We start from the raw sequence: 144,179 nt of genomic DNA, 5'->3' as shown, positions 1-144,179 counted from the left end.
ACTCAGGTCCAACCTCACGAGCTCCAGGAAGCTTCCCTTGATCTATGAAGTCTGTTTCTGGAATACTCGCGGCACTTCTCTGTGGGACCCATCCTCCCTGCACGTACATACTTTGGGGGCTGACTAGTGCCTGCCTCCCCCACTAGACCGTGTGCTCCGTGAGGACAAGGTCAAGCTGCTTTGCCCATCACTGTGGCCCCAGCACTTAGGACAAAGCAAGTGCTCAGCCCATCAGCATAGTGAGGTAATGAATGAACAAGTTTCAACCGAGGAGACTGTGGGCTGCAGACACACAAGATACCAACGTCGGGGAGGCAGGGTCTCCTGGTCTCCTGGCTCAGTAGGGAAGGGGGAGGGAATAACTGAAATAGAAGGTGGCATACGCCAGCACCCAGGGATGACCCAGGTCAGCGGGCCTGGAAGGAGGAAGAGACTTAGTGCTAGGAGTCAGTCGGGGCTGGGAGGAATGAATGAGAGCAGGGTGCCCCAGGCAGAGGGACCAGCCCCCGCAAGCCTCAGAGGCGAGAAAGGTTCTGCACATGATGAGAACCTCGAGATCCAGTCGTTGCCCAAAGGGACCAGCCAGGGCCAACTTAGGGACAACTGTCTACGAAGGAAATCCCACACAGATACAGACAATTCCCTACAACCCGTCACCTCCACGCAACTAAAAGGAACCCAGGAGTCCAGCTGCCTTCACTAAAGCAAATGGAGGGACCTGGCTACTTTTGCACCTGACTCGAGCCCCTCGGATGTAACCGCAAAGCCGTGGCCCCCACCAAGGTGTGGTCCATGGTGGTCAGCGTCCCACGCCGCCCCAAAGCCAGGGACTTTGTAAACAGGTCTCTGGAAAAGGACGGCCCAGTTTCCCCTTGGCAAACTGGGGAGAAGAGGTTGGCAGCTTGCAAGTCCCCTCCCCCTGCTGGCCCGGCTCCGGGCTCCTCCGGCGGCCTGTTGGGCACTACAAGGCCTGGCCCCTGCAGCTCGCACAGGAGCACGCAGACCGGCTCTGCTCCCCTTCCCAAGGCCCCCAGGAGTCCCAGCCTTGCCTTCCACGAACGCGCCCCAGCGATGCTCTGGTGGGATTCAGTTTTGGTTACTCCCTGAGCGTGACTAATCCAATTTGTCCCTTCCCGGCCACGCACACGGAGTCCTTCCCACTCTCCTCTAGACCGCAAGAGTGGCCTATTGTGCAGCATGAAATCCATGCTGATCAATTCGGGCCAGGCTGCATAAGGAAGGCAAATTACACGAATATGAGTTGGGATAACTATGATTAATCCCGTGGCCAGCAGAGCCCTGCTTCCCGGCATGCCCTTGGGCGGCTCCGAGGTGACAGGGCTAGGGACAGCACTTCTGATGGCCGCGGCACCCAGCCATTCATTACTGTGATGTCCCCATCACTGAGCCTACTGATGAGATTATTGATCCCAGGAAATAATTATATGAAATGCATTGTGGTAAGCGCGGGCCATTGTCTTTGTAAGTATTTATTGGCAAGGGATGTACGCTCTTCGTCATTTTACTAGAGCCTCGCCTTTATGAATTAATTGATGGCACCTTTTCAGACCAACAATTGGTGCTTTCACAGGGAGAGGAGCGGAGGAGAGGGGAGGAAAAAAACAGAAAGAAGGAGCAAAACCCAATGTGCCGGAAAGGCCCTAGAAATATGGGAAGTCTAGCACCCAGTAGATGGTGCTGTAATCAAATTCTAAAACCTGTTACACCCGATGTTTAGAAAAGTGTTAGAGCAAGTGGGGGGAGTGGAAATCTTGCTGGAATTAAAGGCGTGCAGTTCAGTGGATCTGGCCATTTCCCCCACTTTACATAAAGATGTGGTGGAGGGGGGGGGATGTTGGGGATGATGATGATGGTGATGGTGGTGATAGAAGCAAGACTTCCTTCTAGAAATCAGACTGGGATTTCTAACCAGTCAAAGCAAGGAGGAGATGGCAGGTGATAAGGGTCCTATATTTGCCCCGCCCACACACCGGGCCCATGGAAATCCTAGGACCATCAGCCAAGGGTGCAGAGGCCCTCTCCACACTGAATTTTGAAGTGACGCCTACAGATATCTTTAATTTTACCCCAGTGAGAACAGATGTCATTGGTAGACATTTTTTCCACTTTAGGAAATTTGTCTATGAAAAGTTGTCCTTGGACTCTAGGAACGGATGAGTGGAGTGAGGTAAGGAGCCGAGCGTGCAGATGAACAGCCTCCTGTAATAAGTAACCGCTGCCCTGCTGGCTTGCTCCAGAGCCTCTCCTACTCTTGAATCCGGCTCCTCAAAGTCCCCCAGGTAGAGGTGAGATGTGATCATGAAAACACCTGATTAGAGCCCTCTGTTTTGTGGCAGCGGGTGACGGGACAGGGGGCCCATACCCAGTGGCTGGGAGGCATACTTGCTGGGGGTCTGCCTGGGGCTGTGCACACCCCCTGGTCAGCTGCCCCAGGGCATGTGTGCAGGGCTCCTTGAACCTCCGAGCTGCTGCCTCCCTAGGGCTTTGCCAGGCCTTCAATGACCCTGGGAGTCACCCCCCACCACACACCCTGCTCCAGAGCTCCAGGCTTATGGCTGGCTAGTCGACAAATCCCCTACACTTCCAAGAAAGGATCTGCATTTTTCAGGGCATCCCAAAGATATCTGACGGAATTGCTGGAGTAAAGGTCAAGGCCAGGCACCTATACCGTTGAATGGTGGCCTGATGACTAAGGACAGTGATAGGCTGGACACAGATGGGAGTTCAAGGCCTCCCTGTGAGGGGAGGTTGGGGTGGGGAGAATGCTGGAACCCCGTGTGTGTTTCCATGGAAGGCAGCTATGCAGTTGACCCTGGTCCCATCTCATGGAGAGAACTGGGGCAAGGGGGGGCGGGAGCTGAGGGAAATTTTGAGCTTGCCCTTAAAGGACCTAGTAGAATATGACTGGGTAAGGGGAGAGGGAGAGGCCAGGAGGGGATTCAGGGATGAATGGGGAAAGAGCAGTCAGGAGGTGGGAGGCACAGGGAGTGCTGAGTGTGGGGGTCCTGCTCAAAGACATAGGGAAGAAGAGCTCAGAGCAGAGAGCCCACTGGATAGGGGCCTAGGCAGTGGGCCTGCCTCCCCATCCCTAAATTCCTCACCAGGAACACAGGGGCAGGTTCTATGGGCTTGGCACCATGTGTTTCCCATGGGCCACCACGCTGCTGGTGATACAGGCTTGTTGGAATGCCACGGGGTAAACATCGGGACTCCAGACGGTGTGCTCGCCATCCCTTGCTACTGTCAGCTGGCCTCCTCTCCAGGGAGCTGTGCAAGTTCACTAGGAACACTTTTGTTCTTACCTTCTCAGGTGGGCACCTCATGTGTGACTCTGCCAGCCAGTGCTCCCTCCTACCCAGCATGACACGGTGGCAGTCAGCAGTCAGCCAGCAGGCTCGTGGCCTCCCAACTTTACCACCGTCTCCTAGAGCTATTGGCAGTAGTGAAACCACCCAAGAGTTCATCATCGATGGGACCAAAATAAATGAACTTTTTCTTCTTACTGAAAAAAGAAATGAGTCAGAGGTTCAAAACCAGAGGAAGAACTCTATGAGCCAGTGTCGGGATCACAGTGGCATGGAAACATCCAAATCTCAAAGTCAGCCAAAATGGAATCCATTGATAACTAAAGTCAAGTGGCCAGCAGCCTTAGACGCAGCCTCCTCGTCTTCATTTTGGCCCCAGCCCCAGGACACAAGGACTCCAAGAACCTTTGGTCAAGGTGGCCCTGTTGTGAGGGCCGTGATGTGCCCCTACCAGTTGGCATCTCCTTGCCAGCCGTGGTCAAGGGGGAGCTGGGGGAGGGTTGGGCCCTTCGGACGCCTCTGGGCTAGAGTGAGCAACCACACGTGTGATGGCTAATTTTATGTATCTACTTGATGGGCCACAGGGTGTCCAGATTCAACGTTATCTCTGGTGCATCCGTGAGGCTACTTCCCAAGGAGATTAACATTTGAATCAGCGAACTCAGAAAAGTAGCTGGCTCTTCTCAATGTGAGGGGGCGTCAGGCAGGCAGTCTGTGGAGGGCCCTGAACAGAACAAAAGGTGGAAGAACAGAGGATGTGCCTCCCCCCGCCCCCATCTGCTGAGCGGGGACACAGTTCTCCTGCCCTTGGAATGAGATGTACCCTATCAGCCCCCCTGGTGCTCAGGCCTTAGAACCAAGCTGAATTCCACCAGTGGCTTTGCTAGGTCTCCAGCTCACAGATGGCAGGTCATGGGACTTCTCGGCCTGTCTAATCACATGAGCCAATTCCTCACATTAATCTCCTATGATATAGGTACGTGGCTGTTTCCCTGGACAACCCTGGCTACGAGGCCACAGAACAAACACCTCCATGATACCACCACCAGTTTATGCTGCGGAATCAAAGACAGACGCTGCGGACAGTTTTATCTGAATCACATAACCATCGTTTAAACGCTTCTCAACAAAGCCCCTGAAAAATCCCTCAGGGATCACTCCTGCAACTAGGGGCTCTGGTGCTGTTGGAAGCCTGGAACTGAAAAGGTGCCGAGCCCGCTGCAGGAGTCAGGGATCTGTTGGGCTCCCCTCTTTTGAGATGTATCATTAGGTGTATCTACTCCGCTTTGTCCCCTGAGGCAGGTGGGCCCCACGGACCTGCAGATGACAAGGTGGGAGGGCGAGGGGCAGGGACGGTGGGCCCGAGGGAGAGGCTCAGCCTCCTCTCCTTTTTGCTTTCTGACACCCAATAGCGGGTGACAGGGGTCATTTCCATCAAGTCTATATGTAGACTATCGCCTAAACGTTTGGGCATTTATGGATTCAGAGAAAACTGCTGCGAAGTCAGAAAACTTTTTCATAAATCACATTCCCCTGTGTACCACTTCTCATGTTCCCGGACTATTGACCCACACATCTCTTTCCTTGGGCTACAGAATTTCATTTAATCCACAGTGGGTTCCTGCTAATGAAGGATCTCGGCAGGCGGATACTTTCAATAGCATAAAAGTCAGTTCTAAATGCACATTCGCACTGCAAGGGGGAAGTTGCCAGAAATCATCATTATGCCTGATGACTACATTTTTAATACGCATTTGTTATGAGTCTACCGCTTAGATGGTGTGCCCCGGACAACTCACTAATGATGACAATCCGGTGTTTTGTTTTCATGTACATTTCCTGGAGGCTCCCAAAGCCCACACCGTGTGGGCTCTGGCAACGTGGTGCAGAGATTATAAGCTGATTCTCAGCTGCTGAGAAATTCCCTAGTCCCTCCACTATTCTGAGCCTCCGTCCTAGGTTTCTAACGCTGTAGGTGAGCTGCAGACCTAGCCTGTGTTGTGCACACGGTAGGCAGCCCAGGAATCCTTCCTGGATGAATGCATGAATGAATGAACAAAGAGGAAGTACTATAAACCATAAAGTACTTTCCAGTTGAGGAGGAATGATGAATCATGGTTATTAAATTTCATAATCTCCTGTGCAGCAAAGCTTTCTGAGCAATGATCTAGCATCGAAAACAATGGAAAACATGGCTTTACCCCTCCACTCAAGCAACAACCATGTTTTGAGGGCCACACTGTGGGGAATTCTGGAAACAGATCAGTGAACAAGAGAGACATAGTTCTTGACCTGGAGGAATGTAGCCTGGCAGAGAAGCAGAGGGTAAACACGTACTTACACAGATGAGCATTTACTTACACGTCTGATACACGTGTGCCAGGGAAGAAAAGGTGAGGGTCCTGTGTTTAGGACGCCCACCCAGGGGTTGAGTGTCCCTAAAGGAGTGATATGGAAGCTGAGACGTAGGAGGATAGGAGTTGGAGAGATGAGGGCAAAAAGGGAGCAAAAAAGGTGTTCCGGGTCCCAAGGAGGGAGAGGAAATCAGATCCAGACAATTGGGGGAGACAGGAGTGGATGAGCATGGACATGGTCAACAAAGTTCCCCTAACTATGTGCCAGAGTCGGGCTTCTGTGGGTGGCAGAGTAGGGCAAGAGAGGAAGACCATGGTCCCTGGACAGAGGCAAGGGAACCCCCTGGAATCTTGCATAGGCCCCCTTGCATCAGAGATGCAAAGCCAGACTGAATCAAGACTCCCTCTCCCAAATGGCTATGGGTCGGGGTTGGCCAATGAGCTTGTCCTGCAAGATCTGGAAGGCAGAAAGGAAGAAGCGGCCTCCACTACTCTCCAGTGGCAGCCACAGGCAGACATACAGACAGAGACCAAATCTACAGACTGAAGTCCTGTCACCTACTCTGGAGGTGAAGGCAGGAGAGGTTGGCAGAGGCAGCCCTCGCTGACTTATGAAGACCCAGGATGGGCAGTTTCTGGGAGACACGTTGGCCATCCCCTGCTAAGCAGCTGTTTCTCAGCCCTTCCAAAGTCTGGGCAAATGTCCAATCCCCTGTATTAAGTCTTTTATCCACCTGGGGTACCTACCTCCTAAACCTGGAGTCCCTCCTGTCCCGGGAGGAAATGGCCCCTGGAAAGTAGCTCACACCAAGACGGTAGCATCTGATAACAGATGGCTACTCCCCTTCCCAGGATGTTTGTGTTTTAAGTTTGCTTGAGGAGGTCAGCTGGTAACCAAGGCAGATCTGCAGGAGGGTAGGGGGCATCTTCAGGCAAGTATCACAGAAGTCACTCCCCGTAGGCAAAGTCAACTGTGGGAACACGAAGCATAAAGGCGTTGGGGAACCCTGCAGGCACATGGTCAGCCAGTTCCGGCCAAAATTGCATTGGCATTTTATCTGGTACCGAGACCCTTCTCAATCCCAAGGGAAGGAAGAGAGTTCAGGCTAATTGATTCCTTTCATATCACTTCAAAGCCAAGGTGAATTTTGAATTTTCACTCAAAAATGGGTAGAGAACAGCAGCAATGTCCACAATAGCCAAATTGTGGAAGGAGCCACGATGTCCTTCAACAGATGAATGGATAAGGAAGATGTGGTCTATATACACAATGGAATACTACTCAGCCATCAGAAAAGACTGAATGCCCACCATTTGTTGCGAAGTGAATGGAACCGGAGGGTATGATGCTGAGTGAAATAAGTCAATCAGAGAAGGACAATCATCACATGGTTTTACTCATACGGGTAATATAAGAAATAGTGAAAGGGACCATAAGGGAAAGGAGGGAAACTGAGTGGGGAAAAATTAGAGAGGGAGACAAACCATGAGAGACTCCTGACTCTGGGACACAAACAAAGGGTTGCAGAAGGGGAGGAGAGTGGGGGGATGGGGTGACTGGGTGATGGGCACTAAGGAGGGCACTTGATGGGATGAGCACTAGGTGTTATACTATATGTTGGCAAGTTGAATTTAAATTAAAAAAAAAAAAAAAGAATTGGGATGCCTGGGTGGCTCAGCCATTGAGCATCTGCCTTGGGCTCAGGGCGTGATCCTGGAGTCCCAGGATCAGTCCCACATCGGGCTCCCCACAGGGAGCCTGCTTCTCCTTCTGCCTGTGTCTCTGCCTCTCTCTGTGTGTCTCTCATGAATAAATAAATAAAATCTTAAAAATAAAAATAATTTTAAAAAAGAATTTAAAAAGGGTAGAGACGAGCTTCAGATTCTTTTGCAATTGTGACAGACGCGAGGTGGCGGCTAGTTCTCTTCCATGTGTATCTTTTCAGCTGGAAGCCAGACTTCACTCGGAGCAGATCCAGTCCCGCTAAGAGGGCACTGGCCCCACGGAGTGGGGGGCTCATCATCGCCGCTAAAGCAGACTGATCCTAGGCTCTTCCAAACAAAAGTAAAAACAAAAACCATAGCCCCAGAGCCAGGGTTCCATTCTAAGACCTTCCTTAACATACTACAATTCTGCATTTTTATTTCCAAATCTTGAAAACAAGCAAATTTTGAGAAGGAAAATGTGCCAAACAAACAAACAAAACATAAAAGTTTATCATTCAAAGTCTTAGAAGCTAAGTGGCGCCTGGCTGGCTCAGTTGGAAGAACATGTGACTTTTGATCTCGAGGTCATGAGTTCGAGCCCCACATTACACGTAGAAATTACTAAAAAATAAAACCTTGAAAAAAAATTCCTATAGGCTAGATTCCAGATAATTCCCTCTTTTGAAGAATTGCCACCTCTTTTCTTTCCATAGGGTAATAAAAATTCTGTAAACTACCCTGCCCTTACCCCTCAGCCCTCGTGGTAAATAAATCTGCTCCTTCTACTTTCTTTCTGTGAATATGACTTTCTAGTGGGGTCTAGAATCCTTAATGCTTGTGTAACTTGTGTACAAATTTATATCATGACATTTTAAAGTAGAGACTGATTTAAAAACCATAAACGAGATAAAAAATACTGGGAAGAAAAAGACACAGAGGGAGAGAGGACCACAGCGTAGATGAAAAGAATCATACAGATCGAACCCCAGCTCAGGGGAAGGAGAAGGACCGTGGTGGAAACGTTCAGACCCCCTTAACTAGCGAGCTGAGGCCAATGGTAATTCTGGGCTCTCCTTTCAAATAGGCACCATTTGAGAAATGTTCTGTTCTGAAACATGGGAAAATGAGAAATTATAGAGCCTATCTAACAAATCAAAAATAAATGAAGTAACAACATAAAGGTAGATTTACCGTTATTTATAATTTACCATTTTTACCTTGTTTTCAATTGTCTCTCGTCCTCTTCATTTGAGGAGCCCATTACATTTTATTATGCTAAACCCTATCTTCTGTCACATAAATTACAGTTAAAGATCTTAATATTAAAGCCTCTTAGCTCTGAGATCATATTTCAAGCTTTGTTCAAACCAGACGTTAATGCTAGAATTGAACACAGAACACTTTGTCATCATTACCTATGATCTCAAAAGTATAATACAATTTTTGCTATATATGGCACAAAAATGCCTCTTGGTATAACACTGAATTATGGAGATATATTGATTTCTGCAGTATTTTGACAAAACAATAAAACTAAACCTGTTAGCTCCTAAACAGATACCCAGACATCCACCCAGCCATGATAGCCAATGCCATGAAGATAAAGGTTTCATTTAGCCCAGTTAAAATAGGAAAACACTCAAACCCATGTCTGTCCTGGCAGTTCCAGTTGCTCATACGTTTGTTGTTCTTTTCTGTCCTCTGGGGTAGAAGAGGAGAGTTCAGGGAGAGCCGGTTTTGCCATTGGGTTGGTTCAGATGTGAATCCCAAACCAGCCTTCACTCACCAGTTGCGGGGGGATCTCGGGCCCCTCCCCTAATTCCCCGTGGTTAAGTCAAGATGGTATCAACCTCCAGGGATTATCCAGGGAACGAAATGAGTTAAGACACACACAACCCACCTACCTCCCCATAGGCCCAGTATGCAGTAGGTGCTTGATAAATGGCCACTGTCAAGATTATTCCTGAGAGAACGTTGATCAGCCGGTGTGTGTGCCTCTTGGCCACATGCTGCTGTGAACGAGTTAGAAGACCGGGCCAGGTTCTCATTCTACCTTTCTCTCCACCTTTCTCTGTGATCCTTGGCAATCGGGTTCCTTTTCCAAGTTTCCACTTCATCATCCAGAACGCAGGGATCATCACGCTTGGCCGGCCGACCTCAGAGGTTCTTTGGGTATAAACTGCAGTGAGTGGTTTGCAAGGGGAAAAAATGCTACACTCGCGGAAAGGATTATTACTGCACATCAGTCTTCCGGTTTGAGACTCTAAGCACCCTCCAAATGCTGTGTCGCTCCAAACCAGGCATTTGGCCGGCAAAGAAAGAGAACTGCCCAAGGAATAAATCAACATGTGCTCTCCCCCTTAGTAATGCTGATGATAATCGCCTGCAACCACACAACTAACTCTCTCCCCGGTAATGACAAGAGTAATGCTGCTACTGCAGCAGCTCACATTTATTAGGCTCCTACTACGAGCCAAGCGCCAATAACATTCTCACATAAAATAGCTATTCGTTTTATTCTCACAACTGCTAGGATCTGTATTTTACAGATAAGGAAACTGAGGCCCAGAGACGTGGAGCCTTGCCCAGGGTGTCAGGGCAGCTGGGTGGAAAAGGCAGGGACAGGGCCTCGGGTCTGGCTGACTCTAAGTCTGGGGCTCTCTCCACCACACTGTTCCAGACCCATCCAGGATGCTCCTGGTCACATCTGCCCAGATGGTGGCAACAGCAAACCCGATGAGATCATTGGGTGGGTGCTCTGTCACCAGAAAAGACTCTCTGAGCCCTACTCACCTCACCCAACCTCCTCAACAGCTTTCCTGAACGAGAGAGGCTTCACACCCCCGATCTCCAGATCCACTGCCAACCTGGAAATGGCCCCACAGCGCGATGCCATGGAAAATTTAGAGCCTGGGAAACAATCTTACTTGGACTTGATTCCTGGTTATGAGTTATGTTGAGGCAGGAGGGGGGACTTCGGAGCAGGAAGGCCAGGGTTTACTCTTGCCCGGCCAAGCAATCAAGAGCAAGGCCCCCACCTTCTCTGACGCTCAGATTCCTCCTCTGTAAAGTAGGAAATTATGAGAGATATAAATAGCAAAGCTCCTCCCTGATCACTGTGCAGTGAAATGAGGTCATAGATATGAAACCGCGCTGCCAAGCTGGGCCCCAGCATCTCGTCACCTTGTTCTACTTGGGGTCCAGAGGCCCGCCTTGACGCGGTCACTGCAATCACATCTGAGGCCCATCCCCAGGCCAGGGTTACCCACAGGGAAGTGCAAGGTGTCCCAACAACTGCACCACCACTGTCACCCTGAGCTTAGTGTAGGGCCTTGCGGAGCCAAGTGCTCTGCATCTCAATCCCCTGTGCAGCAGGAGAAATGTGTGCGAAGTGCAAGCAGATGCACATGATGCACACACACCCCTTCCAATACTTCTGTGTCCTCCCACTGTTCTCAGGATGAAAACAAACCCCTAGTATCAGCTCCCAGGTCCTGGTGTGTAGCCCCGCAATCAGACATGATGCACCCCGCTTCTTCAGGCACCACCCCTTTTGCCCAAATTGCCTTCTCTTGTTCCTGCAAATCTCCACTCTGTCACAATGTCTTTGTGTCTTTATGATAAGCCTTCCCCAAATATATGTGACACTAGGGACTTCTGTTTCCCAGTCCCTGATACAGTCATCATTTTAAGTGATTCTTTCCTATCTACCTATTTTCTAGATAACAAATTCCATACAGGCAGGAGACATGTCTATGTAGCTACCATTATGTAACTAGAGCCTAAGACTGTGACAGGCACCTGGTAAATTCTTGAAATAAATGTCAAATTAGTTAACTTGTGGTTGGAAACCAACACCCTTTCCCTTGCCCTGTTCACTTGGATGCCTGGGTCTTTTCATTTAGTTGAAAAAATATTGATGGGGATGCCTCTGTGGCTCAGCAGTTGAGCATCTGCCTTTGACTCAGGACATGGTCCTGGCTCCAGGGTTGAGCCCCGCATTGGGCTTCTTCAGGGAGCCTGCTTCTCCCTCTGCCTATGTTTCTGCCTTTCTCTCTGTATCTCTCATGAAAAAAAATCTTTAAAAAAAAAAAAAAAAGAAAAAATATTGATGGACCTAGACCCACCCCACCTACCATATGCAAAATTAATCTGAAGAAAATCACAGACCTAAACATAAAAGCCAAAACTAAAATAATTCTACAAGGAAACATAGGAGAAAAATCTTCATGATCTCAAGGCAGGTAACTATCTATTAGGACACAAAAAGGATTAACCTTAAAGAATAAAATCATAAATTGAACTTCATCAAAACTAAAAACTTCTGCTCTTCAAAGAAACCACTTTTTCTATCAAATAGATTCTATTTTAAGATTGTAAGTAATCACAACACCTGACATGGGGCTCAAACTTACAATCCCAAGATCCGGATTTGCATGCTCCACCAACTGAGCCAGCCAGCCAGACATCCCCCCCACCACCAAAAAAAAAAAAAAAAAAAAAAAAAAAAAACACTTTAAAAATGAAAATTAAAAAATAAAAATAAAAATGAAAAAGATAAGCCACAAGTTGAGAGAAAATATTTTACTGCATATATCTGACAAAGGTCTTATATCCAGAAGACATAAAGAACTCTTATAACTCAGTAAAAAGACAAACCAACCAATAAAGAAAATGGGCAAAAAACTTGAACAGGTACTTTGCAAAAGAAGATCCATGAATGGCCAATAAGCACATGAAAACAAGTGCAACATCACTAGTTGTCAGCAACATGCAAATTAAAACCACGTATGATGCCACAGTTAACCACTAGATTAACTGAAATTAAAAACCGATTCTATCAAGGGTTGACAAGGATGTAAAAAGCAACATACACTCATACCCTCATACACTATTGGTGTGGTGTAAAAATTCCAAAGTGACAAAAAATCACTTTAGAAAACCAGTAGGCTTTACAGTTCAGCATACACTCATGTCCAGGCATTTGCTCAAGAGAAAGTTAAGCTTATGCCCACATAAAGATTTGTGCAAGGGATGCCTGGGTGGCTCAGTGGTTGAGCACCTGCCTCTGGCTCAGGGTGTGATCCCCGGGTCAGGAACTGAATCCCGCATCACTCCTTTAGGGAGCCTACTTTTCCCTCTGCCTATGTCTCTGCCTCTCTCTGTGTGTCTCTCATGAATAAATAAAAAATAAAGACTGGGACAGCCCCGGTGGCTCGGCGGTTTAGCGCCACCTTCAGTCCAGGGAGTGATCCTGGAGACCCGGGATCTAGTCCCACGTCTGGCTCCCTGCATGAAGCCTGCTTCTCCCTCTGCCTGTGTCTCTGCCTCTCTCTCTCTGTGTGTCTCTCATGAATAAGTAAATAAATAAAATCTTTAAAAAAATACATAAAGACTGGTTCAAGAATGTTTGTGGCTGCTTTGCTCATAGTAACAAAAACTGGAATTCACCAAAATCAACAAAAGAACCAATAAACTGTAGTATAGCCATGTGCTGGGATACTACTCCACGATAAAGCTGTCCAAAATGCTGAGCAAAACCACAAATAAGTCTCAAAAAGATTATGCTGAATGAAAGAAGCTAGACACGAAACAGTACAAAGTCTACGATTTCACTTATATGACATTCGCTGAAGAAGGGACAAAACTAATCTCTGCTAATAGACATCAGATCAGTGGCGGAGTGGGACAGGAAGTGGGTGATGGGAATGTTCACTAAGGGGCTGGTGACACGACCGCATGCGTTCATCAAAATCCATCAGAGCGTATGGAGACCTGCGCTCTTACTCTACACTTCCCTAAAGCCTTCACTCTGCACTGAGTACTGGAGAAAGGAGGGGAGAGGGCTGGCCCCTTTTTCTCCTTCCACCCACCAAACTTTGGTCTGACGAGAAAATGCAAATTTTTTTGAGGGATCGATGCGTGTGCGAGTTGTGTTTTTTAAAACAGTATGCGACTAATCTGTCTCCTGCCTCCTCTCTCCCCTCCTATCCATTTTCCACACGAAAACCAGATGATTTGGGGAATCACCACTCTAAACATGTCCCTACCTGTTGAGAAAACTCTCCTCGAGCCTCACCCCCATAAGAGCTGAGTTTATGTGGCTGTATTCGTTCCCTGGGGCTGCGCTAGCAAATTACCACAAATTGGATGGCTTATAACAGAAATTCCTTCTCTCACAGTTCTGGAAGGTGGAAGTCCAAAATTGAGGGGTCAGCAGAGCGGGGCTCCCTCCGGAGACCCTAGGGGAGGATGCTTCCTGGCCTCTGCAGGCTCCTGCAAGCTCCAGGTGTTCCTTGGCTTGTGGCAGCATCGCTCCACCCTTGGCTGTCTTCATGCATCCTCTCCCCTTCGCCCTGTGTGTGTCTTGTAGGGACACCTGCCACGGCACGTGAGGCCCCCACAGATAATCCAGAATGATAGTATCTTGAGATCCTTAATTACATCTGCAAAGACCCTTCTTTCCAATGCAGGTCACATTCATAGGTTCCGAGGATTAGGACACGGCCACGTCTTTGGGGAGCCACCATTCAACACCACACTGGCACACAGCCACTGCCTTGTGGTCCAGCTTTCTTTTAGTTTATACCGAAATACAAGCTATGGTCTAAAGGAGCACATCACAGGTGTTCAACATTTTCACTGACAGAGCACACTCAGCAACCAGCATCCAGATCGAGACATGGAAACTTACCAGGCCCCAGAAGCCCCCTCGCACCCCCTTGCCATCACTATCTCCTCCCCAAGGGGATGTCCCCTGTCCTGGCTTCCAACAGCACCGACTAGTTTTGATCGCTCTTGTTCTTTACATAAATAGAATTGTACCCTCTGCTCTCTTTTGAGTCGCCGTCTCTGTGCACTGTGTTTGCAATCCATCCACAGTGCTGTGTGCAGTGGTAGGTGATGCAATCCCATCATGTACAATATTCCACCGTGTGTGGAAAAACACAACATATTCACCCATTCTACTCTCAGTGGGCATCTGGGTGCAGTCTGGTCTGGGGGTATTTCGAAGAAGCCTGCTGTGACCACCCGCCCGCCCTCCTGTGCGTTCCTTGGTGCAGGTGTGCACACAGCGCCATTCGGAGCGTAACCGGGAGCTGGCGTGCCAGGCACGGGGTGTGTTCGACTTCAGAACATGTAGCCAAACTGTGTTCCCAAGTGGTGACATCAGTGACGCACGTACCAGCGGCCTCGGAGAATTTCTCCCACCACCCCAGCACTTGGGATTTTCCATCTTGCAAACTTCAGTCCTGTTGGAGGGTGTTGTAAATCTTGCTGCCTGTGGCTCGCTTTGTCACTCTTTATAGGGAGTCTTTGATGAACACTAGTTTGGCTGTGGACTGAATGTGTATGACACTGCACCCCTAATTCATATGCTGAAGCCCTAGAGCAGGAGTGAGGCACCTGGAGGCTGGGCCTTTGGGAGGTCATCAGGTCACGAGGATGGGTTTAGGGTCCTTGTCAAAAGAGACACAGGGGAGAGAGCCACGTGAGGACACCGTAAGAAGGCTGCAGTCTGGGAACCAGGAAGCAGACTCTCCCCAGACGCCAGACCCGCCAGCACCTGGCTCTTAGGCTCCCAGCCTCTAGACCCACGAGGAGCACATGTCTGCTGTGCAAGTGGCCCAGCCCACAGTGGTTCATAGCGGCCAAGCAGACTGAGACACTGTCTTTGCCTTCACATATCCCAGGTGTCCATTTCCCCCTTTTGATTAGTGATTTTTTTTGGTCCTATTAAGGGGTCTTCACCTACCCCCCAACCCCTGCCTCCTGCTCAGTCCCCAATGCTCTGGGACCTCAGGACCTCTCTGCATATGCCTCAAGCTTTTCATGGTTCCGTGCCTCAGGCTTAAAGCTCACCCATCCCTCCCCTGACAGAGAAATCCCCCTTTCATCCCTTTGGGACTGCTCAGGTGAACCTGGGCAGTGCTGCCTTAGCCCAGCCGGCCACCGTCCCAGAGCCGGTCCCTCCTCTCTGGGCACTGACCCTCCATGCTTCCCACCTGTATGCGGTCTCATCTGTCCCTTACACACCTGCCCCTTCTGCTCCAGCCATCGCTCCTCAGATGCAATGACCAAACCTGACTTTTCCCATATGTCCACGTCCTGCATGAGTCTGGAACGTCAGAGTGCTCAGTAGAGGTGCTGACGTGAAGCACGCAAACATCAGGTATTACTTGGGGTGTTATTTCATCAGAACCATCCGGGGGTCTAGACTACTGGTTAAGATTCTGTGGGGCTTTGGAATCAGAAAGACCTCAGTTTGGATCCCAGCTTGGCCATTTGCTAGCTGTGTGATCCTGGCAGGTTACCCAATGTTTCTGAGCGTCAGTTTCCCCAGCTGTAAAACAGAGGCAACAATAGTACCTGCCCTCACAGGGTTGTTGAAAGGACACCGTAAGATGCTCAGCCCTGTGCCAAACACACAGAAAGCAGCCAGCAAAAACTCCTATGATCCCCGCCCCCCTTACACACACAGAGCGGATCACAGAATCGTGATCTGCCCCTGGATGCTACGGGGGCCAAGACAAAGTTAAGCAGGAAGAAACATTTGCACATCTTCGGATAAAGCCTTGAAGGTGAGCAGAGTGATCCCGCCCGCCCCCCCCCCCCCCCCCCGCCCCCAGCTTCCTGCTGGTTCCGGACAAACAAAGGGGCCAGAGTAACCAGGAAAGCTACAATTTTCACACCTGTATCAGGCACGTCACCTATGGAGGTCCCAGGAAAGCAAATTGGGTTTATGTTGCAAATAGGGAATGATGACACTAATTATGTTACATTGTGGTGGCCCGAGATGGTTCCCTGAGCACTTCGCCTTCCATTATCTTGTTTGATCACACTATGAAAGAGAAGAGACTTCCATCTCAGGTGCGCGCCGCCGTATTCTAGATTGGAGGCTACCTCCGCTCCCCATCGTGGTCTTTTCGTTCGTTTTCGGGAGAGGAAGAGACTCACCCACGAGGCATGACTCATTTCGAGTGAAGCCTCGCCAAGCCGTGGTGCAAAGGAGCTTGGCGTCTGGGTCTGGGGCCTGGGGTCCGGGGGACCCCATACTTTGAGAGCAGGGTGGCTAGGAAGTGGCTGCGTCCCTGTGATCCCCAGCGTTGCCGATGTTGGAAGGCATTCCTTCCTCCCCCAAGGCAGGGGGGCCCCTCTCACCGCAGGCTCCTGAGATTCAGATTAGTTTGCAAGGGGGTCCCCCCGAGATTATGAGTACAGCCCCTGAATTATACCCAGACGGGCGACTGGGGTATAACTGCACCTGAACGTCACATAAATCATCCCAACCTGACACAAACCATTTGCCTGCCAAGCACATAGAATATCCTGTAAGGTCCCTTTGGCAGCAGAGGAATCGCCCCCTTCAAAATGCCCAGACAGGCCATCCCCACATCCCGGGTTTCATTCAGGTGTTTAGAGAGAGTCCTCTCCTCTTCGTTAAGAGACAGGTTTGCCTAAAAACTTTGTTTTTTCTTAAATATATACCCTTTTCTTTTTTTTTTCCCCATTAGACCTGGAGAGAAGGGTCATGAGCTTTCCCCTGATGAAGGTATAAATATTGCATTCCAGAGGTGGAATGGTTTGCCTCCCACTTTGCAGAATCCCCTTGGGTAAAATCTCACCCAAGAGCTGCAGTGGCCCTGCTCTTTCATGTGCTTATTTGCAAAAAAAAAAAAAAAATATTCTCCCAAGGAGGAGCGCAGACCTTTTCATTTCAAATGCTGCTACTATTCTTAGGGCGAACTTGACCAACCACATCCAAGGCCTGTTCAGTGGGGGCTCTGCATCTACCTCTCTCTCAATTTCCCCTTGTTGTGAGCCATCCTGGAAATTGAGACCTTTTCCTATTTGAGGGAACAAAATATTTACCAATATACGAAGCACTCTTCTAGGGGAACATCACCCCCTCACCCCCCACCCATGTCTCAAGAGGTGCACCATATTTTTCATCCAAGAGATTTTTAAATGATAGGCTTTCCCAATCTCTCTCTCTCTCTCTCTCTCTCTCTCTCTCTCTCTCAATTTTGAACTGTCCACATGGCCTCTGAGAACAGCTCTTCCGGAAACATCTCCAGCCCTGCTGGAGACTGCTTGCTCCTATTACCTTTAGCATGCTAAATGGTGCTTTTTCATTTTGTTCATTTATAGGGCTACTCTTTTATCTGAGGCATGTTTATTAACTGGTAGCTGTTAATTATATAAGAAGATAATTTCATGTAAATGTTGGATTTAAAAGCAGCCTATCTAGCATGCTTACTGTTTAACAAGAAAGCTTTGGGATTTGTTTTTTGTTGTTCCTATGTGAGTAAAGCAATTAATTGATTCAGTTGATTGAATGAAAAATGCATCGTAATTGCTTTACCCCATCAAGCAGCTACTAGAATTATTTAATGCTGGCAGAGGGACAGCGGCCTCTATGATACACCATCTCTGCTTATTGCCCTAATAAGCCACAGGATCTGGGGCCCTTGGTTAACAAAGGGATACTCAGATGGGGTCCTGGTGGTCCTTTCTGTGAGAGCAGAGAGAACAGCCCCAGTGACTTGGACTATTCAGGACCCAAAGAAAAGAAAGAAGGGGGGAAAAATCCACTTTTGTCTCAATTATCCAGACAATCACTTCCCTCTCTTTTGGTTCTGTTTAGCTGGCTTGATGGAGTCTAGAGCACTGGGACTGGAGTGTGTTCCAGCCTCTGGCTTTGTACTGCATGGAATTGGGTTCATTTCAGGGAGACATAATGTTCTCCACACAGGAGAAGGACATGGGTGGCTTCCACATGTGTCTTCTAAGAGCTTTTCCAGCAGGGGCTTAAGAAAGATGGATATAAGAATCTTGCCAGACCCACCTACTCCATCTAAGGGCCTCATATATGATTCGTCTCCAAGCCCCCTGTGCCTGGCACATCACATAGGCTCTAGTTGAAACAGAGTGGACAAAAGCCATCAACGCAGACCCTCTGGTGGCACAGCTACAGCTTAAGCCCAGGACCAACCATGATCCCAGCCTGATCCAAGCCCTGAGTCCAGGAGCATGGAAAGTGAACCCCAGGCCTCCATGCAGAACTTCATCTGACATTGCAAAGCAGCCCTAACAGGTTCTCCCGGTAGAGAGAGGACTGCGTACTGGGCACCTACGGTATGCCGGCTGTGTCACCACGGGCTTGATCTAAGTCGTCTCCTGTGTGTAGATTCACATTTATTAATGAACTTACAAGTAAGATTTTAACGTCTCCATTCATGGAAGGAGAAACCGAGGCTCAGCGAAATTGGCCGACTTGCCAAACAAACACTGGTGGCAGGGCCTCTAAGGTTGAGTCCAGCTCTCCCCGCTCCGAAGGCCAAGTCCTTTCTGTAGGAAGGGCCAGCAGAGCATCAGGCCCATGAGGAGCGCGCCTTCCTTACCGGTTCTCAATGTCTGAGTTGCTGTCCTTGTACTTCCCTCCCTTTGACCAAAGGAGCCTACGCTGTCATCTAGGACGTGCGTATCCAGCCATAAGTTGCTCCCATTCCACGTGTGGCTTTGGATTTCCGGGTGGACCCCAGTGTTTCCCTTTGTCTTCTTTCCTTCTTTGTAATAGCCGTTCAAGTCAACTGATTCAAACCCACTCCTAAAAGCAGTTTGAGAATGACATTGGGGCTCCCAAACTGGGGCCCCCTCCACTATAATGGCCTTTTGGTCTCTATAGCTAGAAATTCTAAAGACTCAAATAACAGTTGTGGATGGTACCCGTGGACTACGCACGTGCACACACACACACACACACACACACTCACACTCACACTAAAGTATTAATTTGAGGACTATTGATCCAAAAATTGAAACAAAAGAGAAAAAAAAAAAAACATTGTGCTGTGCTCTGTGGAATCCCCACGTGGAGCAGCAATGAGTCATCATAAGGTGACATCCGCCGATGGCCCACGAGTGGGAGGACAAAGTCCCAGAGCCATCCCCTCGGTCTGCCATAACTGGCTCCACACCAAACAAGGGCCAGAGCAACAATAACACGCCAAAATTCACTTTGGGTAAATTAACACAGACTGGCCTTGAATTTTTTTTCTCAGCTGCCAATATGAATTATTTAGTGTTTCTAAAATTAGGGGGCATTTCTAACGCCTGTGGTAATGACCTTCCACATGAACATCCATCACCGTTGAAGACATTTGGCCAACCGGGTGCCATAATAGTGACCATACGTCACCGAGGCCCAGCTCTCCTGGGGCCCCCCCCATGCAGCTTGTAAGAACGACATGGGAAGACCTGGCCGTTCCCGTGTTCCAGCCAGTGCCCCACATCACTGCCGGAGACACCACCGCCTTGGCTCTGAGGCCGGGGCCTCGCCAGCAGGGCCCTCCTTGTCCAGTCTGGTTATCCTCTCTGCAGCACATTTGCAGGAGAGAAGGTGGAAGGTGATGGAAGAGCTCCGAACAGGATCCCAGTTTCCGGGACAGACGGTAGCCGTGTCACTTCAACATCTGACGCTCAGCCACTAGTGTAGTGACCCGAACCGCGTTACGAGAATGCAATGTTAATACATTTTAAAAGGCTTTCACAATTAAATGTTTGGGGAATACTACATTCTCCTGAAGACTCACACTGCTCCTTAGCATTGTAAAGGCTCTGAGAAATCCTGCAGTAAAGAAACTTGTTCAACCACTTACTCAATCCACCTTTTCCCGATTCCGTCGCCACCAAATGTTTCTCAGGGACTCTTATAAGTCTCTTATAAGAGCTACGGCATGCCAACATCCACACCCAGGGAAATGCTGAACAGGAGGGTAGCTTCGGTCCTCTAGAACCTCGGGAGCACTGTCACGTGTCTCTTCTGACAGTTTCTTAGGACGTTTGCTCAACTAAAATGACTGTTTTGTAGAGATTTCCCTCTGAGTTCTACTCAGAACTCCTTTGTTCCCGAGTGATGACAACCTTCCTCTAACCAGCATGCAAATAAAAGGAATCTATTAAGAGACAGGAATACCGAGTTGGGGTAGCCCAGAATTAATGGTGAGCTCAAGAATCAGTATCTTGAGGAACGATTCTGCAACCCAGTTGTGTGGGGGTGAGTGGATGGCAAAAGGAGAGCCCTCTCAACCCCTGTTTGTCCTTCTTTGCACCTTTCTCTCCTTCTCCCTCCATCCTCCTCTCCCTGTCCAGCCAGCCAGCCAGCCAGCCACCTGACACACATTCCCTTTGTCTCTCCTCTTCACTCTCTCCTGCTACCAACGGGCCTTGCCAACTGGGGGTAGAGGGAGCTTGGCAGCCGGCAGCCCCGGGCGAGCCAGCCCAACAGAGACAGAGAGAGATTTGTCTTTGTACCATCTCTATAGCAGCCTTGGGACAGCACCCTGGAGCACTCGGCTTGAGTCACATGTCCACTGCAGGATTCATCATACGTGTCAGGTGAGTGCATTGCTGCCACTAACAGATGACCTCCTGGGTCACCCACTGGCCTCCCACTGACCTCCTGGTCACACACTGGACAGTGCCGGAATAGTCCACCACGGCTCGCAAACCACCAGGACTGCACGGAGTGGAATATTCCCACCAAAGAGCAGGGAGGACGCTGGACACACACAACCAATCGCCTCTCCTGTCGGGTAGGAAACAGCCAGCAATGAAGCCCTGGTGGTGTCTTACTACTACTACCAGCTACCTTGGCCTTCTTTCATTCAAACTAGATGGCAAGGGTCTTGAATTTGCACACGTGAGGCTACGTAAGCGATCCTGCCCTTAAAATGCTAGAGACGTCCGTCCGCTTGCTTCCATAGACGGCACATTCTTGTGCAAACGGAGAAGTGGGGCTGCGGTGCTGATTACCAGGGGCACCCGGACCAGCAGCTACGAGTCTAATCTAACGGGTCCTTCTTCGGACGCTTCCATCGGCGAGTGTTTCTGTCATGGAACAAGGAGGATTTATGATCAAATTAGCCATTCGATGACACGGCACGGGACCCTGGAAATCACCAAGGTTCTTTGTGTCAGTGCAGAAGATGGTTCAATACTCAATTATTGCTTTTCCTGGGGTTCTGTCCACACCATGCCAAAACAGCTAGTTTAAAAGTGAAAAATCAGGTTCATCAAGCAAAAGCCCTGTCTCCTGAGCGCCGGTCTGCTATGATCAAGGGTTTCCGGCAGCCCCTGCTCGCTTAGGCCTTGTGGTACGAGGAGCCACCAAGCTTGTAAAGAAAAGATGAGGCTATTCAGGTGGAAAAGTCTGGACCCCCATTAACGTGGTGAATGAGGGGAAAAGAGACTACTCCTGCTTAATTTCCCATTATTCCTAGGAAACGGGCTCAGTGCACATCAGCCTCGTAGGTCATTTGCTTCCCAAAGGTACTGGAAACCTGGCCAAGAGTGGAGTGATTACCCGGAGCCAGGTGTTGCTGGGGGCCTGGGCCGCAAATCCACCGCACCCCTGCACAGTGTGCGCCCCCGGGGAAGGGGTGCCTCTGAGTAATCGCAGACGGGTGTTCAGAACAACTAGACACCCGCAGGGCTGGGGCACAGGTGGACGGGGGAAAGGGGCATCGGGCTGAGACTTGACGGGTTCTGAGGATGATCCAGGAGCTGGAGTCAGAGGCCAGAGGAACAGCATGGGTGAGCCTGCAGGAAGCTGAGCATCAGTTAAGAATCACAACCTCGGGAACCTAGACTGCTCCTGACGCAGGGCCCGGGCCAGTGAGGGTCTCGTCCTGGCCACCACCAAGGGAGCCGACAGCGGGGGTCCAGGTGCAATAGTGACGCCTGTGGCAAAGATCGAGGCCCCCACAGCCCTAAACTGGCCCCTTCCCCAATCCCCGCTTCTCCAATTCTTTCTCTGCCCCCTTGGAAGCAGGTCAAGCCTCTTGAGATCTTGTCCAAGTCAAGGGGGACCAGAGACAGCAGTCTGGCAGTGAATGTGGCCAATCCACATTCGTGCCCATTTTAATGCAAAAAAATAATGATCCGTACTCCAAGTTGGTGAGGTCGGACACAACAGGGGTCACACTTTCGAAAACTGGGTGCATGACAAGGTCTCCTGTACTTTTGATGGGGGTGGGATAACCCATCAGACTAGACTGAACCGATACAGATTCCAGCCCCCAACTTTTTTGCACATTAACGTTTCCATTAGCGTGTGATCTCTTGTCACCAGGAAATGTGGGCTGGCCATCAGGGATTTAGAAATTATTGTGGATGTTTACAATTGCTTCCATCCCCTCTTCCTCTCCACACCTGGTTCTCTATGTATCTGAGGACTCCAGGAGCCTCCTGGTTCTCTATGTATCTGAGGACTCCAGGAGCCACTCTCTTCTTCAGCCCTGGGGGATGCTCAGGACAGAAAGGGTGACCACACCTGTCCCGTGCCAGCACTCACACTTAAAGCTCATTGCTCGCACCCTTGCCTACCTCCGCTGCCACCTGGGAGCCTCTCGGGGGCAGGAACTCTCAGAGAGGACCTGGTGTCCAGTAGGTGCTCAAAAAAAATACCTTTGAGGAGGAATGAACTCCTAAGTGCTCCTCAAAAGTGGAAGCTGATGGGGCAGCTGGGTGGCTCAGTGGTGGAGCGTCTGCCTTTGGCTCAGGTCATGATCCCGGGGTCCTGGGATCCAGTCCCACATCAGGCTCCCCACAGGAGCCTGCTTCTCCCTCTGCCAGTGTCTCTGCTTCTCTCTGTGTCTCTCACAGATAATTCAATAAAATCTTAAAAAAAAAAAGTGGAAGCTGAGTTGGAAGGTTGTTTGGGCTTCACTGTCTACACACCCGACACACCCACAGGGGTGCCTCACTGCACCATTGGGCGGAACCCGTGTGGCCGGATGAAGGCCTCTAATGCCTGGCTTTCAGGTAAGACCCGGGCAGGATGACTTTATTTCCCCTCTTGCTGGAAAGATGCCACGTGACTTAGAAATGGTCTCTGGCTTTATAGTCTGGTGTCTGGGGCAACAGCTCCACCCCACTAGGCAGCCAGTGAGAGTCAGTTAGAAATCACCACCAAGGTCAATATCTGCTCATGGGGAAAACCACCTTGTCCCTCCACCAAAATGGTGCCATTGCTCATGACAGTCACAGAGAGAATCTAATTTTAGAAAATAGATCTTCCAAAGCCATTCATTAGAGCGGTATGCATCGTAATTACCCAGATCAGGATTTTCACAAGTCAGGCCTAACTAACTATATTATTAAATAATTAGCATACAGTTGGGATGTTATAGTTTACATATTTAAAAGAGGGATGCTGCATTAGAGGCTCTAGCCTGTTAGTCCCATGTCCTACCTCTCAGGCGGTAAAAGGGGTTTCCCTGTGTCAACTGTTGGCACTTGTTTGTTTTCACGCCTCCAGCCCAATTACCCTGTAATTGAAAACTTCCCCCAAGAAATGGAGCTGGGATGTCACTGGGGAGGTTTCCAGAGGTGCTGGGGGTGGGACTGCGAGAGTGTAGAGATGGGGTTCAGAGAGGGGCTACCTTCCGGGGCTCCCAACGTGGCTTCTTCTGGGCAGAGCAGGTCTAAGAAGGCACAGGTGCCAAGTACATTCTGGAAGGCACAAAATAACATGTTCGGGAAGCCATGGAAGAGGCAAGTTCATTTTGAATATTGACCCAGAAGAAACGAAGCAAATGCTTTCCACAAGCATCCAGCAGAAAGTAGGAAGAAACAGCGGTCCTTTGTTTAATTCCTCAATCCCATCCATCATCATCCTTCCTGTCTCAGGGCGTCCCCACGTTCTGTTCCCCATCCCTGGGATGTGCCCCGACCCTCACCAGCTCACCCCTTGTTGGCTGCTTCTCCTTCAGATCTCACCTCAATGTCACCTCCTCATCCTGCCCAGATGCACCCACCCCCCTGCCACGTCAGGCTCCTGACCCACTCCTGCCTCACCTTTCCTCCTTGTCCTCATGATTAGGTGCAAAACATATTTAGTTCTGTGACTTTTTTTTAATCAATGGCTGCCTCCCCTGTGGAATGCAAGCTCACTTCCACAAGTAGGGGTGGAACCATCTCATTTCTGCTCCTGGATGTGCCCCAGGGCCCAGCACAAGCCTCACACACAGAAGACGCTCAACATTTGCTGAATGAATACAACAGACAAACAGACATAGGCTCGGCCCGGCTGTGTTGGGTGGGCTGGTTTCATTTCGACCAATTATCTCTCTTGCTTTGGTGTGAACTTCATGATTTCCTGCCGTTTCATAAAGTAGCTGCTCACTCTAAGTGGCGGAGGGTGTGATGAGCCAAGGACAAACTAGAGAGAGGCGTGCGGGGAGGGAAGGGGAAGAGGCCAGGCCCCACCGCCCCATCCGGGCAAGCACAGTCCCGACCAGAGGCAGCTTCTGTCCAAGAACAGGTTGGGACTGCGACCCAGCGGCCACCTGGGGCCTCTTATGTGCCTTCCTGAGTTCAGTGACCAGATCTTACCGAGCACATAATGCCAGACATGGACACAGCAGCAAGCCGAACCAAGGGCCTGGCCCTCAGGGACCGTGCATTCCAGTGAGGAGACAAGGCCGAGGAACATATACGTACGTAGAACACAGAGGACGCCCGGTGGCGAGAGCATCCAGGAGCAGAAGGAAGAGAGCTGGAGGGCACGGAGGGCTGCCCCTGCGAGCAAGTGGCCTGAAAGTCCTCCCGATACACTGACCCCTGGCGAAGTGGCCCAGGCGGTGGCAGCAGAAAGCCCAAGGGTCGTGGCTTCTTCCTGACGCTGTGGCATTTAAAGAACAGAGAGTAGTGACTACCTGCTAGCCAAGATCCTTCTGGAATATTTGTGGCTCATGTTTCCAGCTGGTTCAGGAGGTGAGGCCAAGGGAATGGGCTGCTGGGTGGGCCTAGAGTTCGGAAGACAGGCACGCCCGGAGCTGATCTGCTGTGGCAGTTTTGGGGGATCGCCGGCTGGATGCCCAATGGGGCCCTCACAAGGTGAGTCAGGGAGGAAATGGGAGGCCAGTGCCTGCTTCCAGAACCTTCCCCAAATGTATCACTCAAGATCTGAGAGGATGCTTCCAAACCCATTGCTAAAAGATCTCTTAGCAGAGGGGAAAGATGAACAGCAAATATTTTTGAAACATCCAGAATGACAAATGGATGACGTCACCCAAACTAAGCCAGCGCTAGGCCGTACCAGCTGGCTCACTCCCTAAGCCTCCCCCCGCTCCCCCCTACCGTCAGCCTTCCGGCTTCGTGAGCTTTCTAACTGGGAGCCAAGGAAGGAGCCGTTTCTCAGTGGAATAGAACAACCTGAGCCTTCCGGACGGTTCCTGCTCTAATGTCTCACACACAGTCTCACACCCGCAGGGCTACGGATCCCAAACGGCCTCTCCTACTGTGCTTTTGAAATCTGTGAACATTAAATTCACCAAGTTCATGTTTGAAGACGGCCCCTCCACCAGCCCTGACTTTACCTTTATGCGAAGCAGCTGCTCTAGTCTAGAGCCTGGGGTCTCCCCTGCCCATCCCCTCCCAGGCTCTGAGATGAAAGGCCTAGTGACCTGCTCTCCAACCAGGTGGTAAAGCAGCACGTTCTCCTGCTTCCCGGAATCAGGGCCTCCCACGGCCCCTGGGCTCGCCTTTCCTGGTATCAGGGCCTTGCCCCGCACCTGCAAGCTGGGTGTAGACACACCGCAGGAAGGCCCAGGAGGCCAGACGTTTCACTCACTAGTGCTCTAGCCCCTGCACTGGGGGACTCACTGCCCGTCAGCCTTGCCCTTGCCTGGCTTCCTGCCCCATACCCACTGCTCACTTCGTCCTTGAAGGTCTCTTGACCCTCTTCTACGGTAGACTTCCCAGGTTGTGTGTCTGGCCTGAGCGCCCAAGCTTTGCCCAGAACTTGGACAGCCCCGCCGAGCTGTCACCAAGATCCACCTGAAGCTGCGTGTGCAAAAGCACTGTCCCTGGTGTTCTCATCCACATCCTCTCCCGACACCCACGAACCTTCCATGACAGCCTCACCGGCCGTCCTGTTCTTCCATCCTCCACACTAAACACAGTTGTTACCAAGGAGTGAAGAAGGAAGGAAAGAAAAAAGAAAGAAGAAAAGAAAGAAAGAAAGAAAGAAAGAAAGAAAGAAAGAAAGAAAGAAAGAAAGAAAGAAGAAAGAAAAAGAAAGAAAGAAGAAAGAAAAGAAAGAAAGAAAGAAAGAAGAAAGAAAGAAAGAAAGAAAGAAAGAAAGAAAGAAAGAAAGAAAATACTAAAAGCAAACAGCAAAACCCCAAACTCTAAAGCAACATGTTATTCATGCTTCGTTTTAATATTTTTACTTTTTAAAGATTTTTAAGGTTCTTATATTCACTTCATTTTTCATGGACTTCCTGGGACATCATAACATGAAGGCTTCCACCCTATGTACAAAGCACAGGTTTATATTAAATTATATCGAGGAGGGGCGCCTGGGTGGCTCAGTGGTTGGGCATCTGCCTTTGGCTCAGGGCATGATCCTGGGATCCTGGGATCGAGTCCTGCATCGGGCTCCCTGCAGGGAGCCCGCTTCTCCCTCTGCCTATGTCTCTGCCTCTCTCTCTCTCTGTGTCTCTCATGAATAAATAAATAAAATCTTTAAAATAAATAAATAAATAAATAAATAAATAAATATTAAAAATTGAGAAAAAGATCATTTACAAGAGGTCCTAAGTCCATCCACATTGCTCATTGGTTTTAACGTAATTTTGCAAAACTATAATCTTTTAGCAAAAAGATATTTGATGCCTGCAGAGGCCAGATTGCCACAACCATCAGCAACATTCAGAGTTGTCCAGAGCCCCCCAGCCTCAGTGGTATTACAAGCCTATGCCTCTGGATCACCATCCTTGTCTTGCGACGCCTAGAGCCTGGGTTATAAGCAAGAGTGACGGCGGTGGGAAGTGCGGGTAAACCTCAAATTATCTCAAAGCGTCTCTGACTCACGCTCTTCCCAGCATTAAGCATTTATTTTGCACCCTAGAGACGGATAGAAACAAATCTCTCCAAACCAGGAGCCAGCTGATAAAGGGATGCCCTGATTTCCTTAACCTGCTATTGAGGCCTAGCGGGGATCACATGTGGAGGTCTCGGCACACAGTAAACGCTCCCCCAGTGGTGGCTGAGATGACTATGACCGAGATGAGGACAATTCTGATGATGTAATATAGGTGCTAATCCTCAGAGAGGGGAGGGGGCCGCTGACCCTCCCTCTGGGTAAAGGGGCGAAGGTGAACCTCTAGGCTCGGTTCACCTGGCATCCTCGGCTCCCCAGGCAACAGGCTGGCTACACTGGGTGCTGGAAGCATCACGGCGACTGTGCCAGCAGGCAGCTTGTAGTTCAACCTGCTGGCCCAGTTCCCCGGACCAGCTCACAGCAAACAGGAACGTGACGGGCGGCAGAAATGCTCCTCTTTCCCACCACTGCGGATGACTGGAAAGAGGACTCACCCACGTACATGGACACATGGCCTGACACTCTGCCCTTCCCAAAGAGCCTCACTAGCAGCCTCCCCTGTCATCAACAAGGCACATTATTGTCACCAATCCCCAAGAGGTGAAGGGATTTGGCCCAAGTTACACAACTCGTGGGAGGGCTGGGATTCAAATTCAAAATCCCAGGTTCCTTTTGCCGTGCACCATAGAAAAAGGTTACCTTTAAAATTGGGTTATTCTTGCTATTTGATGAATTTTTTTGTTTTGTTTTGTTTTTTGTTTTTTGTTTTTTACAGAATGAGGATCAGATTGAGTCGGTTCAAGCGGTGGGAATAATGACAGAGTCATCTGAGGGCCATTCGCAAAGCAGCTGCAGGCCCACCTGCTCCTGACCGCCAGTTAGGGATGAGCAGTCAGGAAAATCAGAGAATAGGAGCCAGAATTCCAAAAAACCAAGTGGAGCAGTGAAGTCCAGTGAAAGGACAGGCCTGCTGTAGCCCACACCTTCAGCAATGACCCACGTATGTGTTTGCTCAGGGGAAATGAGTGAAAAATCTGGGAATCGGTAGTATCCTGAGCACCACCCCCGCCCCGGCTCCAGGCTCAGAAGTGCAGTGAGCACTGGGGTTACCTGAGGGCCCCTCATCTAGAAGCATGAACAATGGATGTGATAAGGACAAAGGTGTCGAAGCATGGGGTGCAGTCGTGGCCCAAAGGGTGTGTGGGGTGGGAGAGATGACAGCCATAGGACCACAACTACTAACAATACTTAAATTAAAAACAAAAAGACTAATATTTAAATCTACAAAGTGTGCACTATGGTTGTGCCCATTTTACAGATGAGGAAAAGCCTGCCTGAGCACCTGAAGCTGAGACCTAGAGGAGCCAGAATTGAAATCCATACAGTTTGGCCCCAAGGAGGCAGCCTTGCCTCCACTGCCCAGTGCCAACTATGGCCCAGAAATGGCTGTGAACATAGAGAGCATGGACCCAGAGAGCAGCCTCTCTGCTCCGGATAACCCCATATCCCCAACCCGGAGGGTCCTTGAAGCTCCAGAGCCCAAGGGGCCTTGAGCTTTGAGTCCACCCCTCCCTGGGATGGGCTAGCACCATTTCTGTTAGCAGCACGGGGCCTCCAGTGAGGTCTCCATCAGCCGTCCCCACCCAGACAGCCAGAGGAGGGTCCTCCCCGGAGAGCTGTGAGCCTCAGACCTCCCTGAGAGGCAGACCGAGCACCCCTTCTTCCTGTGTCTCCCTTTCAGGCTCCCCTGCCAGCAAGCCGAGGTCACGTCATCCATCTCAAGGTGCAGACTCCTCAGCTGTGTGTTTCCAACGGAGCAGGGCACAGCTTGCCTGTAGCCACTGATCCCACATGTTATTCTTTGCCTTTATCTTGTTAGCATAATGTGCAGCTTCATTAACCAGCCAGATGAATCATTTAGTAATTGGAGCTAATGAATTTAATTTTCCCCTTTCTATTTTTTATAATAAAACAAAGTCATAATTTGCCAATAGGTCAAGGAAGGCTCCCAGTTGCTGTTGTGAGTCAGTGTTAGGCCAAGAGCACAAAATGGCAGAGAGCCTCGGAGTAAAGCCTGTCACTGGCCCCGCCGCCGGTCCTCCGGTCTCGCAGGCCCTGGACCCCACGGGTTCGGTTCCCCGCTCTGCAGAGAATGAAACCAGAGGCCCGCACGAGAATCCGTTTTGCTTTTTGGGGCGTAAGACCTTCCCGTGGTGGTGGCACCCCGGATGGGTGGGCGCGAAGAGCGGGCATCGCTCAAGCGTGGAAAACAAAGCACTGGGTAAAGTTGGCCAGGAAACTTCTGGAACTATAAAGGGAGCATCCACCTGTCTTGGAAAGATCTGCTCCCGAGGGCTCATCCCAGGTCCCCGCAGTCGAGCGACCTGGAGGGATCCGACCGACCTCCCCTGTCACCATCCTGTGACTACGAGACACGAAACGGGGCGATGACCCCGGTACTGGAAAGGGCAGGCAGGAGGCTCATTAGAGGAGCGGCCGCCGCCTTCCCGCATAGCTGAGCCGCGCCCGTCGAGGGCTCCTCGCAACTTGACTACCTGGGCCTCGCGCCTGATTAGCGGAGCCTGGCTGCCAACTAAACCGCGGTTAATTTATTGTAAGTTTTATTAGGCATATAAAAGGGAAGCAGGAATGAGGAGCCTTGCGTTGCTCGAGATACATTTCATGCGTGACTCCGAGCAGATTCCGCGCAGATTAAGCTTGTTAATGTCCCGGCCGCCAGCATTCTTCTCGGCCTCGCGGCCGCACAAGCCACACGCTCCCCCGCCTCAAATGGCCCGGACGGGGAGGCCTGGGCCCCCTCCCGGACAACAGTTACATTAACCACTTTGTCCTTTTAATTCATCTAATTACATGCAAGGAGAAAGCGGCTGCCTTAGAGGCCTTAGAGGCTCCGCGCCTCCCCGCCCGCCCGAGCCCGCTGCCGCCGGGCCATTGCTTTGGGCTTTTTGTTGTCTTATTAGGGCTGCTTTTGTTCGGAGAGATGGTTAAAGCCATTTTCAGCAGCCGGCGAGATGAAGCAGTTTCAATAAGGATACAATGTACTTGTTTAAATTACCTTTCAAAATGCTCGAAACCATTAAGGGGGAGGTGCTGCAAATAAAGTTGGATTTTTTTTGTTATAATGTTTTACCCTAATAACAGCTTTTATTTTATTATAATCCATTAGTTGACAATATTATTCTATAGATTATTAGGCGGCAATTTTGTTATTTTATCACACTTTCGGCACTCACTCACCGGGCCAGGATCCACAAATCTCGGTGTAATATGCTTTCAATTTTGTTAAAATCTCTATTTAACTGGTTTGGCTGCGGAACATCTTGGCAAATGTGTTTTTAATTTCGTTCTAATTAACTTGACAGTTGACAGAACTCGGCGGTGGCGTGATAGTGTCCCCTTTTCCCAGGGTCCCTGCAGCTCCGTTCCTGGGGTCCGTTTTTTTTCTCTCTCCGATCCTAACAAGCAAGATGTCAGAGGTAAGACCAAGGAAAGGGGTCTTTCATCTCTGTCAAAAGTACATGTAATTTTTTAAAAACCAATTTAAAAATCTGGCTTTCCTCTTTATCTGTAAAAAGAAGATCATTGGTTCTGCGGGGTTTCAAAACCGGCTTGTTCCTACAGATGTGTCCTAAAAGATAAAATGAAGGCAGACCAAGTGGGGAGGGAGGGTTTGGGGTTTTTTGTTTTGTTTTTTGTTGTTGGTGGTGGTGGTGGTTTTTTTTTTTTTTTTGTGGTTGTCGCCCATGTCGCGCAGCCAGCTCTTCCCTGAATAGATGCCCTTTTCTTCTCCCTGTACGTCATGGAGAAGCAGCCATAAATGCTCTGCTTTTGGTCAAAAAGCCCAGGGTCAGTCCTAGGAAGAGCAGCTTTACGAGAACTTGCGCTTGCTCTTGAAACAATCCTAAATTTTGTCTCTCATCTGAGGAAGTTGGCTCCGACAGGCCCCCTTCAGGTGCCACCTGCTTCCTTGCTTCTAGAATCCTGCAACATCTCAGAGCACACTCCTCCCTGACCCTGAGCGGTGTCAGCAGGGATGCTAGCAGTCCTGGACCACAAGGCAACAGCTTTTTTTTTTTTTTTTTTTTTTTTTACCATCTCGACATAAAGGTAAAGCAAATCTCTGTAAAAGGAATCCAATCTTCCGCACGACTTTCCTTAGACAAAGACATGGGCATCCAGAAGTCCGCGTGGAAAGCTTTCGATGATTTGAAGCCGGGTTATTGAGGGAACATTGACAATTTATCATGAATTTTGGGTGCCTGCTTCTCCCATCAGTATCTTACTTAGCCTCTCTCTCTCTCTCTCTCTTTCTCTCTCTCTCCCTACCTTGCTCAGATGACATGAATTTTGCCCATAACTGGAAATGCCCTGATTTCACATCTGTACTACTCGTTATGCTTCTGTTCAATTATTAAGAACGTCAGTTCTATCAGGACCCTCGGAGATGAATCACTACAACATCCTCCTCACGTTAATGACAAAATCTCATGGCTCCGGGGACTTGGGACTTGCCAACCCACCAGCCAGCAAGGAGCAGCCTGAGACCACAGGGAGGTTTGGCCCATGCTCTTTCTTGAAAATTTCTTTGGAGAAGGTTCTAGGGTCTTCCAAAAAAAAAAAAAATCAATACCGTCTTTTCTAGTCTTTAAATTTGAGTTTTATTTGTATTCAAAATAAGAATGTTACACAATCGTAAACAATGGCATAAGCCATTAGACTAAAACAAAGCATTTGGTGTGCATATTTTAAACTGGTTCTGTGTTTCAAGCAAACAAAACATAAATGCCCAGACAAGTGATTTTCAAGCAGGAGCACTCTTCTCCCCTAGAGGACATTTGCAATGTCTGGGGACGTGCTTGGTTGTCACGAATGGGGATGTACTACTGGCATCCAGTGGGTTCAGGCCACAGGTGCTGCTAAACATCCTACCATGCATCATAGCACAGCCCCTACCCCTGCTGCCACCACGACAGAGAACGACCCGGCCCAAAATGTCAGCCATGCTGAAAGGGACCTGCCCTCCGCCTGACCCTCGGGGAGTTTTCATCCTACTCAGGGAGAGGACAGATGTGCTACCTTACAAAGGACAATGGGCTGGGCCAGGCCACCAGTGCCCCAGAGTTCATGATGAAGGCAAACCTTGCACCAACATTACACTGGCTCATCCTTGTTCATCCTGCCTGGAGAGAAATCTGCTTTTTACCCACATTCCCTGCCTCAGCTACCTAACTTTAGGATCTGATCCCCCTTGGCCTGTTTCCTCTTCTAGCCAATGAAGTACAATAGGGTAGGTGGTGGATGAAATGACCTAATCATTGACCATGACAATCCTGCCCCTAGTGTTTGGGCCGGGGTAGAGAGGGTGTAAGTCTTGTGATCCCTCGTTGTTTTGGTTTTTGTTGTTGTTTTTTTTTAAGGGGGAGTTGAAGGGAGGGAGAGAGAAAGGGGGGGGTGAGAGAGGGAGGGAGAGAGAGAGAGAGAGAGAGAGAGAGAATGAATCTCAACCAGACTCCCTGCTGAGCGCCAGGCGGGATGAAGGGCTCCATCTCATGACCCCAGAGATCATGATCTGAGCCGAAATCAAGACTCTGAAGCTTAACCAACTGAACCACCGAGGTGCTCCTCTCCAGCAGGTGTTTATCACAACACAAGAACGTGTCCACTCAGACTCCAGTCGCCCCAGTATGGGAAGAAGTTCACAGACCCACAAGAATTCGGTGGGGAGAGGTGGAGAAGGAGCATGAGAAGAACAAGGAAAAGAAGACGCAGTTTGTCAGGATGAGTGTCCTGCCTCCCTGTCCCTCCTACTCCTCAGCCCAGAACGGCAGCCCCTAGGCTCTGATAAGGACCAGCTAGGGTGCCGCAGGGAGCCTGAGCAACCGCTCTGCTCAGACCGCTTAGGGTTCTGTAGGAACCACGAGTTCATGCTTCCTTCCAGGCCCTGCACGGGGGACCCCTGAGGCTCGATACAGAAAACCACCCACGATACCCAAAACCCAACTTTCAGATCAGGATATTAACTTGCTCCGTTAAATATCTGTGGAACTATCGAAATGCCCAGGTGCCAATACTGCTCCCTCTCATTTCATGGGCATTACAGCCCTGTATTCTCGGCAGGGTGGGCGTGGGCGCACAAGAATAGTTTCAGAGAGAGGCTTCATTAAAAAACAAACAAAAAAAACTTTATTCTCAAATTTATGCCAAAGAGAAGTAAAATGTTCTTCCGATACTTCGTCTCCAAAGCGGCTCTCTGGTTTGTGAACATCTGTCAAGAGCGCATATTTGCAGAGCTCCAAATTGCCCAGATTTTAACATCCAGCTTAGGTAAGCCGCTAGAGTTTAACGACCACACTGCTCCTTATGGAACCAGCACTAGAATAAAAAGGACGCCTGGATTCATCCCAAAGGCATTTCGTTTCTTCTGGATGGTCACAGAATTGGGGTGGGGGTTGCGCTCACACCGTGGCCTCGTGACCTGAGAGCCTCACCACGCCACCCACGCCACTTCTGGGAGCTTCTCCACTGGCCTTCCATTCTCCCGGGCCAAAATTAAGTTCTGCTGGGGACACTGTAGCAAGGCATGTGTTTGACCACTGAGCACCATGTGTGGCCATTAGAAAGAAAAGAAGAATCAATAGGGTTTCATTAAAACAGCAGGCAATCGGGGCGGCCCTGGCTTAATTACAGTTTCAGTAGCATTTGCCTTAATTGGAAAGAATAAAAGAAGTGAAGTGGAGTGAATGAAGAAATTAGCATATCTATCACTGTTGTCACATTGTACTGTGGCCTTAAAACACTGTTCGCTCTTTCGTATCTCTGAAGCTGCGCTCAACCCTGAAAAAAAAAAAAAAACAGGAATGGCAATTAGCAAATCCTCAGACTCTACCTTTGTGAAATTCTAATTAAAGTCTTTTATAATCTTTGGGAGGCATTTTTTTAAACCTGCTAGATATGCTAGATACACTTTGCAACATGTCTGTTAATTATGCCGGCGCGACCACGCGGACAGACAGACTGCCAGGGGGGCCATCCTCTCGGGCTGTGTGTTGAAGGCACTTCTGAGCCGGTTTCCACAGCCTGGAGAGGTTGCACGGAGCCTGGTTCCTGCTCAGCCCGGGGCTCCCAAGGGCAGCTTCTGGAATTCTTGCTGCTTCCTGGACTTGCGAACAGTTGCAGACACGGCAAATGTCAGAGCTGGGAGAAGATCCTCAGGCACGGAAGAGCTCAAACCCCACCCAGCCCCATTTTACAGTTGGGGAAACTGAGGCCCAAGATCCCCAGACTTTTTATCAGGCTTGTTTTTTGCTTTTGTTTTGCAGATTCCAGTCTTCTATCCACTCTCTCAATATTTCATCAGATGAAGTTTCCCACTGAAAGAAAATATTGTTGTAAAAGACTAAATTTCATTCACTGGAACTCAAATGTCTTGTTTTCTTTTTTTTTAAGATTTTATTTATTTGAGAGAGAGAGAACATGCACGTGCGCAGGATCCTGGGGAGTGGTCGGGGGAGGGGAGAGGGGGAATCAGACTCCCCTCTGAGCACAGAGACCCAGGCAGGGCTCGATCCTGGACCCTGGGATCATCACCAGAGCTGAAGTCGGACGCTCAACTGACTGAGCCACCCAGGAGCCCCCTCAAATATTTTCCTTCAGATCATATAATCCAGATAATATTTTCACATGAGCCCAACTAGTGTATTATGTTTAATACAAAGAGCCTCCTCCTTTGGAATAGGTTAATGGGTTAAAATCAGTCTGTGACTGTGAGTTTGGTTTGGATGTGGCCAGGGAAGGGTTTCCCAGATTACAGCCACTGGAGGAGGCACAGCTGACCTTCCCACTGGCTTGGATTCTGGAAAGAAATGTCAAATGCCTAATAAGCCCACAAATCTCACAGAGGTCACAGAGATGGCTAATAAAAGCTTCCGTTTTGTGAGAGTCCATTCTGTGCTGAGTGGTCCCACGGAGGTTCTATTATCCCCACTTTAAAGATAAGACTGAGGCTCACAGAGGAGAAGTTTATTTGTTATTGGTCAAATAAGCCACGAGCCAGGCTTTAAACTCCTATTCGGTTCCAAAGTGCTTCCTCCACCGGCTATACGGCCCTCCCGAGGCACAGGCTCCTGCGGGGCCCGCGCTGTGGGTTCGTGCCCTCCCTGGCAACCGCCTGGCCCCACCGGAGGCCCGTGCAGCCTTGCTGGTGAGGCTCCAACATTTTCCAGGAATATTCCTTCCGAACATTTACCCAGCCCAGGTGCTTCCTTCCAGACCACTGAGGACGGGCACCACTCTTTCGTGATGAGCCCCAGAACAGCGGCCCATTGTGCAGGCCAGGGAGGGGGCGTGTGGCCGTGCTGCGGGGCTGCCTCCGAGGTCAGAGGGTGGTGGTGGGGGGACAGTGGAGAGAGCTCCATGCAGAAAATTACAGGGAGGAAACGACTCTTTGTCCCTCCACAAAGTGGTCATTGGGAAGCGCGTGATTGGCTTCTCAGCAGAGCGTGGCCAGGTCCCGTCCGGGGTCAGTCCTCAGCTCTGTGTCTGCAGAGCACAGGGCGTGAGCTGGGCCCGGGAGCACGTACCCTGCAGCTGCTGCCAGTCACCTCCACTCCGGGCCTCCATTTCCTCATCTATCCCCAGCTACTCCCGTGACATCTGTGATCCGAGGCACCTAGGAGCCCTGTCCCCTCGAGGCCCAGGCTCAGACCAAGGGAGGTCTCAAATAGGAAATAAACAAAGTCATTGCAAGTCTCAGCAGAGCAGCAGAGAACCCCTGTGGGCAGGGGTGGGGAGCGGGGACACCCAGAAATGAAGGCCTGCTAGCAGAGGCAAGTGTCCCACCTCCACGAGGGGCCATCCAGAGCCAAGAGGGCACCTGGTGGGTCAGCTCAGCGGCAGCAATGGCCGCAGCGAATGGGGCCAGCCCCCTCCAAGCCCCTGCTCAATGCCAGGCACGGTCCTGACTCCCTACCGTGTCCCCTTCCAGACCCGCAGCTCCACCCTGTGCTTCGGTTAGGAGCTGGGTGCCGCGGTCGGCCTCCGTCCTCTGCAGACGAGGCTGCTGGAGGTAAAGGTGAAGGAGAGAGAGTCCGCGGGGGGCCACGGTCTATACTCAGCTGAGCTGGATGCAGGCAGACCAGGGGGTGCAGAGCCCCCTCTCATTCCAGCCCCTTAGCAGCCCCACCACCGCTCCTCCCACCAGCCCGGTGCTCAGGCTTCCAGCTGGCTGGTGGAGGGGTCCCCTGACACCCGCAGTAAGGGGGAAAGGTCAAATGTCAAGGAACTTAAGGCTGGAGCTCCATGAGGTTGGACATGCCCACGACACCGCCTGCCCTCTGCTGCCCGCGCCCCTGGGTGTTGGTTCCTGTGTTCTTCCTGAGGGACCACAGGCACCAAGGCCCCGCTGCGGAAAGCCAGGAAAGCCCAGTGCGATCAAGCCCACAGGCTTGTGGTTCACAGGTGCGATCACAGGCAAGTGGCTTCACCCCGGCGTCCCAGGAGTTCCTCACCTCTCACGCGGGGACAGCCACGCTCATTTTCCCAGGCTGTCTGCGGAATTAACTGGGGGGATGCATGTGTGGGACCAGACTGCTGTCTTTCTCAGCATTTAGGGCGCCGGGGGACCCACAGAGCCTGGCATGGCACAGGGTTCCCACTTGGAGCAAAAGAAACTTAACATTGCGCTGCCAATCGAGGCCTGCGTAAGGGTCGTGGCCCCACCACTCCCTGACCTGGGCCGGTCCCCTCCTCCTTGGGCCTTCTGGACATTCAGCTTATTTTTATTTTTTCATTTATTGGTGGGGGTGCAAAGGGAGGGGAAGAGGGACAAGTAGACTCCGCACGATGCTCAGAACCCAAGGTGGGACTTGATCCCACGACCCGGAGATCAAGACCTGAGCCGACATCAAGAGTTAGCCGCTCAACCCACTGAGCCCCCCAGGCGCCCCAGCTTCCCCAGCTTCAAAACAGGCAGGTGGAGCTTAGCGATGACGCGGTATCTCCGGCATCTGAACCCTCACGCTCCCCGGGGACTGGAGACTCGCAGGCCACACCCGCGAGCGTGAGGAAGGGCCCCTCCGTGTTCAGCTGCCTCCCCCCCAGTTCACACACTGCTTCTGAAGCACCGACGCCCCCAGCTCCTCGGGCTGCACTGTGGCCTTTCCGACTAGAGGTGGAGGGTCTTCGAGAGGAGACCCCTCTTGGCGCAAGTGAAATGCAGCCGCCACCATTAACTAGGACAAACACCCCCCGTGCGTGGCTTGGCCAGGGGCGCGCATTGGCAGGGCTGGTAATTAGAGGGGGGAAATATCCTTCAGGCAGCTTGGCTGCAGAAAACCATTTTCATTGAAAATATACATTTTGTAATTGTAAATGGAAAGATTACCTGTAATAGCGGTAACAGACCCATTTCCTAATAAGATGAACACCATAGCTGATGAGTGAGGCATCTGTATATAGCTACGTACACCATTTCTGTACCGCAGGCTGCCAATTTGTTTCAGCCGCGAAAAGCGTGATTTAGTGTTTGTAGCATTACCATCTGTTGTCGTTATTACAGAAATTATATATAAACCAGTTAGTAAACACTTTGCCGAGTTGTCTGTTGTTTTGATAATCACCCATAATAACATCTAGCATCAATATGGTCTTTAAACCCGATTTGGGAGTTAATGGAATAAGAGGAGGCAGTCTGTATATGCACCGGGGTAATGTCATTAGGAATGTTTGTGAAGAACAAATTAAATCAGTTGTAAATTGTGCTCTCAAGTCAGCCAGAAAACCAGTCTTGTTCAGGAGAAGGGATTTCTATTTTAACCTCGTGCAGAAAATGCACTTACGCAGATTAAAATAAAATAGGGACTTTGCCGATGGATGGAAGTGGTAATTGCTAGCGCCTTAATGGCTTCCTGTTGGCTGTGTCACGCAGTGGGCACAGCTATTTTAAAAGTTAACCGGCACTCGGGGTCATACTTTCACTGATTCAGTCATTAAACTAGGCTAGACATGTCACTAAATGGCTGATTATTCAAATGATGAGCCTGCTCCATGGTTCCCCGGTGTCGTCTTTTGAGCATGGGGATTTTCAGGGGAAGTTCTCGTAAAATCAACAGGAGATGGATTCAAGTACAAGTCAATGGTAGCACTGGGCTGGGGCCTGGCCCGGGTAGGGGATACCCGCTGGCTTTCTCAGACAGGTTGAGGCGGGCCAGCAGCCACAGTGGCTCAACTTGGTCGCTTGGACATCTCCCGGGTTCCTGGAGAAGACTCGTATTTGTGGATATATCCAAAGGTGGGCCATACTTAGACAAAGCAATGCTGTGCGGGGAAGGAAGCACACAGAGGTGGTGCCGGGGAACCTGTATTCCGCTGGCAGGCCATCTTCGACATTCTAGCTTGCCCAGTTACATCGCCAGGAGGCAGTGGTAGTGATGGGGAGTGGGGTTGGATCGCAGGTCAGCCTCCAGAGCCTCTGCTCTTTATGGAGACACAGTCCTTCTTCTTACTTACCAGGCTCAAGACCTTTCCCTTGTACCTCCTGAAAAACATTGTCCTACTACCCGCATCTTACAGGCAGGCGGATCGAAGCTTACAGGGAGTCAGGCTTTCTGAGTGAGACCACATAGCTGGCAAGAGGCCCATTCGGGATCAGAATGCAGATCTCAGGGAGCCTGGGATTCTTTCCATGGCGCTGAGCTGTTAAGTAGATGGGACCAAAAATGGACATTTTCCTAGGCACTCGGAAGTCGAGAGCATCAGAAGAAGAAGAAGCAGGAGAAGAAGATGTCAAGAACATCCCTGTGGGGTGGGGAGCAGTGGTGACAGGAAGGATGGCTCTAGAAGATGAGCTCTAGAGTCCAGTCTGGTGACCAGGGAGCTAGTCTACTTGGCAGCTGCAGAAGGTGGCTTTGTGGGAAGCTGGGGAGGAGATAGAGGAAGTCCTCTAACAAGTGCTAGTCCCAACATGGAGCCCAGTGGGAGTTGGAGATGGTTGCCAAGGCCATAGGAAGGGCTGGGCCATCCAAAGGACTGGCTGGATGCCAAGGCTCTGACCACATTTAGCTGCGAACACAGAGCCTAATGCAATGTTTTCTGAAGAGCAGACACCCTTAAGATAACCAACCATCCTTAAGATGATTTTCAATGGTCCACATTATAAACTCATTTACTTTTTAAAAAAATGTTTATTAGCTAAGATATAAATAGCACATCATGTCTGCGCTACAAAATAAATTTGGTTCTAAAGGAAATTTTTCTAAAAGGAGCCTAAGTGCAAATAGTGAGACTATTTTTAAAATATTAAGTAGACGGTAGTACAGATGATATATAGACATGGCAGCAATCATAAGGAGAATGACTCAAGTTTGGCCTCTGGAGTCAGGATGACCTTGGCTCAAATTCCTGAGTGATCTGAGGTCAGTCTTAGCCTCTCCCAGTTGATTTCATGGGGTAAAACACAGGGCTGACGAGGACAGCGAAAGCCATCAGAATACCTAGAAATGCTCAACATCAGGGCCAGTCACAAAAACAAAAGGGCCCAATCCTTTCTTCCAAGGAGTGCCCAAGATGTGTCAGCTCACCACTCAATGTTCTGTGTTAGGGCATATTCTCTCAACGGTTGCAAAACCTGAACGTGCCAAGAAGCAAAGCCCACCAGGGGCCACCACCCTGATGCCAATAAATGCAGCACTCACCCCAGGGGCCAGACGTGGCCCCTGGATGGCCCAAGCCCAGGTGTTTTAAGTTTTTGTTTGTTGTGATAAATGAGGGATCTGAGGTCTAGAAAAGTCTGGTCATTTGTTCAAGATCGCAGAGCAAATTAAGGCCAGAGCCAGTATGAGATGTCCCTCGGTGAGCCCTGTGGTTGCTATCATCACTTTGAGTCGTCACAACCAGACTCCAAGGAGAATACCATCACCACCATCTTCATGCTCTACACAACAAGGCAGAGGCACAGAGAGGGCTAACCACTGGGCCACAGTCACGCAGCTTGGACCTTGCAACAGCCACAACAGCCAAGCAGTCTGTACCCGGGTGGAGAGCCACCGTGAATAGGCAAACTATGCCCCGAGGGCCAAATCCCTGCCTGCTGTTTGTTTTGTAATGGCTGGTTAGGTACCAATAGTTTCGATATGAGTAAATTAATAGTTGGGAAAAAATTAAAAGCAGAATGTTTCATGACATGTAAAAATTACACGAAAATTCAAATTTTCATGTCCCTAAATAAAGTTTTATTGGGAGACAGCCACGCTTGTTCATTTATGTATGGTCCCTGTCTGCTTTTGTGCTAACACGGCAGAGCTGAGGAGCAAAGCTTGAAATATTTCCCATCTGGCCTTTTGCAGAGAAAGTTCGTTGCCATCACCCCCCTCATCCTTCACTATACACTATACTGCCCTTAGCAGTTCCGTAAACAAAGTGAAGAAGGGAGAAGGAAGGGCTTTTGTCTCAGGAGAATAAACAGTGGGGAGTAAAAGGAAAGGAAGAACAAAGCAAGAGAGAAATAAAGAAACATCCATGTTGCCAAGCCAAGAAGGCTCAGTTGTGGGCATGCGGCTCCTCACACCACGATCACAAAGGTAAAAGGGAGAAGTCCTGGGCTTCGGGAATAAATCCTTCCCCCCAGCTGGCCCAGCCCGGCCCAGGGTGATAACAGGGTGGAAATCCACACCCAAGTGACACCAGGAAGGTGCCCCTGAGACCGGGGCACCGTAGAAATACTTTAGGTGCTTGAGTATTTTTCATAAATTCATGTAATTATTTTAATTAAAAATCTTTAAAATATTAATGGGGGAGGGGGGATCCAAAGCAGAGTTAATTATAGCCGCTCCACTCGCCACATGTACTTAAGACTCCGTCAGCTTTCCCATTAGGAACCGCTGCTTTTCAGGGGGGTTATAATTCAACCAAAGAAATTGGCCACAGGCTGAGGCTTGACATGCAGGTTCGCAGGGTGGGAATTAATTGTCTAATTGATTTGAATATTCAAGGCCTCTACGTGGAAGGGGGTGAAAATCGTGTGTTGTCATTCGAGGGAGGGTTGGCCTCCAGACACCTGCCTTTCTGTGGCTCGGCAGTTATCACCGCCCCTATTAAAACCCCACCAGCCATCATTACAGTTCAAATATATATACCTATGTGTGCTTTGCCCCGACAGGTTCTAAGTACCTTACTTAGCTCTTAAATTCATGTCTAAGTTTGCCCTCAAATGAGCTTCATTAATCTGGAAAGGAGAGGTTTTTGCCTGTTCATGTGAATGTGTTTTAAAATAAGCCTTTTCGGTTTTGGTAGCTTCGGTATACAACCAGCAGCAATCGCAGGCTTACCTTCCCTGGGCTGAAATCTGATCATTAAACCAACTTCACTATTAGGGGGAATATCTGGCTGGAAAATGCATTTTATCCCTGAAGAATATGCCATATTAGTGAGAAAATTACTCTAAATGGGAACAAAGCTGACAACCGCTGCTTGCAGACTAATGGCCTAGTGTATATATCGCACCCAAAAAGCATGTCATCACCCAGCTGTTGAGCAAATCACTGGCGTGAGATTCTGGTTGGCAGAAATGGGACATTACAGATGTCGAAAAGGTTTTAGGGATTTTGGTGGGTTTCTCCCTCCTCCTTTCATTAAAGCCAACGGACCTGGTATCCGCATAACCCGAAATCCAGGTGAGCACGATGCTGTGACTCTGTGGAGGTGGCCGCCAGCAGGTAGAAATGCATCCTATTCTTGCTTCCACGGGGGATTATGCGGGAGCCATTTAATGCAAAACCGCATCCTGTGAATAGCAGAGTATTTTCTCACCCACTGCAGAGTTGTTCAACTCAGCCTATTTAGGGACATGGAGGATGCCCTGGAGCCCCGCAGACAACAGGAGATGACAGGGCAACCACCCTTATTGCAAGGGAGAAAAACCCTATTGCCGCATTGCACGGTAAATGCAGTGGCGAAGAGGGAAGGAGGAACAGGACCCTCAGAAATCTTCAAGATCAAAATGGAAACGCTGCAATAAGGGGAAAAAATATGTTTGTTTCATTTTCAATCCTGATACTAGCTTCCTCGTGAGAACGGATTCAAATTTAGGGCCATTTTCCATGCCTGTTAAAGGGGAAAGTGGCACCCATTTTAATAAAGTCCAAGAACACTCATTAGTAGAATGCAATTTCCATCCGCCTACAAACATAGTGGAAGTCATGTTGGTGACTCAGAACATTCAAAGAGAGGGCACCCCGGTGCTCTGTGTCTCTTGAAGGAGGGTCTGCAAAGTATGTGGATCTCACTCATCTGTGGCATTTATGGAACAAAACAAACGAACAAAGAAAAAAAGAGACCAACCAGGAAACAAGCTCTTCACCTTAGAGAACAGACTGAGGATTCGAGGGGGCGTGAGGGGTGAAACAAGTGATGAGGATTAAGAGTACGCTTAGTGTGATGAGCGCGGGTGATGTATGGGAGTGTTGGATCTTGATACTGCACACCCAAAACTAATATAACACTGTATGTTAACTATACTGGAACTACAATTAGAAAAGAAAAGAAAAAAAGAGGAAGGAAAGGAAAGGAAAGAAAAGGAAAGAAAGCAAGGACAGGAAAGGAAAGGAAGAAAGGAAAGTGACAGGAACGGCAATGCCCTTAACTTAACGACAGTCCGTAGCCCGGAGCTTCTTATCTCTTCTCTTCTCTTCCTTCTGCTTCGCTTCTCTTCCTTCTTCGCTGTCCCGTTTCCTTCCCTTCCCTCCCTTCCCTTCCCTTCCTTCCCGTCCCTTCCCTTCCCTTCCCCTTCCCCCCTTCCCTTCCCCCCTTCCTTCCCTTCCCTTCCCCCCAAAGGAAAGGACGTGGCCAAGAACACAGAAGTTTAGATTGGCAAAGCCCATGAACCATAGGATAGTTTTTTATAGCCTGAAATACTCACACATTGAACTAAAAAGGCAGATAAATGAACTGAGACAATAGTCAAGGAGCCAGGAATTGCCACCCTGCACAGTAGAGAGAGATGGGGTGCCAGCTACTCCCCACAGTATGCCTTGTGGCCCCTCACCCAGAACCAACTGGCATCTCCAAGAAAGTACCATTTCTGATCTTCTTTCCATCAACATGCAGTTCTGGGCACCAGAAACAAGCATTTTGCCTGCATCTGCCCTGAGAATATAGTTAGATATCCATGGACTCTTCAAGGTCAAAGCCACATACCCTTTTCAGTCATGTATAGAACACGGACAGTCATTCTGTTGGAAGAGCTCACGTCTCATGTATGTCTTAAGAAACCCTCAAATAAGAACCCTGCTTGTGATCCCGTGGTATTCAAGCAAACAGCAAGTTGGTGATAATTACTCAGCTCTTACTCACTGAGCTACAACTATGAGCAAGGCACTCTTCCAGGCACAGCAAAGGCTCAAAGTACATCTAGAAGAGGAAGATTCTACAGGAGAAGACAATTAATAATGCAAAGCAATACCTCATTGGATGCTCAAGCTGGAAGGAAGCTTGGCGGCCATTTGGTCCAATGCGCCCATCTTACAGCTGAGGAATCAGATCCAAAGAATGGAAATGGCTTGCCTGGCTTGTGGCTGAATCAGAGACACAACTGTTCCATTGATCATATTCGTATTATATTATTTAAAACCAATATAATTATTACAGTGGGCCACGCATGCGCTTGGTTTCCACACAGTCTTTGAAACAACCCTACAAGGTAGGGGGTATTATTCCTCCAATTTACAGGTGAGGAAAGTCTCAGAGAGTTGTCAGCTGTCCGAGGTCACACAATTTGTCACAGAGCCTGCCCAGATTTCAACCCAACCCCATCTGTTTCCAGAGCCATTTTTGTCATCCATTAGGCTCTGAAAAATAAGAGGATGAAGGGTGTTCCATGCCCCGCATCTGCTTGGGAACTGCCAGTTCATCCTCAAAGACTCACTGAGCTGATCTTGGCTTCTCTGCAGCCCCTCCTGACCCCTGGCACTGACACTCTCCACTCTGTGGGCTTCCTCTGGCAGCTTCCATCTCACTGTGCTGGATTTGTGTCTCTGTGCCCCACACCAGGTCCTGCTTCCTACACCCCCAGCCTACAACACAGGGCTTGGCATACAGCAGGCGCCCAGAAAATATCAACTGAATGAATTCAGGGAATCCTCCACACCCAAACCCCACTTACCACTCCTTTCTGGTGCTGCAGAGCTGCCCTTGCCTATACTTCCAGCCAGATCTTCCACCCACACCGTACCCCAGGCAGGTGCAGAGTTGACACAAGCTCCCCGGTTTCCTTCCACTAGTGACCTTTTCAGGGGACACAGCTATTCTGTCACAGCGCCCCTTCCAACACACACACATAGTCACTAGAAACTAAACCCCTTCCTCTAGGAGACTCTTCTTGTCCCCACCTCTCCTCTCCCTGGACCCCACCCCCTTCTTTCCAGCCTCCCCTATATACTCGTGTTGGCCCTCACCCATCACTATCTGTTTTTATTCTGGATGGGAAAGAAGGAGACCCCACAGAGGGAGGAAGGGGCTCTCTTGGAGGCCATGGTTGGCACACCTATCATACAACCAGATCTTAACACTGTTGGGATGGCCTTCTCCTACCTCTTCTCTTGAGTATTCTGATGCATCTTGCCTTGACCTTCAGTGGCATTACCAAATGCTCCTTTTGTTATCCTGATTTCAGTGAGTTCCCAGGAAGTTGGGAGGGGGGGGTGAAGAAGCACTTAGCAAGCAGCAAACACCATCCTTTCACTTAATGAAACCCAACCAGTAATAAAAGCAACCTAATGCTACAACTTTGATCTGCTGAGTGATTAAAAAGACAAAATTTTAGAAAAATAAATTATTCTGGATTTTCAAGAAAACCCAAAAAATGCTGTTATTCTCAGTAGGGATAAATCAATCATCTCCTGAAAATTCCAGCAGATTTTAAGCAAATGCTGAAATGCATGCTTTCATCAATGATGGGAAGATTGAAAGCTCCTGAGAATATAAAATCCTACTATCATCTCACCAACTTGTTCAAGTATTGAAATACAATAAAGATATTTACCTCAAACTACCAAAAGTACTTTTTTTTCTTTTTTTCTGAAAATTCAGAATACAGTATCCTCAATCTGGAATGTTTTTTAAAGCTCTTGTTCACTGAAGGCCTGCATGTGCCAACCTTGACTTTTTTATCCATTAAATGAACAGTATTTGATGTAATCACCCAAAGTCCTGAGAGGAAAGGATCATTAGCCTATTTTGCAGATGCAGAGCATGAGTTCAAATAACCTGTCCAGGTGTGCACAGCTTGATGGGGGGTAGTGTCAGGATCCTCATCCAGGTCTGTCTATGCACTTTCCAATCCAGCTCTGTCACCTTAGAATATTCTGGGGTTTAGGGTGAATCCTTACCAACCCTAATGTGTCCTGGGATATTAATTTTTTTTTATTACAGCAAGGGGGAGGATTGTTTGTTTTAATAAATCTTCATGAGTCTACTTACCCGTCTCTTTTGTTCACTCACCTCTTGTTCTCACTTCTCCTGTGTGTCTTAGGGTACAAAAGAAGAATGGTCTGAACTGTCTGGTTTTGGAGACTCTGGGTGAACAGACTAAGGTCAGGGCCACCTGCTGGAGACGTAAAATGTGGTGACGCCAAAGGCAGCTCCATGCAACTTAAGGGACTTTCCTAAAATTTCACTTTTCTACCAAATCCTGAGATGAACCCTAGCCTCCTGACCTGATAAGCCCATCCAGGACCCATAGCATCTGCATAAATGAGAAAAAAAAAAAAAAAGGAACTGTACAAACATAAGGGACAAGGGTACTCACAGCAGGAATTTAAGAATGCAAATTGAAAAACCAAAAATATGACTCTTTGCCTATCAGATTAGTTTTTAAAAATCTCATAAACAACAGCTCTGTGTGCTGAAGAGGGTGTGATAAACTTTTATACTTTGCTTGTGGGAAGATAATTAAAACACTTCTTTAAGAAAACAACTGAGGGATGCATATAAGAACCTTAAAAATGCTCATCCCCTGAATTAATGACTCTTTTGAGGTCTCTAACTCAACCAAACAATCTAAAATTCTAAAAATTCTTTGCCACATTGTTTAGTGAAACATATATACACCACATATATACACAAACATCAAAAAAAAAAAAAAAAAAAAAAACAAGCCACAAGAATAAAATGGTTTGGTAACATGTGCTACAGATACAAAAAAGGCAGGATAGAGTAAAATACCAGGCAACTATGAAAACTGTTCCTGTAAAATTGCATGATTCAATTTTTTTAATTACATGCACTTATTACAAATACTTATAAGAACAAAAAGTAAAAAGAAATATGTTAAAATCTTAACAGTGACATTCCCTAAGAAATTGCATTGCTTTTATTTCTTGTATTCTTGTTTTACCTTTTTACACTTTATTTTATAATAAAAAAAGAAACCTCTAATATTCTATTTACACAGCACTTACAACAACATAGCAATAGGTAGGTTATTATATTCATGGGAAAGAACAGAGAAAGATAAAAAGAACATGATTCAATTTTGATATTAAAAAAAAGAAAGGCATGAAAATATTACAGTGGAGGGATAAAACGTAATTATACCTTGTCTAGTTTTCTATATTTTCCCAAATTTATACACAATAAAAGTTTTCATAATTATAAAAAAAATTCTTTATTGTTTTTGAAAAGTGGCTTTATTAATTGTTGTTAGCTAGAAAATGGAAACTAAAACTGCGAGCCAGAGGGGCATCCCTGAGGAGGGCTCTGATGTGGAGCCCGCTCCCTTTGTTTAAAAACAAAACCAACAAGGGCACCTGGGTAGTTCAGGGGTTGAGTGGCTGCCTTTGGCTCAGGGTATGATCCTGGAGACCCGGGATCGAGTCCCACGTCAGGCTCCCTGCATGGAGCCTGCTTCAACCTCTGCCTGTGTCTCTGCCTCTCTCTGTGTCTCTCATGAGTAAATAAATAAAATCTTGAAAAAAAAAAAAAAACCCAACCAAACAACCAAATGGTGTTAAGGACTGTTAACCAGGTGTTAGACACAAGTCATCACAAACTGATCCTTGATCCTTGCCTGATCAGGAAATCAGAGACATGAGTGAAGAGAGGGCAGCTTTCACATCAGGCACCCAGAGCCCTGGACCCTCTAAGATCCACACTCATGCTGACACCCACTGGAGGAGACCCCGGCAGGGCCACTGGGCTGGGGTCGCTGCTGTGGGTGCCTATCTGACCACCATGCCAACAGGCCCTGCACAAAGGAACTAGGCCAATAGGGCATCAAATCCCCTTTCCTCTCTTCACAGACACAGGGTTTCCATCCCAAGGGAAAACTTATCCTCCTGAGACGAGGGGGCAGAGGCAATGAAAATGCCGTTGGGGTGTTGTGACCGAGGTCTCCTGCCTGGGGCGCTGTGGGCATTTCAGTGCACGGCCCACTCGTGATGGATGGGGATTCAGACGGGGCAGGAAGACAAGTGGTAGCCTTAGTAGGAAAAGGCAAACATACATGGGGACAAAATAAACAAAGTAAAGCAAAAATATTTTTTTAAATTTTTAAGAAAGGGCAGCCCAGGTGGCTCAGTGGTTTAGCGCTGCCTTCAGACCAGGGTGTGATCCTGGAGACCTGGGATCGAGTCCCATGTCAGGCTCTCTGCATGGAGCCTGCTTCTCCCTCCGCCTGTGTCTCTGCCTCTCTCTCTCTCTCTCCTCTGTGTATTCTCATGAATAAATGAATAAAATCTTTTTAAAAAAATTAAAGAAAGAGGGGCGCTGCAGTGGCTCAGTCCGTGGAGCGTTTGACTTCTGATTTCAGCTCCGGTCATGATCTCAGTCAGGGTCCTGGGATCGAGCCCCTGATAGGGGTCCCTGCTCCTCACAGAGTCTGCTTGGGGTTCTCTCTCTCCCTCTCCCTCTGCCTCTTCTACTCCTGCTCTCTCTCTCTCTCTCTTAGACAGATAGATGATAGATGATAGATAAAATCTTTTTTAAAAATCTCCATTTCTCACTGTAGCAGGAGAATGAATCATGTCTCTCGTGGCCCCAAACCCATCCTCCTCCCCTGCCTGGGCCCCTCAACCAGCAAACAGAATTGCTGAACTCCTGACCCGAAGGCCGTATTGATTGGAGCTGATGCTGAGGAGTTATGCCCAGAGGTCATGATGACATCACCAGTGCCTAACGCTGGCTTGGCTTATTTTGCTTAAAAAAAAAAAAAAAAAAATCTTACGATTGCCCCAGATCAAGTGCATCTCTGTGTGAATAAAGGCAGTGTTATGTACTGAGGGGTGCCTCCCTCCGGGGACTAGTTTGAGTTCTGAAGGCTACCAGGCCACACCGAGCACTCAGCACGAGGGTGCCCAGCACGTGGGCAGCATCTGTGAAGTACTGGCTGGCAGGAGGGAACCCCAGGCCCCAATACCTGCAGCAGGGCATCCAGGAGAAGGTGGTGGCAGCCCCCGGGCTCATGAGCACACTCCTAAAGGCTGGATCTCCCACAGCACCTTAAGTGAGAGGCCGGGATAGGCCGGCAGCCAAATAACTTAGCATCTAAACCAGCAATCGTCAGAAGTGTGAACCAGCACTGTGACTATGAAGGCAGAGACAGCTACAGTAAACTGGGACTGCCCCAGGCAGGCTGAGCAGCGGGCTCACCCTGACAAGAACAGCAGTGTCCGCGTGCCGGAGAATGTTCCAGAAATGCTGCACATTGAGGTCCTTTAAGTCTCATACTGAGGGACTGAGGGTTAACCACTTAGTACTCCCTCTTAGAATGAGAGCCCGGATGACATGGGATACAGGAGACACAGGGGGTTTTGTCTGTTGATTGAGGGATAATTCACAAAGCATGAAACAACCCATATTAAGTAAACCGTTGAAAGAATTCGATACGTGTACACACCTGAATAACCACCATGAAAATCAGAATGTGGAACATTTTCATGACCCCAAAGAGTTTCCTCCTATCCCTTTGCAGTTGGTCCCCACTCCAAGCCCCAGCCCCAGCCCCAGCCCCAGCCCCAGGCAGCAACTTGCTCTGCTGTCATTCACTATAGATTGGTTCTTCCTATTCCACAAGCTCATGTAAATGGAATCATATATTGGGTTCTCCTTCGTGTCTGGCATCTTTTGATCAGCATCATCCGTGTCGCATGTATCTGTAGGTCATTTCTTTTTACTGCTGCATGTAGTCTTCCGGGTGAAACAGCACAGTTGGTACGTCCATTCACTGTTGACGGATATTCGAGGCTATTACGAATAAAGCTTCTATGAATATTCTTGTACATGTCTTCTTGAACACAAGAAATGTTTTCATTCCTTTTGCATAAACACCTGGGTGTGGAATTTGGGGTCATATGATAAGGTACGTTAACCTTTGTGAAGAAACTTCCAAGATGTTTTATAAAGTGATCGTTCCGTTTCTTTCACTCCCACCAAGGAATGTGTGAGAGTTCCAGTTGCTTCCAGAATCTCACCAATACTTAATATTGTCGGCTTTTTTAATTTTAGCCACCCTCGTGGATGAGTAGGCTACCTCACGATTTTAATTTGCATTTATCTGGCGACCACTGATTCTGAAATTCTCTCATGCACTTATTGACTGTTCCTACATCTTCTTTTGTCAAATATCTTTTCAAATGTTTTAAGGGGTGCCTGGGTGGCCTAGTAGGTTAAGCATCTAACTTCAGCTCAGGTCATGATCTCAGTGTCCTGGGATGGATTCCCACGTCAGGCTCCCAGCTTAGCAGTGAGTCTGCTTGTCCTTCTCCCTCTGCCATTCCCCCAAATCATGCTCATTCTTTCTCCCTCTCTCAAAGAAATAAGTAAATAAATAAAATCTTTAAAGAAATGAAGCTGTTTGTCTTCTCATTATTGAGCTATAGGAGTTCTTTGTCTATTTTAAATACAAGACCTTTTCTAAGTATATATATATATATATATATATATATATATATATATTGCAAATATTTTCTGTCTAGGACTTGTCTACTCATTTTCTTAATGGCATCTTTCAAAGAACAGAGGTTTTAAATGTTAATGAGGTTCATTTTACCAATTTTTTTGTTAAAGGTTTGTCTTTTTTGTGGCCTAAGAAACTTTGCCTACTCTCAAATCACAAAGATCTTCTCATATTTTTTTTCTAAAAGTTTTGGAGTTTTAACCCTTACATTTAGGTCCATGATCCATCTTCATATTTGTTGTATGAGTCAGGAGCAAAGTTCATTTTTTTTTCCCACAAGGATATCAAGTTTTGCAACACCATTTGTTGAAAAAGACTATCCTTACCCTACTAAAGTTTTCTGGCATCTTTGTCAAATGTCACTTGCCCATAGATATTTGGGTATATTTCTGGATTCTCTCTTCTGTTCCACTGATCTATATTTCTATATTTATGCTGATAGGATAGCTACTTTTTTACTATAGGCTTACAGTAAGTCTTAAAATGAAATAAGTTCAAAGTTTAATAAATAAACTTTCTTTTTAAATTATTTTTGGCTTGTCAATTTCTACCAAAAAAAAAAAAAAGGCTGTGAGATTTTTGACTGCTATTCCATTGAATCAACAGATTTATTTGGGAGATAACTGAAATCAAAACAATATTGGCTTTTCTTATCCATGAGCATGGTATAGCTCTTCATTTATTTAGTTTCCTTATTTCATCAGTAACATTCTAAGGTTTTCAGTAAAGATATGTATTTCATATTTGCCCCTAAGTATTTAGTGTTTTTATGTCATGGAAAGGGTATTTTAATTTAATTTTTCAATTGTTCATTAGTGTATAAAAATACTATTGATTTTTTCACAGTGACCTGTGCCTACATTTTACCATGAATTTTAGTAGATTTTTTTTTTGTCAATTTCTTAGGATTCTCTGCATAACAATCATGTTAATAATGATAGTTTTACTTCCTCCTTTATACACTGATGCTTCTTATTTCTTTTTCTTGTCTTATTGTACAGGCCAAGACTTCCATTACAATGCTGAATAGAAGAGGTGAGAGCAAACATCCTCGTTTTTTCCTAATCTTACAGGAAAAGTAGCTAGTCTTTTACCATTATGTATGATATACAGTATAGGTTTTTCATAGATATCTTTTAACAAATTGAAGACATTTCCTTCTGTCTCTAGTTAGTTTTGGGGTTGTTGTTGTTGTTTTTAATCATAAATGTGTGTTGACTACAAACATTTTTTCCACATAAACTGAAATTATCATATGGCTTTTCTACTTTATGCTGCCAAATGGTGACTTACTGTGGTTGATTTTTATTTTTTATTTTTTTCCAAGTTTTTATTTAAATTCAGGTTAAAGGATGCCTAGGTGGCTCAGGAGATGAGCATCTGCCTTAAGCTCAGGATGTAATCCTGGGTCCAAGGATCTAGTCCCATAACAGGCTCCCTATAGGGAGCCTGCTTCTCCCTCTGCCTATGTCTCTGTCTCTCTGTGTGTCTCTCTTGAGTAAATAAAAAAAAAATCTTTAAAACAAATAAATAAATTCCAGTTGAATATTCATTTCAGGTGTAGAATTTAGTGATTCATCACTTACATACAATACCAGTGCTCACCACAAATGCCCTCCTTAATACCCATCACCTATTTAAGCCATCTCCCCACCCACCTCCCTCCAGTAATCATTAGTTTGCTCTCTACAGTTAGGAATCTGCTTTTTGGTTTGTCTCTCTTTTCCCCACTATGTTGATTTGTTTGTTTCTTAAATTCCAGATATGCATGAAACTATATGGTATTTGTCTTTCTCTGACTGACATTCTCTCTAGCTCCATCCACATCGTTGTAAATGGTAAGATTTCATTTGGTGAGACCTTCCTCCAGAAGACCAACGCAGGACCCTGCCTATACCACATATGTTGGTTGATTCTTAATTTTAAACTTAGCCTTATATTCCTGGTATGAACCCCATTTGATCATGATGTATTAGCCTTTTTTTGTATGGCTAAATTCAGTTTGCTAATCTTTTGTAAGCATTTTTGCATTTATATTCATGAAATGTATTGAACATAGTTTTGGTTTGTTTTCTGTACTGTTTTTGTCTGGTTTTGAATGAGGGTAATGCCTATCTCATAAGGGATCAATTTGGACAATAATTGAGAGTGGTAAGGGCAGAAACAGGATTGGGGGAAAAAAGATGAAATGAGCACATTTGTGAAACGAGACAACCAACAGAAGGGCCATGTAAGAATAAAAACTTTACTGGCTTTAGTCACAAGTTCAATTTGAGTTTAAAAATCAGAAAAATAAGACTTTTTTTACTTAAAAACAAGCAAACAAAACAACATTCCAACAAAAGGGGGAGGCAATAATTCTCCTCTCCTCTAAGACAGCTGAGTCTCTCCAAGGTCCGGAGTTCAGTTCTGTACAATACATTTTAAGACAAATCGAACTGAATGCCAGGGTACCACCATCAGGATGATTAATTGCCTTGAAATTATGGTAGGATTAGAAATGTTTCCCATGGTGAAGGGCAAAAGAGTGGGGAGGAAAGACACACTGGCTGTCTTCAGGGAAGGAAGGACAGACTGGCTGTCTTTAGGTCTGTGAAGGGCTGTCACAGGGAAAGGAATGAAATGTGTTTCCTATGGCCCAGGGTAGAACAAGGGACAATGGGTGGGTGTTGGGTTTCAGCTCACCATTATTCTACAGCAACCTCAAAATTCAGTCTTGGACACAGTAAATTTCCCTCCACTGCCTGTGGTGAGGGAAAGGTACACAGCCACCAAGAAAAGGGTGGGTAAAGATGCTGCACAAGGGATTTGAATCTGCTTTGGTTAAATCCTTCACATGGTGCCCCTGCCCTGTTCCACTGTGCCTGCCAGTTGCTCCTTGAACAAAAACTCTCCTGTGTAGCTTCTATACTGTTTTCCAAAGAAAGAAATGGCCAAAATCCGTACAGCTATGGTAGCCAAACACCAGGACTATTGCTTGATAAATTTGGAGTGAATTTTTTAAAATAGAAAATTTTAATCTTTTCCTAATAAAGAAAGATTTATTCAATTAAAGGATCCTCCTTGATGCCAAGATTGTATCTTTACTACTTTATTTTTTATTTTTTTTCTTTTATGGAATAGTGGTGAGTTGATGATCTTGTTTTTATGTCTTTACCCAGCAAAATTAAAAACTGGCAACTCTATCTCAAAACTTCTCTCTCTCTCTTTTTTTACAGTTATTGCTTTGTGAAATACAAAGTCTATAGCAGTTCACCCAGCCCAGTCACCAGAAGATCAACCACATTTATCCAGGCTAGATTTTCTTAAATTGAGTGATAGAGGAGCTAAGGTACTTTTTAACGTGTCTGTGAAATACCGAAAACTGGGAATAGTTTTCATAGTTTTTATCAGGTCCTCAAAGGTGGCCAATCTCTGAGTGAGTCTGAGGATACTGAAATTAGGTTTTTAAAATGGATGGTTGAGTGGCTGGACCGTAATGACCTCTATCCCAACCCTACAATTTCATGCCTCTGTTTTCAAGACCCCATGCACGAAAGGTTCTCTGGTCATGGCTAATCATCTAAGCTCATTACAGGGCCCTTCACAGCCAGAAAACATTCATGAAGGCAGTGAGAACCCAAAGTCACAGAGAAAATTCATGCCAGAACCCTCTAACTTCACCATTTTACTCACTATGACCTCTGAACACTACAAACTCCAATGAAATCTCTTAAATTTCTAAAGCAAATGAGCTCATTTCAAAATAGACATTCTTGGGGTGCCTTCATGGCTCAATGGGTTAAGCATCAGACTCGTGACCCCAGCTTGGATCTTAATCTCAGAGCAGTGAGTTCAAGCCCCACATTTGGGTTCCGCATTGAGTATAGAGCCTATGTTAGAAAAGAAAAGAAAGAAGAAGAAAAGAAAGAAAGAAGAAAGAAAGAAAGAAAGAAAAAGAAAGAAAGAAAGAAAGACACGAAACGAATGAAGGAAGGAATGACATTCATATGACAGTAATTAATTAATTCCTTACACAGACGTACTCAATCACTAACTACATACCCTCCACTCCCAAATAAGAAAGAAAGAAAGAAATTCTTGAAGACTTCACTTATTAAGTTACAATTATTCCTACTCTACCAAAATATTAAAAGGTGGTGTCATCAGCATGGAAATATTTGAATTTCCAACTCAGGGTCTCTGCTTAAATTTTTCTTCTATGGAACATACTCAGACTCAGTTTGAAAATCGGCTTTCAGCCACCACAATATAGATAAATACAGTCAGTCCTGGGGAAGAAGCTTTCACGATGAGACTGCTTTAGACATTCTGGCCGGTTCTACTCTGAGACTACAGAGCAGTCCAGAAGCTATACAATGTGGCTTTTGTTCAAGTGGCAATTAGCAGAAATTATAGAACAGGGCAGTGTCATTGTGCAAAGGATTCAGTCAAAGTAGACACAGACCAGTTTTCATTAGACCAGCCAAAAGCTGGAGAACCCTCTTTTAAAAAATTAAACAAGCCCTCAGCCTATTTGCTCCAGTTATAACGATGCTGAGAAGTGTGCCTCCTCTCGCTTACAGATAGTACCTGGAGGACACTCTGGGGGGGAGCTCTCTAAGTGTTGGGTCTTTGATTGACAAATGTATTCAAGGGGAAATTGCTGGTGTGATTTTATTCATTATTAGGGAAATGAAGGAGCTGAATTGTGCTGTCTTGTAGCTCCTGTGCCAGTTATAATGGTATCTCTGGCTATTTTTTTTTTTAATCAGACATTAGAGTATGGGGATCCATTTTGGTCCCTATGTGGCAGGAGGGAGAGAGTCTGCAGACAATGATCAGAGTAATTAAAGAATAGGAAGGGGGATTTGTACATGGCAAGTCATAGGACTTCTGACTTGAGAGGTAGCTCAAGGCTCATCTGGTCTACTCATTAGTTTTAGTTCAGCCTTTTTTAATGGTTATTAGGAAATTAACCAGTTCCTCCCTGGGAGCAGCATCCCTTTGTGTACTTGCAGAGAATGACTGTGCCCAACCCCCCCCCCCCCCCCCAGTCTGTTTTGACTTGTTATCTGGCCTTCCAGACCCTCCACCATCCCCTTCATTTCTTCCTGGATGCTCCTGTCTCTCCCATCATCCCACCTAAAATAAAGAAACTTAACCTTGAAAAAGGAAAGCCTAGAAGCCTCTGATAACCATTGTCAAGGTTTTCAGGATTCGACAGTAGGAAGATGTGCTTGATTCTTCCAACTTCACAAGAGTGATTCAGTAAGACAAGGCCATAAATAATTCTCGCTGTGCCTTATAATGAGCTCTCAATTCTGTAGGACCTCAGGAATGGCAGCTTCCTCTTCTCATGTGCCAGTTAGTGTTTGTGAATTGTTGCAAAAACCCCACAAACCTAGGGTCAAGAGCCTGGGCATAAGAGCCAGTTCGGCCCACACTTTCCTGAGTGACTTTAGGGTTGGCCTCCTGGGTCCTTGAGCCAGTCCCACCTCTGGGGTCCCAGAGGGGCTAGACTCTTGGGGTTCTCAGTGGGTTAGGGGCAACTATAGATTCATCGCTAGCAAGGCTCAAGAACACCCTACACTTATGGAGTTTTGTCTAGAGGCAAAATGAAAGGATAGCTATCCTCCCAGGAAAAATTTGCTGTTCAAGGGCTGGAAATAGATCCACAGGACAAGAGGACTCTCAAAGTCCTGGAGTTCTATACCCCTTAAATACTCCATAGAAAGGGGAGTCCTAGTGGGATGAAATGATTTCCCCAGGTCTATTCCACCTCTAGATGATAATTTGGAGAATTCACTACATGGATGAAACCTTCCCACTTTGGCATGATGCACTATTTTTTTTTAAATAAAATTTAAAAATTAGAAGTCAAATGTAAAATCTTCACCCTTAGTTATCATGGTAATTCTTACAAAGTCTGCCTAGGCGGAGTCCTACATATTTTGTCAAATCAAGCTCCTTTTGTCTCTCCTTTTTCAGATGGTTTATTACAATGGTAAAGGCCTTGAGTTTTGAGACCAAACAAAACTGACTACTTACTTAGCTGTGTGACCTCAGGCAAGTTACTTGAGCCTCTGAGTCTTAATTTCCTCACTTGGAAAATGAGTGTAAGTCTGGGCCTCACAAAAGTGTGGTAAAAGTGAAATGAGATGCTCCCTGTGAAGTCCTTAGCAGTCTCCTATTCCCCACTATATCAGGCATAATTGCTTTGGAATAAATTTGATCATTTATATAAACCCATTTGACACTTCGGGTTTGCAGGTTTACACAACAATCGAGTCTTTTGACTGAATCAAGTCTTTATACCTGATTAGAGGAATCCAGCCTAATTCTCACAGTTCAGAGTGAGGAATTATACTCTCACAATTGCACAATTATATTTGGGGGGGGGGGGGCGGGCGGGAATTTCAAACTCAGTACTCTCTTGCCAAACTTTGATCCCCCCTTTTTATTCCCTAGGGAGACACCTGCCTCTTATCCCTCCTCAGCTGGGAGCTCATTCTGGGCAAGTCCTACCTCCTTCATCATCCATTCTCTGGATCCTGGCTTTCCACAGCTGCAGAAATAAATCAGTCTTATGTTCCCTGATTATCCAGGTCCACTCCCTCTTAAGGAAAAAAAGGGGAAATTGAGATAATGTGTCTCAAGTTGGAGATCACACCCACTTCAGGCCAGGTTCTTCGCTTCCTCAAGCCCTAAATGTCTTCATGAACCTGGGAGCAAATCTGGTGAAAACAGCCCAAGCAAGGGGATCAAGTGGTGCAAAGGCCCTGCCTACAAGTAGAAGGTGGTGCTTCCCACCAGGAGAGGCTAAGGATCTAAGGTGCCATCTGAACTTAAGATTCTGGTCCCAGGATCTCTATTCTTGGGTTTTATTGCCTCCTCCAAATGGAAAACTTGGCTTCATTTGTACCACTAAAGTCCTCAGGACCAAAACAATCCATCCCTGAAGCGATGCACCATTTCAAAACATCAAGCATGCATGCAAATACATGCAAATGTCTCACACATTATAGTTAAAGATCCGAGATAGGCACAGCAGGAAAGACTCACTAGCATGTGGTATTTCTGTTGTGATTCTCAAGGATGGTTATATTTAATTATAGCCTCCTACCTTAAATCAGGGAGTCCACTGCATGGAAGTGTTTGCCGGGCCTGCTTCCAGAAATTCAATCTATGTGTGAAATACAGATTGGCTTTCACCTCCTGGAGCTCGTAATCAAAGCAAAGGCTCTTGACTTCACAGCTCTTCATCTCTATGCTCCTGGGAACCAAAGTGTCAACATCAGAAAGATCTTTGGAATTCTTCCCTTCTTGCGTCTAGGCTAGAGACACATTTGGAACCCAGTTCAGAAGCCAGAGTCTTGGGTCTCACCAGCTATGCTGCAAGCATGCAGGAGACCTAGAAAGCCTCGGAACCTCTCCCAGCCTCACCCTTGTCATCCCTAGAATAAGGATAATAGGCATTTTATCTCTCTTCTCCAGCCTCAGTAGATGAAGCATTCTTCCCCCAACCTGGTCCCCCAATCCAACTCTCTTCCGGACAAGAAGAGAGAAATAAATGAGGCCACTGCCATGTGGATTACCGTGTGCTGGCCACCAGAGTCAGAATCAGAGACAAAGTGTGTCAAGTGCCTGGAGACAAAGGAAGCACTGGGCACCAGAAAGTTTTTGCTGTCACCATCCATGCATATTACTCCTGTGTGTGGCCCCTGGCCTCAGCCTTGCTGGCCTCTACAGGTTTGTGAGCCAGGACCAATTTGCATAGCTCCCCAGAAGCAGCAGCATCTGTTTCTGGCACTCTCCAGCAGGAGAAAATTCTTGATTTTGGTGCAGAGTCGCAGTAATGATTCAGACACTACTCTACCCCAAACAGATTGCAAATGTTTCCTCAATGGAAAAGAGGATACACCATAAAATGTAATGTTTCCTTAAGGGTTTCGGGATTTTTCTTTCTTACAGTCAATCATGTTTTTAAGCATTTAGGAAACAAATAAAATGCATCTTTTTTTTTTTTTTTTTTTTTTTTGATCATGATCAAGTCAGTTCCCTTCCAGATGGGAAAATTCTAGTTTTTAAATTAAGACCATCCTATCTGCCTATTTTTCAAGGCTTCATTGGGCTTTGGGGCTGCAATGGGCCTTAGGAACCACCCCCACTTAATGTCTTGACTTCCAGAGACTAGGACTCAGAAGAATGAAGTGACCTACCCAAGGTCACACAGCAGGCCAGGAGCAAAGGCTAGATGATCTGCAGGTTTCCAGAACCATAATCAAGTATGCCTCATTCCTTTGTGTGCTACCAGGAATAAATGCCATGGAAATGACAATGAAATCAGGTTTCTTTCTGAATGTCAGTTTATCATCTATGCTTGGCAAGCTGGATTTTTAATATATTTGCAATAGTCTAACTTAAAAGGTGGACTATGTGTCAGGTTGGAATTTATTGAGGGAGAGGGGCAGGTGAAATCCCAAATCCCTCTACTCCCCTGAAATAGGAGTTCCACAGACACCAGAGTGACACCAATCCAAACAAAGAGACCAAATTTATGAAGGCATCATACAGAGTTGCCAGATGCTGCAAGTCACACATGGACCATACTTACACTAAGGAAATATTTGTTGTTTATCTGAAATTTGAATTTAACTGGGCATCTGATGTTTTATCTGGCAACTCTAACCGAACAGGTTTTAAAAACACGATATTCAAATAAAAGTCTCAAATGGAGAGCCACAAAGTTCTAGCTCCAGATATCATCTCATAATAAGGCAACTCCATGTAATGCACTTCAGGGTAATTCTTGATAGAAACTAAATGATTTAATTAAGTTTAAAGATTCTCCAAAGTGACAGGAAGAGTCCAGCTAATGTAAAACAAAAGGATCCATTAAGGAACTTAAATTTCAGGTTTCTCTCTCAATTCAATGGACAATCATTTCCAGATCATGTACCATGTGTAAAACAATCTCTCTTCTCTTGCCCTTCTCACTTTAATTTTGCAAAGGACATGTCTACATTTGCTCTCTACATTTCTACTCCTCCCATACAATCCCCAAAACACCATCATCTGGTTCCTACTCTTATTATACAACTGGAATCATTCTTGCTAAGGTATACAATGACCTAATCCAGTAGATACTCATTATCTGTAGTATTCATAGTCGATAAAGTCACCACAAACACTGAATTAGCAAATATTAAACCCCTGCTCCTATGGGAAATACAGAGTTAGGTCCCTAGGAGCCTCTGGGCATATTTTCAAAAATCAGTAAATACATATTTTGTTTTATGTGTATTTCTGTTTAAAGACATATTATTTAATATGTGTTGTTTATTCATTAACTTTAAACTCACGGCCAAGCCAACAGCCCTGTAACTTGTGCCTGAATGAAACTTACCTAGCACAAGGCACATTACAACCTTGTTATGCTTAGGGACACCACACAGCACTTCACTGCATCTGGGGCTGTTTTAAGATCACCAGCACCAAAATGTGACAAACATGGTGGCAACAAATAGACTGCAAAGGACACATGTTACAAGTGATCACCAACTCTGCCAAGCTGAGCGATGGTCATGGGAGTGGTCCCCAGCGTTCCACACTCCCGCACCAACCTCTCCAGCCATAGAGCTTCCAGAGCTCTGTGACTTCCCCTGTGTCACCTTCTATACATCAAAGGAAAGACATGGGTGAAGCTCAAGAGACACAGGCCATCATGGTAAGAATATTAGTGGCTACTTATTGAGCTATGTGCCAGGCTCTGTGCTAACAGCTTTTCCTCTGTACTTCATCTCATCCTTGTTCTAACCTCGTGGTTCATGTGGAAAAAAGGACATATTACATACTTTGTCACAGGTCACACGTGATAGCTGAGTGTCAGACCGGATTCTGAATGGTGTCCATTTGATTCCAAGCCTTGCTGGAGGCCAGAGCTTGGCAAACTGACATGTGGACTGAACCTATGCCCATTCATCTCCGTATTGTCTGTGGCTGCTTTTGAGCTGAGTAGATGCAACAGAGAACGTATAAACAACAGAGAACGTATAAAGCATAAAGAAATGACACTGGACGGAGGGAACTCAACATGCCATAACTAATCCCAAGGCAGGTATCAGTCTCCCCATTGATAAAGGAGGAAACAGAAGTACTTGCCAAGGTCCCATTCCTGAGTGACAGAGCTGGAGTTTGAGATCACATGGGATTGCCTCCGAAGCTCACCCTCAGGCCACCAAGACCTAGAGATGAGGCCAGGATGTGTGTGTTTGGGGCCTCAAGACTGCCACTTCTGCTCTATCTTAATGCATTCAAGACAGATCTACAACACAGGGCAGAGAGACAAATCTCTGCCTTGTACACTAATTGTTCCTAAAAGAATGCCACAATTCACAAATGCTGATTTTGATTAAAATAATCAAGATGATTTCCTACTTCCAAAATACTGACAAAATAGCTTTTTTATCTGTGTAGACAAAAAACTAACCGAGGATTATTTAAATCAAGATTATGTACAACACGCATCCTAATTACTACACGATTACCTAGCTAAAAAGTGGATATTAGTGAATGCTGTTTTCTGCTGGCAGTCAACTCCAAATTAATAGCATTCTAGGCTGATCTGGATCACAGATAAAATTAAATTAATGTGACTCCGAGCCAGCTCTATTTATAAGCAAAGCCCAACTACAAAGGGAAAAAGGAACATTTTAAGATGCAAAAATATGCCTCTGAACACATGCCAAACATGGATTTTTAATTAAAGCACCAAGAAATTTTTTCCCTACCAATTGTTCCTTTTGGATATTAGTTGGCTGTGTCATGGCCAGGCTGGAAACTGGGTCTGGGATTCTGAGGACAGCTGAAGGTCAAAAAGCGATGGGAATGGATTTTCCTAAAAGCTCAACAGAAGGAGCCCTAGGAGATGGGAGTCTGAGCTCCCACCTTCCAAAGACATCCCTCTGAGCCAAGATGAAAGAATTCCAAGGGGAAGAGAGGGAAAAAATGTGAGACTTTTGTTGTGGGACAAATGGCCTGACTTCCAGCTTCATCTTAGTTCTCCAGGACCAAGTACATCCTGAAATGAGCAGGAGACAGAAATGATCACCTGGCCCACTGTCCTCTGATGCAGAAAGACTCACAGCTCACAGGCCCCTAGGAGTGCTCTGCACTCCACCTCTCGTAAACATGCTAACATGGACTTCTTGGCACCAGGCTAATGGTTAACAAGAAGCTGGGAGCTAGTTAGCACTGGGACCATGGCTCTGTGGTCGCCCCTGAGGTTCCTGTTGTAACCTGGCACGGCGACATCCCTTGGTTGTGGGGTTATGACCATGGAGTACCACCAAAAATGATAGAGCAGGACACAGCACTGCATTTGTGGACTGCCAGGCTTGCACCCTGGTCTTGGTTTCCATATCTGTAAAATGGGCAGTTATCTCACAACGTGGTGGCCTGGGTGACAGGGCCTGGCAGGGAGCAGGCTGGGTCAATGGTAGTTGAACACCAAACGCACATATCAGAGTTGGAAGAGCCTTTTCTAGTCAAGGAAACTGACTCAGGAACTCACCCAAAGTCACCCTGGAACCTCTGGCATAATGAGAACAGAGCCCAGAATGGCCTCTCCCCCTCCCACCCCCCTCCCACTACTTCTGTTCAGCCCACCTTCTCCTCCTCTGACTGACCCCCATCCACTCTGGCTGTCACTTCACATCTAGACGAGCCTGCAGGGCTCCTCGATCCCTATAACCAGCCTGTCCTGCAGGCCACAAGAGCCCCTGCTCCCCTCTTCAAGAGCTTAACAAATATTTACTGCGCACCCCCAGGCCCTCATTTGGAAATTCACACTGGAAGAGACTAAAACCAAGACCAGAACTAATTCAACTAAGAAAACAACTCCCACCCTGCCTGCGACCACTGTGTGTGAAGGGACATGTTATGAGCCCCATTTTTAGATGAAGGGAGTGAGACTGAAAGAGATTAAACCTCTTGCTGGCTTCTCAACAGCTGTGTCACTCAACGTCGGCTCCTGCCTTGGCTCCTGGTCCCCAGCTCCCCAGCGTGGTCCCACCAGCACCTCCACCCCACGTCCTGCCTCACCCCAGCCCAGAGCCAGGCTGCCCATCCCAGTCTAAAGAGGCCTCCTTCCTCCATCCAACCCCCACTCTGTGCCCCATTTGGTCCTCAGACCCTCACCTGGGTGATTCCTGGGCTGGTGCCTCACGGGCTCCTCTGATGAGTGCATTATGTGACCTCTCACCGGAGGTGAAATGCTCACACACTCTCCCACACACATCCTCTCCCCAAGGGCAGGAAATGTGCTCATCTCCATTTTTTTAATATATACCAGGATGCCCAGCACCATAGTAGGACACACAAAGGGAAGCCCATCTTGGCTCCTCATACCCAAAGCCCTGCGGCCCCGAGCAGTGAGGACACTTCATCCCCCACCCGTTTGCAGGCCCTCCCACGACAGGTCTGCAAACCTCTCTTGAGGGCCACACTGAGCTATCAGTGCTTTCAGAATGCTTAGCAAGTTTCCCGACCCAGGTCTTGGGGAAGAATAATTCAAGGGCATTGTCAGGATCCTAGGGAAGAGATCCCACATAAGTAGCCCTCAGCTCCGCCCTCAGCATCTCCCCAGTCTGAGTCAAACCTGCTTCCTTCTTCCTTGACTTTCTAGAATTTCTAGACTGAGCCCTGAAGATGGCAAAGAGACTTCTGTCTTCCCAGCTCTGCAGCCTGTGCCCACCCCCTTGGATGGGTCCTTCTCCCTGACCCAGAGAAATTAAGGGCAGCTAGCTCATCTGGAACAGATCTGGTAGTTGGTATATCCTTCTCTGCAAGGCACTGCTCTGCAGCAGAGAGAGCCTGCCAGCTTGGTGTCCTCACCCCAAAACATTCTCAGCTCTTGTTCTTGACATCTCTTTGCCAGGGGCAGCTAGCTTCGTTGTGTGCAAGAGATCGCACTTTCTGTGTCATCCTGACCAAGCTATAACCTCTAAATCTCAGTTTCTGCACCTGTAAAATGGAGGCAATCATCCCACACCACAGATCCCTCAGGATTGTTCCGGGGATACGTGCAGTTGTGTACATTAAACAGTTCTCAAGATGTGACGGTGATGATAATAATGATGATGATGATGACCACAACGACAGCAATGGTGATGCTTTAGATACCATGTGCAATTCTGGTCATGTCCAGATAACTGATATAAAATATAGGAAGGAGACAATCACAGGACTGATCCCTTGGCCTACACATGGACCCTGCATTCCTGGGAGGAAGGTCCCTGGAAAGCAAAGAAGGGCATTCTTAAAACTGGAGCCATGAGGATTGGAGTTAATTTCATTTAAATTGGAAAAGTAACAAAATACTGTTTGGGAGCCTCCACTGGTGAAACAAGGTCTTCAACATGACTACGTCCCTCCCATGCCACAAGGTTAGGCAAGGACCCAATGTGGGCTGAGTAAATGGAAGCTGTTTGTACGGAGGGCAGAATGAACCTCTCGGTCTGTGCTAGGAGACGTCTGAGAATTAAAGTTGGCCTCTAGGGTTGAAGGAGACCCTCCTGGGATTATGAGGTTACAAAGAACTGCCCCTCAAGGTTTGCCATGATCCCTGGACACTGTCTGGGCCAATGTCAGGTCTACCTTATCTGCTCTGAGTGGGGATTCATGCAAGGTTCTGCCTCGGAGGTGTGTTCTCATGGGTCTTCGGAATGATCTCCAACTAGCAGCTTTGGGTCTTGTGTGCTGGGCTATGGGAGGTGGGGAAAAGGGTCCGGCACCTTCTCTGGTTGGAACTCAGCAATCTATACTTTTCAAGAGCTCTTGCCTACACCCTACCCCACACCTCCACACATACACACTCACTAAAGATTGGGAGACACCATTCTGAACTATGATCTGATGCTCAATCGAAGCATACTCTATACCCTGGCCATCCTGAATTTCTTCTGCTCCCTTATTATTCCATAATGGTGTTGACCTCCAAACATTTCCATGTGGTGGTTCCACTCTTGCCAGAAATATATATATAAATATATATTCATATAAATATATATTTATATATATATATCTTTATATATATTCATATATATTTTTATTCATATATATTTATATATATATCTTTATATATATTCATATATTTATATATATGAATATATATATATTCATATAAATATATATTCATATATATATTTATATATATATATCTTTATGTGCCAGACAAGAAATCCATAAAACAAATAGAAATCCCTGAATGACAGATGAGCATGCAATCTTTTTCCAGTCTAGTGTTTGAGGACTAGGTTGGTCTTTGTGAATATACACTGGGGAATTTGTGGTTGCTTTTGATTTGAGGGTTTTGCTTTTGGTCGCTTGCTTATTTGAGGGTTTAACTTGTTTGCTTATCTTGGCTTTTGGTTTTCATTTCTGGGGTCATCTGTGTGAAAAAAAAAAAGTCTTATTTTGTCATCTCTTCTGTGCAGGATCAGGGCAGCTCCTACGTTGATCTTGGAAAACACAACCAAAAATGTAGCAGTGAGTGATACAGACAAAGAAGGACCATTCCCACTTTTGAAGACTCCGTGGCTAGCCTAAACTTTTCGAGAAGACATTACTGATTGAAGACTGAAGTCTAGATGACCAGACGTGTAAGCCATTGGCCAAGCACAAGAAAATGGAAGACATTTCACAGGTTTTCATGAGCCCTGCCTCTCACAACTGCCATCCACCAACAACTTTAAGAACAAACTTAACTTTTCTAAACAAAAATAATTTCATCATTTTGTGTGGCATTAACACCCCGCTACTTCGATATGTTGTCTATATTTTTCTTGTTGACACCCAACCAATTCAGAGCTAAAAATCCATCCTCCAGTTTTTCTGTGGGTCGTAAATCATAAAAAGGTTATATTTTATGAAAGCTGAAGCTGAGAAGTAAACAGCATATTTATATCCAAAGAGTTTCATCCATTAAGCAGCAGTGACAGGGCCCTGTGGGCCAGAATCTAGTTTTCTTACTTAAAAAGCTTAGTTCTTTTGTAGACTCCTGCAGGGACCTATAACAGTTGGAATTGGGTTTTTTATGCCTTTGAGGCCTCCGAATGAATGTTACACTTTTCCATTATTTTCTTTTTTCTTTTGAGAAAACTAGGCTACCTGCTTATTGCCTAAAACCCACACCCCATGATTGTACTGTCGTAAAATCTGTCTTCTGCCCTTTCCTCCCACATCGTGCCAACATCTCCAAACTTTGTTTAGACTCCGTGTCCAGCGAGGTTGCACCGCATTTACTGAGATGGGGGAGGGCTTCCTGTGACCCTCTGGGTTGATAGATGGCACACCCGAATAAAACTTCGGCCTGAGGGCTACCCGACAGCTTTGACCTCCCCTACCTTACGAAAAATAAAACTAAAAAAGCTTAAATCTTAATATCTCCCTTGTTCTAGTTTGAGAATGCCTGAAAGTCTCCTGACTATTTCACAAGGTGGTACAGAACTGCAATAAAAAGGCCTGAGTCCGGATCCCACATTTCCCATTACTGCCCACTATTAAAATGTGAGTATGCCTGCCCCTCGGGCTATTAAAAGATGCTGCACCTGCCCTGTCTGCAAATGGTGTCATCCGTGGTCATGAATCCAGATCCAGATCTATGCAGACACGGATATAGATTTCACAGCACTATTACATCAGGCAAATAAGTCTAGGCTCAGCGTTAGCAAAATGATCACCCTGAAACTAGCCCAATAATCACTAACAATTAAGAAAATGAAGTATCTGAGCCTCAGTCCTCTTTTTACCCACTTCGAACATATATTTGTTCTTTTGATGTCTTGTGTGAATAGGGGTGCTTTATCTGACTGCTGATGGGCTAAACAATGCGTCCGAGTTGTAATATAGAACTCAATTTGCTGGGACTATCATCTGAAAGGCCCGGACAATTTATCGAACACTGCAGATGAAAGAAAGAGAGGGGAAAAAAATGTTAAAACTGACCACTTCTAAAATGAAGAAAATAGGGCAGTAAAGGGTATTGTAATATACTTTAATCTTCCTTAATGTAGAAAAATATGAAATGCCATTAAATCTTCCTTTGAAATGGATGTGGTCGCATGGCTTGAGCACCCAAATCTAGTTAATGAATCTATTGTTAAGGCAAATAAACAGGAAGGAAGCGGTGAAGGAGTGATCTGTGCATTATGCGACTAATTCAGAAGATGAAAGGCAGAAAAATTAAAGTTAAATTCACATAAATATTAGAGCGAAGGAGAACAGTTGCAGCTGTAAAATAGGGAAGCCCACGTTTCCCTTTGGTTGGTGTTGAGAACAAGCAGACACGTCCCGCCGAGGAGCAAAGTCGGGGAAGATAAAAGTGTTTCAAGGGGCCCTATAATTAACATTTTAAAAGGTTTTTCTTAATAAAAAATGATCTGACAATAATAGAATTTAATCATTTTATTTGAAAAATTAAATTGATTGCAAGCGTTCATTTGTGTGGAAGTGGCGTTTACGGAATTTGGATGACCTTATCCAATCAGATCTCCACTTTAATCACTTTAAATGGAGCCGATACACAAAAAGAAAGAAACAGAGATTCAAAGCCTAGTGATCTGGGGGGGGATTAGCGGTCCTCCACCAAGGCCCACAGCGACCTGTGCAACCTGTCTCCTTTGTTGCCACCAGAACGTCACTAATGGAACTCAAGCCATGTGACTGAGGTTCCTGGGGAGACGGGCTCTGTCGGGGAGTCTCCCTGGGATCCCTATGCACCCCCATGTAGAAAAATGGCCTCGTGGGCATAGCATCTTCTCCATGAAATAAAGAATACTCCCGCCAAATTAACACAGTGCAGAGACTCCACCTTAACTAACCTTAATCCATGAAGGATGCTAAGGTTTACTACCTATTGACTTTTAAAGCATCCTAAATCATCATTCATTCCAAGATCAGAGTATCAGAAGTCCTGTCCACAGACACTGTTTAATGTTAAAAAGAACCCCTTTCTTTGGAGAAATTGGATACCCATTCCCTCCTTTCTCTGCTTTGGACATTGGGAAAACAGAGACATCCCCTACCACCTGGTCCACGCGTCTAAGTAAACAGTGGAGATCAACTTCTATCCCAGAGTCCCAACTCCATATTCTTAGAGAGAACATAAGGCCCAGCTTGGGCCTGTTGTCCCCTGTGGTTGAATCCGTGGCCAGGGGACAGATCACAGCATAAACATGGCTGCAGAACATATGGAGATGGGGCAGGGGTGGCAATTCTCAGAGCAGCAGAGAATGGGCCTGGAAGACACCCCAAGACACTTTTGGCACAGAAGCAGAAGAACATGAAAATTAAGAGCATGAATGGGGATGCCAGATTGCCCATTGTGTGACCTCGTAAGGGTCTTAACCCCTGTGTGCCTCTGTTTCCTCATCTATAAACCAGGGTGATAAAATTACCTATCCCATAGGGAGGGGAGATGTGAAGATTACACGAATTAATGCAGGAAACACTTTCAGCACTGTGTCCAGCATGTAGTACAAGAAGGTATTCCCTCTAACTGGTGACTATGATCACCACTGTTGCTGTTTGTCCCTTTTTTTTTTTTTTTTTTTGGTGAGGACACTGAACTTCAGAAGGGTTAAGGGCCAGGACGCCTGGGTGGTTGAGTGGTTGAGTTTCTGTCTTTGGCTCAGGTCATGATCAAGTCCTGCCTCTCCCTCTGCCTGGGTCTCTGCCTTTCTCTCTGTGTCTCTCATGAATAAATAAATATTTAAAATATTTAATAAAAAATAATTTAAAAAAAGAAAGGTTAAGAGCCTGGCTCACAGTTATAAGAGGTGGCCTCTGACATCAGCCTTCTTCAAGCTACTGCTCTCCTCACGCTCCAATAGGGTTGGACTGATAGGGCCACATACCCCAACAGGCTAACAATGTTTTAGACTATGCGTTTGCTCCTTGATGAATATTCTCTGGTGCCATCACAGCCATATCTTGCCTTGCTTAGTAGGGAGGATGCAGAAGGGAGGCCATGGGACAGTGTCCCACTCTGCAGAGGAGTAGCCCACTCGTGAAAACCAAGCCTATGTGGTTTACCAGACCCACCCTCCCAGAAAGCCCTTCAGCTCTGGTCACCCACCCTAATAGGCTTTCCAGAGTGTCCCTTCCAGTCACACTCACTCCTCTGCCTGGGAGTAATGTAAGCACACTTTATTTCTCCATCACAGTACATTTCCAATGATGTAAAGTCACCACACAAGGCCTGGCACTTAGCAGTTGCTCAGTAAGTGGTACTCATGTCTATTCCAGAGGGAAAAGCAGACCATGATCGGGCATGGACAGGCTCCTATGACACAGGCCTTCACTCGGAGCCAGCGCTGATGCTACTACAGCAAGCCTTGGGCACATGCTTCAAGAAGAGCCTCTTGATGCCAAGCTAACCGACAATTTTGTATTGGGCACTGGCCAGCCCCTCACAACATAGTCTCATCGTCCAGAGCCATGGATGAGGGCAGCCTACGCCAAGTCTGACTCTAGGATGGGTCCCTTCTGAGGACTCAGAGGGTCTTTATAATTGATTCAAATTCATCTTTGTTCCTATTTTTTATCATAACCACATGCCTGCCAAAATTGAATGCAGTGGAGATACTCGAATGCATTAACTGTGTTGCAACTTGGTTTTGAGCACATTTCAGGATAAATAGTCTCCTTTAGTACTGTTTAATTGATGAGTATCCTTCAATTTCAAGGTAAGCTATTTTTTTAATTACCATCTGCAAGAGAATTTATTCACTGCCATGAAAAAGAATAATCTAACTTGAATTGGAGCTGAGGCTGCTATAAGCTGCAAAGGTAACTCATAGACCCAAATTCAAAACATTTTTATGGTTCTTATTGATCAATTTTAAAATACTGTTCATTTGAACTTTTAAAATAAATTTATACTGCTAAAATGCCCTTTATATCTGTTATATATGTTAGGACTCCCAATAAAACTGTATTTGAAAAAAGTCTAAAAGGCTCCTAACAAATCATTAACAACAATAATTTTGTTGGGGGGGGGAAGTATGCGTCAAATAGTCATAGAACATTTTTAAGTGCTTTTTTTCTTTTTACCACTTTTAGTAATTTTAATATTGGTTATCCAAATTCACATTTAACTGAGTATTCTATACTTTATCTGTTAAGCCTACCCAAAATTCAAACCAACTGACTTGCCATATTAGGATATCTTTTTGTTCTGGTTCCTTTGATTTGTTGGTTTGTGTTGTTAATGCTATTTGTGGTTTTGTTTGTTTGTTTGTTTGTTTGTTTGTTTTTAATTGGATTGCCTGCCAAATCTCTGACACTGGACAGTCCTCAATTTCCTCACATGATGAGACAAGCAATAGTCATCATTCCACCCACCCTGCAAATGGTGAAGACATCACAAGATGACAACAGGAAAGAACCCAAAAAGTAGAGCCACTAAATAGGTGAATCTGAACAAAGTCACATGGGAAGAGCAATGGTTTTCTTGGGGAAGTTCCTTCCCTAGGACATGACAGCTTCCATTTAAAAGACTACGCTGTACGTACATGGCCAGAAAATTGAATACTTAATATGCAAACAGCTCCATTAAATTAAAGAGAAAGCCATCAGCATCCCAGCAGAAAAATGATGCATCATGCATTGCTATGTAGCAGGCCCCACCACCTACTCGCCGTGTCCCAGGGAGGACCCTCAACCCTGCTGGGCTGTGGTCCCCCTTATTCCATGCGGACCACAGTGTCTGTGAATGGGGTTAATACAAAGACTAAATGAATAATGCATCCCATAAACACTCGGTGCTGGCCCTGTTCCGTAATTAAATAAGGCTGTACTTAATCATCTCAAAAGAAAAAACATATATATGTGTAAGTAAGCAAAAAAAAAAAAAAGAGAGAGAGAGAGAGAGAGAGAGAGAAATTCAACTTTACTAGAAATAAAATAAACTAAAAATAAAATTACACTGAGGCATCGTACTTTATTTATGAAATTAGCCACGGTTTTTTAAGGGTGTTAATGACATTATTTAAAAGAGCAAAAAATGTTCATAAATATTCAACAAATGAAGAATGGCTGAATAAACAGCACGAGAATGGTTAAACATGCAGAGAATGATTAAGTAAGCTACAGAATTTCTAAACAAAGGAGAATGGTTATTACATAAATTACGGAATTCCTTATGTTGCACGTTGCATGATGTTGAATGACGTATCTTGAGGTGGAAGAAAATCTAATGGCATGAAAAATAGTCCTACTGTACATAGGAAAGCAGTTTCAGATGTTATGCACAGTATGATTGTATTTGGATCCATGGATACGAATCCAAATGAAACAAAGACTGGAAGAAAGTGCGTCGGATGTTAACAGGAATGATCTCCAGATAGGGGGTGGTTGTGAGTAACGTTTATTTTCTTCTTCGTGCATAGTCTATTTTTCACATTTTCTGTAATGATGGCCAAATTATATATTTGTAATAAAAAAAATTATTGGTTAAAAATGCAACGCTGAAATACTGGGAAATGAATATGGTTTAGGACATTCAATGTGTGTGTAATGATCTCCTTCTCCCTCCTCCCCCTCCTCCCTTCCTCCTCCTCCTCCTCCTGCTCTTCTTCTTCTTCTTCTTCTTCTTCTTCTTCTTCTTCTTCTTCTTCTTCTTCTCTCTCTCTCTCTCTCTCTCTCTCTCTCTCCCTCCCTCCCTCCCTCCCAGTGGGGAATGGTGGGCTCCAGTTTCTTCCAATATACTATATTCAGTGAAGGCCTATGAAAGTCCTGTGCAGTGGAGAGAGTGGTTATGGACTCTTGACATTCTATTTTGAAACATCCCACATTGAACATCTCACTCTATCCATCACAATTGCTTCTTCAGCCCTTGCAGACATCCACCTTTCAGCCCAAGAGCTGAGGGCTGCCCTTAGGAAAGGGGAACCCACCCTAGTTCCAGAAATACCAACAGAGTTCATGTGGACCCCATCTAGGCCATTTTCTCCAAACCTATAGCAATCCCCAGTAACTATATCCTCCACTCATTCTTCCAAAACAAGGTATATCAAGTACTAAACCTCAGGGTGCAATCATGGAGCCCTTAGTCAGAGGGGAGAAACCCTGATGCCAAGTTACAACACCCCTGGGTGGCAGTGAGGTTGCTGTTTTAATGGAGATGTACACATAGTACAATGAGTACCAGGGAAGAAGAAAAAGGTGCCCAAGAGCCTGGGAAGGCTTCATGAGGGGGGAGTCTGGGGATGACTGGAGTGTACCAAGCAGGCAAGAAGATTCCAGACCAAGGGAATAGCACATGCAAAGCCATCAAACACAAGAGTGTGGCTTTTTGGGTGTTTAATGTGAGGATGGGACAGATTTGGTCGGCCCAGCCCATGCAGAGCCCTGAGTGCTCTATAAGGAGCTCCTGCTTTATCCCAGCCATGCTGTGGAGCAGATCAGCCCAGGCCCAGCTCTCCATGTGAGCGCTCAATCATGCTGTCCCTTCCCCTCCCTGCCTTTTGACGCTCAGAGAGAAATCTATCTGAAGGCCCCAGTTTCCAGATGGTGACTGCAAAGGGATCTGTCCAAACACCAGGCCACAGAGGCTTCTGAATACCAGCCATCCCCCCGCTCCCACCAGTGAGCCTTTCTCCACCACAAGAGCCCCCAGCCTGGGCCCCAGAGGAGATGCTTGTCTGGACAGTAGCTGAAGCTCACCTGCAGCCCAAGGTCTCTGGTGGACTGGGAGTGGCCTCTCGGCCACAATCCTGACATGGGGGGAGGAGGGGGCATCTGGGGATGCCTGTCATCACCCCCTGCCCTAGCCCAGGACCCAGGAGAAGGCATGCCTCTGGCTATGCACAGCAACTCTGAGAGAGCAAAACAAAGCCCCACCATTAACTTCTCGCCTGCACCGGCCCTGCTTCCTTTAAAACCAATTGCAATCTTCGAAGCCCGACACTGCCTGAAACAAAAGCCTCACTGATGCTTGGAAGATGGCTTTGGTGAAAGTAGAGCTCATTTCAGAAAATCAAAGCAAAGAAAAATATTGAATACAATTCAGAGGCATAATGCATTATTATGGGCTTTTATGGATTTTATGTATAATTTCATGTAAAGTTAAGAGGCTGAAGCGATCTCTTACATTCAGCTGTATTATCAGCCCAGCACCAAACAATGTTCCACATCTTATTATGTTCACAGTTGACACACTATTAGAGAAATGTGCAGCTGTCTTACTCTGCTATTCATTTCCTCATTACTATTTTATAAATATATGATTAACAGTTATTGCAGCTGCCTAATTCACATTTATTGCAAATGCAACCCCACAAATGAATGCTCAAAGCAAAGAGATGTGGTTTTAGAGTAATTTAAATTTTACAGTTCCATTTACCCTGCCTTTTAATTTACTGCATAATGACCCCATTAGAATAAAGCACATCTGGAAGTTCTTTGGGGAACATTTAATTTTCTGTGGCTTCAGTACTAACAGAACTTCTACCATAAAGCCCACAGATGCCTTAAAGACTGTACAAATTTCCCATTTTATGCCAAGATGCCGGTTAATTGTACAGACGAGACAACCACAGCAAAGCGCAGAGATATGCTTTCTGGTAAGGAAAAGGGAAGATGCGGAGCCGAGACCCACTCTTTGCAAAGTCTGCGTATTCAAAAGCCCGAGATTGGCTCACCTACTTTTTGATGTTGGCTTAACCCCGTTCCTTTTCGGGGAAGAGGCCACCTCGGGCTGTGTGCTCTCCCGGGGTCTCTCTTGCCTTTTACACACAACTTTCTACCTGTGGGTAAGGGAACCCAAGGCAATCTGCTGAGCTCTGGAAGCCCTGAGAGGCCAGGGTGTTAGCTGGGCCTGGCCTGGCCCTCTCCGGCGAGCCTACAGAGGCCTCTGGATTCCAGCGGGCCACATTAACCGAATCATCTGGAGTATTCGAAATTGATTTGAATATTCAATACAGATCACTGCAACAGAGCTCATGGATGAGAAATAATGTGAATCCGTTGCCATTGATTAGCTAATTTATGTTCTACAACTAATCGAAGCACAAATCTCATTAGCCACAGGTCAGTAAGGCTTGGAGAGAAAAAGACAATCATTTTGGTAGCCTAGTTGGCTGTAAAGACACAATTAGAAGCCCTCCGGTTTTCCAGGCTTTTCTACCCACACTCCCACCTCTCAAGCCGACCATGGAGGGAGAGAAAGGTAGGCCTTGCCCGTGCTTCGGCCCGTCACTGCGGAAGAGATCTTCCTAAGTAATGATCCGAGATGCTTCCTTTAGCTAATGCGGTGATACGGACATGACTCTAGTGCTTCCAACATGCGTAAAGCCCGTAACTGTTTAGAGCCACCACACACACTGGAAGCACAATGTCCATTGTTACCTTGCCTATATATTTTTTTAAAGATTTTATTTATTTATTCATGAGAGGCAGAGAGAGAGAGAGAGAGAGAGAGGCAGAGACACAGGCAGAGGGAGAAGCAGGCTCCATGCAGGGAGCCCGATGTGGGACTCGATCCTGGGTCTCTAGGATCACACCCTGGGCCGAAGGCGGCACTAAACCGCTGAGCCACCCCGGCTGCCCACCTTGCCCATATTTTAAGCACTAGGAAATTGTTAAGGATTTTGGGGTGGGCGGGCGGTGAGGGGACTGACCCAGGCTTCCTATAATCTAATCTTACGCACGTTTAAAAATCTGTCTTTGTAAAGCACAGAGAAGCCACACATTATCAAATTAGGTTTTGCAATTAAAGTATACCCGCAGTAAGCCAGAAAACTGTCTTCATTCCTTGAGCCCTGCTCAGATCAATTTGGGGCAGACATTTTTAACCAGACTTAAATAGGGAAGCTGACAGGAAAACGACAGAGGGAGGGAGTCAGAATCCGGTTTTCATGTCACCGTTAGACGCAAAATCCCTGGTAAGGATCAAATTCAGATTTCCGACAGTAAGCTCCTCCTGCTAACCTGTGTTGGTGATCTCCTTAGGATGGCATTTAAAAAAAAAAAAAAAAAAGCCACACAGTTTCAACAATGTTGGCATAAATAGACTAGCCCTCTGCTGGGCATGTGGTGGCCCCTCTGCCCCTTTTGTCACCTAAGACAATATATCAAACTGAGACCTTTGCTAAATGACCAGGAGCAGAACCCAAACCGAGATTCTTCTGGATAAACAAATAAGAAAACAGCACATCAAATTCCAAATGTTTTCACTGACCCATCTTTTCCCGGTCAGTGCCATGTCACACTGGGACCGTGAGAGGCATTACCGTCAGTCTGGTCAGGGCATCTTTCGGGGATGTTAATCCATGTTCAATTGAAACAATGGACTAGCCACATTTCTTCAGGTCCATTATACTGAAGAGCCAGGCGTTTTTAACACACCCAGAAGGAAAGGTCACAGAGGGTTGGGAGCCAAAGAAACGGTCATGTCATCTTCCCCCACTGGGGCCAGATCCTCACTTCACAGAGCGAATAGCCTTCACTCTAAAATTGCCCTAAAATTGAAAGACTACTCTTCAGTGTTATTGTTTTATTTTGCTTCATTGAAAATTCTCTAAAACAATGGATATTTCAAAAGACTCACTAGCCCCCCTCCCAAAACCACTGTGTCCCCCATGCCTATAGGAAATGGAACATTCCCGTCACTCCCTCCTACAGCTCCACATCCCCACCGACAGGTACATGCCTTGAGGTGAAAGCGCACAGACGCTCCCCTATCACAGCAGCTTTATTTTTTATGCAAGAGAGTTTTTTTTTTAAGATTTTATTTATTTACTTATTCACAAGAGACACACAGAGAGAGGCAGAGACAGGCAGAGAAAGAAGCAGGCTCCCCTAGGGAAGACTGATGTGGGACTCGATCCCAAGACCCCGGGATCACACCCTGAACCAAAGGCAGACGCTCAACCACTGAGCCACACAGGCACCCGGCTAAAGAGTTTAATAACAGCAAACACAGTACAACACAAACATTGCACAGTAAGTGGGAAGAGAGATTCCCAAGAGACCCCCGTTGGCAAAAACCCCCTCACCAGAAACTCCAGGCTCTGTTCTTTTTCATCTAGGAACATGCTGGAAGAGCCCTGGCTTCCATGTTTAGTGCCCCCACCCAGCTCCCCCTTCCCCAGGACATCATCAAACCTGTTAGGTCTTGGAAGGAAGCTGCAATCCCTCTCCAGCTCCCCCACTTCTTTTCACCCACCTGTGCCCCCCACAGGCCCCCAAGCCAGTGCAGCCTCCTGGGTGACACTTCACAGGGATCCCTTCACTCCCCACCTTCCAGAACGCCAACTGGACTGCGCCTGTAGCCAACCACGGCCTAGTCTCCCCCACAGCACTCTACTTCTATTTTTAATTAAATACCACCTGACACACAAAAGAACACACAAAACATGTTAAGTGTGAAGCGTGATTGTAACATGCATGTCTTAAAACCAGCCCTCACCTGGAGAAATAGAACATTACCAACAGCGTAATGTCCCCTCTTTGCTCCATCCTAATTCACGCCCTTTCCTCTCCCAAAGGGATCTGAATTGCGTGCTTGCCATTTCACCATGTAAACAATACTCTTTAGTGTTGATTGGTTCTTTCGTTTTATTTTTTTTTAAAATGCATTTTACTTGATGCGGTCTTCCACAGTTTGCTTTCCTCGATCAGCGGTGAATTCCTAAGACTCAATACAGGTGTCTCTCGGTAGCTGTGGCTCATCCACTTTCACGTATGTATAAAATAGTCCCTCGTGTATTTAACCAGTCTCTTATCAGGGGACACTATGGTGGTTTCCAGTGTTCTGCTTTTACGGTGGCGCTGCATGAAAGTCCTCATGGCATGGGCCCTGCTACATATGAACATGAGCGGGGTTGTGGGGGATGCACATGCTCAGCTTCACAAGACCATGCCAACGTGCTTTCCAAGTGGTTTTCCAATTTACTCTCTTGCCAGCGATTGTGCTGAGTTCTCAGTCTCCACATCCCAGTCACAAGTGATCCTCTCAGACTTCTCCGGCCAACCAGGCAAGTATAAAATGCAAGACCTTTGTGAGCTTTTGTGTATGTGTTTTGGTGCTTAAATACAGTTATAGCTTTATTTTTAGGAAAAAAATTTTAAAAAGAAAGAAAACTTCAGTGACTGGTCGTGTGGAACGAGTAGGTTAGTTGTAGAAGGTTGCTGGTGATTTGATAATGCTTTCCTCACCCAGAATTATTGAGATTGTGTAAGTTTAAGGTGTACGAGGCAGTGATTTATGCATTCATTGTGAAATGATTATCACAGTAAGGTTAGTTAACACATCCATCACCTCACATAGTTCCTTTGTGGCTTTAATTTGCATTTTCCTAATTACGAATGAGATTGAGCATCTTTTCATATGTCAACTGGCCGATCCTATTTATTCTTCCGTAAAAGGTCCGCACAGGTCTTCCATCCATGTTTCTATCGGGTTTCTTTTTTTTTATTGATTGATTGATTATTTTCCATCTGTCTAGATTCCATAGATTAATCTTTTGTTATAGTTTAGGTAAGATTTTGGTGAAAGAAATTCTGAACTTGAATGTGGTCTAACTTAAAAACATTTTGTGCTTTGCTTAAGAAACCCTGCCCTCCCTTGAGGTTGTAAAGTAGTATCCTCTATTTTCTTTTTAAAATATTCGAGTTTTGCCTTTCATATGTAACTTATCTGGGATAGATTTTTGCATGTGGCGTGAGGTAGGGATCTCATTCAATTTCTCCCACATGGTTGACCAGCATTCCCAGCACTTTTTACTGAATAGTCCATGCTACCCACCATGGTCTGTGGTTCCATTTATGCCTGGTCTTCTTCTGGGCTCTACACAGGTTCCCTAGAGTGTCATCTGTTGTTGGGGCAGTAGCACACCCTCACAATGACTGCAGCTCTCAAATAACTCTTGTTGTTGGATAGGGAGGCCACCCTCTCCCCCTTCATGCACACACAACTTTTATTTGGCTATTTTTGGTCTGGCAGACCCATTTTCCAGGAGGGAAAAGAAGAAGGAGGAGGAAGAAAAGGAAAAGAAGAACAGTAGCTGATTTCTACATGCCAAGCAACACACTAGGAACCTGACATATGCTATCCCATTTAAACCACAATAACTCTGCAGAGTAGAGACTTATTTATTTTACCTTTATTTATAAATTTAAAAATTGCAGTTTAATGACTTGCCAAATGTACACATCGAAAAGCAGCAAAGATATAAATCCTAATTCAAGTCCCTTGGACTCTTGAGCCAATGCCCTTTCAGTTTCATCGGGGAAACCTGAATTCCTGGAACCATGTTTAGAATCTCCTTTGATGATGCCATTGGACTTCCACAGACTCCCCTCTGCCCTGTTTGGAAACTACCGCTGGGTGTCTGAGGCTGGGCTTTAGTTAGCATAAGGGCTTCATGGTGGGACTTGGGTCCTCTGATTCCCTGCCCCTGACACATATTCTCCCCCCAGAACGTGCTGTCAGCCTGGCTGTCCTTTGTAGGGCATTTCTCTCTAATTGTGAAGCATTTTCTGCTCAACCTGGATTGTGGAGGGAACAGGAGGAGGCAAAGTGGAAGTTATTCAGATAAAATTCAACTTCCTGCGTATAGCTTTTGCCAAGCAACTCAAGAAAATGCCCGCGAGGGAACCAGCACTGTCCTTTTCAAATGAGATCGGCTGAGCTCTCTGCTCACATAATAAACCCAACTGGCCTGGCGGATTCACTGGCGTTAATTACGTGGTTGAGGTTAAATATATTTTATGGACAAAAGCAATGATAGACGGGTTCTTCGTACAAAAGATTTCAGCTCATTTGAGATTTAACCATTTTTAAATTTAATAATTAAAAAAAAAAAAAGCCACAATTGTAAAGGTCAGATCTAATTCCACTGCCCATTATAAGCTGCCAAACCCAAGGCTGCAGCTCAGAGCCAGCTGAGGATGACTCAGGACTGGGGGAAGAGACAGCTGTAGCAGAAAGGGCAGGCCTCCGTGTGCCACTGAGGGTTCGTGCAAAGCTCTCTGCATCAATTAGGGCTGGTCTCATTTCCTGGCTGTAAAAGTCTAATTTACTTTTCCAATTTTATCACAGTGTTTTCCCTTTCAGTGCTCATCTACTGTCCCGATTTCCTTTGCCAACAGTCGTGTCCGAGTCTGTGAATTTATTTTTAAACAGTGTTATGAGGCCTAATGCTACATTTCCAAACCAATCAAAACCACAGCGGAATACTGCGTGTAGCAGCATGGCAGGTTAATATGTAAACACATGTTGACTTGCTGAATGCTGAGCCATTGGGGAAGACCAATCCAAGAGTCAGAAAGAGACACCAGGAGACATAACTGTGAAACTCACCCCTCCAGAAGCACTTCCCACGGCTCCTCTGTTTCCTTGTTGTCTCACTTAGAGATGAGAAAAGGTGGCCCAAAGAAATCAAGCTAAGGTTTGGTCACACAGCTAAGTAAGAACAGGTCCGTAAGCCTTGCCCGCATCCCAGCCCTTCACTGCCCTTACCTCAGGTTCCTGTTACTGGACAAGGATGAGTATTCTGCAGAGATTGGAGGGACCTCCACACCCCAGGAATCTGAATGCAAGCCAGATCTCAGCCCTCAAAGCTCAAGCTCTATGGTACCATGCTCTACTCCTTGCCCTAAGTGGACACTTGCAGTAAAAATGCAACCTGGCTCTGTCCACTAGGCTGGGCAGAAGGCTCCAACGGGAGACATTCTGAAATCACCCAGTCAAGAATCCAAATTCTCAGGACACCTGGGTGGCTCAGCGGTTGAGCTTCTGCCTTTGCCTTGGGGCGTGAACTCCCAGGGACCAGGATTGTGTCCCACATTGGGCTCCCTGTGGGGAGCCTGCTTCTCCCTCTCCCTGTGTCTCTGCCTTCCTCTGTGTGTCTCTCATGAATAAATACATAAAATCTTTTTTTTTTAAAAAAAGAACCCAAATTCTCCAAAAGCTCAATTAAGCAAAACTATGTAAAATATCATACATGATAAAACGAAATCCATTAAAACATACCACCCCCAAGATTTCCTTTGGAATAATTTCCACAACCTTCCTGCCCCTGGGTTTGTCCCTAGTTTGGGAGATTCATTCTCTACTGTGTTTATGTTTCTAAAGTGCAAATCTGATCCTCTCTCCTGTCCCCTCTGCTACGTGTCTTTGGGACAAAATCCAATTTCCTTAGCCTGGCACACAGGATGCTCCAGGATATGGCCTCTACTGCCGCCCAGCCATGCTCAAGTGTTCTCTCCAAGTGCTGGATCTTAGCACTGGCTGAGCCCTCTCCCTGGCATGTACTTCCTGTGGCTGCTCCTAGTAAAGCCCTGCCCACCACTTAGCCAGTGCTTAGTAGACACTAGGCCTTCTACTAAGGCATTTCATCCACATTATCTACTTTCACTCTCAACAACACCCCAAGTAGATATCTATAAAGACAAAAAAAAAAAAAAAAAAAAAAAAAGCTGAGGCCCAGAGATGCCAGGTGATTTATCCACTGTCCCATAACCAGTTGAGGCCAAGCTGGGTTGCTCCATGGCCATCCCTATCCACCCTCTACCCCAGAAGCTGGATAGGGGTTGGGCTCTCCCCTGAACCCCATACATAGCTTTCTGTGCTGTCTTGTACTTCTGATTGGCCACAAAAAAAGAAGCCCCCCTGAAAGCAGGGTCTTGGCTTCATTTGTCTTTGGGTCCAGGCTCCTGGCCAACATCTAGCACACCATAGGTGCACAATTAATATGTGCAAAAAGAATAAAAGAACCATTGGGAAAGATACTGGTAAGTGGATTTGGTATGTAACAGCCACAAAAGAATGCTGCAGAACTGTGTATTGTGTAGTTACTCCAGAGAATATCACTGGTGCATAATGTATGTAGGGACATACCTGCTCGGTACCCCAGTGATGCCCCAACAATTGGGGAGATTGTCCTTTGGTCCCCAGCTCCTCCACCCAGCAAGCTTCCTGGTTAGTTGTCAGTGTCATCCGCTGTATCATCAGAGCCCAAATTTGAGTATTCTATTAAACATATTATTAGAAAGATAAATCAGTTGCCCAATTTAATGTTTTCGAGGCACATGCATGTAAATTGCATTTATCCAGATGTTTAGCAGGTCCGTGCCAAACCATTTAAAACATAAAACAGATAAGTTCCTTAAGCCTAATTTTCAGCTTCCCAAAGATCAGTCCTCAGCAGATGGCTGGGCAGATGAATGCTGGAGAAAAATTAAGGGCTGTCTGTATCTTTCAAATTGACATGAAGAGCAGTTGGGTTCTGCTAGAAACTAAGAATGACCACAAAATGTAATTATGATTGTAATGAGAATGGGTTAAGCTTAAACTATTTCTCATTTTCATTGCAGTCACTGCCACAAGATGGAGTGGAGATTAATGCCAGGCCATTTCCTGTGCTTGTTATACCCTTTGTCATTAGAATAAAACATCATAATTTGAGCATCTCATGTATACTGAGAAGGACGGCCGGGGAGGGGTGGCCACACTGAGCACTGGCCAAACCTCCGTGCTCTGGTGGGCTCCTCTGCAGCTGGCGAGCACCAGGGGAATGGAGCAGATTCACTGTGACCCGGGGCATCCCTTCCATTTCAGCGTTCTGCAGCCTGGACTAAGGGAGAGCCTCGACCCTCCAGCTGTAGAATGGGGACAACGGAGCGGCTCTCTTTCCCAGGGCTGCTATAGTACAGAGGTACTGCTTTTGAACATCTTTGCATCCTGGAAAGCACTGGTCAAGAGCAAGGGAGGAAGACGATGAGATCTGAGTTCACCTCCCAGATCAACACCCCCGACTGTGTGAACTTGGTCAAGACAGCTCTGTGAGCCTGCCTCCCCATCTGCAAAATGAGGATAAGACTGCTCACTGCATTAGGGTTTTTGTGAAAAGCAAATGAGATGGGGACTATAACGTGCCTAGAATGGGGCCTGACATATATATATTCAGGGCCCCGTGAATGGCGGCTGTAATTGTGGAGGATGGTCATTGTCGACGTCATCATCTTCCTCATTATTAAATGTAGATTCACTAGTATTCTAACGAGGCAAGTAACAACATTGAGGATTGCTCACTCCAGGATGGTTTCCATCACAGAATTCCTTGCCTGAACAGAGCCTTACCTAGAGATCCCCCATTTCACAGGTGCTTTCAGAATTGTTCTGGTTCAAGAGGGAATGGGGGCCTCCAGGCTGACCATGCAGAGCTCCTGAGCATGCCACTCTGCAGAGCCCAAGTACTAAGAGAATATATTTATTGGTTGAGATCTTGCAACCTGTCTCTGCTGCCTGGCTCCCTGAACTTCTCCCCATATTCGGTGGGTCTCCTCTAGGACACCTCCCCAGGTCCCCAAGCAGAATTCGGTCCCTGTCACTTGTGGGTTGAACTGTCACTTGGAAGCCACCTATTTTCACAAAGTTGTATAACAATTATTACCAATTCCCAAAGATTTCCCTCACCCCGAAAAGAAACCTTGCACCCATTAGCCATTACTCCCCACTCCCCCTCTCCCACCAGCACCTGGCAACCACAGATCTACTTTCTATCTTTAGGGATTTGTCTCTCCTGGACGGTTCATATAAATGGCACCATACAATATGTGGTCTTTCATAACTAACTTCTTTTACTTAGGGTCATGTTTTCAGGGTTTATCTAAGGTGTAGCATATGTCAGTTCACCCATCTTGCCTTTCCGTTGTATGGATATGCCATATTTTATTTATCCACTTGTCAGTTGATGGATATGTGATTTTTGGCCATTTTGAATAATGTTGCTGTGACCATCCACGAACACATTTTTACGTGGATGTATGCTTTCCATTCTCTTCAGTATGTCCCTCAGGGGGAATTGCTGGATCATATGGTAGCTCTATGTTTAACATTCAAGTCCCTGTCAAACTGTTTTCCAAAGCAGTTGCATCATCTTATATTCTCACCCAACCGTGTTGGTTCTAACACGAGTTCCAGTTGGTCCATATCCTTGTCAACACTTGCTATTTTCTTTGTTTGTTTGTTTCTTAGTAGCCATCTTAGTGGGCACAAGGTGGTGTCTCCTTGTTTAGGTTTGAATTTCTCTAATGATTCATGAGGTTGAGTATCTTCCCATGTGCTGTTGGCCATTTGTATATCTTCTTTTGGGGAAATACTGTTCAAGTTCTTCACCCATTTTTTAATCAGGTTGTTTGGATTTTGTTGCTGAGCTGTAGTTCTTTATATATTCTGGATGTTAGATTCTTACCAGACATACAAATTTGCAAGTATCTTTTCCATTCTAAGGGTTGTATTTTCCCTTGTTTAACAGTGTCCTTTGAAGCACAAAAATTTCTGATTTTGATGGGGTCCAATTAATTTTTTCTTGGATTGCTTATGCTTTTGGTTTCACATCTAAGAGACCACTGCTTAATCCAAGGTCACAAATATTTGTGCCTATGTTTTTTCCTAAGAGTTTTATAGTTTTCTCTCTGACATCTGGCCTTTTATCCATTTTAAGTTAATTTTGTGTATGGTATGGTAGGAAGCCAACTTTATTCTCTTGCATGTAGATATCCAGTTGTCCCAGCACCATTTGTTGAAAAGACTCTACTTTCCCTATGGAATGGTCTTGGCACTCTTTTCAAAAGTTAATTAATTATGAATATATGAATTTATTTCTGGACTCTCAATTCTAGTTCATTTATCTATTGTCTATCATTATGCCAGCATCTGACTCTCTTGAATGCTATTGCTTTATAGTATACTATTGCTTTATTTATAGTAAATTTTGAAGTCATGAAGTATGAGTCCTTCATTTTTTTTTTCTTTTTTCAGGGTGTTTTAGCTATTCTGGGTCTCTTGAAATTCCAAATGAATTTTAGGATCAGTTTGTCAATTTCTGCAAAGAAAAAAAAGCGCCAATTGGGATTTTGATTTGGATTATGTTTAATCTATACATCAATTTAGAAAGTATTACCATTTTAACAACATTAAGTCTTATGATCCATGAACACAGATGTCCTTCTATTTACTTAAATCTTCTTTAAATTCTGTCAATGATATTTGTAGTTTTCAGTATACATGACTTATAATTCTTTCCCTGAATTTATCCCTAAGAACTTTATAATTTTTGATGCTATAAGTAGATGGAATTATTTTCTTATCTTTATTTTTGGATTGTTCCCTGATGGTGTACATTAAGACAATTTTGTGGATTCCTTATCATTCTCTATGTACAAGATGATGGTGTCTTCAAATAGAGATATTTTTGCTCCTTCCTTTCCTATTTGGATACTTTGGTTTCTTTTTCTTGCATAATTGCTCTCATTGCACTTGAAATCTGTCCCTTCCAACTAAACCATGAGATCCTTGAGAGAGGGTCTTTGTCTTGTTTATCTTGTCATATCCCTAGGCTTGGACCTAATCAGTGACAAATGCCTGATAAATGGATATAAGGACATAAGATTAAGAATCTTACTTTTAAAAATATGAAGTTTTTAAAAGATTTTCTCCCCAAACATCACATGATTTTTAATATAATAAAATATAAAGAATCAAACACCACCCAAGAAGTATTTTTGCCCCAAAATAAGCTAATTAGAGCTAATTGCCCCTAATTTATAGGAAATATAGGGCATAAAGGCACAAGTGAAATGACACCACACGGAAGCAGACAAAACCAGAATATAGAACATTCTATAGAATGTCAACGGATCAATTTCCCTAACAAGTCAATGGCTTATGGAAAAAAAGGTATGTGGATGAGAGTATTCTAGAATAAAAGATAACTGGAATATTCTATCATTTGCTTAAAAATACACACCTAGCCCCCTGAGGCTGACCCTTTACTATCAGGCCCCTCTCTGTGGAAAGACTGCGCTTCCCAGCCCCCTGAGACAGGATGAACAAATAAGAGGTGAGAAGGAGCAACATAGTAACTCCAGCTGAAGCTTGAAAAGCCTTTGCATGTTCCTCTATCTCTTTCCCAAGAAATAGGCTCTTTCTTCAACCTGGGTCTGAGGGTAAAGAGTGAAGCCAATCCATGTGGAGTATGGAACATGATCCAAAAAAGAGACCTTTGTGGTTAGAAGCCACTGGGATTTGGAGATCATTTGTCATGACCTATCCTAAACTGACTGGTATGTCCTAAGCTACATAACAATCCCTATCAGACCTTAACATGAAATTATAGTTATACGTGAATATGCCATAATTTGTAAAAATGCATATTTAAGACTGTAGGAATAAAGTGTTCATGGTAGGCAAATTCTAAGATGGCCTCCAAGATTCATACTTCCTTATGTACCCACTCTGAATAATCCCCTCCCTCTGATTGTGGGTAAGACCTGTGACTATGATAGGATATCATTCCTATGATAGGCTACTAATCAGTTGACTTCAAATTGACCCTGGGCTGGCCTGATAATCAGGTGAGCCCTTAGAAGAGGACAAATGTCAGCAAGATTTCCCTGCTGGCCTCAAAGGAGAAGCAAAAAGCCATGTTGCCAGCTGCCTATGGAGAGGAGGGCCTGTAGGAGCAAGGGCCCCAGTCCCATAACCACAAGGAAGTGAATTCTCCCAACAACCTTGTGAGCTTGGATGAGACCCCAGCCCTGTTCAACTGTTGGGATTGCTACTCTGTGAAACCTGAGCAGTAGATACAGCTAATTTGTGTCCAAGGTTCTGAACCACAGCAACAGTGAGAGAACAAATGCGTGTTGCTTAGGGAGCTACATTTATGGTAATCAGTTATATAGCAACCCAAAGCAAACACAATGTCTGTGACTTGTTTTAAAACAATCCAGCAGGGGCGCCTGGGTGGCTCAGTCCATTAAGCATCTCCCTTTGTCTCAGGTCATGATCTCGGGTCCTGGGAGACAGCCCCACATTGGTCTCCCTGCTCAGCAGGGAGTCTGCTTCTACCTCTCCCTCTGCCTTTGCCCTCCCCCTGGTTGTGCTCTCGCTCACTTGCTCTCAAATAAATAGGAGAGGAGGTGTGGGGGGGGATAGGATAATTTGGTGATGGGCATTAAGGAGGGCAGGTGATATGATGAGCACTGGGTGTTACACGCGGCTGATAGGCTGTTGAACACTACGTCTGAAACCGTATGTTGGCTGATTGAATTGAATAAATAAGTAAAAAAATGTTTTCCTTTGATTTTTTTTAAAGATTTTATTTATTTATTCATGAGAGACAGAGAGAGAGAGAGAGAGAGAGAGAGAGGCAGAGACACAGGCAGAGGGAGAAGTAGGCCCCATGCAGGGAGCCCAACGTGGGACTCGATCCCGGGTCTCCAGGATCAGGCCCCCAGCCGAGGTCAGGCGCCAAACCGCTGAGCCACCCAGGGATCCCTATTTTCCTTTAATTTTCAAAAAAATTTTTAAAAAGCAGTCTAGCAAAAATGTAGGGGAAAGGCAAAGCAAACGTGGGAAATCTTGTTAATGCTTGAATCCGAATGATAGGCCGTTCATTATAACATTCTGCCCACTTCTGTGACGGTTTGAACATTTTCATAATAATAAATTTTGAAGGATCCCTCATCAGACTTTAAACCAGGGAATCTGACAATTCTGTTCCCTCTGTGTCTCCGGCAACAGTCACAAAGCACCCAGAACCTAGTGGACAGATAGTTGTTAGATCAATTAATTGACAGGCTGGCGGGTTGTAGTTAATAAACTCACAGCATCCTTTGCAGTGGGCATCACTAAGACCATTTCACAGATGCAGGAACTGAGGCCCCGGGGGCGGTGGGGGGGCGGGGGGGCTGGTTGGCGGCTCAAAGTCACGGGGCAGGTAACTGATGAGATGAGGATTTGAGTCCTTCAGTTCCTGGTCTAACATCCACTGGTTTCACTTTGGATTATGGTGTCTGCCATTCGGGTTTTCTTTGGGATTTAAATAGCTGCTGTTTCATTCTGGTTTATCAGGAGAATTTACGCACACCACCACAGTCATATTGAGACATCCGTTAGAAAACCCAGGCAGGCAGGTTAAATGTTAATTTCCTTTCTACTGTACCATTGTCTAACCTCCTTCCATGAATCAAAGTGAGTAAAGGGTTCTTCACTTACTGACATAAAACAAATTGAACAAATTATCTTACTTAACCGAGGAAGAACTAGTCACGCCATTGATTCTGGTCCAGCCTGAGCCAAGCTTTTCCTCCTTATTAACATTCACTTGCAAATGAGGTTTGGACCTTTTAACAGAAGGTTGCATTGATCTCATTAGCATATCTGGCTGCAGCCCCTCGGTGGTGGTCTTATTCGTAGGCACAGCTTCTAGGTAACATACCTGCCTGATGCCCCCTTCTTAGCAGGCTATGAATCACAATCACAACCAGGCCATGAATCAGAGCTGTAGGTGGAAGCCCTTTCTAACGATGCTATCAGTACCTTTGGAGTGCACAGAGGGCTCAGAGTGAGCAAGAGCCTTCCCAGATGTTAAATAACTAGCACCGCCTGCTACATATTTCTTTTTCATGAAAAATCCTGATTGCAGAGAGCGGGGAATTTAAGCTCTCATCATCCAGGGCCATGTTGGAAAAGACCTTTGGGGGAACAGCAGGAGAGCCCTATCTCTGACCCCAAGGCCTGCGCAGACATACATCCATTGGTTATTGCCAGAGGAACAATGGCTAGCTACATAGAGTGTATATGAAGAGCCCAGGGCCCTTCTGGGGAGGCTGGAGGGTGGGACAAGGCCCAGAGCAGGAGCTGGGAAATCAATAGGCCCAGAGAGGGCTGCGCTCTACCCTTCACTCGCTCTATGACTTGGACCTATTCACCTCCCTAAAACTGATTTTCTTATTTTTGCAAAATGAGGCTGATAATGAGTATTATTAACCCCATTTCACAGACGGGAAAACTGAGGCTCATGGAGGAAGCCCTGAGTGATGGAGGCGAGCCTGGAGCTCAGATCTGCAGGTCTCCAAAGCCCACGGATTCTTCTCCAAGTGACACTGGGTCTCAGGAGCACCCTGTCACTGGAGGAATGGGTTTCTGCAGAGGAGCCAGGGAGCTAACAAATGATATCTGCAGTTCCCATCGCTAACTTGCTCCCTCGGCCTTTTACAACTCTGCGTGACCTGAGGAGCGATCAGAGGAGAGGAACTTAAAAGCCACTTTAAATTTCAGACCAATTCAATTTTGGAATATCACTCGTGAGGTGTAGCTTCTAGACGAAATTTCTAAATGACTAATACTCTTCTTTGTCCATTTCAGGGGAAAATGAATGTTGCTGCTAACATTTGACATCAATCGCCCAATCACATGTTGTCACATCATTACTCAGCTCTGTGACAAAGGCAGAGGAGAGAGACCGCGGCTGAAATGGCGCTCCTGGGTGAGGAACCAATTCAGGGGCCCTTGCGATGATGGAATAGGGAACAAAATGAAATCTGGCTGAAGGAGCCCCGCGTAACAGGTCATGTTGAGGAGGAAATAGAATAAGAAGTTGAAGCTTTATCAAGATGGCTGGCTATTCATTTCATGTATAATTTTTTTAAATCTCTGTGTATCAATTTGGTTCCAGTGTGTCTTTGATGGACCTGTCACTGAAGCCAACTGGCCGCCAGGGCAGAAACGGTGAGGTGCCCATCACTCAGGTGAAGGGCAGGCTGAGTCCATCACCTGCCACCTTAAAATGAAGCCTCCCCTCTTTCTGTCCATGTGCCCCTGAGGGATGGTTTTTCCACCACCAAGAGGAAGGCAAAGGTCCTCTGACTCTAACCCAAGGCCAGCCCCACAGTGCCAGGTGTGTGGAAGTCGACAAGCAGAGCAGAATCGGAACCATCATGGCTCAGAGACGCCTCTGAAATCTTCTTGTGCTGGAAGAACAGGTAAGAGGCCCCAAAGAGCCACAGAGGTCCACGTGAGAGGGGTGGGACCAGTGGTTTTGGCTGCTTCTGTACACACCGCTATGCCTACAAGTAGCCCGCTTACTCACATAGGACCCATTCCTTCCACCATGACCCAATTTTGGAATGATAGTGTTGGCAGGTCACAGGCAACCTTGGCCAGGCCAGAGTAGACGTATCAAGGACAACAACGTTCACAAAGCCAGCAGTCAAGACTTCATTCCTTCTTCGCTGTCTAAAGAAGAACTCTGAGAGCCTAGAGCTTCTAGGCCCTCAACAAACTTAGCTCCTGCCTTCCGTCTGGACCTGGCCTTCCAGACACAAGTGTGAAAGTGACAAAGACAGATGAGGATAACCCCACCCTCTCCCTGTCCCTCGACCCAGGACATGCCCATGCCCACATCTTTGGTGAAACAGGTTAGCCTGTCCCCATGGTTCTTCTTTTGTTATCTACCTAAGGCATCTTCCGTTATTGACAGTCAGGAGCGGTGCTAATAGAGGGCGGGGACCTAGGCATGGAATGAGATTTTTATTTTGGAGGGGGGGGACATGAACTCTCAATAGACATATTTTCCTTTTATGAGTCTTTTTTCCATAGGCTGGATTTTCCTGGGATGCAATTGTGACAGAGATCATGGAGCCCCGACAATGAGCAGCTGCAGTGAGGGGTTGGGGGGGGGGGTGGGCGGGCGTTGCTGCAAAGGCAGGAAAGGCTGTGAAGGGAGAAGTGACAGGGCCCCATGACAGATGAGGGAGGTTTGGGGCAAGGTGGTGGGAAGATTAGAAAAACTGCTGAAGTCTCAAGTCTGACAGAAGGGTGGTCCCCTTCACAGAACAGGCCCCCGTGGAAGGGATGAAGGTGGCAGCAGGGACGTGATGCTGGGGGACATCCTGGGAGAGGCCCGGGCTTGGAAGAGACGTCCGGGCAGGAGCTGTGGCCGCGCCTGTTACGCAGACAGAGGCGGGAGATGAAGCTCCATGACCCTGCCAGCTCGCCAAGGGAGACACACACATGTAAATATTTATTTGGAACCATTTCTAAATCTGCATAAAGGACGGGAATTTAAATTACCCGCAGAAGTGAATGGAAATGTGATCAACACCCTTAGGAAAAGGGGACCTCTTTTGGGGTTGATGGGTTCTTGTCAAAATAGACACGGCCCCTTCTTCATCATTTTAATTGGGTGGACTAATCTCCTCTCAGCTCTAGAATATTGGCATGAGTTGCTTATTTTCCTAAAAGCTTCACATTCAAATATGTAGGTTTGTGTTTGCCTGTAATTAGCATGATGTATCTATTCAGAGTAACTACAACATCCCTTCCTGGTAATGAAAAGTGATTAATTACCAATTACAGCAAGTATCCAATTTCGTGCAGTTTACCACTGGTCTGTACCACTGAATTGCTAGCGTTCTAATTGCAGACATTAAAAGTTCTAGGTAATTATTGCTGAAAGATCAGTAATATTAAAAATATTGGTTGCAGCTATTATTACATTTGCTCTAAACGCAACCAAGACTTAAATTTATGTCTGAGCTGCCAGCCATTTCACCAGGCTATTTCTGTGACTGGTTTGGAACAACTGGTTTTTATTTGCCTTTCTCAGAGCCTATTACAACAAGCCTGTTAACAGCTCTGGGCTCCCCATTTTGTAAAGCTTTCATTAAGTGAAACAAGCTAAAAAATCACTAGTAGGTGCCTTTAGCAAAGTAGGGAGGTAATTATCTCATTTACAGATAACTACGTGCATTTCATTTTTCAAAGCACAAAGAGAAAACTAGGTCTAAATGACACTTTTTCGTACTCATTAAATTCACTAGAGAAATATCAAATTAGGAGTTTTCAGTACAAATGCCATCATGAACTCTGACAGCAGCTATCAACAACAGGGACATTTGGGGAAATGTCTTCACGCCTGAAGTGGAAATCAAGGAAGGGTCTTGGGAGCTTGAAAAGGTCGGGAGGTTTTTTGGTTTTTTATTTTTTTGTAGGTTTTGGGGGTTTTTTGGTTTTGGTTTTGGTGTCGCTTCATCCCAGTCATCCAAAGCCCTGAGCTATACCTTCTAAATGACTGGCTTTTCTGTGAGCACACCAGGCACAGTTCAGCAAACTAGAGCGTCCATGCAAGCCAGGCAGTCCTGGGCAGCCGAGGGTGGCCAGCATCACCAAGACAGATTACATGGACAAGAGGAAGACAGACCAGACAGACAGCTAAATACCATTCGGTGACCTTGCTGATGAGCTAACATGGAGGCCCACACAAAGAAGGGTGAGGCCGACTCCATGGAGAAGGAGAACTCAGAATTTACAGAAGAGGGGGTTGCTGCAGCCGGGTCTTGAAGGATGAATAGGAGTTCATTAGCTGCATAGAGAAGGTTAGGAAAGGGCACCCCGGTCAGAGTTCATATCCAGAGGGCACGGGGGCTTCACAGTGCTCTTGGAATGAGAGAAGATATCTCCGGGGAAGTGTCCAGTTCAGGAGATCATGAAGCTTGGGACTATTTCAGAAAGCCTCTCAGCTTGGCCTCTTTTGTTGATAGCAAAAGATGATAAACTATAAAACCACTCAACACAGAAGAAGTGGCTAAATAAACAAGGGGACCTACCCACAATGGGATCAAACAAGACAATTAAAATGTTTGGAGAATTAATTTAAAAACAAGAAACAAAATGGTAGACACAGATTGGCCTCAAATATGTAAAATCGCATGCACAGAAGGCAGAGACTATACCACACACTAGCAGAGGTTGGCCCTGGATTGAAGGGAAGGATTTTTCTCTTCTCCCTTCCTCTCCACATGTTTCAAGGTTCTCAATAATGAACTTGAATTTGTGATTTTTAAAAAGGTGAAAAAAATCTGCATAATAAATAAGCCCTTGCTAGGGCATAGAATCCAGAAGGACCACAGAAAACCCCACATTTCAAGTGGCCCACCTCTGACAAATTTATTTTAGGAAAGTAGGCCAGTATCTGAAGGCACTTCAAATCTGGAAACAGGTTTTATGAATTACTGAGTATCCACTTAGGTCTTATAATCCCAAAAATTAAAAGAAAAAATCTCTGTCTCGTTGGAGCTGAATTTTGCCCCCCATCTTCCATTGCTCATCACCAGATTGCTCATCCAAAGGGCTCTGAAGGATGCCATTTCAGCACCACCTAGTTATAACAATGGGAGTCGGTACCCTTAAAAAAACACGGCACTCCATCATGAGGACATCCCTCCCCACAGGTCCAAGAGCTTCTGGCTGTCACCCTGAGGACCACAGGGTGGAGGGAAGCATTGTTGGCACTTTAAGCATCCTAGAGCCCTCCACGAAGAGGTGCATTTTTTGGTATTATGCACTCATTTGGGGGCACAACCACTGTGTATGCAGCTTTCCTCCTCACATGTTGTAGACAGCAGGCAGGCCTGCTGTGAGGGAAACCAGGCCTGTAAAACCCAATTGATTGATATGATTCATCACCATTTTTAGGGTCCATTGCACAAACTATTTTGACAGTTGGAGCTCATAAATTAACGAGCAAGCCCAAAGTGACATAATGAAGAAGATGTTGTGGCCACTTCAATTTAACCGCTGGGTGATTACTCAGAAAGTCGGGGTACAGAAGGTGCAGAAGGCTGCCTCCCTCTTTTGTTCCTGCTTAGTTAGAAGATAAATGTCTGAAACTGAGGACCCCGGGCACTCAATAATAAAAACCTTTTAGAGAGGAGAGCCTTGCACTAGTTAAAAGAAACCTGTTCCATTTTTCTGGGGGGAAAAATGGAAGTAAGGTTTCCTGATGGCAGACATCAAGCCCTTTTATTGAGACTAACATGTTCGAATCCACGGAAGAAGGAGACGGGAGAAAGAAAAAAGAGACAGGGAGGAGAGAGAGAGAAGAGAGGAAACAAAGCTAGCAGAGCCATAACTTAGGGCAGCAGGAGGAACTTGAGACATTTAAGCAAATGAGCCCTCAGTGCATAGATTTTGGGAGGCACCACGATCCTTCTAAAGTGTTTGCAAGATAACTAAGAAAATCTTCTGGTTCCAAACCCCACAAGCTATTACAGGCCTTCGCAGCACTGTGTTTGCTTGAAATGGATCGTGGCTGCAGTGTTTTCATCTCCGAAGAGAAGGAAACTCGTATGTGAGTGCAAGGCTTAGATCCTCAAAGGATTTTACATATGTATACATACATCACAGAAGACAGCATCCCCAAAATTGACTTTTGGTTCACATCCAAACGTAATTATTGCCAAAGACAAGCGATGGTTAAAGGGATCTCTCTTCCCAGAGGGGCAGTGAAAGCTAGAACCGATTAGAAATAGTCACAAGTTAGATCGGAGCACCCATTTCATAATTGAGGAAAATGTACTCCTTCTCCTTAGGAAAGTAATTCCCTGGGGGAAAAAAAATCAAGTGAATTGAATGACTCAGGTACAAATGGCACCCTTTCAGCCAAGTAGACATCACCCCGTATTTCCGTCCGAGCAACTTTTAAATTACTTGGAGAATTCATAGAATGTCTTGCGGTTTGACAGCTGTCAAGCCAAAAAGTGTGCTGCTATGTAGGAAGCAAACCCTCCAAAGATTTATTTTTTTAATGGATTGGAAATTAAAAGGACTTCAACATGCCCTTTAGAGACCCAGCTGGGGGATTGGGCTATGTGCTATAAGAAGACTTTTCCTTACAAGTGCTGAGAATTGGGGCTGAGAGGGCAGGTCAGAGGCACTTGGATTATGTCTCCATTAAGCCAAACAAGTGTCTAAAAAGTGAAAGAGACAATCAAGCCACTGGGTTTTGGTTTTGGTTTTGGTTTTTTTTTTTTTTTTTTTTTTTTTTTTTTGCCTATACCATACCAAAACGCCAGGTTGGCCCAATGTCTTCCACCAACTCTGAAGTCAAAGAAAGGCAACCAGAAAGGACCACCAAGAGATAATCTAGTATAGAGGAAGAAACCAAGCCAGGGAATGGGGGAGGGGAGAACTTGCCCAGAGTCCATGACCAAGGAAGGGACAGTGGAGCAGGGTCAGAACCTGGGTATCAAGGTCAGAGGAATTCCTCAAACCAACAGTCAGTGACCCCAAGTTTGGCATCTTCATGGAGGAGGAGCTGTTGAATTATCAGATTTAGCAAATAAAAATTCAGGACATCTAGTTAAATTTTAATTCAGATAAACAATAAATACTTTTTTTTTTTTTTTTTTTTAGTGTGGGTATATCCCACATGCTGTTTGGGATATACTTATGCTAAAAATTTATTTGTTAAAAAAATAAATAAATAAATAAATAAATAAAAATTTATTTGTTGAGTATCTGAAATTCAAATTCAACAGGGCATCCTAAATTTTGTCCAGCAGCCCTATGAGGGGACATTTCTTAGGGACAGAGAGAGTCTGATGCATCTCACCTCCTCCTACCCTACAGCAACGGAAGCCATCAGGTCTGGAAGTCTGTGAACTAACCTGGTAGGCAAGGTTCAATGGGCTCAAATGGCAGCCTAAAAGATCTAGCTTGGAGCCAAAGAAGAACCTGATGAAAACATGAAATTCCTTAGGTTCTAGAAGGCTTTGATAGAAGAAAGGAAGAGACAGTGTGTTAAGAAGTTACATGAGCCAGGTGCTTTTTACAAAGCATCCCATTTAATCTTCCTAATCATCCCTCAAGATGCCTTCCACGGTTTACAGAGAAGGGCCTTGCTGAGTAGCAGGAACAGGGCTTCTTCCAAAGTTAACGCCAGCCACCAGCCCCTGGGGGATATCGCTACCCATGCCCACCACCCTTCAGGGCACTGTGTCAGTCTACCCCATGACTCTCCTCAATAACCCTGTCATTTTAATAGATCGTTCTCCTTTTCCATAGTAGAAGCTGCAGCACAGAACAGTGAAGACACTCACCCTGAGTCACACAGCCAGGACTCACCCAGCCTTCAGATCCGTGATCTCCCTGCTGTGAGCCTCTGCATCACACAGCCCTGCTGCCTCTACCCCAGCGCAGCACCCAGAGACCTGCTTCGTCTTTGCGGTTCCTACAAACACAGCCACGCCCCATCCAGTGCTCTGAGCAGAATGCAAACCCAAAATATGCTCTCCTAGCAGACTGCTCTGGCTTCCAGGCTGGCCCTGCTCCTCTTGCCTGCACTTGTAGGACAGTGGCAACTCTCCTCGAGGAGAAGCATGCTGGGGTGGGGGGCATGGGCCAGGGGGAGCCAAACCATGGTGGGAGAGGCCAGGACGTGGTGTGTTATGGCAATAAAATGCTACCCCCAAAACAGCAGAAAATAATCTCTCTTGCCTATCCTCCAGCCTGAAAATGAGGATTCAGGCTTATAGCGATTTTGATGTAAGTGCAATAAACTCTACTGTCCACTTGATGGACATTGTTTTGTTTCTAGAACAAATAAGCAATTCTATGGGAGCTAAAAGAACACGCTTCAGACCCCTGACGTCTGCAAATCATTTCTGCCAAACTTGACTTCTGCTTGTATTTAGAGATGCCTTTCTAAGAAATCACATTTAGCAAGAACGCTTGGAGGCCTCTTTAATTGCCAGTGATAATTCAACAGAAAACAACAAACACTCCTTAAGGACCTACGTGCCAAGCACCCGGCCTAAACCTGGCAGGGAAGAGGGATCAGCCCAGGGCAGGGCGGTGGATGGGTGCCATTTGCACGACTAGGTCTCCCAGAAATGTTTCTTGTCCTTGGCTTCCAAAAGCGTGGGCGTTGAATTGCTAAACTCCACCGTCAGATGTCTGCGTTCACAGACATCTGTGCTACCACCACCAGGCTGCCTGGGCGAGTTTCTTGCCTCCCCTAAAACCACAGTCTCGGGATCCCTGGGTGGCGCAGCGGTTTGGCGCCTGCCTTTGGCCCAGGGCGCGATCCTGGAGACCCGGGATCGAGTCCCACATCGGGCTCCCGGTGCATGGAGCCTGCTTCTCCCTCTGCCTGTGTCTCTGCCTCTCTCTCTCTCTCTGTGTGACTGTCATAAAATAAAAATAAAAAAAAATATTAAAAAAAAAAACCACAGTCTCTCATTCCATCCTCATAACACATACCAAGTGCCCAATAAATATTAACAAAAAATCAATCAAGAAGTAATCCTGTTTCTGAACTCTACACTCCGTTGTGCTATGACTTAGAATCACCATCCAAACATGAAAAGTAGAGCTTATAAGTGACCCAATGGAAATGATCCATCCCTTAACCAAAAACTTTATTCCACATAATTAAGGTATCATGTAAAGGAATGAGACCTATAAAAACAGTATTAAACAGACCTCTGACAACATCTGCATCCAACATTAGAAAATCTACACATTTCTGCATAAGAAAATTCCCTGCTAAGAGATTATAACATATTTGTGTTGTGTTTTTTAATACGTTCTTTTCATTAAATGAGGTGGAGGCATGTCACTCCCGTCTGTCCCATGTCTGGATCAAAGACCTACCATCTAAGGCAGATGTAAGACCTACACAGCTTTGGTCCTCTCTATGGCTGAGCCAATGAGAACCCGGCCTGGCAGTGCTGTTCCAGAACTCCAGAGTCACCCTAGTGCCCTCTCCAGAGGCACCCACGCCTGCCTGTGACTCCCTTCCCATAGTCAAGGCTCCCAAGTGACACTACTGCTGAATCCCACAGGTATCAGAACTCCTATCACACACTTGCAATCCCAGCTCACCTCGCACTTTCTGGCTAGGAGGCCCCAGCCCAGAACCTTCCCTCCCTCTCCTCATCTCCTCAAGTGCTCACTTGCTTCATTTGTAGAATAGGAGCTACCCCCAGATGTCTGTGTTAGTTCCTTGTATCTGCTGTAATACATAACAGCAACTGTGTAGCTTACACAAGAGAAATCTAGGCCAGAGGCTGAAATCCAAGTGTCAGCAGAACAGGCTATGCTCCCTCTGGAGGCTCTAGGAAGTCCATCTCCTGCCTCTTCCAGCTTCTGGTGGCTCCTGGCATTTCTTAGTTTATGGCCACATCACTCCAGTTTCTGCCTCTGTCTTTGCACTGCCTTCCGCTCTTCTGTCTACATCAAATCCTCCCTTACCCCCCCCCCTTTTATAAAGACACTTGTGATTGCATGTAGGGCCCACCCAGATAATCCAAGATAATCTCCCCATCTCAGGGTCCTTAACCTAATTGTGTCTGGAAGGATTCTTTTTCCCCTCCCACTTGATAGGGTGGCTGTCATCAAAAAGACAAGAGAATGAATGTTGGCAGGGATGTGGAGAAAAAGGAATCCTTGTGCACTGTTGGTGGGGATGTAAATAAGTGCAGCCACTATTGAAAATAGCATGGAGGTTCCTCAAAAGAATAAAAATAAAGCTACTGTATGATGCAGCAATCCCACCTCTGGGTATCTATCTAAAGAAAATGAAATCACTATGCCAAAGAGATAGCTGTGTGAGGGGAGGGATGTTAACTAAATTTATGGCGACCGTGTCACGTTATACACATCTATCAAATCATGATGTTGTACACCTTGTTATATCTCAGTGAAACTGGGGGAAGACTCTTCTGCTTTACAAGTAACATTCACAGGTTCCAGGATGAGGACACGGTAACTTTAGGGGGCACTATTTCAGCCTACTCTCAGGGCCCTGAGGAGGGCAGGTCTAGGGGAGATGTCTCCTCTTTCTCTGGCCAGCCACCTCTGCATTCACTTCTCCCCTGCGATTTTGTGCAAAGCAAAACTTCCCTAAGTGATCGTCAACCACATGGATGCTTGGTGGTGTAAGTGTGTTGGCCCTGTCACAGCCCACAGCACGGACATCACAGCACAGCCTGCTGTTCTGAATCCCAGGACCAGGCTGCAAACCCCACCCCATCTCCCAGATAATTGAGAGAGGAATCCAATGGGCCTTTAGATCCCAGAAGAAAACAAAGTCAAATATGAATGAATGGCTCCTTAGGCAGTGGGCAGTCTCATTACCACCACCTTACGGACCCTCATAAGTACCCCCAACACTCCCCCTCCACCACGCCCCACCCCCACCCCCGGTGAGAAGGCAGGAGCTATTCTCACCTACATTTTACAGACAAGGAAAGTGGCTTCACAAGTGAACTGGATATTGCCCCAGAGTCTGGACTGGACCCTAATGCTCAAGAAGGGGATCCAAGGGGTGCTTTCCAGGCTGATGTCTCTGGAGAAGAGATGTTTTGAAGCTCTGAAGGAAACCCTTCACCCTCCTTTCCCCCAGAGTTTCACTCTGGGAAGGATTTCACCTCTGGGATATTTCCCAAACTTTGGTTCAACAGAAAGAAGCAACTCTGGTCAGAAGCCAACAATGGGATGGATGAGGTCCACCCTGGCTAGGTCCACCCATCTTGGGCTGTGGGGCCAGGGGCTCCTGAGTCTCCTTAACTGAGCCAGGGTGCCCTCCCAGCGGCTCTGCAGCTCCTGGCCTTGGTCCCTGCCGCCCCTGTGAGGGACCCAAAGGCTGTCTGAATGCTGGTCCTCGGCAGGGGGTCAGATGGACCCCTCCTTCTGCATCTCTGTTTATGAACCTGCACTTGGAGCCAGCCCAGCCTGAATCCCTCCCCAGCCCAGATGGGGCCTGTGAAACCCCTCAAGCTCATCTCACAGAATGAGAGGTCCCACCCCTTAGCCCAACTTGGGTTGGCTTCTAAATGGGAGAGAAGCAAACCATGTGTTGGATACAGAGGTGTGAGGGTATCTCAGAATACTGGAACACTGATTACAATTTTTTCTTAAAGACTCTATTTATTTATTCATGAGAGACACAGAGAGAGAGAGAGGCAGAGACACAGGCAGAGGGAAAAACAGACTCCATGCAGGGAGCCCAACGTGGGACTCGATCCTGGGACTCGATCCTGGGCCAAAGGAAGCCTCAGAAGCCTCTGAGCCACCCAGGGATCCCAATTTTTTTTCTTAATTAACCAAAGCCAGGGGTGTTGTTCACAGCAGCCTAATGGATTTTTGTCTTCCACCTTGCAGGTTTGGCTGTTTAAAACTGACCCCCGGCCCTCCCCTAACAAGAGGCCCCTGGTAATGTGGCCAAGCTCTCCAGGGCCTGGCAGCAAATCCCACAATCCACATACTTGCCGCTCCCCTGTTCCCTCTGGCCCGCCAGCCCCTTCCCTGCCGGCAGCCGCGTAATTGCAAAAGGGAAGGGGCCCCTGCTTGTTTGCCGCCTCATCCGGGAATGATTAAAGGTAGAAGTTTTTCAGGCATTAGCGACAGAAAGAGTATAGTTAAAGCTGCTTTAAAAAGGGAGAGGCGTATAAAGAGATGGTACTCAAAGCACTATTAAAAGCATCATGCTTGTTAAAACCAGTAAAAAGGCAGGGAACAGGCGAGGGAAAGGCAGCTTCCTCTCCAATTACGGCGAGGGGCACACACCTTGAAGGTCTCTTTGAATTGTGGCCGCCAGCCCCTGCCCCCCTCCACCACCCCCTCCCTGCACGCCGCCGCCCCCGCGCAGGGCCATTCATCGGTACATTAGGGAGGGGGCAGGGGGGGACAATGCTCCCCCAAGTTCACTTCTCGCTTGTTACAGGCGACCCATTTAGAGCTGAATGACTATGTTCAGAGACAGCTCTAAATGACACCCTCCACCTCTTCACGAAGCCACTTGGTTTTGTCTTTTTTTTTTCCTTTTTCTTCTTTTTTTTTCTTTTTCTTTTTTTTCTTTCTTTTATTTTTTTATTTATTTTTTTTTTTTTTTGTATCCTGGAGAAATAATTGATAAACCGAAAGGCTATCCACCTTCAAGCAGGGGCGCCTCCCTCGCCACCTGGTTAAAATTCCTCCTCCTTTTCCCACCTCCCTCCATCCATTTTGCTCTGTGCTGTTTAAACAATACTTCATCAAATGCAGCCTGGAGCAAATAAGAAAGCTCAGTAGAGTAAATAAAAAGTCAAAAAAAAAATCACCGGCTGGAGGGTAAGTACTTTTATTCCTGTACTTTCATTGCCTGGGGAATTATTATTCCATTGCCCGATCCGGGAGGGAGGGAGGGAGGCCGAGGAGGGCCGTGTTATTCACAAAATGGATTGCCTCTCTCCCTTTTCACTCCTCTGGCTCTCGAGAGCCCACTGATTACAACCAAGTGTGGCCATCCATTCCGTCTTATTGACAAAGGTCCTTAATTACCGCGGCAGCAGTAATACCTGCTATTAAATTCTGCTAAACAGAGGCCACAAATTAGCTGTGGATCTCAGGCACCTTTTGTGTGTAATTACGGGGAGTGGGATTGACGGGAGGCCGGAGAACTGACCCCAGCCGGAGCAGTGGGGAAACCTTTGTTTATCACCTGCGGTGGGGGCCAAAATGTGAAATTAAAAGCTCTCCATCAGCTGAAGGCCTTCAGAAGACCCAAGGGAAGAAGAAGAAGAGGAAGGAAAAAAAAAAAAAGAAAGAAAGAAAGAAAAGCAACAGGCCGAGCAAACTGTGCTTCTCGGCATTTATCAGCATTTTGCTTGACTGCAATTTACACTGACAGTTGATTAACCAAAAGCTCTGCTAATTCTGTAGGTTTAAGTAATGCAAAGTCCAAAATGGCAAAAATTTAGGCCACATTCTAAGGTATATTCTATATTTCACCAAGGCCCTTAACCTGCACTTAAGAGCCTGTTTAATGCAATTGCGAACCATAAACACCTGTCACTTACATTCTGCACTTTTCACATCGCTCCTTCTGGAGACCCTGGATTAATGAAAACCATTCCAAATATGGTAGCTCTCATCTGCAGCCAGCTCGATTTATAAATTCAATCCTGCTGCCTACTTGGTGTTTCATTGAAGGCAATTACTTTGGGGGAAATTTCATTTAAATATATTCAACTTTCCTTTCCATTAAGGTAGAGGTAGGGTTAGCTGCCCTGAGCTTGCAGCGCACAATGAGTGGTCAGAATGCAATAACTTAACACAAAACACTTAACATCAAGATAATTAAATCTCATTAAGGTTTTAATCACTCTGAATGGAGGCTATTAAAATTCATGGAGTTCGTGGCACACTACAGACAATGGGCCCCGGGCCCTGAACAAGTCTGGAAAGCCCACATCTAGCTTTGTCCCAGGAAACAAGCAACTGAGCAAAGCTTTTCCTCCAACAACGCATATGCAATAATCAGTTCTTGGACAGAGGAGCCTGGGGGGGGCCCTCAAAGATGGGGTGCCTCAGTCCCAGCCAAGTATTTAACTGGTTCTGTCCCCCTACTAGTTCTCCATACTTCTTGTTGGTACCCAGTGTGCCTGCCACTCATGCAATCACAGAGCCCTTTAGACAGATGTCACTTGGTCCCATGCCTATCTTTCACAGGTGAGGTAGAACTTGAGGCCCAAGGTAATAAACACCTCCTTGCACAGGTCTGGACTCAAATACTGCTTCCTCTGGGAAGCCTTTGCTGACTCTAGGCAAACTCAGATGCTCTCACTCTCAACACTAATAAGTGTCCTCTAAAGTCATTATCTTATTACACAGTCATTATTTGTTTGACATTCTTCCCATAATACACTAAGTCCCATGGAGGGAGAGACAATGTCTTTTTCATGTTTGAGTTTCGAATGGATGTAACTATAGGTATTTAATAATGGTGGAACATAGATGGGTGGAGAGATGAACAGCAGGTGGATGATTGGATAAATGGACAAACGGATCAATGATGGATGGACAGGTGGATAGATGTTGGGATGGATGGATAGATAGATAGATAGATAGATAGATAGATAGATTAACAGATGTTTGGATAAGATAGATGGATGTTTGGATGAGCTAGATGGACAGATAGGTGGCCAGATGGGTGGCTAGATGGACAGACAGATGCCTAGATGGATTCATGGACAAGTGAACACATGTTTGGATGGATGGATGGATGGATGGATGGATGGATGGATGTAAGGGCAGATGGGTTGATTGGGAAGATAGATTAATAGCCAAGTAGACAAATGGATGGATAAATAGATAAATGAATGGGAAGCTAAACAATTGAACACAAATGACCTAGGGTCACAATGAAGCCAAGTCCAGGCCTCTTGACTCCATCCCTTTTTTCACTCTGCCTGTTGTTCTCTTTCACATGCATAGCTCAGCTCATTCTCTTTCCTTAGACCAAGTAACCTTGTATTGTTCTTCCTATTCATACCAAGTCTTCAGATCCCTTCCAGAGGCTCCTATAGATTCTTTTTTTTTTTTGTCATGATAATGGATTTTCTCTCACTTCTTCACACTCTCATTGACTCACTCATTGACTCAGCACCTCCTCTGATACGAAGGGTGCCTTTTGTGGAGGATCCAGAGGTCCCAGTCTCTGCCCTCTGATACTTCTGTCTAGAAAACGAGCCTAAACTTCCTGGCAGAGTAGGTCAGAGTAAGGGTAGTAACCTGGCTAGTATTAGGATGAAATCTACCCGCCTTGCTTTATACAGCAGGATGGGGCCCCACCAGATCTTCTGGCCCAGTTTCCTCCAGGCAAAATGGTACCTAACTGAAAATACCCTTTCTGAATGTATTCTTTCATCCATTCATCTTACCAATTAATCTCCTCTTACCAGGCAAGATCCCTCCTCCAATATGTTTGCCAAGCAAAAATTGGAAAAAGTTTACAATTCAACATGGCAAATGCTGAAAATGAGGTAAAAAATATGGAGGGCATTCTATGGGAGCCAGGGCAGCAAGACTTAAGGACAAATAGGAATTTCCTAGGTATGTGCTCGCTTCAGCAGCACATATACTAAAATAGGAATTTCCTAGGCAAAGATGCAAAGACAAATCCAATCCTAGCAGAGAGCCCCATCAAGCTGGAAAAGCTAAGTGAGTCTGCACAAAGGGGAAGTAAAGCCACAGAGCCATCACGGGGTAAAGCTCAAAACAAGCTGTCCCAAGCACAGCTGTCCTTAGCCCCTGCATGGTCCCACAAGTCAAGGGCTGACTGCATGGCCTCTGATGGGAAGGGTGTCACAGGCCCAAGGAAGAGCTTCAAGCAAACACTAGAAGAAATGGAAGACTTTGGGGCATCTGGGGCTGCCAGATGGGGAGAGTGGAAGAGAAGAAGATCACCAGGCCCCCTTCAGAGGGCGCTGAATGCCAGGCCTGGGGGTTGGACCTGATTCTCCAGAGGACTCACCAAAGGGATATTAGCAGGGGAGTAATAATGATCGGTTTGAGAAAACTCAACAGAGTTTTCTTTTGGCCTGTTTGCTTAGCATGATGCAAGTATGGGAGAATTCAAAGAAAAGCAACCAGTTAGGAGTTATCCAGGCTGGAGAAGATTTCCAAAAATTCTTCTTCAGAGGAGAGGGTTAACTATTCCATACCTACCAGGGCACACACTGGCAGGTTCAAGGGGGCAAGCAAGGCAGCAACAGGCAATACCAAAACTTGTTCTCTGCTTATAAAATGAATCACCTGTGAGCTGTCATTCTTGTCAGCATACAAGCCAAGCTAATCTTGTACCACAGGAAACGTCAACATATTCTGTTCCATTCTCCACCATCTGGGCTACTTCCGATCTAATGTGATTTCTGGCACAAAACCACAGCCAACACAGAAACCAGCATGTGGAAATATCTGGAGTTGTACAACAGAAACCAAAGGCCCATCTCCTTTGAAAGGGGAAAGGTCAGCTCTAGATCCTTTTGGAAATTATCAGAAGGCACTGATTACATTGCTAATAGGCAACTAGGAATCTGAAAGGAAATTAAACAGTATTGACTAAAGGATTTTCCTAATTATCCCATTATGGGTAATCCTGGTTCCTTTTCCCTTCATGATCTATTCCTCCCAGAGGTCTATCTGGTACAGTATGTTTTGTGGTGTGTTTGGAGTTTGAACTTTGGAATGAGGCCAAAAGGATAATGTAGTGATGGTCTTTTCTCTGCTCAGCCCTATCGTGCACAAATGTGTAGCCCGTGGCCCAGACTCCTCACATCTGAGACAGAGACAGCTCCTTCGCACAACAAACATATCCCATTCTATGTAATACGTATAAACCCAACTTTAGTTAAAGGTAACATTTTAGGTTCACACATTGGAAGTCCATTCTCAAAGATTACTTTTGCATAGCAAATAATCACTTTGCTCCCAATTTCCATTTTTATTTCCCCTACTTTGGTATAACTCATAAATCTGCATGGAGTTTCTTCCAGCAACCAGGACACTTAAGATTCTAAAGAACTCCCTCCCACTTATTTTTTTTTAAAGATTTTATTTATTTATTCATTCATGAGAGACACACAGAGAGAGAGAGAGAGAGAGAGAGAGAGAGAGGCAGAGACACAGGCAGAGAGAGAAGCAGGCTCCATGCAGGGAGCCCGATGTGGGACTCAATCCCGGGACTCCAGAATCACGCCCAGGGCCAAAGGCAGGTGCTCAACTGCTGAGCCACCCAGGCATCCCCCTCCCACTTATTATACATAGAAGTGTATACAGAAAATGTAATGCACAGATACGCTGTAAAGAAAGAAAGGAAATCTCCCCAGGTGCCAGAATTCAAGAGGGCCCTCCAAACCAGACTGGCAAAACACAGAAGCTGAAAACTTAGTGCCCAAGAGGGTAACAGATCTCGACACAGGCTCCCTGGCTCAGGGCTGAGGGCAGAACACCCAGATGAAGACAGGAGTCCCAAACGGAGACACAGCATAATAGAGGAACCCCCAAAGGCTGCCCCCCTCCATCAAAATGGAACTAGAAAATTCCTGCATTAGGAAGCCTCAAAAATTAAGGTCATCAGATGAGGCTCTGGATAGGGTAAAACGTTCCCCCATTCTCCAAGAAATAAAAACCCCAATATGCATGGGCGGTTCCAAATTTGTACTGTTGACATGGTATAAGAATCTCAAGATAAGATAAAAATAAATATTGTAAAGGTTCCCAATAGCTAAAACACCACTACCATATACTCTGTTGATGCTGCTGCTGCTGTAAGGAAGCAGTGAGGCTCGTAGATGGCGGGTGATTAGAGGGGTAACCAAGAAGATAAGCTCTGTATAGGGAAATGTGGCACTGTCTAACAAATTTACCCCACATCTACCCTTGAGCCCAGCAATCCCATTTCTAAAAAGTCTATCCCAAAGATACAATGGCAAAAAGGCAAAGCAATGTGATCACAAGGCTGTTAATTTCAGCATTGATTATAATAGCTAAATGCTGCAAAGAACCCAAACGCCCAATACTTAAAGTAGCATCATAATGCAGTGCCATGCACGCTAAAATGTACGCATCTTTTGTCTAAGAAAAGAGAAGGTATGTGTGTGAGGGTCTGCTTATGCTTTTAAAAGGAGACAATTGAAGGATAAGCCAAAAGCTAAGGAAAATGGTTCCATTTCATTAAGAAAGAAGAAACAGAATCGTGTAGGGAAAGATGGAAGCAAGACTCCTGTGTATGCATCTATTATGTTGTTTAATAGCTATATTAATATATATGCTACATATAGCTTTCTTCTTAGAACCCTATAACTTTTTCTTCAAGAAATAAGAAAAGATCCTATGGTGTTTCTGTACGCTGAAACATACATAATAAATGTATGTCGAGTTGGCGGTAGAGACACACTGAGGGAAAAAGTTTACTTCAATTGATGTTAAAGCACAGTGCTTGATGACACATCCTTAATGGGGTACAACCTAACAACAACAACTGAAAAGACATCTTATAAATACTGGCATTATTTTTTTGAAACTACTCTAGATATATTCTAGAATAAAACAATCTTGTTAATCGAACAGAACTAAGATTTTCATACTGAAAGATATGCAAGTATAACATCAGAAGTGAAAACACTGTGATACAAATTTTGAATTTAAAATCTCAGTATGAATTTATCATTTTTCTCTTTCAAAAAAATACACATTTTACCTCTGTTTACTGAAAAGCCTAGAAACTGTGACAATCCACTAGCAATGAGCACACCAAATACCCAGGTCATTGTCTCTAAGTGCCAATCCCAAAAGAACCAGATCTCTCCGGAAAAATATAGCTGATTTCAGGAATGAATAGTGTGATACTGTGATTTATAATAAGAAATAATATTGTTTTTATCCCCATCCCTGGCACAGAGTTCCTAAAACTCTTTCTGATAAGAACAATAAAGGTGAAATGAGTGTCTTTTGTTATTCTTAACAAACCCCTTTCAACCACTCTGGAGTTTATGTTAATGAGATGATTCTTGGAAGGCCCCCAGACAACCACAGGATGGTGGCTAATTGCCAGGAGAACCAACCATGTGATTAGAGGGTTGGAAATTTCAGCCCCACCTCTGGGAAGGAATAGGGGCTGGAGGTTGAATTAATACACAGTGGCCAATGATTCAGCCAACATAATGCCTATGTAAGGAAGCCTCTATAAGCCTAAAGTACAAGATTTGGTGAGCTTCTGGGTTGGCAAAATACATGGGGGTGCTGAGAGGGTAACATGCCTAGAGAGGGCATGAAACCGCTATATCCTCTTCTCCAGACCTTGCCCTGTGTGTCTCTTCCATCTGGCTGTTCCTGAACCATATCCTTTATAATAAAGTTTCCCTGAGTTCTTTGAGTCATTCTAGTAAATATTGACCCTGAGACGGAGGGTCATGGGAAACTTTGAATTTAGAGTAAGAAGCACAGTTGGTGCCTGACATGGGGAGGGGGCCCTCTTGTGGGACTGAGCCTTTAACCTATGGGATCTGGCGCTTCCCCAGGTAGACCAATGTCAGAAATGAGTTAAATGTAGGACTCCCAGTTGACATCCACAAAGCACTGAAGAATTGGTTGGTGTGGGGGAAACTCACACATTTGCTATCCAGCAGCAAAATACTTAGACTAGAGGAGTGAGAAAGGTGGGGGAAAGGAGTTTTTCCCCCTTCGAGTAGGAAATATACAAGGTTAGTATGGGATACGTTGCATCAGAAATACAAGAAGTGATAAAAAGCACCAGAGTTGTGTCAAAGGACACAAGAACTAACTTGAGGAGCTATGAAAAAAGTTGGTTAAAAAAAAAAAAGCCCCAATACCTCATTGTTTACCTTTTGGGATACTGGGCCATCAACTCATTATTCTGAAAACTGTTATATAAACAGAAAGTATTAGAAAAATCACTCTGCAACCTGTAATGAAATATTGGGTCTAGACAAATATCCTCAGCGAATAACAGAAGTATTGGGTGAGTGCACCCTTGTTGACAGCAGCAGTATTCACAATAGCCAAAAATAACCCTAGTGGCCATCAATAGATAAATGGGTAAGTAATATGTGCCTTATCTTTGCAACGGAATATTATTTAGCCTTAAAAAGGAACGAAATTCTGATACATGCTACAACACGGATGAACCGTGGGGACATTATGCTAAGGGAAACAGGCCAGTCGCCAAAGTTCAAATACTGTATGATTCCATTTATACGAGGTACCCAGAATAGACAGTCATAGAGTTAGAAAGTAGGGCAGTGGTTGCCAGGGGTGGCAGAGAAGAGAAATGGGGAGTTATTTTTTTGATGAGTATAGAGTTTCAGTTTGGGATGATGAACAAGTTCTGGAAATGGGTGGTGGCAATGGTTGCACAACACTGTGAATATACTGAATTCCACAGAACTGTACACCTAAAAACAGTTAAATGATAAATTTTACATTATGTCTATTTTACTGCAATTTTTTTAAAAGCATTACCTGAGAAGTTTTACAGAGGACTTCATAATGAAGGATTCACCTGATACCATCTGAACCCTGACCACTCTTAGTATCCATAAACATGGGGTGTCAGATACTCTTGTACCTCTTGACGTGATACGATCAGTACACAGCAATGTCTCTGAAGTGTTATTAACCCAAAAGTCTTGAATTTCAAATAGTCACTGAATTTAAACACTAGTTTATAATACCTCAGGGAGTAGAAGAACAACTTACAGGAAACAAAGTAAAAGCTACCAGCAAAATCCAGACCATAGGGCATTTTACATTTTCCTCAAAATATACATGTGAGGGGCACCTGGGTGGCTCAGTCAGTTAAGCATCTGACTCTTGATTTTGGCTCAGGTCATGATCTCGGGGTTGTGGGGTCGAGCCCTATGTGGGGCACCACACCAGCAGGGAGTCTGCTTGGATTCTCTTTCTCCCTCTCCCTCTGCCCCTCCCTTCCTTTCTCTCTCTCTCTCTCTCTCAAAAATAAGGAAATCTTTTTGAAAATATATACCTGTGATATGTGAACCTTATTTGACTGTTCAAACAAACCATCTATAAGGACGGGTTTTTGAGACAACTGGGGAAATTTATATATGGAAGGGGTAGGTGGTCATATTAACAAATTATTGCTAATGTGGTTTGCTGTGATAATGGCATAGTGTTTATATTATAGGAAAAGAGTTCTTGTCACCCAAAGTATTTCTAGGTGATGAGACATGATATCTGGGATCTGATACAAAATAGTTCATAATAATAACAACAATAATAGTAATAATGAGAGAGTTAGATGACACGGCATCTCCAAAATGCTCACTGTTACTTCTGGCTGTGTGTAATGTTTTCACAACCTCATGTTGTTCAGAAGAAAGATAAGGATACTGAGAAACTTCATTATCTGTTCATATAAATGTGCATGTTAAAATGTTTTGGGTAGCCACTAAACAAACACAAATGACACATAACCTGGCCAAATCTTGATTAATCCAATGACAAGTAGTTAGGGAAAGTGATATTCAATAGTAAACCCAAGTAGACCAGAATCTCCAGTAAGGGACTGGGATGGGATTATTCTTTATATAAACTGTGATACAATAATCAACATGACTCGGAACTTGAAATATTCTATAAGCCCAGCAGCAATTCATAAAGAACTGAGCTGGCCCTCTCTCTGATGATACCTCTTTGACTATGGGCCAGGAGATGCCCCTGAAATCATGGATTTGGGTCTCGTGCCTACGCTGGAATCAGCATCTCCTGATCAGTTGCCACTGGGCACCTGCCAGTCGTCACAGCCCCTGGCCTCAGTCAGACTTGGCAAAATCATGGTCAAACACGGTCTCACACCCTGAAGCACTTGGATCTTGTGGGCTTGTACCTATGGCAATTTTACAGCACCAGTCTTACCATCTCCACTTCACAGATGAAAAAAAAATGACGCAAAGCAAAATGAGGAACAACATTTGTCCCTGGCAACTCAGGTAGGAGGTGGTCGAGTTAGAATTCATCTAATTGAACAGTCAAAAGAGCAAGAACGGATGTTGACAAGCCCATGTCTTGACAAACCCAACCCTGAAGGCGAGAGCTTAATAATGAGGAAGCAATTAGAGAAACCAGACTATAGAAGCTTCTCTATCTGGGGCCGCAGAAGCCTGTGCTAGGTAGGAATGCTGCTTTGCTGGTGCCAATTAACAAAAATACCAAAGACGCATGGCACAGGGGTGCAATTTGAATTTATAATATCAAAAGTGTATGTTGTTGTTTTACAAGTTCACACTGACCACAAAGAGATGGGGAAACTTCAAAACCCAGATACATGCTAGAAGCCTAAATAAGTGCTTCAACTCATTCTCAGAAGAAGATGGGATTTTAAAAATTAGTATTATTTTATTACCAAAAATAGAAGGGAAGGAAGGCAGGAAGGGAGGGAGGGAGGAAGAAAATGTAGCAATTCTGGATAATCATCTGATTAAGAAGTTGTAGGCAAAATTCTTGCACTGGAAAGAAGAGTAATTTCTGGCACTGAGGCTAGGAAATGTCTGGGACTTGAGATTTTTTTAGGGTAACCGACCATCCCCATTTACCTGAGAGTCAGTGAGTTCTGGGCAACCAAGGATGAGTCAGTCACCCTGCTGGCCATGCTGAATTCAAGTGCATAATACAGTTGACTCTGTCAGACAGTTTGGAGCATTTGATGTGGATACAATCCAAACGTGGGGATGAAACTAAAACCCACTTCCACAAAACACACGTGGCTGCTTCTGCAGTGTGAATGTGGTGCTGGGATAAATGATATTTTTAAAAGTACGATGAAAAGGTCATTCTTGAAATTGCAGTCTCCCCACAAAAAAATTGTGGGTTGGGGCCTCCCGGCATCCCCAGGAACTCTTTTTTATCAGAGGAACACTTCTGGAATTAAAGTCAGGCTTGATGTACCTGCTCTCACTTTGCCTCCCTGATCATGCTCATTATTAAGGGAAAAATTTTACAAAAGGACTGGCCACTTAAATCCCTGTAGTCACGGGTCCATCCCATGAATTAAGACCAAGCCTGGGCAAATGTGCTGAGTGAGAACAATTACCAAGTTCATGGCTCCAGGTTCTGTTTACCCTGATACTGTCCAGGATAATCATTTATTTCTTGCTGCCTTCCTAAGTTTTATTAAGCTGTTCAGAAAAGTTTCAGCCATGCTTTATGGCTGTGTGAACTGCCCGTGTATCCATTTCACAACTTGATTCATTCTGATTAAATTGTTCAACTGTTAATGAGTTTTAGATTGCAATATGGAGAGGCAAACAATTCAGAACATTAAGGCAGTAAAATATCTTAATATTTCACAAGTTCTCGCTGAAAACATAAAACAAAAGGCTCGTTTCTGGAAGGAGAGACTGTAATAATTACCCTCTGTAAAAATAAATGCGCTTAGCTCCCTATACGTTATCCCAGCATCTGTGTAGGCACACTCACATGGAGAGAGCCAGATGGTACATGGAAATCTCATAAATACCCATAGAAATTCTGATATTTCCAAGCCAGTTGCAACGGACGAGATAACCATTTTGACATATTATTCCAAAGAATTTCTGAGGCTAGACAAAAAATTGATTTTTCCTCGCCTTACTTCACAGTCTAATGGGTTTTGCAATCTGGGGGCAATGGTGCAGGGTGGTGAGGTGCTGAAGGATCTCAGGTACTAAAGGCTTCGGCAATGGATGGAAATTATGAATCAGGTGACCAAATCCTGTTCTCAAACAGTTCCACACCCCTCCCTCTCCTGCCTCCCATCCCCTCTGGGCTCCTGGCCCACCATCTCTTTTTCATGCAGTGCAGTGTCTGTTTTGACAGCCACTAGCCTTAGCCTTTGCACATTTATCCCAGGGAAAATGCCCCCTTCTGGTGAACCCTCTGGAAGTCTAAACTCAGGGCAGGTAGAGACCGTGGAAATACTGCGGGTTGTGAGGCATTGCCTTGGTCATTTAAACTCTGGGAAATTCAACTGCTTAATCTGTACAATGGGATTTAAAAACACATTATCAGCCTAGAGGCAAAAAGCTCATATCAACGATCTTCCATTTCCTTCTGATTTCAGAATCCGTCCCTATAATACACACAGAACTTCATTTCAAACCAAGCTTTCCATTGAGCAGCAGTTCAAACTCATGGAAAGGGGGTGGATTGACAATTGATCACAAAGACTCCAGACTTGAGATGTCTTTGCACATGTTTCTCAAAGGAAAGGCATTTAGGAAGCTGGGAAAGCTTGTGCCATGTAATTGCAGAATGTGAGGGGCAGCAGGGCAACTCTAGGCCAGTGATGCCATTTTGCTGAGGGGAAAACCAAGGCCAGAGAAAGCAAATGACTCACCCACATCTGGGACTGGCCAAAGCAGGAGTGGGGATAAATAAAAGTGGCTGAGAGATGGAACTCACAGCCCAGATTCCTGGCCAGAGCAGTCCAGCACCCTGCTTTATCCATTCCCAGCTGTTCAAGTGGGTATTATGAACAGCATTTTACAGATGGGAAATATTAATGGATTACTTCCCTTAGGCCATATCCTAGGAAAAAGCAAAACCAAGACCAGAACTCAGGTTCTCTGTCTCCAAAGACAATGTTTGGTCCTCTATTTCATGTTGTCTTTGTGGAGGAAAGCTGGCATATTAATCTGTGCTAAGAAGAGTATGAAGTCAAAAGTATGTACAGGGATCCCTGGGTGGCACAGCGGTTTGGCGCCTGCCTTTGGCCCAGGGCGCGATCCTGGAGACCCGGGACCAAAGCCCACATCGGGCTCCCGGTGCAGGGAGCCTGCTTCTCCCTCTGCCTGTGTCTCTGCCTCTCTCTCTCTGTGACTATCATAAATTAAAAAAAAAATTAAAAAAAAAAGTATGTACAGATCAAGACATCTTGGTACGTTCAAGTTTTGTTTCCATCACTCCCATCGTTTGGGGCTGGTGGGACACTACCTCTGCATTTCCCCTTCTTAAGAGTCCCCTACTTCACCCTAAAAGGAAAAAGCCCTAATTGACATGATTTTTTTAAATAAGTTAATATAAATCAATTTTGCTTTAAGAATTTGAAAGGACTGGAAGCACCCTGAGTCTGTCCAAACCAGCTTTGGCAGTGGTGATCTACAACAGTAAAAGCAAAGCAATTATTGGGTGAACTGCTATGGATTTAGTTACCAGGACCCAATATCCAAATTGGGAGCTGAATTGTTGGGGTCCACCTGTCAGACTCCCGCATCAAAATGGCAAGTGCCCACTTTACTATGTTTTCTGCTGTCTCTCCATCAGCCTTAGATGTGAGACAACTGTATTTTGTCACAAGTGCTCTTTGAAACATCTTATTTGTCTCTAGAAAGGACCCTAAATGCTTTTTGAAATCATGCTAACTACTAATCATCTTAACTGCCATAAGAGTGTAATAGCACAATCTCTTGCAGCATCCGTCCTGCTTTGAATTCTTGAGCATTCTTGCCTTTTAGGTTCACCTTCAACTGACCTATATTGGCCTACACTCAAAGTGCACCATGCCCAACCACAGAATTCTCATGGAGGCCATCCAAGATGGCGGGCGGGGGGCCTTCACAGGTGCCACAGGGACTAGGCCTTTAAGAGGACATCTTAATTAGGAAAATATTAATAACAACAACAAACCAATCCTTGGGCTGCATATAGTTATAGATACCCATTTCATTATAAATAAATGGAAGAAGTAAAATGGTTATGAGAAATGTTCCCTTCATGCAGTGTTTGTACGCTCCTGGAAGTCTGGGATTTGTCTTTTTTTCTTCTTCTTCTTCTTTTTCTCATTTTGGTAAAGACCAAGATATCTCAATAGCAACATAAACACCATATTGTCTACTAGTTACTATAGCAACTGCTGTCCGTGTAATTTGCTCATGCCTAAATTAAAGCTGCCTAGGGTAGCTTTAACTTGCATCTCTCACATATGACTTTTCAATGGTGTTTTTCTTTAGTGAGAATTGTGTCTCTTAAATTGTAGACAGCACGCTGTACCACACTCTACCTTACTTGGAGTCAACTTTTGCCATTACCTGACTCTGTTTCCCTTATGACTTTTAGGCATTCAACAAAGAGAGAACATGCGGGGCACCTGGGTGGCTCAGCAGTTGAGCATCTGCCTTTACGCTCAGGTTGTGATCCCGGGATCCTGGGATCGAGTCCTGCATTGGGCTCCCTGCTGCTCCCTCTGCCTATGTCTCTGCCTCTCTCTCTGTGTCTCTCATGAATAAATAAATAAAATCTTTTTAAAAAGAGAGAGAGAGAGAATATGCTTTCTTAATGGTATATGTGCATATATGGCCTATACCTCATATTTATGTGTGTATATGTATGTGTGTGTGTGTGTGTGTGTGTGTGTGTGTGTGTGTAGTATGCCACTCCAAGAGAGTGAAGGAGGAAGGATGAAGGAGAAAGAAGTTTTCCATCTGAAAAGAACATAAGCATCTGCCCAGCTGTGAACTTCATTGCTCCTGAACTCATCAATTCTTTTCTACCTCTTCACTCAACACAATGCAAAAGGCATAACCTGAGAACAGGCATGACGGAAGGGGGAATTGAGATGCACTAAAGAAAAAGGCACAATGGTTAATCTTCTCTTCTCCAACATCCTTTCTTCAACCCTACAAAATAAACAAGTCAAGAAGTTCTTCAGTTTTGTGACTGTAGGCAATGTGGTGAATTAATGCTCCTAAATGCTAGCCCTGGATAAATGAGTTTATTGTTGAGAAAGTTCTGGACAAGCCGGGAGCCAAGTCTTATCAGCTCTGTTGTATATCCTTGCTTGTGTCCACTCTGAGATAGGGCTGGGAGAGGAACGCTGTCATGAAGAAAACTATCAAATACACCTGCCATTAGAAAATACTGCATTTAGAACTTAAGATGTATTATGTTTTTCTTAAAGAACCCCAAATTTTCAGTGGCCCTACCAAGATATGCAACAAGTTTCTCGAAAACCACATTGGCACAGAGATGCTTGCAGCTACTCAATGAACTTGTAACCAATAACCATGCACCTAGAATTAAACCAAGATGGGCTCCTTAGAAGAATCGTCAGGATCACACTGTCCAACATAGTGACCCTCAGGACAGTGTGAAAGTCTCCAAATGGCAGTTTGCGGGGTTTTTGAAGGGCTCTAGGTTCTGGTGTAAAGGGAAGCCTTTAATATTTTCAAAAGCGTTCCTGAAGCATTTCCTGTGTCAATGATTCCCATGCGGCGTTTATTAAATGGGATCCTCTTTGCAAATACTATCTCATATTCTTTCTTTTTTTTTTTCCTATAAAGCGTTATCTAAACCTGAGTGCCTTTTATGTCAGCTGCTTGCAGCAGCATGGAAGCTGGGAAACAGCAAAGAGTCGCCCGCCTCCAGCTGCAGCCAGCCCTCCCATTTGCCACTTTAATCCTCCAGACTTCAGCCATTTCCCATTTGGTCCTTCACATCATCTTGGACTAATCCGTCAAACATTTTAGACAGCCAAGCCAATCTCTGATTGCTGAGGACTTTGCCACAAGCACTATGTCCGTTAATAAGATTTTCATTTGGAAAGATGCCAGGGCATCCGTGTTTTCTATCGTATATAAATACTAAGATTTAATAGCTTCAGGTTTTGTTTAATGTTAACGTCAACTATTTAAAAAAAAAAAAATAGAAAGTCCTCAAATGCCTGGCCCGACAGTGAAATGCCCCACTGAGAGCTATTTGCAAGGGTAATGTTGTGGGAACAACATCCATCTTGGCAACAGCTTCATTAGCCCCATCTAGCTGACCTCTCCACATAATGTTGTCAAATGTGACGGGCATCAGATTATTGGGAATATGGAGATCAATAAATATGCAACACCGGCGCTTAGAATGCTTCTGGCATCGGAGCCATACGAATGCCATCTACCATGGCTCAGACTCGCTGTCATCTGTCACACCAGCTAGTAAATAGACAAGCTTAAGGGGAAGGCTATCCGTAATGGTAAAATATATGGGTGAAGATGAATTAGACAGGGAGTGCGTAGTCAGGGTTCTGATGCATGACGGGTCCAAATGAAAAACACCAGGCAAACGCTCTGGAGCAACAGCCTGCCTTCTTGGGGGGAATCGATGCAAATTCTTGCCGCATGGTCAAAAGCTGCTCTGCGGTCCTGCTTCTGTGTTTTTGAGGTCAGCTACCTAGGAGTTCTGTCTGCATCTGGGACGCTTGCTAAAAACTTGGAGTCTCTCGAGGGTGTCCTGAGACAGCCACGCCACTCACTCCCGGCAAATTCGGCACATGGGTGCGTGTCAACCACACCCCATGTCTTTCCCTATGATCGCCACCCAAGGCCCCCCAAAAAGTGCCCACACTGTCTAGTTACTTTAGCCTCAAATGCTCACATTTTGGGATCCATAGAAGAGGCAACCCGGTTAGCTGCTAAAAGACACTTCACCCCAGCTGGCGGTCCCTAGGTTGACCTTTGGAAACCAGCTCTGGTGACAAGGTCTCTGTCAGGCCACCCCGTCGAAGGTCTCCACCTGCTGCCAGCCCACCCTGCCGGGAGCCTAACACCACCACCCGCTCTCTGCACGTACCACTGCCAGAATTGCCCAGCAGCAGGCCCTTGCTCTGCCAGCAACAGTGTCTTCCAGATTCTTCAGAACAGGCCCTCCTGTTCCTAAACCCTCCTCCCCAACTCCAAAAAAGTACTTGAGTCCAGCCAAGTACACCTTTAAATAAAAGAAACTCAAAGAAGAGCAAATTCTTGAAACCGTGAGCACCGAGGATGTAAACCACACCTGTGCATATACGCAGATGCCCCTGTGCCAGAGCACACGCGTTCTCCAAACCCGGTTAATGTGGACGACCAACGACAGCCAACATGCATCCATCCCTCTGGGTTTTAAAAAATGTCACTCATCTCCATGGAAAAGAGAACAAACAAGAAGCATAAAGGTATTTTTGAAGTATACTGTTCTGAAGGTACTTGGCTAGTAATCTGCAGCCGAGGTACACACCATACCTTTTAGCACGGCTATTTATCTCTCAGGGAGAATGCTGCCGTACTTACGATAAAGGCTCTGTTGGACCTCTTCATCAATAGCAAACCTTTAAGCACAGCACATCTCATAAATAGGAGTTCCACTAACACAGACTTCAAAAGGCTAGAACTTGATAATTCAGAAATAGAGCTATATTAAGTGTTCCAGCAGTCCATCCATAAAAGCCGTCGTATATTCTAAATGCCAGAGTCCTCCGAGCAACATGACAGGTCTATTAGAATAATAGCAGGGGAAAGCATAATTACAAGTAATCATTGGCTGGAAAGGAGCTAGTTGTTTTTGTAGAGCAAAATGCCGCTCTGAGTCCCACGGAAAATGCAGCCTGAGCCGCAGTGGCGAGGGTAGATAACCATCGAAAATAACCATGGCGCAGGCCCAGCACTATTTATTTCTATTTATTAAGAACTCTTTGTATACCTTAATGTTTTCCTGGTGAAATCATCTTAATTTGAGCCCACATTTTCTTTGGATAAGATTATTATGTAATTGCTACTTAGAACCAGCCATTATTTTCTATACATTTGTTGGTCAAACAGGGTGTCTGTCTTTTCCAGCCTGACAGAGAAGATCATCCCATCAAGCAGCAGCTCCTGGTTGGCTCCATGGCGCCATATTGAATATACACCATGTGCCTCCCCCCCCACAAAGACACACACACACACACACAAAAAGAAAGAAAGAAAGAAAGAAAGAAAGAAAGAAAGAAAGAAAGAAAGAAAGAAAGAAAGAAAGAAAAAAAGAAAGCTTGACAAAGCATTAACTTTTTAATCTCCAGCCTAATGACTCTGACCACAAAAGGATAGGGCTGTTCCGTCATTAGGGGTGGCAGAGGGTGAGGCACCTGGGGGCTGTTCCCTTAAGGATGACTCTGCAGCTGATGCTAGAAACTCTACCTTCCTGGCAGCTTTTGTTCACCTTCCTCCTTAGGATTCTCTACCTTGGTCAAGCCTGTTAAAGGTTCTAAACTACAGGGAGGAAAACAGACCCCATCTGAGCCTTGTCCCAAGGGAGCCAGGGTGGGGGTCATTTGCTCCACTTTGCAGATGTGCAAGTTGAGACTCAGGGAGGAAGGAGACTCCCCAGAGGTCCCACAGTGGAGGACCTTCCCACTCCATCATCACACCCTAACAATATGCTTATTTGCACCCGATTCTCCAGCTCACTTACTTCATGGACGTGCCAGGGAAAGCGAAAGGCACATGCATGGTGCTATTGTGCAGGTGCCAACCAGGTCTCGACACACTGAAATGGGCCACATGCTCAGCCTCCAGACTCCAGGAAGATGGTGTAAAGGCTCACACCTGACATGGAAGGCAACCGCGTTCCCCACATAAAGAGAGACACATTCAAGTCAGATTCACCTGGATCTTGGCCTCCTTCACTTACTTAGCTTTTATTGATTTGGATGGACCAGATGTGGAAGGAGTTGGCAGAGAAGGGGAGTAGAGGGTGGAGAGAGATACAGACTGAAAACTAATTTTTAGCCCAGCCACAAGAAAAATGCACCTCTTGTGGCTTGACCTAATAGTAGCAGGTAGAGTGGATGTGGATCATGTGGGACAGACAGTGGGGAGCCAGTGGAGTGTATAGAAAGGCACTTGCAACCCCAGATCTTCCACTGACTTTCTAGCCATCTGATTCTGGGCCAGCGACTTAACCTTTTTGAGCCTTGATGTCCTCATCTGGAAAATGGGAGTAACAATACCACCTGCCCCACAGGGCTATTGTAAAAGCAGGAGACAACCAAGGTGATACACCCAGCATAGGGCATGGACCACAGGAAGAGCTCATTGTGAGGCCTTTCACTCGATGTGCCATAGGAAGCCAGAGGAGGGAGTGACCCACGCTCCCTGGACCTCAAGCCCCCTCAAGGCTATGGGCGCCAACCTGGTCCTTGGAGGGTAGGGGGCAGTTCTCCAACAAGCTAACACCACAGGCCTTGTTACAGCTGCCCAGAAACCCTGCCAAGGGCTCATTTTTAATAAAACCTTGATAGAAGACCCTTTTGGAGCTGTTTTCTTGGTACACTTGCTTCTCACATAGACTCAAAGCCATATTGTAAGAGGCAGGACTTAAAGTCTCTGGGATTCAGGGGCACCTAGGTGGCTCTGTCAGTTAAGTGTCCCACTCTTGGTTTTGGCTCAGATCGTGGTCTCAGGGTCATGAGATCAAGCCCTGCATTGGGCTCTGTGCGGCGTGGAAGCTGCTTAAGGTTCTCTCTCTCCCTCTGCCTCTGCCTCTCCCCACAGCACCCCCCAAAAGTCTTTGGAATTCAGTAGCATATCAATGTTGCTTATAAAGTTATAATATAAACTCCTTCCGCCCACTCAAAACATTCAGGTTTAAATTAATTTGGTTTTGAGATAGCAACACCAGGATTTCATTAAAGCAAGGTCAGAAATCCCAGGCCAGCGGATATACTTTAAAATTTAGGCTCTTAAGGAATTTCAGCCTGTCCAGGATCAGCTCTTCACCTTCTCTTGTGGAATAAAGCTCCCATGATGCTCTGCAAGACCGTATCATAAATCCAATGTACACACCGCAGAGATAAGACTTAAGAAAGAGAAGGAGGAGGAGGATGGTGGTGGTGGCACTGATGTGATGGTGACTGTGATGACCATGCAAGTGGAGAGACGGTTAGGCACAAGGTGAGTCTTGAACAAAGGATCCAGTTAGGCAAAGAAGGCCAATGCATCAGTTCATATCAGTGTGAGTCATGAACACTGGACTTCAGTTGAGTTGATTGGTTTACTCAAAGTCCTGAGACAGTACACTTGCCTTCAGCTTCTGGCTAGACTCGCTGTGGATCTCTAAACCCAGAAGTCTACTGAAAGGTTTTACACTGGAGCAAATTATCGACCCCCAACATAACCTCCTCAAGCATATCTTGGGCTTGGAAAACGCACACACAGAAGTTTACCCAAGTAAGCACAAACCTGCAGTCACATTATAAATCCACACACCTCCTGTTTTTACCAAACGCCACACGTGTCCCTGCCACTCGTTCCATGGAAACTGGCACATAGCCTGTCCCTCCCCTCCTTGGCCCCACTATTGGGTTTGTAGGATGATTTCTGAAATCACCTCTTGAAGGAAAGCCTCATTACCCAGTGACATGTTGTAATCCCAGCCAATGCTTCCAGAAAAGTTTCAATGTCCATTACATTAGCTAGCCTTAAAATTGAATACAAATCCATTTTAATCAATATGTTGTAATAAATAGATATTAAGGCGCCATAGCACTAATGTACAGGTAGACTAATTAAAGCGCCAGCATGTGCAGCACTCACATACCTCAATTTTCTCTACAAAATCCTTATTGAACCGCTACTTTAAAAAAAATAATTGCATTTGCAATTAGAAACACTGAAGTTACATTATCGATTTTCTGCTAAAAACCTTTTTAGTAAACAAGCACAAACTACATTCATTAAATGTAAGTGCTTGGAGCTATGGTGTGAAATTCAATTCAGCCATTATCATGAATTACACTGATTATTGCTATAATTATTTTCTCTTGGATACAACTGCATTTCTGTCCCTTGCTAGTTCTGTTGGACATATAACCATGTTCATTTTATAGCAAATAATACTCAACTGTAGTCCTAGCAATTACTATCACTTATACAAATCATTAAGTTAAGCTACGGGTACCTAGTAAGATTCAAAAAAATTAAGTAAAACATCCTTTTTTACTCTTGAAATAACTAATAGCATTCAAGAACAAGGAAAATTACAGATGTTAACTGATTTACATTGCAAGCTTTAATCACCTGTACTTGACTTGTCAGAAATTTCTGCTGTCCTAAACACACATTTTGAGAAGAAATTCACCAACAGAGTTTTTTTTTGGGGGGGGGAGGCGAGAGTTGAGGGTGTTTTTGTTTTTTGGTTTTTTTGTTTTGTTTTGTTTTTTTGCTTTTGTTTTTTAGAAATGAATAGTTGATGGACTGGATTCTGTGTCTGCAGCATTCTCAGGGAGGAAAAAAGCCATTATCATTTGGTGTGTTGCAAGAAAATAGATCTTATACTTTAATCAGATCCAAAAAAAAATGGCCTTGCATTGTATGTGTTTGTTTGTTTGTTTGTCTGTTTAGGAACCTTATTAATTAAACAGATTATAAGAAAGAAAACTCACCTTTACTTTTTCTTCCAGAGGCAGCTGCAGCTTTATACAGTTTTATACAGGCGAAGAGGTATTTTCAAAGGAGACCTCCTGTTCTCCCTATTGCGAGGATGGGGAAGGGTAGACATAATATTCTCTCAAGGCAGCTGTGGTCTCTGGGGGTCCTGATGAGGAACACCCTCCATAGGAAAACTGGCAGGGACAGAAAGAGGAAAGGAAGGGATGGGGGGAAAGACAATGATGTTTTCAAATTTGTGTGTACATGTATGTCTACGGAGATAGAAGCAGCATATGCCACCATAAAAGGGTTTGCAGACTCTAATCTGTGCACACTCACCAGCCTGGTAGGCTCTTGTCCCGTTTACCGAGGCCGGGCTCCCAAGCCCCTACAGGAGGAAGATCTCATCCACAAATAGCAAAAATGCTTCCTCCCATTAAGTCTAAGAGCCCTTTGGAAAGGGAGCTTCCTGGGCCTCTGTGCTAAGCGCCCCTCAGCCTCCTTGTCATCTGCCTGTATTTTTTTATTTTTGCACCAAAAGGTCCAGCACTGAGGGAGGACTTGAGTGGGAGATGTCAGTGGGGCAAGACCCCCAGCTGGGAGCCCTCAACTCCAGGTGGAAACAGGAGTCACCTTCTCAGGAACTTCACCATTTCCTCAGTAAGCAAATTTTTGTAGCACACTCCATCTACCTCATTCATGTTTATAATGTGGAGGAGAGAGGAAGATGGCCTATAGGAATCCATAAACAAAATTTAACTGAATAAGAGAGAAGGTAAATGACTGCTGTGGACTGGAATCCAGAGTTGGGGGTTTATTCCCCTGACTCAGCACCAGAGGATCCCACAAATTGCTAAAAGCCAGCCACAATTTTGGTTCAGAGCTTCCTAGTGGCCAAAGCAAAATGGAAAACAGTATCTTAGGGACATTAGACTCACTGTTTTCAAAAGAAGAAGTGTATCTTTAGAAATTAGTAAAAAATCTTTTTTTAGTCTTTTAGTCTGAGAAGAAAAACGTAAACAAAATCTGACATGAAGTTTAGAAACCAAGAATTAAAGGTATCTTTTTTAAAAAGACAGATATTACCTCTTTCTTAGATTTTGTTTTTTCATGTAATATGCTCTGAAGAGCATCAGTGAAAACTCCGATGCTATCTTTAACTATAAGGAGGATAAAAAGAAAGAAAGTAGGACAAAATAGTGTTGTCCGCACATCTTGAAAGCAGAGAGATAGTGTGTGTTCACAACATTATGCCAGATGTAAATTAGCTGATTTATGCCATCGTTCTGGACTAATTCGAATTTTTCCAGGGCAGCTAAAAGAATTTTCTGACCATTTTTGTTCCTTTAAATATTAATTGGTATCACACCTTCAGTACAAAGAAGCCATTTTACAATTCTTAAAAAAAAAAAAACTTAAGACTCTTTTTTTAAAAGACTATTACTTGCTTCTTATGCTATCTGGGAAACTACCTGCAATAACTGACTACAATTTAAAAATAATCAGAAGTCAGAATTTTCAGCACCCTCCTTTTATCAATTTTAAATGAATGGGCTTTTTTTTTTTTAATTAATGCAACTGATAGTAATGACAGACACATATCACAGGAAACAGTGAAAGGAGGAGACAGGTGCCACTCCCACACAGGCCGGGGCACAGACGCACGTGTCTTGCAGCCCCAGGGAAGAAAGGATTTTTTTTTTTTAAATACTAACAATTTGGCTACATCCGGTTATCTGTCTGGTGTTGGGTGTTTTCCTGGGGAATGACATTGAAGATTTCAATAGGCGGGCTTGAAAATTCAGAAGAGGGAAAATTAAATTCCTGGAGATAGTCAAGAAGAACTTACTCATAAAGAGCCTTTTCCGCAGGAGCTCGGAAGCCTGTAATATGACCTTCAAAGTAAAAACGGTTTGTTGCATTAGTTCTGCTCAGCTGACCATGAATACTAATTGCAGGAAGAATTGACTGGGCCCAATACCTGGGGGCAGGAACACACAAAAGTGGCCAGGCAAGGCAAACAATGAATAAGGATTAAAAAAAGAAAAAAGAAAAAAGAAAAAAAACTGAGCATCCACACTCCTATTCAACTATGTGATCTGCACCAAAACCCAAAATTACAATGAAGCCAGTATCTGCCCCTTGCCCCCCAGAGACCAGAGGAAAGAAGAGAGGCAGCCACAGAGAGATTGGGTTTTTTTGGGGGTAGAAATAATGCATGCCTTTGCTCCTATATCTCTTATGCACCCTCTCCCCTTCGACCCCCTCTTCCCTATCTGCTGGGAGGAGGGAGGATTGCAATCCCCGCACAGGGTCAGAAACTTGACTTCTGTGGGCCAAGTGTCCTTGCACAGTATCTCCACATGAGAGGCAACCGGTTGGTGGAAAGAAGCCTCTGGGGGTAAAGATGGGCTTGAATATGAATTCCAAGCTCTGTGATTTAAACTTACTGGCTAGAACTTAAGCAAGTCACTAATAGGACTCGGGCGTCCTTGGGCCTCAGAGTCCTCCTCTGTAAAATGGAGACAAAAATACCCAGCTCACACAATCCTGAAGACAAAATGAGATGTGTTTCCAGCAGTGTCCAGTACATGGTAAGTCTGGAACAAATACTACCTTCTGAATATTTCCCACAGACAAGGAAGCTGCTGGAAATTCCAACCACACAGTATCCCCGCCCCTTCCTGGAAAGAGGAGCCTCCATCCACCCCCAGCACAGCTGACTGGCCAGATTAGAACAGGCTCAACCAAGCCCATTCTCTCTTCCTGGACTGTGGACTTGGGCCTGAGGTCCTGAAGGAGGCCCCGTGGGAGAGGGAGCTGGGGGATGGGGTGCCGGGCACTGCTTCCCTGAGCCGTGCACTTAAGCTGAAAAAAACCCAGCAATGTGCTGGAATCATGGAATCAGCTCATGCGTACTAGCTCCCAAGAGCTGATCTCTAAGCCATCAGGAATTTCGTGAGTGAAATTTGTTAACGCAGCCATTATTTAAAATTAAATTATGTAAACTTACAATTAAATAAATTCTATTAAAAACAAAGGTAATACTCCAAAAAAAATCACTTCCTAATTATTCTGCATTATGGTTACATTTATTATTATTATTTTACATTTTATTAGTGTCTCTGCTCCTGAAAGCCTGGTGAAAATGCTGTATAATGGTGTGCTATTGGACATCTTTTCCCAGCTCCACTTTCACGTTGGTAGCTCTGGATCAGCCATGGTGGGAGGATTTGCATGATGGGAATTGGCAAACACTCCGAATCCAGGCTTTCTCCCGCTAGAAAGCTGGTTGGTGGACATCTACCAGAATACCAGGGGAAGCAAACTTGTAACAGAGGGAAAACAGAGAGGAAAGACAGCAGATTTGAGGTGCACGCGGTAAGCTCTCCTACTCAGCACCGCTCCATCCCAAGGATCTAGCTGCACTGTTCCTGGGTTCTAGAAAAACTCCCCTGCATGCTTACAGTGTATTTCTTTGTTAAGCTGAAATCAGCTCAGGTTGGTTTCTGTGTCCCATTCTTAACCAACGACCAAGACATAAAACCAATGAGAACATCACACTCCCTCTTTGGAGGTCATTTTAATCTATCCTTAGCTAAGCATAATAATAAAGCCACTGTTGAGATTTTTTTTTTTTAATTTCTGTATAATACACCTGCTATTTCTTCCTCATCGCCTAGAACAATCGTGCGTGAGTCTCATTGGCTGGATCCCACAGGTCTTCTCTTACTTCACAGCAGGACTTGGTGCTGCTCAGGACTTATGTGACTCTAAGCTGTGCATTAATTACTGTGACACCACACCAATGATCCAATTAGGCCTTAAATGTTTACTTAAGACAAAGCTCTGTTCCTCAAAGAAAGATCGGGTGGCTGGAGAGAAACTCAACATGTGGCATGCTAGGTGATCCGAGAGCTTGCTTTTCACAGATCAGGTGGGCCAATTACATTTCCCAGGATGATTTAAAAAAAATGCTTTTAACCTTCAATTTTTCCCTTCAAAGAAGCAGAGGCATCAACTGCTTGCTTGTTCCACCTCTCCTGCCTCCCCCACCCCAACTTCCCCCCTTTGCTAAATGTTTGTTTGCTTTCAATAATGGTTCCCTGAACGCTGCAGTCTGCAGCCTCTTCAAATCTGTTGGTTTTCTAGATATTGAAATGACATATGCTCCCTAAATGGGAAAGAAGTGGTAATGGCAGGAACCCATTCAGAGTGATGCTCCTCATTGGGTATGGCAGGTGGGCTATCCTGGTGCCTGCACAGAAAGGTGAGCTTAAGTACAAACAGCACATGAATTGCACATGGTGATTTAAAAATGCACGGCCAGCGTTAACACACACACCACCAGCTCCTACCACGAACTAATGCCTTCTGAAGCAGGCAGGGGTAACAATTGCTAAAACATGCATCTTGGCAGCAAATTCAAGTTCAACTCTCTATCTCATCAAAATCCTAAATATATCCAAATTCCCCTTTGCTCCCACACCAGAATTAGGATTTGGAGAGCCAACTATTTAACCTGCCATCAGATCTACTCAATAATCTGAAAACTCATCAGCCAGCATGGAAATCACACATAAATATCTGGATTAACAGATGATGATTCATTTCTCAAGAGTCTTTAGGGTGGGAACACCTGGTGGCTCAGTGGTTAAGCGTCTGACTTTGGTTCAGGGCGTGATCCTGGAGTCCAGGATCAAGGCCCACATCGGCCTCCCTGCATGGAGCCTGCTTCTCTCTCTCTTTCTCTGTGTCTCTCATGAATAAATAAATAAAATCTTTAAAAAAAATTTTTTTTAAGTCTTTAGGGTGACCACATTTAAAGACAGCTATTCTAAAGCTCACTTTTTCCCCCTCGAGGCTTATTGTTACTCATGTATGATTTCTATCCAGCTACAAGTTAGGGTTTTCCTTTATGAGGAAGGTCAGCAAACTGTAGCCTCAGGCCAAATCTGGACTTCCACCTATTTTTGTATGGCCCGTGAGCTCACAATGGGTTTTAGTTTTTGCATTTTTTTTAAAAAAGTGTTTTTTTTTTAATCCAAAGAAGAATCCTCCATGACATATGATAATTACATGAAATTCAATTTTCAGTATCCATAAGTAATGTTTTATTGAAACACAATCCCATTCCCCTTCATTATGTGTTATCTGTGGCTGCTTTCACATGTCAGTAGCAGAGTTGTGTAGTTGAGTGGGAGACTGTATAGCCTGCAAAACCTGAAGTATTTACTAACCACCCTTTACAGGAAAAGTTAGCCACCCCCTGGTCCAGGACATAGAGATCGGCTGGACAAACCAAATTTGCACTCAGCCGAAAGGCCAATGACGCCTCTAAAGCATTACACAGTTTTATGGCTTTCCTTTCTTTTCTTAGGTGAGAACTGTTTCTGAACAGAGTGGCAGAGGTAACTTTTTGTGTGGGGAGTTTTTATTGTCACAAATAACTCCAATAGTGCACACCAAGGGTCTTGAACACTGTGCCAGTACACAGAAGGCATTAAATAAATACTCTCGTGTGGCCTTCACTTCTTACCTTCCTTCACAAGGGATCACCTGAACCCATTAGTGTGTTTTTTGCTTTGTTTTGTTTTGAGAGAGTGTGTGTGGGAGGATGGAGTGGAAGAGGGAGGAAGAGGGAGAGAGAGAATCTTAAGCAGGCTGCACACTCAATGGGGAGCCTGACACCAGGCTGGATCCCATCACCCTGAGATCATGACCTGAGCTGAAACCAAACATCGGATGCTCAATCGACTGAGCCACCCAGGCACCCCTCACCTGCACTTGTTTTTTGCTTGATTGATTTTTTGTCCTGAGCCAGCACTTCTTGTCAGTAAGCCTGCTCCAACCCTAGATCTGATTGCTCTCAGTTTTGCCAGGACCCTGTCGTAAACCAGGCAAATGTCACTGTAGAGAAACTAACTATTGTTTGTTTGAAATCTCACTTGTTGAAGATAAAAGCAATCCTTCTTACTAAAACTTGGATCACAGAAGATTTGGGGGAAAACTATGATTGATTTTATTGGGTTCACGTATGTATGGAAACACATTTATGGGTAAGATTTTGACCAAATAAGCCTCTGGAATTGGGTAAACTTCTAAAACTTCTAAATAGCTGGTGCATGTTGACCCCACATAGCAGCAGTAGTCAGAGGAGGCACTTGGTCCATAAGAACCAGAAAGTCTTTTGAAACTCGGGGCTTTCTGAGGGCAACAGGAGGTTTTGCTGAGAATGACAACATTCTGGCACTGAGCATAAGTGTATATAACAACTACAAATGGCAGATGGCGGCCTTCTGTGTCCTTAGGAAAATCATTTAACTTCTCTGAGCCTCAGATTCTCAGGGGTGAGGGGGGGTGGCGGTGATAATGGTCCTCACTTCCTGGGGTTTCCCTGAGGATGAAAAGAAGTCATACCAGGTAAACCCCAGAGCAGTGCCTGGCACACAGTAAGCACTTAATAAGTGTTAGCTTTTGTCATTGGAGTTGTTAGCATTAATACTGTGGCTCAGAGGTGGCGGCAGCAGGCATGAGCCTGTGTACAGGGTTTCCTGTTGAGTCTGGCTCCTGTGCTAGACATAAAAAGATTAAGAGTGAGACGAGGTTCATCTGAGCATCCCCAGTGCCTGGGACACCAGGAGACCCATTAATGTCTGGCGAACAAATGCATGAGTTGTCAGAAAATGTGTGTTGATAACCAAACTCCAATAGATTTGTCTCCACCAAGAAGCCCCAAGTAAAATGCATGAACTTCCTGTGCTCGAGCAGAAAAGCAGAGAGCATGGCCTGACCCGCAAGACGCAGGCATTAACACACCTGAAAAAAAAATTAGTGAAGAGGAAGTGATGTCCAGAATTACAGGACCACTCCCTCCGTTCTTAGATATACCACCATCACGGCTCCTATCACTGTGGAGGGCATTCATCTCTCGGGCTGGACATAAAGTTAGAGCTTTAGTGACCACTAGCTATGAACCATACCAAGTACTTCGTGCACATAGGTCCCTTCATCCCCACAGCAACCCTCCAAGGTAAGAACTTTCATCATCCCTGGTTTGCAAGTGAGCAGATTAATGCACAGAGAGGTTTGGTAACTTGCCTAAGGTCACACAGTTAATAAGTGGCAGAGATTCAAACTTGGAAGAGTCTGGCTTGAGAGCCCAAGACCTTGAACATTACATTGGAGTGTGGCCACTTACAGAGCAAGTGCCTTGGGAGCTGGGTCATGACTTAATTATCTCTGTATCATCAGAGTCTGGCCCAGTGCTGGGAACATAGGAGGTTCTCAACAAATGTTTTTTGGATAAGCAGGATTAGGCTATAGATTCACCTTCAGCTTCAAACGGGGTCAGTTTCCCTCACCTCTGTGCCTGTCTGCTGCCCCCCAAACCAGCCCTGGGTTCATAGGAGTGAGCCGGCCCCCCAGGCTCCAACACTACCCCCGTATCTTCTGATGTCTTAGCAAGTTTCTCTGAAAACAACTTGGCCACAATAACCCGACCAGCCCTCACCGGTGAGGACTGCAGGCATATCTGTCACCAATAAAAAGGCTGTATTTATGTCTTAGCAAAAATCCATTTATTCCGGGACGTCTGAGTGGCTCAGTGGTTGAGCATTTGCCTTAGGCTCAAGGCGTGATCTTGGGGTCCTGGGATAGAGTCCCACATTGGGCTCCCTGCAGGGAGCCTGCTTCTCCCTCTGCCTATGTCTCTGTGTGTCTCTCATGAATAAATAAATAAATTTTTTTTAAAATCCATTCATTCCTCTAAGTGCCTGGAATCCTCCAGGGAGTGTCACAGACCCACCTAACACACCCAGTTCTCAGCTTTGTCGCTGAGTCTCTGACTTAGCCCACGGGTGTGTGAGCTCGCAGGCAATTCATGCAGCCAGATAAATCCCAAGCGGCCAGTCCAAAGGACCATGGGGGAAAGTTACAGCAGGGAGATCAGTGGAACTCAGGCTCACATGTTCCCCCTGGAGGTCCTCTCTGGCTTTCCACGATAATCATGATGACAATGACGCAGAAATGTGGGGCTTCCGTGGCTTCACCACTGGGGTGTCTCATGGAAGGGAGCCCATCAGACCTCTTCCTTCCACAACATCAGCCACTGCTTCCCATTCTGGCCACTGCTCTCTTATGCCACGTCGGGGTCTCCACACCTCTGATTATGCCGCTCACTCACTTAGACGGCTCCTTGCTCTCTTCCTTCTCTTTTCTTAGTTGTTTATGGCCGCAACATCTATTCACATCCTTTATCATCTGAGTGGCTCAGTTGGTGGAGTGTCAGATTCTTGGTCATGATCTCAGAGTCACAGGATCAAGCCCCGCATCAGGCTTCCTGCTCAGCGTGGAGCCTGCTGGAGATTCTCCCTCTCTCTCTCTCTCTCTTACTCATTCTCTCTGTCACTGTGCCCTTTTCATCCCCAAATGAATAAATAAGTCCTTTAAAAAAAAAAAAGTCACCTCCTACGAGGAGCCTTCCTCGATTCCTTGATCATAGCAAATAAACTGAACTTACTATTTAAGCACCACCTTTTAGCTGGTGCATTTCCTTAGAGTCACAGGGGATGGAAGTTGTTCCCAAGAAGCAAAAAAGTACAAAGCACTCACTCTGATCAGTCAATGAGTCAGGGGTGGAGCCTGACCAAAAAAAGAAACAAAACAATTTTCCAAGGTTATTTTTTACCCATTCGATTATGCTGCCTGTTAAGAGAACATTGATCCTGGATGGACTATTTCATTAATAACCTTTCTGTTAACTTCCTTTGTTTCTTCTCAACCCGCACAGCCCTGAGGAATGGAAGGTGTTCACTATAAATTTTCTCCTTTGGAAACAAAGGGATGTGTTTCTTCGGACGGGTGTCTCCTGTGGGAAACCGGACCCTGCTGATGGCAGTCAGGATGGAGCACAGGGACAGTGACACTTCATCTTGGGGACACCAAAGGACTCCAGGCCGTGTGTCAGAATATGATACTATGTCAGAAACCACTGCCAGGTCTTCAGAATCTGGAGGGCAGTGTTGACTTTCAGGTTCCACGTGAAGCAGCGGAGGTCGTCATGCCCACATGCTCCTGAACCCTCACCGTGCTGTGAGCCAGCTGCCCCCCCCCAGGATCTTCCAGGTTAGGGACGGAAGTGGGACAAAACAGGCTCTCTGAGACAACACGAACAAGAATGCCCTGATGTACAGATTCCCGTGGCATCAATACCTCCATGGTGACAACTCAAGCTGACCCTGTGGAGCCTGGCCTTGGAGCTGGTAAGGGGTGCCCACGACTGGCTCTCACAAGCCCGGTTTGATGGAAGGACCTGCAGGTCTGCAGCAACTCCTTTTTCTCTCCACCCCTCAGCTCAGCTATCCACGGTTGTTCATCACAAAGGCTGGCTCCCAGAGCGACAGCTCACCTAAGGAAGAGAGAGCATCTCTGCCCCAGGGCAAGTCCTGAGTCCTGCCATTTGGAATGACTCGGATGGATGGCAGTGCATGGACCAGTCACCCTGGCCAGTGGCTCAGAAGGTGCCGAGTGGCTTAGCCTGGGTCACGGGACCCTCCCTTAGAACTTGGGAGTGGTATCGGCTTCTCCTGAATCATAAAAATCCAAGGAAACTAAGAGCTGGGAGAGAGAAAGGCAACAGGATGCTCGGGGATGCAGAAAAGAGGAGGGAGCAAGGGAGAGGGGGAAAGGGGTCTAGAGGTACAAACTTCCGATTATCAGGTAAATAAGTACTAGGGATGGAATGTACGACGGGATGGCTTGCACGGCTGGGTGCTACGTAAGAGAGTGGGTCCCGAGACTTCTCGGCACGAGGAGAAATGTTTTTCTTTTCTTTGTATTGTATCTGGTCGGGTGATGGATGTGAACTGAATGTATTGTGGGGATCATTTCACAACACGTGTAAATCAAACCATCATGCTGTATGCCTTCAACTTCAACACATTGATTTATGGTCATTACTTCTCAGTAAAACTGGAAGGAAAATTTTTTAAATGCTCGGTGCAGGGGCTGGGCAGCTGAGTGGCTCAGTCGGTTAAGCTTCTGCCTCCGGCTCAGGTCATGATCTCAGGGTCCTAGGATGGAGCCCGTCATCAGGCTTCCTGCTCAGCGGGGCCTCTGCTTCTCCCACTCCCTACTGTTCCCCCCCTGCTTGTATTCTCTCTCTCTCTCTCTCTCTCTCTGTCTCTCTCTCTCTCTTTGTTAAATAAATACATAAAATCTCTAAATGAAATGCTCAGGGGGCTCCCAACAATTGTCCATTGTCAGTGGACTCTCAGAAAGGAGGTTGAGATGGATGACCCAAGGTCTAGGAAGAAAACCAGCAAAGCGCAGTGGTTCAGAAGCCAGGGAGCAAAGAGTTTTAGGAAGGAAGTTGTTACAAGTGCTGTGTGCCACCGAGAGGTCAAATAAGAAATAGAGATTAGGAAGTATCATGCGTCTGATGATGAGGAAGGTAAGAACTTGTTTGTCCATCAGCAAATACTTCTCAAGACTCCAACCCTCCCCAAGCCATGTGCTAGATTCTGGGATAGAGTGGTGACCAAGTCAGGCCAGGGGCTAGAGTCTGGTGGGGCGTCAGACAGCTAAACATGTGCATAGGTAAGCATAGTCATAAAATATTTAGCAGGGATACCTAACACAGACTTCAGGGTGTGGGAGAAGGTTACCAGCAAAAATAACAGGTAATCTAACATTGGGAGGATGAGCAGGAGTTGGGCAGGCAGAGGACAGAGGGTAGAGAAGGTGGACTGGAAGTCATGTTCAGGGCAGAAAAAGAACGTGTACAAAGAAAGCTCAGAGATGAGAGGAAGTGCGGTAACTATAAGGAGCTACACGAATCCAGGTATGGCTGGTGCACAGAGGATGGGTCGGCCACGCCCTCATGCAGTGGCTTGGAGGAAACCAACCAGAGCCTCAGGTACATCTCCAGAGGCTCTACCCACCCAAGCCTTAAATTACCACTCTTCATATAGGGTTTCAAATCAACTTGAGGTGCTCTATCTTGTCCTATGAATCCCAAAGGAGGAGATGAAAGGCATTCGACAGTAAGCTCCCCAAGGACAGGGATTGTCATCTCTTTTATTCATTGTCACATCCCTGGCACCTAGTACTGTGCCTGAGACATAGTAGGCTCTCAATAAATAACTGTGGAATGAATACATGAAGCAAGGAAGGAAGGATGCCATTGACTTCCCTGCCTGAGTCACCTTGGTGGTCACCCTATCAAAAACAACAAATAACCCAGGTCAGTGAGCACGCCTGGTGATCACATTATTCCTAAAAGGCCACAAGTTACCCTTAAAACTATCTGTTGGAGAAACCATATCAAATCTTTGGCTGACTCCTTCATTTTTTTGTAAGCATGGGCTTCGTTTGCCTGTCTCCGTTCGTAATGAAGCCTCAGAGAAGGCAGGGCTGGGGATGGGAGAGGACAAAGATCTCATCTCTGAGTTCCATGTGATGCCTACTATCTCCATGTGCTTTTTTCTACCTAATAAGAGTACTGTATCTTGAAATGGAGCTGGTCAGGATCTTTCCACCTTCCATTTCAATGAGGCTGTAGTTTAATTAAAAGTAGAATAACATTTACATATATAATCATCATACCTCAACAAGAGGCAACTAAAAGCTTCTTACGAATGCATATCCTGCCACCTGGGCATAGGTTTCATGAAACATCCCTGAAGATCGGCTGATTTTCTGTTTGGGTGATACTGATAGGCTATATTGCTATAAAACTTTGTTAAATTAGCATATGTGTCTGAGGCTTAAAAGAGACCTTTTCTAGTGTTGGTTTCTCATATCTGGAACAAAACCGATCATGATCCTATGTATAATAATCATTTATGACACAAATGTTTAGTGTTTTTGGATTCTTCTAAACAGCAGTCTCTTGTTTGAATCCTAAAACACTTCAGCCAGGTGCATAAGGGGAGGCATCACCCCTCACCCATCAATGAGGAAAAGAGAGGCCCTGTAAGGTGAAGTGACCAGTCCAAGGTTAATGGGGTGACCAAGGGCCAACTCTTAACCCAGTGCCCTTTCTACCACTTCATGTCATAAGAAACTATGTCCTATAGTTTTCTGGAATTATTGTTTGCCAAAAGTTAGCATCACTTAGGTACAGAGTGATGTTCCTAGTGAAGAAATCATAAGAGATGTATATAAGATATTCATCAAAGGACTTCAAGAGTTAGGGAATGTTGGGAGGACCATGGCATAGAGAAAGGGCTCTTGAGTAAGGCTGCCTGGGTCCAAGTTCAGACTCTGTCACTAACTGCCTGCATGAACCACCTACCAGTTCCTTGCTATCCCTGTCCCTCATGGACATCTGGTGTTGCCCCCATTCCCTCAGGCTTCCATTTTGGGGTCCTCATGGATCCAAGAACACTGACTGTAATGCCAACTTCCAGGGTAGCAAAAGGGATTTAAGCTACACCAATCAACTCATTCACCACCACCCCAGGCCATGTCAATGCTTCAGCCATGGCCATGTGACTCCAAGCTAGTCCAATCAGAGGGAGCCCCAGGATCGTGAAGGGAATGTGGGAACAAGGACACCCCGCTGGGGGTGAAGAGGGAAGCACAGAATTCTGGGAGCTGCAGGCAGCCATCCTGCACTCCTAAAAAGAATCCGCCTGAGAAGAAAGTGGACCCCCTGGAAGGCAAAGCAGACACATGGAAAGAAAACGGAGACCCTGATAACACCGTTGACTGGGTGACAAACTTGCCATTAACTCTGGATCTCTCAGTGACTCGAATAATAAATTATCATGTGAGCCAATTTGAGTTGGGTTTTCTGCCGCGACCAAAAACATCCTGACTGATTTGCATAGTCTCAACTGCAAAATAGCAATAAATAACAATAGTTCCTCATCCTCATTAACTTGTTGTGTTGTGAGCCAGACATAAATAAGGTAACACACAGGAATACCTGGCACCATCCTCTTTGTGGCAAGCCCTCTACTCCACCCACGGACAATGCAAGCATCTCAGCACCTTTTTCCTCACTGCGACATCGGGTTCTTTGTGCCAAAAAAGCCAAGCTTTTCAAATCTAAATATCACATGTAACCTGAGGGCCCCAGACGAACAACGCTTACTCACACTTTTATGCATGGGCTCATTTAGGATGCGTTACTTTAAAATTGTGTCATATTAGAAATTGCTGTAGCAGGAGGGCAGAGCTATTTTGTCATAATCACATGGCTCGTCATTTCCAGGCCTTTGGTGATTTTACTACCTTTTCCCCAGTATCCCCTGGGTTGGTGTCCTTAACCTATTATGTAATGATATTTCAGGGTCTGGGAGATGAATTGCTCTCTGTGTAAAATATGGCAGTGGATCTATATCCCTAAGCTCTGATAATTAGTTTTTAATGTAACTACAATTCTTTTGAGGAGATGTTTTTGCGCTCTAAAATCTTTTTAAAAGCATCCCTTAGGCTGAAATTAAGTTGGCAGGAGTGTCATGGAGGTCCGTGGTGAGGGGCGAGTGGCGCTCAGGTTACCAGCCAGCCTGACATGATTCATGGGCCTCGGGCAGAGAGGGGCCGGCCCTCTTCTCACCTCCGCGGCCAGGCCTGCTCCAGCACGCAGCCGCCAAAGCAAAGGGCGAGAATGCACTTCATCACTGAACATGACACCCAAGTAATGGTTACAAATGGCTTTTCAAGAAAGAGGAGGATGGGGGGGGGTGGTTAGAGAGGAGATGGAAATGAGCTGGGGCATGGAGGGGTGCCTACCAAGGCCTCCTTTTTCTCTACATCAGAGAGCTCCTCTTTGTCTAAACAATTGTGGATTTCTCTTCTATTAGGTCAACAAATATTTATTTCAGTTAAGGCATTTAAAATTCATAAGGGATCACAGCTGAGCTGCTTCTGAGGAAGAAACATCAGATTCCTTCTGCAAATGCTTAGGAGCAGCTGTGGGTTCCTGGCATCCTCTACTTCTTCCACTCCTGCCTCTACATAGGCCTCCTCCTACTTCACTCTGGTATTCTCAAAATGTGAGTTGTTCGTTCTCTGCCAAGACAAACTGGCCATCCTGTCTACAGGTAGGATTATATACAGACCCGGGGGTCCATAGCTGGGACACAATCTGTCATAATATTGTTATTAGCATCTCTGCAGTTAACCCATGATATGTTTGCTGGGCCCCACATAGGGAAGCGAATGCGAACCAGCTCGAACAGGAAGGCCCAGAGGGGATAGGATACCCTAGAATGCTAAGTTCTCTGTGAACACCAAAGAAATTCCAAGTGCACAAATGTCCAGCAAATCTGTGAAAACATTTCCTTGCCCTCTGCCTAAAGCTACTCATAGAAAAAAAAGGCAAAGTGGCTTGAAAATAATACAAACTAGGGTACTTTACTTTGATCTTCAGACATGCACAGAGGTCCTTGCCCTCTGCAGGTCAGGGGAGGGGCAGCCCTGACAGCTCTTGTCAAGGTGTGCTCCAACTGTCCAGTCAGAGAAAGCCTAACTGGTGCCTGAGCCACAGGCCCACAGTGTGAGGTCTCCATGGCCTTGGACAGATTCCTAGAGAACTGGCCAGTCTTTCCACTTCATTGTCATTTTCTTCATGCCTTGGGCAGAATGTCACTCACCAGGTAGTGAAGGCTGAGGCTCAGAAAGGAGCCCCTGGGCTTACCCTCCACATGGCAAGGTCCTAGCTCCAACCCCTGCCTTGTCCTCTGGCCCCTCAGGGTATCCACTCTCACCTCCCACCAGGAGAAGCCAGACAGGAGCACAACACTCCTATGAGCTTTCTCTAGTTTCAACACATGATAACAGCAGAGAGAACACAGACTTGGTCTGGGCTGTGGCCAAATCCACCAGAAGGATCAGTTGTCTACCATGTTTTCTCAGAATTGATGGCTCTACCCTAGTCACTGAACTCAGTTCAGAATCAGGACCCCAGAGAGTCCAACAGTTCTAAAGCCTGGTTGCACTTTAGAATTGCTTGAGGAACTTTTGAAAATCCTAGTGTTCAGGGCACACTCTGGAACAATGGATTCCAAAGTCCTAGGGATGGCCCCAAGACATGCAGCACTGTTTGTTTTGAGTCCTCCAGATGTTTCCAATGGAAAGTCCAAATTGAGAACCACTAGCCTAAAGCCTATTAAAGTAGAAATCAAAAAATTTCTCAGAAAAGAGATCAATATTCAGTTCAGGAATATGAGAAGCTCTGAAGAAGTCAGTTCTAATCATGCAATCAAATTGTTCCCATAGAGAAAGCGGAAAAAATGTAACAGCAACAACAAAAACCTACTGCAGCTCCACAGGAGGCTGTGACAGAAACTAAAACGTAGAGGAAAAAAACCACAGCAAAAGAGGTACAGGGCAAAAGAGGAAAACATGAATGTAAAATATAAAAAGTGTTCTGAACTTATAGGAATCACTCCTGGGTCACTAAACAGGAAATGGGTGGTACTTATGAACCTGTCAGAGACCTTCTGTTGACTTCTGGGGAATAGAACCACCGACTTCAGCTAATCCATCAGTGACTATGCTGTGTCTTCTCACCCAAAGGAAAAATTCTCCTCCAAAAAAAAAAAAAAGATACCATGTGTGGGTTTAGCTCTATTTGGAAGGTAAAGGAGGAAAGGGACATAGTTACATCACTTGGATAAAGTGGATAATATGACCCTTTTCCGTCTTAAAAGAAGAGGTGATCTTAAAAAAAAATAAAAGGCAGTAAAATATTCCTGGTTAACAAGAAACTGAGGCCCCCCACACAGGTGAGAAGATTATATAAAAGCTCAGGATCATTCAAAATGGTTCAAGCCTTTAAGTGCAAATACATTCATCTGGGACAGAAAAAGAATTTGTGGATTTAATCTGAGCACGACTATCGGTATTCACTGGAAAACAGGTCAAAATAGCACTGCCACTTTCAAATAAGTTGTATCCTAGAAACTCTGGGTTGATGAATTTGAATTTACACCTTCCTAATTTTTTTTCTTTTTAAAGATTTGTTTATTTTAGAGAGAGAGAAAGTGTGAGCAGGGTGGGGAAGAGGCAGAGGCAAAGGGAGGGAGAGAATCTCAATGTGAAACTCAATCTCACAAGCTTGATCATGAGATTATGAGATCATAACCTGAGCCAAAATCAAGAGTCAGATGCTCAACTGATTGAGCCATCCAAGAATCCCACACCTTCCTAAAATTCTTCTACGGATTAATAAACAAATGGCTCATCCAAATGGAGGGGAGAAAAAAAGAAAGGGTACGTTATCAAGAATCAACATGTATTCACTTAAGGATTCACTCCAAACTAACCACAGGCAGGGTTGCTAGACAAGTAGATCAGGAAAAAAAATACAGAAGTGGTACTGTGGTATCACCAAGGCTAATTCCGTGGTAGCCTTGTGAATAAGGATATACCATGTGCCTTGATGATAATAGGTGGACCTGTGATGAGAAGAACACTCAAAGCCACAACCCTGGTACCTGCAACAGTCCCTACCTTGAAAGACTGGTGCTAAATGTGGGGAGGCTCAAGCACCTGGGGCCATCCTAGTTGTGGTACATCATCTCTTCCTGCCTATCTACCTCTCTATCTAAGGTAACTTCTTTTAGAATATATGTGATATGTTATTAAGGTTATTAATGTAACTTTAATATATTACAAAAGGTATATTATATAAGATTATTAATATAACCTTAATATAACATAAAATAACCTTTAATAAGGTTATTTTTTAAAAGATTTTATTTATTTATTCATGAGAGAGAGAGAGGCAAAGGGAGAAGCAGGCTCCATGCAGGCGCCCAATGTGGGACTTGATCCCAGACCCTGGAATCATGCCCTGGGTCAAAGGCAGACGCTCAACCGCTTAGCCACCCAGGCATCCCTTTAATAAGATTATTAAAAGCAGAATAAGAACATCAAAACCGTGAAAAGGAAGAAGAAATTAATATGCCAACCAGAGAAATTTCTAAGAGTGAACATTAACTCTGACCCTGAGCTTCTGAGCAGCCAAGGCAAGCACAACTGGTTTCATTTCTGTCCACAGAAAGATGATCTATTTTTATATTGGTACTAAATTTTGAGAAGAATCTATCAGTTGAAACCTCACACAGGGAATACAGGGCCTATCACAACAATATCTTCTGGGAGGGTATCCAGCAGTTCCTGAGGCACACTCAGTTTAGGACAATTTGCAGGGAGTTTAATAAAGGACTACTTGCAAAGGCAATAGTAGGGTACATGGAAGCCACAGGGAGCAGTGAATATCACAGTGCTGGGGCTTTACCACCTTTGGCTGGAGGAGACTCTAGAGGAATGCAGAGAGCCCAACCTTGCAGAAAAGGAGCTCACTCTTCTCCTGCCTTCCAGTCTCCTGCCAGGGCTCTCACTGAGCCCAACCGGAAACCAGAAGAAGCCCCTCTGAGGTGGTCCACATAGGCAGCCTCTTGGGGACAAGACAGGGCAGAGAAAGGTGAGGAGAAGATCTGGAGGGGTAAAGAGAAGGATCTGGGACAAATGGTTTCAGAGAAAGTGCAAACAAGATTTGATGGCATTGCTTTTCTGATGAAAAAAGTGAGAAATGGATTTTCAACGTGATTCAGAAAAGCCACTCTACTATAGCATATGCTAATGTGATTTGGGCATATTACTTGCTGATGATGTAACATAATATAAAAAGTAGAATTTAGAATTCCCAGAGGATAGATGGACCACGTCTCCTTTATATTATATTCTAAAATTGATACTTCCTTTTCAGGAGGTGGTGCTGGTCATTGAGGAACGCTTGGTGTGCTGATGTGTTCTGTTGGTGGCTGGAGACATATCTGTAAGCTTTAGATGCCAAAGGAACAAGTGACAGGGTAGGGAGGACAGTCTGTTCTGGCCAAGGCTTAGACGAGACCAAGGACCTTAAAACCATGTATTGAGAATGGTGAAAGGAAACAGGGAGTTGTACTAAAGAAGAGATTTCATGGGAACATAATAGCTGCCTTCAATATCTGAGAGACTTCCAGAAAAGAGATTGTCTAGATTTCTGTGTCATTCCAGAAATGGAACAATGACCAATAGTTTTGAGGTAGAAATAGATAAATTGCAGTTCCATAAAGGAAGAACATTCTAAAGTTCATTTGGGTTATCAAACTACAGAATGAGCTTCTGCAAAATACAGATGGCCTCAAAACCCTCAAGTAGAGGATGGAGGGAATTACAATGGAATGAAGACAGTGGCTCCTTGCCATGCTTGACAGGTGTATAGTTGTTTAATCTTCTACGGATGTACTGATCTCTCCAATTCCAGAAGAGAACACCAAGGATGATGGCTGGTAACTGACAGAGCAAAGATTCGGTCCTGCTAATCTGACTGCAGAGCTCACATGTTCAACCAGGCTGCCTGTTCCCTTCTGCCACAGAAGCGATTCCCACTCTCAGTGGAAAGTTAGACTCAGTTGTCTCTCCTTAGTTCCTTCTGACTCCTGAATTGAATATAATTATGTTACAATTCGGGAATCCCCTTGAGGGTACACAGGAGCGATCCTTGTGGCCTGGGGTGGCAGGGAAAGGGAGGACCTGTGGTCTTGTGGGAAGGACTGATGTGAATACAGATGAAAGAGGAAGGGCATTCCAAGTAAGGGACCAGGGAGAGGAGAGGCAGAGCCAGAACAAGGACCAGAGAGAAAAACTGCAGTGGCAGGGAGACCAATTTTGGACCAGAGCACAGTAGGATATGTTACAATAAAGATACTTGGGAAGTTGGGAGGCCCTTTAGGAAGTAATGGAGGAGTCTACCAGTAAGACGTGAAGGCAAGATCTGAAAGGGGTCAACAATAAGTAACTCAGCACCATTTCATGGTTGTGTTTCAAACTAGGGATTTTCCCCTGGGCTGAGGGCAAGACTGCAGATCAGTGCTAGTCTCCGTGGTCAGTGAGGCTAGCTAGCTTTGCTTTATTTAGGACATGTACACCTTCTGGGAGCAGCTAGTTAATTAAATAAAGTTGACCTGGTCATCTTCTGTAGTAGATGCCCTTGGGTTATTCTGATAATCCCCAATGAACCACACCTTCTAGGACCCAAGGCTTTGTGTAGAACCTCTCCCCTTAAATCTGGACTGAGCCTGCAATCACGCTAACCTATAAAATGCAGAAGTGACATCATGCCAGTTCTGAGCCTAAGCCTACAGAAGGCTTAGAAGTTTCTGCTTTTTGCCTCTTGGGAGCCCTACATTGCCGTGTGAGAAGTCTGGCTAGGCCATCTTAGTAGAGAGGCCACATGCAAAGGCACTGGGGAGAGACAGGCCCAGAGGCTTCCTGGAAGAGGAAGGAACCCAGATGCTGGAGAGCCACATACACAACTCCAGTTGAGCTGGTGCAGCCCCAGAGCCTGGAGCCTATCTAGCTGAGCCACCAGGTAGGAGTAAAGAAGCCATTATAGCCATTCCAGCCCCAGTGAAAATCAAGTGAAAAACAGACATGCCTACTTTCCTCTACCCCATTCAAACTCTCAACCCACAGAATCAGGAAAAGTGGTCGTCTTTTCAAACTACTAAATTTGGGGGTAGTTTCCTAAACAGCAACCAAAGCAAGGATTTCCCAGACTTACTAAAAAGCCCTTTCTGTGAGAGCTACTTCTCTCAACCCAGCAGCTTTGCTGGTAATATTGACTCTAACCTTACCCATACCCGATTGGCCTTGGGATGAAATCTAGAACTGAAGCTGGGATATATTAGGCTTGGTCCTTGAGATTGGCCAGAATGGAGACAGATCAACTCTCAGAGTTATAGGACAGCTGTCTCCAGCCATGAAAAGAGACTGAGAAAAGTTGAAACGATAGTACATGACACTTTCCAATTCTTGCCTCTCTTGACCCCACAGTGGCTCATGTGACTGAATTACTTATATTCCCCGTGTTGTAATACAGTCCTATTCCTATTTACTCTCATGTGTAGTGATCTGCACTTACTAACAACCAAGAAAACAAATCGTAAAACTAAGCTGTTATCCCATCTACCCATTCCTTACAAAAGAAGCCGCTGTTCTACTGAATTGCACCCATTTGCACCAAATACAGTTAAATTGGGCTTTAAGTGTAGAATTAGTGTCAGAGTGCCAGCCATGAGGAAGAAATCGACCCATTGGTTATGGGACTAAGGAGACTACCCCACCTGGATCAACCTGATAGTTTCTCCAGTAAGTGCCAAAATAAGACCACCTTAATCTGGAAATAGTCATCTCTTGGTCATGTCAGAGAATTCAGCAGCTCTAAGAAAGCAGAGACTTGGCCCTATACTTCAAACCTTCTCCAGAAATGTAAGCAGACATAGCAGAAGATTGTCATGATAGATGTGATCATAAAGTTCCCACCAAGTGTAACTTCAAGCAAATTGAACTTATCCAACCTGTCACAGAGGTGGAAGGTTGAGACTCATTCTTCATGTCAGTCCAGTCATTGGCAGGTTAATGGAAGCTACTCATTACTTTCAGCTGGCAGCTTCATCTCCTGCTTTGCTCTCAAGCAGCCAAGCTGTGGCCACAGGACATGGGCAATTTGGCTAAACTGACACCGTGTCTCACTTGGACATTGCAAAGCATGTCCTGATATGTGACAGACAGGGAGAGATGGAGTCTGGGGGCCCAGACTCGTACAGGACAGATGTCAAGTTCAGACATCTGTATGATAAAGATTTCTTGTTTCCAAGAGTGCCTTCCCATTCTGAATGCCTGACCCTTCTGAAGAAATGACTGAAAGTTGATTTACTCATGAACTCTTTTTCTATTCAGCCCATCTCTCCAGGGAAGAATGTGAGGAGTAAAGCAAAGGAAATCAGTATCTCTTTCTCCCTGATTGCCATTTGCCTTAGTCATTGTGGAAGAGAGTTATCATCTGGCTGTTTCTAAGGCTGGAAACATGCATTTGATTGGCTATTAAATGACCTGTGTAGTGTTAAGGCAGCCCCGAGTCTCTCAATAGAACACTTCCTTCCTACAACCACTGTGTGTATAGAACCTCACAATCCCAAAGCACCTCCATATATAATTGTTTTTGATGATGATGATGATGATGATGATGATGATGATAGTGATAACTACTGGCATCAAGTGGACAAAGACTAGGGATGATTTTAAATATTCTATGATGCACAGGATAGCCCCCATAACAAAGAATTATTGGATTCAAACTGTCAATAGTGCAGAAGTTGAGAAAGCCTGGCCTACACCAATCTAGATCCCATTGGACCCTTTTCAACAGCTTCCATGGTGTCCACAGCACATGTCAGATCAAGTGAAAGCTCTTTAGTGGACTGCCCAATCAGGGGCACAGATGTGATTTAAAGGGGACACCGCCCATGTCAGCCCCAGGACTTGAAGTAGGTGGAACCCTCTAAGACCAAGGGGCACAAGAGGCAGCCCCATCCCATTTTCCACTGTGAAGAGAAAGTATTAGCACCATTGATCTCTTTATGGATAGCAGACACTGTGTTCTGGGTGTCCTTTGTCTCTTTTAATCCTCACAAAGAGGATTATCTCTGAGGCAGATTATATTTTTAGTTCCATTTTCCAGATGATCAAACCAAGATTTAGAGATATGAAGTAACTAAATGAGGCCAAAGTACTTGTTCAAGATCATGCAGCTATTTGGATGATTTGTAGGCATCTTGCCTATTCCTCCCAAACAATTGTCTAAATGTCTGGCTCCCAGTAGGAACAAATGAGGACACTTTAACTTTCCTTTGTATAAGAAAAAAAAGAAAAAAGCACCTCCCAGATCAACTATTGCTCACACCCCACAATGGTTTAGTCAGTATCCTCTCTTTCTCCTACACTTACATCCAGTCCATTGGCAAGTGCAGTCAACTCACCTTTCAGGATAGATGTGGAGTGTCCCCTCTCCCACCATCCCCACTTCCACCATCTTTGCCAAGGCCAACTGGGGAGCCTAGACACCCTCACCAGGCCGTCACAAGGCACCCCAATCCCTGGGAACATTGTCAAAAAAGCTGAGTGGGAGTTGGAGCTTTCATCCTCCTCACACCCAGAAGTAGGAAGGCAGCACCCCCACAACCTCTGCATCAATGAAGAATACACAGGGATTCTGTTCAGCAATAATGAGGAGTCTCCCACTTTGGGAGTCAATGGAGGCTAAGTGAAGAACCTGGACTTTTACCTCCATCTAGCAGTAACAGGCAGGCCTTGTTTAACCACTAGAGTGATATCAGAGGAAGCCTGCTAAAACACAAGTTTTAAGTAATATACAGAGCCTATAACAAAATACCCCAAATACCTGGGTTTTAATCAAAATCACCTGTCATACCAAGAACCAGCAAGACCTCAAACTAAATGAAAAAAAGACAATTGATGCCAACACCAAAATGACACAGATTAAAATAATCTGACAAGGACTTTAATGCAGTCATCATAAAAAATGCTCCAATGAGTAATTACAAATACACTTGAAATAAAGGAAAAACTAGGCAGTCTCAGCAAAGAAATACAAAATATCATCAAAGAAATAAAAGCCGCAACAAGAACCAAAAGGAAAGTTTTTGCCTAAAATAATATAATAACCAAAATTTAAAAATCTCAGTGGGTAGGCTCAACAGCAGAATGGAGAAGACAGAGAAAAGAATACATGAACTTTAAAAGAGAATAACAGAAATTATCCAAACTGACCAGAGAGAAAATAGGCTAAAATAATGAACAAAATCTCAGATACCTGTGAAATTATAACAAAAGATAAAAAATTTGTGTCATTGAAGTCCCAGAAGGAGAGGAAGAGTGCCTGGAGCTAAAAAAAAAATTTTTTTTTAATTTTTTTGAAGTTCTTAAAAAAATAATGGCTCAAAATTTCCCAAATTTGGCAAGATACATAAACCTACAGATTTGAGAAGCTGAGTACTCCAAACAAGATAAACTCAAAGAAATCTACTTCATGATACAGCAGAGTCAAACTTCTAAAAAAAATAAGATGAAGAAAAACATCTTGAAAATAGCCAGAGAAAAACAACACAACACTTAGAAGGGAAAAACAATTCAAATTAGCACATTTCTCATAAGGAACCAGGGAAGCCAGAAAGAATTGGCATTTTTTTCAGGGAGGGAGAGAGAGAAGGGAAGGAGGCAGAAGAAAGGGACAGAGAGAATGTTAAACAGGCCCCATGCCCAGCCCAACATATGGCTCCATCTCACAACCCTGAGATCATAACCTGAGCTGAAATCAAGAGCCAGATGCTTAACCCACTGAGCCACCAGGGCACCCTGCACATTTTCAAAACTGAAAGAAAAGAACTCTCAATCCAGAATTCTATACCCAATGAAAAATATCCTTCAGAAATGAAAGGGAAATCAAGACATTCTCAGATGAGGAAAAACTAAGACAATTTGTCAGTGGCAGACTACTTTAAAAGGACTAAAGAAGTCCTCTAAACAGAAAGGAAATGATAAAAGAAGGAATCTTGGAACATCAGGAAAGGAGAAAGAACACAGAAATAGAAAAAACATGAGTAAATATAATGAACTTTATGTTTGGCACCTGAAACAAAAATAACGAAAATGTTTAATTTGGTTCTCAAAGTATAAAGAGGAAATATTTAGGACAATTAGATTATAAAACAAGAATGATAAAGGGATATAAGAAAGATAAGGTCTCTATACTTGAACTAATAAATGTTGACACTAGTAGACTTCAAAAAGTTATGTATATATAATGTAACATTTGTAGCAACTATGTAAAATAGAAGAGGGGCACCTGGGTGGCTCACTCAGTTAAGCTCTGCCTTTGGCTGGGGTCATGATCCCAGGGCCCTGGGATCGAGCCCCACATTGGCATCCCTGCTCAGTGAGGGGTCTGCTTCTCCCTCTCCCTCTGCCTGCTGCTCCCTCTGCTTCTCCCCTCTGCTCATGTTCTCTGTCTCTCAAATAAATGAAATTTTTAAATCTTTAAAATAAAAGCTATACAAAGAGGAACAAAAGCACCATAGATAAATCAAAATGAAATTCTAAAATGTGTTCAAGCAAACCACAAAGTCAGACTGAAGTTTAATGTAGCAGTAATTATATCAAATGTAAATGATCTAAATGCACCAATTAAAAGACAGAGATTGATAGAGTGCATAGAAAAAAAATGAATGAAATATGTGCTATCTATAAGAATTTCACTTTGAATTTAGTGCATATATATGAAAATAAAAGGATGAAAAATATATACCATCTAGGCGTTAATAAAAAAAAAAAAACAGGACTGGCTATGTCAGTATAATAAAAATTAGACTTTCCAGAAAAAAAAAAATTACCAGGGACAGAGAGGGAGCTTGCATAGTGATAAAAGTGTCAGCCTATCAAGAAGGCATAGCAATCTAGTAGCAGTTGCACTACTGTGTATTTATCCCATAGAAATGAAAGCATATGTCCTCACAAAAACTTGTACATGATTGTTCATAGCAACTTTATTTGTAATAGGCAAAAAGTGAAAACAACCAAAATGTCACTCAATAGATACATAAACTGTGATACATTCATATTATGGAATAATGCTCATCAAAAAAAGGAAAGAACTATGGATACACACAGATAGAAAGATCTCAAGGGCATTATGCTGAGTGAAAAAAAGCCAATCTCAAAAGTCACATAAGCATAATTCCATTTATAGAGAATTTTAAACAAAATTAAAGAGAGAGAAATCAGTTTAGTGGTTGCCAGGGGTTAGGAATGGGGGAGGGGTATGTGGGAGGACCCAGTGGGTGTGACTATAAACAGGGATATATTTGTGGTGATGGAATTATTTTGTATCTTGATTATGGTGGTGGATATACAAGCCTACATATGGGATAAGAGACCATAGAGCATACACACTGTACTAATGGCAATTT

The 144,179-nt window shown here is 45.4% G+C and overlaps 1 long non-coding RNA gene across 2 annotated transcripts; it reads right to left on the bottom strand.

Moving 5' to 3' along the window:
- Nucleotides 1-33,462: 33,462 nt before the first annotated feature.
- On the bottom strand, nucleotides 33,463-121,321 carry LOC111093029. 2 transcript variants are annotated; one of them, XR_005380721.1, is made up of 6 exons: nucleotides 121,199-121,321; nucleotides 119,364-119,543; nucleotides 57,350-57,499; nucleotides 45,792-45,897; nucleotides 43,756-43,867; nucleotides 33,463-34,136 (listed from the first exon to the last, which is right to left on the bottom strand). It is a non-coding gene; the product is annotated as an uncharacterized LOC111093029 (long non-coding RNA). The 2 variants fall into 2 exon arrangements; XR_005380722.1 differs by having other exon boundaries at nucleotides 45,792-45,894.
- Between the last annotated feature and the right edge of the window lie 22,858 nt (nucleotides 121,322-144,179).

This window comes from Canis lupus, chromosome 28, assembly GCF_011100685.1.
Source record: "Canis lupus familiaris isolate Mischka breed German Shepherd chromosome 28, alternate assembly UU_Cfam_GSD_1.0, whole genome shotgun sequence".
In the NCBI taxonomy this organism is placed as follows: Eukaryota; Metazoa; Chordata; class Mammalia; order Carnivora; family Canidae; genus Canis; species Canis lupus.
The sequence above is the reverse complement of the archived record's forward strand: the minus strand, read 5'-3'. Positions and strand labels throughout refer to the sequence as shown.